Below are 143,673 nucleotides of genomic sequence, written 5' to 3'. Positions count from 1 at the left end.
TCTTGTACTGGAGATAAAAGCACTGAGAGCAAACCCCAATGTCCTCAGTGAATGAGGGCAACACCCAGAGGCCCACAGATGTTAGCAGTGAGGAAAGGCAAAGGGAAGTGGCACCAGTTATTTAAGCAGTTATTTAAGATGACTGCCCTTAAAGTGTTGGAAACACACTTCCCTCCCCTTGTTTAGCCCCTCAGCCTCCTCTCTGGTTGTCAATCTTGATTTTAACATCAGTCAATCCAATGGCTATGGAGGGCCCACAAGATTCTTGGCAAGGTCAGATACACACACAGGAGTTTGAGGACCACCAAAGGCATTATAGTCTCTGAGTGGCCCATCTGCCAAAGGTACTTATCAGAATTTACTAGAGTTATTGATAAAGGACCACAGTAGGTTTGGACCAATTCAATTTATAGAATTGGGCCAAATCCCTGTGGTTCTCCTGAGACTGTTCTTGTATGACTGTCAAAGGACATGCTATGTTGTAAAACAAAACTTTTTAATAAACTGTGGCCAGGTCTCTTTGTCTCAGTAAAGCCACACTCCTCGTCAAGTCAACATGGGAGAAGCTGAACTTCCCTTGAGGGGACCTGGCTGCTGCCCTAGATCCTGGACAAACCATGGGAGGTAGAGGGAGGGACTCAGTTCCTTCAGAGAAGTGGGCTGCATGCCCCGGGACCAGGAGGGGATGACTTGGACTCCTCTTCTACATGGCTGGGGGAACCAGCTCCTCACTCAGGGTCAAACAGCACTGCCTTTTCTTTACAGGAATATCTGACAAAGTTCACAGGTACCTTATATCATTGGATTGGCCTCACTGACAGCGGCAATGAGGGCTCTTGGAGCTGGACTGATGGGACACCATTCAATTTTGCTCACAGCAGAGCGTGAGTCCAGCCACTGTCTGGTATCGTCCCAGGCACTGTCTTGGGCAGGCCTGGTTAGAGACTCCCTGTCCTGTGTGCGTATACCTGCCCAGGGAGTGTTAGTGTTGTGTGTGTGATATGTGTGTGATACATGTGTGATGTGGGTATGGTGTACATGATGTGTATGCATAGTGTGTGTACGATTGTTTATGATGAGTGTGTACATTGTGTGTGTATGATTGTGTGTGAGGTGTTTGTGCATATGTGATGTGTATGGTGTGTTTGTACACATGGGCATATTTGTAATCTTTGCCTGGACTCCTCCGCATGACAGGTCCTGGGGTTGGCAGGCAGCCCATGAGAGGACCTTCCTGTATTTTGTTGTTTTTTGCCTGTCGAAACCCCATATAGGCCTGGTCCCAAGAGCTCCTGCCCCCATCACAAGGAATCTGAATATGAATTCTGGGGTGGGGGCCTACAGCTTCAGACATCCTTTCTCTCCCTTGATCTTTAATAACTAAGGACAACCTAAGCAGAGCCACTCTCATGGCGACTCTGATCCCAGCTTTGTTTCCATCCTGGGGCCACCAGGGAATTAGGGACCCATGTCACTTCAGCTCCTTATGCCACAGTGGGAGGAAAAGGACCCTTCTTTCATCTAGCAGAATAAAGCCTTCTTCTTTCCAGGTTTTGGTATGATAATCAGCCAGACAATTGGCAGCACAGTGACGGGCAGGACGAAGACTGTGTTCACATGCAGAAGAAGTGGAACGACAACAGCTGTAAGGCCCTCTTTCACTGGGTCTGCAAGAAGCCCATCAGTCAGGCTGTGGCCTGAAGTAGGCCAGAGCTCAGGGGTCACTGCTACTGCTAGCTCTGGACCCTTTCCACCATGACATTTTGTGAGCCTCTGAACCCAGTTTGTTCTCTGGGACCTTCCATTTGGCCTTTTGTGTTTCCTGCCCTGTCTTTTTATTTAACCCTTCAAACATGCTTACCTTGTATGACCCTATGGGATCAACAGTTTCTCAAGGCAAGAGCCTTGCTGTGCTTCTGTATCCCCCTCAGCAACCAGCACAGGCCTGTCAGACAGTGGGTCTTCAATAAACAATTGCTGGATGAACAAAATTTTTGTACTTATCTCTGGGACAGCTGCCATGCTCTCTTCTCCCTGGATTGGTTCTCCTTCCTCAGTGTCCCTTCTGTCCGGAAACAAGTGTATTCTTGTTTCAGGGCTTTAGAGCTAGGAATGTTTCGTTAGCTTGCTGAAAAACAGCAGAGGTTTAACACAAACGACAGTGACACTATAGAGGGTCCATGTTACCAGGAAGTCATAGATATCCCAGAGGTTCCCTGCATTTCCTTTGTTGCAGATGGGGCTGGAGCTGGATTTTTCCAGGCCTTTAAACCACTCCAAAACCTTATTTCTCTCCTGTGGCTGGCCTCATCTTGTATTCAGATTGCTAATTCTCAGAATCATATCTCTGGCTTTGGCCTCATCTTGTGACCCCATGCACCCTCCCAGGGACCCAGCTTTCTGCCGGCTCAGTTTAGAATAAGAATTTCTGGAGCAGTTATTTGCCCTGCCTTGTGGCTTCCCCTCCTATGCACTCACAGGGAACCTTAAGATTGCTGGAGCTCTTTCACTGCATAGCTCCCTCCCCTTCATACTCCTCCCCAAATTCAAGCACTCTCTGTCTCCCCAAACTCCCATCTTTCTCTCTCCAGCTTAGTGTCATGCCCATGTGGGACCCTCTTCCCTGCACTGTGGTCATAAAAGAGCCTGGAGGAAGAAATTCAAGGGGGTCATGTGCTCATCCAACCTGTTCTCCTATCCAGAAACTTGAATCACTCACTGCCCATTATCCAATGTCTGAAAATAATTGTTTCATGTATTTTGTTCAGTTTTCTAGTTGCTTACAGCAAAAGGGCTAGTCAGGTTGCTCCGTTATGATCAGAAATGGAAATCTGTTCTATCTTTTATGGTATCTTTGGTTGAACAAGACTTTAATCTGTGTGTATTCATATTTTCTTTTTGGCTTTTCCTTTGGCCTTTTCTTTCATGGCTTCTTAGCTTTTTATTAATCCTAGAAACTCCTCCTCTATCACAGGATTGAAATAACATATTACTATATTTCTTCTAGTACTTTTATATAGCTTTATTTTTTACATTTACATTATTAAGCCATCTGTAATTTTCTCAAATATCATTAAATCATAACATACTCCTTTTCACTTGAAAACTTTTTCAAATACTAAATTCACAAGTTTTTTTCCTGGACTCTTGATTGTATTCCAATGAGTTCCCTTTTCCTTTACGGGAAACACATTGTTTCAATTATTGTAGTTTTATAATATGTTTGGTTATCCAATAGAGCAAGTTCCCCTTTAACTTTTTCAAAAAATTTTAGATCTTTGTGGGACAAGCTTGATGATTGGTAGGTTCTACTGAAGGTCATGAAGTGGCTAGCTGGATGTTTCATCGGAGCCATCCCTGCATTTCTGATTTCAGTTCCTCCAGTGAGGCAGGATAGTAAGAAGCTAGGGAGGTTCCTTGACAAGTGGAATAGGGGAAACTGAGACAATATAATTAAACAGGGTCAAACAATCTGAGCAATTTACAGCCAGCTAATGAATCACAAAGTTTTCTTTTTCCTAACCAAGGACACTAAGGAGCAAATGGCTTACATATTCTAGACCATCCTGGGACAGAACAACCTTGGTCCCAGCCCCTCTTTAGTTATGCTCTTGATGATGTTCTTTAAAAATGAAACTAACCAGAAAATAACCCCTGACCTCTCTATGTGCACATTTTGATGAATCAGCATATTGAAGAACACACCTGAAAAGCGAACGAGTATTCTGTTAAGACCCTCCCCTGAGACCTCCCCTAGGATTCTGGCCAGCCAAAGAAAAATAAGAGGCCTCAAGACAAAGGATCCACACAACACTCTCTCAAGAGTGCTCCCACGCCTTTAATCTCTGCGCTTTTTCTCCTAAACTCTAAGGGACCCCATGAGACTTTCATCTAGGGGAGAAGCAGGCAGCTGCAGCTCATCCTGGGCTATCCCCCTGAACCTGTCTGCAAGGCCCCCTTTTCTCTGACTTTTCCTCTCCTGTTGCTTCTCCTACCTTAAACCCTCCCTTTGTTTCACCATTCCTGCTTGAATAAACATACTCTCAAAAGCCACCTGGACTCGTGCTGTGAAATCTCTCCTACACGAATCAAGAACCCATACACTACTAGCGGGCCCTAGGCAGGCCCACCCTGGGCCCAGACCCCGTCTGGTAATACCAAGGGCTGTGGAAGCCTCCTCAAAAATAAATTCTTCAGTATTTTGCCTGGGAAATAGAAGCTGAGCTGCCAGCAGTCTACAGGCCCCAGAGGAAAAGGGGGGCTGGGCATCCCAGTGTTTCATTTAGAGATGGCCCCTGAACCCCCCTGCTTCAGTCTGGCTTGCAGACCTCTGGGGATATAAACAGCCCTTCTGCAATGTAGGCAGCTGTGGGGTGCTGCCTGGGTACAGAAGGTGGAGGAGGGGATGAGTAAGCCAGTTCTCCTGTTTTCAGTGTGCCCTGAACCCCTGCCTTTAGAGGTGACAGGTACTCCTGAGTCCTGAGTTTACCCGGTTGTCCTGATTTTTGTTCATTACCCCACCACCGTGGCGGAGTGCCATTCTCTCAGCTCTGCCGAGTCAGCTACCACTCATCCACCCACTGCCAGCTTCCAAATTTTGTTGAAATGCTGATCTGCTATTGTTTTTTCTCCCATTCTCTTTGTCATCGTGTGTTTTTCTTGTTTTTATTCCTCTACTGTCACTATAGATTTTTTTGAGAAAATAGACGTGCATGTGTGCTTTGAATCTACCTCTTTTAAATGAAAACATTATATTCTCTAATAAGATATTATGACATTAAGGATATCATATTTATTGTGTACTAACTACCTTGTTGAATACATACATAAGGGCTCTGATTAGTTCTTACATTTTTTTTCCTGATGAATTGCATGGGGTTTTCTGGATAAAATTATTTGCAAATAATGATAACTGGAATTTCTACCTATTTCTCTTTCTTTTGCTATGGGATTGGTAAAACCTCTAGAACAATGTTGACTAGTACCAGTGATAGCCGGCATGCTTGTCTTGTTCCTGACATTAACGTGACTCTTTCCAGTTTTGTACTATGTCACTTGTTGTTTTCTGATAATTACCTTTCATAAAGTGAAGGAAATTTCCTTCAATTCCAAATCTCCAGAGGTTACTTTCTAAATAGAAATGGGTCCTAATTTGTCAAGCAGGTTTTCAGCATCTATCAAAATATTAATAAAAATGTTTATCTTTTTTTCTGTTAGTATAATAGATTACATTAATAATTTCCTAATGATCAATTATCTTTGCATTTCTTGAATAGAAACCTATTTGGTCATGGTTGTCTTTCAATATATTGCTGGATTTAATTTTCTGATAGTTTATTCCATGACATTTTACATCTATAGCAATAAAGATATATAGAAATGGGCTTATTGTTTTCTTTGTATGTACTTCTATTTTTTTTTTTTTTTAAAGATTTTCCTGTCTTATACAAAAAAAGTAGGAGCCAGTATTAAATCATATGTCCTACTTTCTTGGAATTTACTGTGATTTTCTTTGTGGTCTGGTGTATGCTCATTTTTTATAAGTGTTCCATAGGCATATTTATTAGATTAGGCTTGTAATTTTTATTAATCAGATATTCTATATCCTCATTTATAATTTGTCTGCTCAACCTATCAATTTCTCTAAGAGGATTTTTTAAAACTCTTGCATGTTTAACATTTATTTCTGTATCATTTTGTCTCACTCTTGTACTTCTCAAGCTTTCAATTTATATATTTCAGAGTTCCTTTGTTTTATGTCTAAGGATTCATAACCACTAAGTCTATTAGAAGAATTTTGCTTTTTATCAATAGTCATTAAATCAAGGAATATTTATTGTGCCTCTACTATATACCAAGCACTCTTCTAGGTTTTTGGGATTCAACAGTGAAACAAACAGATAGAAGTCCCAGTCCTCGTGAAGCTGATATTCCAGCAGGAAGCAGAGAGAGTTACGACATGTAGCCCCTTCTCATAGCCACAGAAAGGAGTCCTGTGGAGCTTGAAACCTGAGTGAGGTGACATTCTGGAGTAGCACGCAGCTCTGCATCATCAATCCAGCCAACCATGGTCTGTCGTCCAAAGCTAATGGAACAGGGACAAATAAACATGAAGGATTCCCGCCTGCTCACTCCAGGGTCAATTCTCAGGCCAGGGCTGGCCCTTTCTCTCCTCCCATGAGGTTCTGAAAGCTGCAGTTTCCCCAAGAGGGAGTCAGAAAGGCAGAGAAATTAAGCTGTCCATAGACTGAGTGGAGCCATCTGAGGAGACAGAGTGCAGTCCTCGGTTGTCTTGGGGGGAAGTGGTCAGCTTGTCACCCTGGAGGGCCTGCCCCAACCTGTCTCTGCTGTGTAAACCCTGTACAGCTGCCCCTCTTGGTGACCATGGATTGTGTTGGTGGCAGGAGCAGGCTGTGATAGACAGTTGTCACCACATTGGGTGTGTTGTTGGCACCTTGCGGACTCAAACTGATAGAGGCTGGGCTCTGCACACTGTGACTTGGGGGGAGGGGGGCTGACTCTGGCATAGGGGGAGGAAAGCATAGGCTCTTTGTTGTCATGAAATGACCTCCCAGGCCTGGTTTTCTAGGGGCAGGGAACGGTTTCTCATTCCGGAGAGTGACTACATTCTGGAAGATGTCACAGCAATTTGAGGAGAATGACAGTCACTAGTTTAGAGGAAAATGTACTCGTTATAGTCAGCAACTGAGTGTCCTCTACTAACACTTGCTCCCATGTGCTGCACCCAGATTTGGGCCTGCGCCTTGGCCCAATCCCCCCAGTATGCCTGCACCATGCCTACCAGAAAGACCCTCTCCTTTTGTAATGTTCTGACTTACAACGACCACTTATAAGTGGCTCTACCCCTATCTGCTGCTAGCAATTCCTGCAGCTCAGAGCCAATCAACTCCAGGGAGCCCCAACTGTCAGTGAAAGCCCCAGGCCCCAGGGAAAATCACAGAAGAGTAAGGGGGTCTGGGTTGCTCTTGGGGAGGGTGCTTTAGGATAGAAAATGGACCTGCCATCTGGGCCTCAAGAAGGCTTCCTCCTGCTGGACAAGGGCCCATGCAGCAGGGTATTCACAGCACAGATGTGCCCTGTCCTCCCCAAAGCAGCCTGCACCCCACTCCTTCTTAACTCTCCCCTAAGCCCTGTTTTTGTTGAAATCATACCCTTCTTATATCTGACAAACATTTCCCATTCCCAGCTACATCAGCTCCAGGACTGGAATTCCAGGCCCTCCTCGAGGTGGCCCCAAAGAGCCTTTCTTAATATCTCTGCTACCAGGTCATGGGAACTGAGCCCTGTATCTCAGCATCCTCTCAGCAGCGTTGATTTCAGCTTTTGCACTGGTGCTCAGAACATTGCCCTGCATGTGTCCCTTAGGATTTGTCTGTACAACAGCTGAGTTTCTGGATGCTCTGTCTGGTTCATAAGTCATCTCTGCTGCTGTAGCCATCACAGTACAGTGGGAGTTACGTGAGGCAGGAGAGATTAGTGCTTATTGGCCCAGGCTCTGTGGCCAGACTGTCTGGGTCCAATCCCAGCTTTGCCCCTTTCTAGCTGGGAAAACCAGTTACTGGACTTTTGTGTCTCAGTTGTTCTTCTGTGAAAAAATTAGAGTACCTCCCTCTTGAGACTGCTGTGTGGATTAAGAAAGTTCTTGCATTCAACAACTTTAGAATGGTGCATGGCACCCAGATCTCTCTGTAAAGTGTTAGCTAATTGACTCCTCACTAAAATCTCCACTTTACAGATGGCAAGATGAGGCCTAGAGTGTGAATGACTTGCCCAAAGTCCTACAAACCCCTATGCTACAGAAGCTCTTCCCCTTGACCTGGGACTAACCTTGGGGCCCTGTTTAATTCTCAGCTCTTCTGTGAGGCCCGCCAGCCCATGGGGCTCTGAGCTTCCACCTACCCCTGCGTGAGGCTGCCAGGCATCTTTCTGCATCTTGTCAGAGCTCAAGGCTACTGGCTGCTGCTGAAGCATGGCAGCACAAACTGGGAAGGCTTGAGTTGAGGGTCCCTGTGAGGAAATGACGTTTCACCAACTTCCTGGGGTCAAAGCCTGTGGGTCTGTTCTTCTTCTCTACTCTTAGCAAAGAAGCACTTCTGACCCACTGTTAACCCTGCTGGTGACATGGCCAAGATTAACCCCAGCTCCTGCCCAGTGGGGGCCGAGGGGGAAGAGCCTCAAGGCTGAAGTGCAGTGTGAGGCATGAGAAGCTGAGCCTGGAGAGGGAAGTAGGGTCTGTGTATCAAGGGACCAGGTCAACCAGAAGCATGGGGGTGGGCCACTGACCTGGGGAGGGAGGCCACTCAGACCGCAAGGAAAAAGAACTACAGTGGAGGCAGCAGACCTGAGTTCTAGGCTTGGCTCTGCCACTGACCAGCAACGTGACCTTGGCTAGCCACTCAATTTCTCTGGCACCAATTTTTCTCATCTGTACAATGGGAGTCAAGTCTAATTCCCAGGAATATAGTGAGATAAAACAGTACTTACTATGTAATAGATAATATGTAATAATAATAATAATACAAATTTATGTGAATATGAGTAATATTGCCAAGTTAATTTGGATAGGCATTCTGGGCAATGTAGACGTGTTTCTTTGAAGTTTTTGGTACCTTTGTGAAATGTCATTCTTTGCATTCTCTTACTAAAAGTTGCTTTCCAGCAGCTCTTTTTTGTCTTGACTGAGCTAAGGAGATTAAGGGAGTTGTGTCTGAGCCTCAATCTGGTTGGTGTGATGAGGGGCTGCCGAGTGCACCCAGGATGGCAGATGTAGAAGGGGGTGCTCCTCTCAGTGGAGCTTCAGGGCAATGAACAGACAAAGATTGATGCGGTGGAGCTGCTGGGGCATGAGATGGAGCAAGGAGCAATTTCTGTGTCCCAGGGTGGAAGATAATATGGATTGGTTCTCTCAACCCCCATCCTCACTCCCTTACTCCACGAAGCCTTTCTGCATTGCTCCATTTTCCAGAACCCTTTGTACCCAGGTTTCTGGATGCCAATTAAGGTGATTTTATTAGAAACAGTTGTGTGAGCTTGCTAGCGTAGAAGTGAGGCGGAGCACACCTCCCTGTCCTTTTGTCTATTTCTTGTGGACAAGCAGGGAGGTGGGGACTTTCTCCACAGCAGTATTCCAGGGCCCTCCCCAGCTTTGGGGGGTTGAGTGGCAGCTGCAGGAACACTGGCTCCTTGCTCCCTGGTCTGTAGATTTGATGGTGTGTTCTTGAACTCAGAGCTCACCCTATTCCTCCAGTCCTCCCAATGCTTGTGTAAGCACCTAAATCCCTGAACTAAATTCCTTGGCATCTACCTAGTATACCTAGAAGTGTTTCTGACCCTGCTCTGAACTTTGGCTGGGATGAATGGCCTAGGACTTTGTGGCTTTGAGGTTTGATCCCTGCAGGGCACCAGCTCCATTTTTGGAAATGACACCCAGAAGCAATGATGGAGGAGCATGATTTGGAAAGAATCTAAGTCCCTAAGTGACCATGAGCGGCAGAGCTGCGTTGCTGACCTACACCTTTCACAGTTAGAGGAGGGAGAAATATGCTGTTTTGTTCACTAGACCATTGCATTCCTGGGTGACGGCCAGGGATCAGCACTATGTCCCTATCAGGTTAACAACTTAGCTCAGACTGCTCTCCCTTAGAACAGATGGGTCAGTGGAGGAATCTAACAGCCAAGAGCACAAAAAGTTACAGTTGGTGTTAATGGAGGGGAGCAAGTGTGAAAAAAATAAAGCGTGAGGTTCTCACACTGAGTTCCTGATGCACACCAGCTGGTGTACTCAAGGGCTTGGCAATAAAATAGAATAATGTCAATAATGTCCCCTTTGATCCTCAAGGAAAGTTAAGTAAATGGGTAAACTATCTCCATTTTCAGCTTCATTTCCATACATTTGGTTCCTGTTGCCTTCTATCTGCCTCCCAGCAGGTAGCACCAAATGAACATAGAGCAAACAAGTATATTTTAAAATATATTTTAAAAATATATTTTCCTTCTTAAAAATATTTTTAAGCCCTGGCTGGTGTAGCTCAGTGGTTAGAGTGTCAGCCCATGCACCAAAGGGTTCTTGGGTTCGATTCCTGGTCAAGCGTACCTGGGTTGCAGGTTCGACCCCCGGCCCTGGTCAGTGTGCATTCAGGAGGCAACCAATCGATGTGTCTCTCTCACATCAATGTTTCTCTCTCGCTCGCTCTTTCCCCTCCCTTCTACTCTCTCTAAAATCAATGGAAAAAATGTCCTTGGGTGAGGAGATATATATGTACCCATGCTTATTATGAAAAATGCAAGCAATATGGAAGATGGGGTGCACAGACCAGACCTCCCCATTCCCAGGCCCACTGATCAGGGGAACCCCAGCTGAGCATTTGGTGTGTCTTCTCTTTCCCTTGCCCTTGCCTTGGAAGCAGTGCCACAGTGGGAGCTGAGGAGGAGATGGGGTCAAGGAGGTGCCTGGTGTGGCTAGAAGATAGGTTCTATATGAGAACTGAGCAAATAAGTAAATATATTGAGGATAACCAGAGTCAGGTTTCTCACTATTGGAGAGGGGAGTCACAAATAAGGAAAGGAGGAAACTAGGGAGGAACCTGAAGTGTTGGGTAGGAATTGGAGGTATTAGTGTGAACTCATGCTTTTAAAATAAATCTATCCATGTACAGGGAGATAGATATAGCTGTGTGTGTGTGCTTTTGTGTATGTGTATGTATGTATTTTTTGTCTGCAAAGGGACTTAGAAGCAATGATATCCCAAAAGGAATGAATGACCCAGCGTCTGATCTTGTTTTTTTAAATCCTATATTGAACTAAATGAAGAACTGACTGATTCCAAGGCTGGGGCTAGGAAAATTCAAGATGAACTTGGAACATGTTGTATCTTTTTGCTCAAAGAGTGATGGGACCATGTCAACAGGACAGAGGAGCCAGCCTGAAGAGCCTCCCACAGGCCACATCTGGGACAATTTGAGCATTAAAATAAATAATGGTATAAATGAAATACATCCGACCATGCTGATGAATATAAAATGAATAAATAACGGGGAAGAAGGGAAAGCTCTTCCCAACAGCAGGATGCTAACCGTTTGACAGTTATCAGAATGGTGGTTAATTCAGGCGGGAGTCAGTAATGGATGCTAAGGATGTCTCCTCACAAAATATTTATCAACTGAAAGAAAAACTAGCCCGACCGGGCATGGTTCAGCGGTTGAGCGTCAACCTAGGATCCAGGCGATAGGGGTTTGATTCCCGGTCAGGGCACATGCCCAGGTTGAGGGCTCGATCAATGACTCTCTCATCATTGATGTTTCTATCTCTGTCTCTCCCTCTCCTTTCCTCTCTCTGAAATCAATAAAGATATATTTTATAAAAAAGAAAGAAAAATTAGTCTATTTATGGTGACAGAACCTGGCAGACAGCACCTTGACCGGGTGATCAAGGTTAACATCACCAGTGGTGGGACAGGTCAACAGCATATATCCCCTGATGTGATGCACTGAGAAAAGTTGGCATCTTTTCTATGGAGTCCCTGCCAAGAGGGCACAACCTGGGTCTGGACATGAGGAAACATTGCACAGACCCAGGCTGAGGGACATCCTACAGAATGAAGAGCTTCTAGTCTTTGAAACCGTCAAGGTCATTAAGACAGGGCCAGACAGAGAAAATGCTCTAGAAAAGGGATAACAAATGGGAGCAAAGGTGAGAAAAGTTATCAAGTAGAGAATCTAGGTGAAGGAGATAAGAGGCCTCTTTGTTACTGCTCTTGCAGTTTTAAAAATAGGTCTTTATTGATTCCAGAGAGAGGAGGGGAGAGGGAGAGGGAGAGAAACATCAGTGATGAGAGAGAATCATTGATCAGCTGCCTCTTGCACGCCCCACACTGGGGATGGAGCCTGAAACCTGGGCATGGGCCCTGACCGGGAATCCAGCAGTGACCTCCTGGTTCATGGGTGCACGCTCAACCACTGGGCCACACCTGCCCCGCACTCTTGCAACTTTTATTTCAAAATGAATTTTTAAAAAGTTTTGCCTGTATCAATTTTTTCCTGGTAAATGTATATAGGTGTATGCCTTTATCAGAAGCTGAGGTCCCAACCCCTACTGGTTAAATCTGAATTTGGGGGATTGGTATTGATGCAAGTGCATTAAAACAAACAAACAAACAAACAAACAAACAAACAAACAAACAAACAAACAAACAAACCTCCCCAGGTGATTCCAGTGTGCGCCGAATCTGAGAAGCAGTGGGGTCCGGGACCCAGGGTTCGCCACAGCCGGGTGCAGCCTGCTGAAGACAGTTCCCGCGGGCTTCCCGGGGGTGGGGCGGCTCGCAGCGGGCGCGGCGCAGGTGGCCCAGGCCCCGCCCAGGCGGCCTCGCGCGCCGCGTGCGGCCCCAGGTGCCCCCGATGAAAGGCCGGGGCCGCCCTCGCCCGCGGGCGCCGCCATGGACGTCGCGCCCGGCTTCCTGGTCACCCCGCCGGCCGAGGCGCTGGAGGACGTGCTGCGGGAGCAGTTCGGGCCACTGCCCCAGCTGGCCGCCATCTGCCGGCTCAAGCGGCTGCCCTCGGGCGGCTACTCGTCCACCGAGGACCTCCAGCTGGTGCTGGAGCGGCGGCGGGTGGCCAACGCCAAGGAGCGCGAGCGGGTGAGCGCCCTGCCCCGCGCGAGTCCCGCAGGCCACCCGGGCTCGGCCGCCCCACGGCCCCGCACTCCCCGCCCCCGTCTGCCCCGCTCCCCGCCGCCCAGCTCCGGACACCTGGTCAGGCCCCCTGCACCCGCTCGCCGCCCACCCGCGGGGCCCCGAGGTGACTTCGGCCTCCTGAGGGCGGCTCGTGTCCTCGCCTGGGAGGCGACCGTGGCCTTGTCCGCCGCTCCTTCGCCGCCCCGGGGACGGGCGCCTCCCGGGCCAGCCCACCTGGACTGCAGGGGACCCGCCTGGGGGGGGGGGGAAGGGAGCCCCTGCCAACTTCAGAAACGGCTCCGCTTGGCAGGTGCTTTTAAAAAGCCTCGAGCACGGGAGCTGCGCTTAAATCTCCCCACCCAGGGAGCTGCGCTGGTGGGTGCTCGGGGCGCGCAGGGCTCTGAGCACCCCTTTTCCCTGGCATCTGCGTCTCTGTCTCCAAGCATAAATGGGGTGAGTGGGGCAAATGGAAGTTACTCTTTACTTTAAACAAAGAAACAGAAACCCCCACGACGCCCCGGTGTGCACTCAGACTCCCAGTGGACCCCCTGCAAGGGAGAGAAAGCTCCCCTTTCCCAGTCTGACGGGGTTCGCGCTAAATCACCCACCGGAACGGTCCTGGGGGCCGTCGTGGAGCGGCATCTACTGGTAGCTTTTGGTATTTCTAACTAGACTCGGCCCCAAACTTGTCAGATCTGGTCTCCTTCGGTCCCTCTGCTATTTGTGGGTTGGGGTGCAGAAGAGGAGGGTCCCAGAGAGGGGAGGGTGAGTGGTGGGAGAGACGGGGCGCATGTTTAGGCTGGGATTTGAGGAAGTTCTGCTGGGGCCTGTTCGTGCACACCCAGCCCCCTTAGAAATGTAGCCCCTCTGAATCATCCAGGAGCTTTGTCTGGGAAAGGATGTGCAGAGAAAGCACCAAGGAAGAGTAGAAGGCCTAAGGGAAACTTGGGGAAATTGCCAGAGTGGAGAAGCATGGTTTTGCCAGGCACTAGACTTCATGAAAATAACCCTGTGATCTGCTGTGATGATGCGGCCCTTGAACAATATTCTGACCCATTATTTTGCGGTTTGTGGGGGCCTTCCCACCAGGAAGGAATCACTTTCTGCAGAGATTTGGTCCTGGTGTTATCCACTATTTTAAAACTAATGACCTTTATTCTTTATAATGATACAATTAATACACCTGGAAAATACAGAGATGACTAAATAGGGAACAGAAATACCCATAATACAAACATAATGACTATGAACTATCATTCCTGTGTTTATATGTGCCCAGTCTTTTTTTCTAGTTATGTGTGTCTGTATATACATATAACTTTACAAAATTATGATCATCTAGTACACATCTTTGTATTTTTTCACTTAACATTATCAAAAGGATTTCCTCATATTCCTAAGCATTCTTTCAAAGAGCATCTTTTGACTGCATAGACTGACCTAGAAACGGACCATAACTTATCCAGTCTCCTGTTGTGAGGCGTGTATACTTTTTGCAGTGTCTTACTGGTACATAAACCTATGTGCACGTCTGATCATTGCTTTAGAACAAAATGCTAGATGTGGAATTACTGGGACATATACAGTCTCAACTTTTGATACAAGTTGCCCAATTGTTTTCTAGAAAAGTTACCAATTTTTATTCCCTTTTACAAGACATAGGACCATTTCCTTTTCCATCTTCAACCCTGGGTATGACGAACAAAACAAAACAAAAATGTTACCAACTCAGTACATGAAAAATAGAACCTAATTTCTGTTCAGTATTTTCATGTTTCCTGGTATTCTGCTGTGGATGTGCTCACTATGTCCGTAGTTCACTTTGATGAGGGGTGGGAGAGGCTCACTACGTGAGTACACTGGCTTTATGGTGTAGTGGGAGCCAGGTCTTTCAGGGCCCGTGTCCCCTAGGGGTGATCATCAGAGTTTTGGGCTTTGGAGCTGAGGGATTAGACCCTGGAGATAAAAAAAAAAAAAAGAAGAAGAAGAGGCATCTCATTCTACCTTTCAAGTCTTACCAACATGCAGACTCTCTGGACTGTAACACTCTAAATTATCAACTCAGCTGGGCAAAAAGTTGAAGAGTTATAACAAAAAAGCTACAAGGTGGGTATTTTTCACTGTGCATTTAAACAAACCAAGGCTTGGTGATATGAAGTATCCAAATACTCTTATAAAGCTAAATGGTAGAGCTGGGCTCTGATGGTAGAGCTGCTGTTGTACTGACTCAAAGTTTTTAGCCACTTGCCCTACTGCCTCCACATTTTAGTGCAGTGGGTGTGTTTCCAGAGGAAGAAGAGGAGATCAAGTGAACATAGACACCCCTTCCAGCCTGTCCACCCACAGTGCCGAGTTTACATCCCGCCCCCTCCCTTGCCAGGGACTGCTGCTGGTGGAGTGGTGACTCTTTGGCATGTGCCTGCTTAGATTACCCACCCAGACGAGAGCGGTGGAAGTAAGCCTTCAAAACCCCCAGCAGCCAGCGTGGCTCAGCAGTTGAGCATCGGCCTATGATCCAGGAGATCAAGGTTCGATTCCCAGTCAGGGCACATGCCAGGGTTGTTGGACTGATCCCCAGTAGGGGTCATGCAGGAGACAGCTGATCAATGACCCTCTCTTATCATTGATGTTTCTATCTCTCTCCCTCTCCCTTCCTCTCTCTGAAATCAATAAAGACATATTTAAAAAACAAACAAACAAACGAAAACCCCTTTTGTGGTTTGCGGAGATGTGTGTACAAATTAGCTTCTCTGAGTCTCACTGTGCCTTTTTATTTTCCAGATAAAGAATCTCAACCGTGGTTTTGCCAAACTGAAGGCATTGGTGCCATTTCTTCCTCAAAGCAGGAAGCCTAGCAAAGTTGATATTCTTAAAGGTGCAACTGAATACATACAAGTTCTCAATGATGTTTTGGAAAGAGCCAAAGACTCTGAGGTAAAGGTTTAGGAAATTAGAGCAATGCTATCTATTGTTTATATTGCCCTTTGTATGTGCCAGGCAACTTATGTATATGTTCCAGTTAGTTTGTAACAATCCTCTGAGTTATTTATGGTCCTCATTTTACAGAGGAAGAAAACAAAATACAGTTATAAGTCCACATGGTTCAGAAATGCCCGGAGTGGGGATTGAGTCCAGGTCTGTGTGAGATTTGAAGCCAAGTCCCTAACCATCTATGTACTTACCTCCTGTCACTATCCAGTGCCCTGAGCTCCTAACTGCTGAATTTTTAATAGGACCTTGACAGCTGGGTCCATAAACCCACACTATGGTGGTGGCTTCTCTTCAGCAAGAAAAACATCAGATAGGACACAAAGGAAGAGGCATTTCTGTCCCCAAGGGGTCTCCCTTGGGAGAGACCCTCCCTAAGGGACAACCCTGCTGGAGAGCATAGCAGTAGTGTGGTGATGCCAATCAAATGAGCCTTCTTTGCAAACTGTGAAGCACCAGAGCACCACCACTGTTATCAAGCTGCACAGCTCAGAAGTGTCCATTGGGCAGTGGAAGGTATGGATTGGTTTTATGGGCTCAGTCCATGGAGAGGCAAACCTTGAAGGCCTGAGAATGGGTTAGTCATCAGAGGAGATAAACTTCGAAGATAGGAAAGGCCTTAGAAATGAGCCCTAAGTGACATCATCGACAGGAGGAAGGAGGAGCCATCAGAGAGAAGGTGGCAAGAGGTAGTAGAGAAGCAAGATGGGTTCTAAGGTCAGAGATGGAGAAATCTTGAAAATCTGAGGGGTGGGAGAAGGTAGACGCCAGGAAAGGCAACCAGGCCCAGCATTTGAAATGTGAAACTGGAATGGACTAGGAGTCAGCTGGTAGGGAGTTGAAGGTGTGTTGTTGCTAACACTCTGGAGTCTAAGCAGAGGGAAGAGCCAACCTGAAAGTCCATTCAGCCTGCAAGTCTGAGACCTTTTCAGGGTGGGTTTTTTCTTGCCCACTAGTTCTAGTTAGGCAGTGACTGGGAGGATACATTCTGCAGTGGTGGGAATGGATTGTCCTATTGGCCAAATTGGATGGTTGGGTTTAGCATGGTCACAGTGTTTGCAAATGTGCAGGTCGCTGCCTTAGTTTTTTTCTTGCATGTTTATTGTGTAACAGAAGTACTCTGTTTTGTGCTGTGTTCATTAAAATACAGGATCTGTTCTGTGTTGCTATAGTATTTTTAATCTACAACATTTTAAAGTTATAGATGAACAAAAAACAGTCTATTGAGGAGTGATCTTTCTCTCCATGACTTAAGCATTGCCCTTATCACTTAAATGAAATTTTGTCCATTAAGACTTGGAAATATATTGATTTAAATCTTCAAAATCTGTCATACTGTTTGACAACTAAATATGGTTTCTAGAAACAATACCCACATCATCAGAACTATATCAATAATACTTCTGAGCCACATATATCCATGGCTAAAGGGCTATTAAGAAACAACACCCAACATGCTAGCTGTGCTGTGGGCTTGAAGAATGAGGCGGCAGGGCCCTGGGCAGGTGGTGGCAGTAGTGAGGCGACATACGCTTGTTGCCAGAGCGTGATGTCTACAACTGAAGTTATCTCCCCAACCAGGAGTCTGGTAAAGTGTTTCTTAAGTTGTAATATAGATGTAAAAAAAAACTCTAAATGCTTCCCTTGAGGTGTGTGGTGTTTTCCATGCTGAACCATGATTGAAACAAGATTATTTTGTCAAAGCACCTAGGTGGGAAGTAGAATTTGCCAGTTTGGAAGGTCTATTATTATGTCCCCAAATTAACTGGTAAGCAGCCCAAATGGAAGGCAGCTCCTCCAGAATCACTTATAATAGAACTAAGCTTATTTTTTAAAAAAATATATCTTTATTGATTTCAGAGAGAGGAAAGGAGAGGGAGAGAGAGAGGTAGAAACATCAATGATGAGAGAGTCATTGATCGAGCCCACAACCGGGCCATGTGCCCTGACAGGGAATCGAACCCCGATCGCCTGGATCCTAGGTCAACGCTCAACCGCTGAGCCACGCCCGGCTGGGCTAAGCTTATTTTTTATGACCCTAAATAGTACATCAAAAGATTTTTCTGGATTCTGAGGTCTCTAGAAAAAGAAATAAGTACTAGATTGCCATACATAAAGTTGCATTGTGATAGCATATACAAACATGCACATAACATTCACACACACACTTACTTGCATGTGCACACACACAACTTTTTAAAAAATTGGCCTTGTTATTAGGTAGCATTTTCTAAGCAATAAAGTAGTTTATTGTAACAGCTCTTATTACTCTGCCAAGCTAACAAAGTCACTCGAAACAGCAGCCTGCTTCTGTAAGTCTAGAAAGTGGAATTCTGGCCCTTGCTGTGTCTCAGTGTTACACAAACAAGACCCCCTGCTCCATACTACAACATGATTGCTATTGAAATAAGAAAGGCTTGGCGGAATGTGGAACTAAAAGTACTGTAACAAGCAAGTTGCTAAATCTGATGTAAGAGACAATGGGGACTGTGGAGTCAAATAGTTGGCAGTGTGAGGCAGTTTCAAATAGTAGTTGAGTGCAGACTTTGGAGACAATGCTGAGGTTCAAACCCTGGTTCTACCACTTGCTAGCTGTGTGACTTTGGATGAGCTACTGCATCTGAATCTCTCCTGTCCTCAGTTTCCTCATCTGTAGAATGGGAATGATAATCCCATTGCACGTAAGATAACTGTGAGGTTCACATGGCATCATGTCAGTAAAGTGTCTCCACAGTACCCAACATGTCATTGTTGAGTTGGACATACATTATTGAGCCTGCTTGACTCACCACGAGCAATCAGTATTGATTGGTGAGCAATCAACAGTGAGCCACAGGCACTTTAGCTCTGTCTATAGCAAGTGTTCTGGGTTTTCTCATTTGACTCTCACCAATGCTCCACTCTGGTTTAAGGTCTTATAGGCTTCCTGCTAACTGGCTGACCTTGGTTCCCATTTCTGATTTGATTACTCATTTCTAAGGATTCCATTTGTGCACATGCTCTATCTAGATTTTCAAATTCTGAGCCATTCGAGATATAAACCTTCCCTTGCCAGTTAACCCTTAGGAGACAGAATTTCTGTTGCTACTACATGAGCTGAGAGGAAATGACTGAGAACAAAAGAAAAGAGTGCAGATGTGACCTGAACTGAAACTTGAACCTGGCTATCTAAGTTAACAATAGTAATGCTTCCACAAATGTAAGTTTTAATATGTACTAGATATTAAAGCAAGAATCTTACTTGCGTTTAATCCCCACTGATCCTTACCAGGTAGGCATCACCATGTCATTCTCACGGTGAGCTCCCTGGCTGTTTGTTCCTGCCAGTCCTGTTGGGCCTTGTAGCAGAACAAGCCTATGTTGGCAACACCAGCAGCAAAGATGTATAGGAGATCCATATTTTCCAAGGATAAGTCATCCTGGATATTGAACATTTATAGTAAATCAATTTAGTAGGAAATCATTTTTAGTAGGAAACAAAAGATTTGATTGGAAATTTCTTTCAAAAAGGGAATGAGACACTTAATTTTTAGTCTTTTAGCTAACCAAGTTTAAGTTGTTAGTTGGAAGAGTGTGCTAATTCTTTGAATGAGCAAAGAATTAACCAATAAACTTGAGATTATTTTATATATGCATATAACTTCTGTCAAGTGTGGCTTCTAAGGCCTGAATGTAGAGTGTCATTTTTTTTTTTGTGATAGTGTTCTAATATTTCATCAATTTTGTCAAGGCTTTCTCATTCTTTGATGTTCAAATCATTTTAAAAATAAAAACACTTATTCTGAAACAATAATCCACTTATAGAAAGGTTGCAAGTATGGTTCAAAGAATTTTTTTCCTGACCCATTTGAGAGTAAGCTGCGAATGTGAAGTTCCATTTACCCTTCTTCTTGTCCTCAGAGAGGACCTGAGGAGTAGACTCCTGATGCCGGCAGAGATGGTCATACTTGGGGATGGGGTCAGAACAGGCTGTGCCAGATCAGCAACATTCCCAAGAGGCAAAATCCCAAACGAAGTACATAAGAATCTGCTGATGGCAGGGATGGAGATTAACTTCTTGGGTGAGGGTAGGTTCACTTGGGGACTGAATCAGCAAGTATGTGCGTGGATGGAGGGGGCCGTGGGCCATGTGAAGCCACCGCATCTGGCCTTGGTGGGGATAGAGATTAAGGTCAAGGCTCAAGCAAGTTTCATTTAGAATTAGATTTCCAGGTGTAAGATTTTGCTGTTTTGGAGTGGGCATTGCTGGGTGGCAAGATGTTCAATAAACTACCATTGTTTACTCCTATTTGTCACCCATGGCTGTGTCTTGGGCATTTCACATCACACCAAAGCTCTGAATTTTGTTCAGAGTTGCCTGTGATCCTGTGGAGGCTGTGTCCCTGGACAAAGACCACCCTCTGGTGGAGTGAAATGCCAATTGTGCTGGGTCAGAGGGGCTCTGGAAAGAGAGATGTAGATGAGCATACTGTCTATTATGAGGCCCAGATGTGTCGCCACCAGACACTTCTAAATGTTGGCCTGTTCTGGCAGCAGTTCTGGGAAAGAGCGGCTGAGAGAAGGAAGCCTGTGTGGGTGGTAGATTTCTGCTGCCTCCTCTGCAGGCTGTGGTAATCTCTGTGTGAAATTAATCACTGGGAACATTTCTTCTAATGGCATTTTAAGCTCTGAAATGAGATGGTCTGGCTAGTTGGGGTGAATTTATAAGCACCCAGGGGAAGCCCAGAAGCATCTATATTCTGTCTTCCCTCTCACATTTCCCCCAGGTCGTGGCGATGTGTTTTAGCAGAAGTCCTTCCACAGCAGTGGGGTAGGTCTAGGCTTTCCCTTGGGAAGCTCTTTTGTCTGCCACAGTGCTCACAGGTAGCCCAGGGGCCATATTCTGATAAGTTTAGACAGTAAAGTGTTTTAAAAAGCTGAACTTCCCTTTTGATGGGGAGAGTGTTCTCTGGTTTGTTGATTCCTACCACCCCTTATTACCTCACTAGCTTAGGCATTTAACTTTGCAGCCCTGGACCAAGGGCATTGAGGCTCAGAGGGAAGGCTGTGCCAGTGGTTGCATTTGGCTCTGGGGTGTTATTGTGTCTTCTGGACTTTGGGGGTTTAGGGTTTGGTGCCATGATGATACAGATGCTGGCCATTCTCTGTGGGACATTGGAAGGGTAAGATATGGGACATGCAGGATGGGATCCATCTCACTCTGGAGTGATGCCACCTCTGACGGAGGACACCCCAGGTTGCAGCTACTCAGGAAAAGATGCAGCCAGCACCCAAGGAAGACTCTTAAGGCCAAATCTGATTAAGATAAAAAACAATGTTAGAGGAAAGACAAATTTCTATTTCTTTGTGAAAATAAGAGGGAGTTCTTTTGTTGGAGCTCAAATTTTCTATGGGGACAAAAGGTTGAGTTAATCATAGAAGTGGGTTTTGGTGTGTTGTGTGTGCATGCTTGTGTATGTGCGTGAATTTTGGTGTGTTTGGCAAGATCTCTACCTGGTTTGTGTTCCTAATCCTGTCAGTGAGCATAATTTGAGAAAGCCAATAGTTTCTTTTCTATTTCTCTGACATATAATGGGCCTGGTGGTTAAATTAATTAAAGTCCTCACCTATTCTAATGGACTTCTTGAAGGAATATTTTTGAGTTTTATAAAAGGTTCCACGTGTATATAGAGGAGAATGGCAAGAATTGGAGGAAAGTTTCCCTCAAAAGTAGAGGCAGGACTTCTCTGATGTGCTGCTGACCTTCTTTGGAAGACGACGCTTTGGGTTAGCAGAAAATCAAATGCTAGGACCACCTGAGCTAGCACCTGAGAGAGATCAGTGTGTTCTTCGAACCTCCACCACCCACTTTTCCCCTTTATTCTAATTCCAGGTTATCCAAAACAGATCAGGGATAGAATGGGCTCCAAATACACAGTATTAAAGGTAGTTCTTCTAGTGGAAGGGTAAAGAGATTTAAACACAACTCAATTATTTTTAGGAGCTCTTCTGGTCTTTGTTGATCACTTTCTTCCTTTTTGGAAGATCTTTCCTTCCAGGAATGTGTCCTTCCAACAACTCTGTTGTGGAAGATGAGCCTGGTGCACCTGCTTCCTTGGAGGTGCTCCAAGATGAGAGGAACCAAGTTCCCCTGCAATTTGGACCAGGTCCCCAAGGGAAGAGACAGACTACATGGGGCTTGGTGGTCAAAGCCCTGCTTATTATAAAGGAGCTTAATTTGCTGGAAGATTATCTGAATGGCTCTTCCTCCAGACATGAGATGGCGGGTGAGGCTATGGCTACAAGGCTGTGTACTGCTCTCTGGGTCCTGGCTGGGCTTTCACACACTGAAGCAAGATTGACAATTATGAGCACAATTTAGATGGGAAGAAATGTAACTTTACTTTCTAAAATGTACTACGCTTATTCTTGAGAACCCAGTAAGACTGTTATGACTCGGGTGATGGAAAAACTCTTTATCTTATCCCATTAAGGTCCGTCGTCTTTGAGTAAATACAGAATCAATTCAATGTTAAGAATTGCTATGGAGGCTCTTTGCTTCTTAAGCGATCTCCCCCTCCCCTATTCCTCCTCCTCTGGGTACAGTGAGGATTGTACCTTTGCACCATAGAGGCTGGATAAAAGCGGCCGTGTGTTTTCTTTCCTTTGATCCCAGCTAGTCCTCTGGCCCCTAGTCTTGGGTACTGTTGAGCCGACATCTGCTGTGAGTGTCGATGGCCCACCACTGTGATTCTCTTCTCTAGACCAGACTTGCCGGACCTTCTGCATTCAGAACCCAGGCCTCTTCTGCCTCCCTGGCTTTACCACTTTCAAATGGACTATGAGGCTGCCCTCAGGCCCATGAACCCGGTGATGTCCCTCAGCCATGTGGTCACTAAACAACTCTGAGGGGTTACATCCTGAAAAGTGGGCACAAATCTTTGCTTTCTACAGATTCTACTTTAAATTTCTTGGGTTCTATTACCTTTTATAACTCTTCCTCATTCCTGGTCAAGGCCCAGGATGTCACGGTTCAGGGGCCTTTCCCAGGGATCAGGCAGCTTCTACACAGTAGCTTCATCCCTTCTGAATAACTATGACCTGCTGTTTCGACCTGCATCTCATTTCTAGTTGTAGGAAATCTTCACATCATATCTTGCCTCTTCCCTGCTCTGTGGCTACCTGATGAGTGGCCATCTAAGCTCTGGCCCACCATAACCCAGACGTTTATTCTCCCTTTCAACAAAGTCAGCTCCTTCCAAATGAGAGTCTTGCTTTCCAGACTCTTGTTAATCTGGGAACTGAATTCTAAAGCTGAGTGAGTGAAGACTTCTGGTGGGTATCTCTCTATCGCTGTTCCCCATCCCAACCTCCAAGCCTTGACTCAGTGGATGGAGGGAAACGTACATCGGATAATATGTAAAATCATCCAGCTACACAACCAACAACAGGAGTGCACCTGCCTTATTAGAGGAGTTGAGCAGCAAGCTAGGTTTCCATTCCTCAGACCATGCTCTCCTTGGTCCTTTAACTCCTTGACTTAGATGAGGCCAACAGGCATTTTTTTCAATGCATTGTGAGAATATTACAATGCAATATTAATAAACTTTAAGTTTTCATATTCTGATACTTAAGAGTTACCTGGAAAATTCCAGGAAGGTAATATTTAAGACAAAAAGAAACTAAGACAATCTATAACATACTAGACTGTAGGCTGATAAGATTAAATTATCCTTTAACCCTTCTGGTAAATACAATAAACAAATCTCATAGGTTTAAAACATTCTAGATATGTAAAAACTTTTTTAAAAACTTTAAAAAGAAAATGTCTAAAGATAAATTTCAACTCAAGAAAAGAAAGCTTGATCACATATAACCAAAAGGCTTGATCAAAGTCAGGAAAAAAACAGTTATTGATACTTACATTGTGCCAGGCACTGTTCCTGGCCAATTGTGCCTATTAACCTATTAGTTTTTGTAATCAACTTGTGATGTACAGACAATTATATCCATTTTACATGTCAGGAAACTAAGGGAAGGAAGTTTAAGTAATTTGCCCAACATTCATTGAGTCAATGGGATGTGCGCAATACTGTTAAATTCTTTAACTGCCTTTCATTCTAACAAAACTCACCCTGGAAATGTGAATGAGAGTGGGCTCAAAAATAGATTAAAAACTTTAACCTAAATTAAAGCGTTTGGTATTTTATTATCCACAGTGATACACATCTGGGTTCTAATATACAAACTGACCATAATTTGAGTGACTTTATTTTTTAGTCATGCATTTGTTTTTTTCAAGTCAAGATTTCAGAAAATTGAGAAGGCACAGCATGATCTTAGTAACACCACTGATGGAAATATTGTAAAATGCTTTCAGATATGTCTCCTATACGGCTGAATTAAGACATTCTCACAGGGCAGATAACATCGTGCGTCCTGCTTTTCCTTATTCTATCATTGGCAAGTTAAGAGGTTAACATACAGTCTTTATTATATAAAGTTTTAATTGCTCATTAAATGGGACAGTTTTCTAATTGTCAGACATTTAAGTTGCTTTCAGGTTTTTGTTCTCATAAACATGACAAATAACCTGATGTGTTTCGTTCTTTCTGTATTTTTTTTAAGGATAGATTTCCAGAAGTAGAACTCCTGAGCCACGGTAGGTACGACCTATGACTTGATGCATGGTGCTAACTTATAATACTGTCAGCTATATGAGAGTGCTGAGTTCATCATGTCCTTGCCAAGAGTGGAATCTATTAAAATGATAGAATTTTAGCCCAGGTGGTGTGGCTCAGCTGTTGAGCATTGACCTATGATCCTGGAGATCAAGGTTCGATTCCTGGTCAGGGCACATGCCAGGGTTGCAGGCTCAATCCCCAGCAGGGGGTGCAGGAGGCAGCTGATCAATGACTCTCTCATCATTGATGTTTCTATCTCTCTCTCTCCCTCCCCCTTCCTCTCTCTGAAATCAATAAAGATATATTTAAAAAAAAAAAGATAGAATTTTAATGGGTAAAAATGGTGTATTTAAATTCAAACATCTTTGATTACTAATGAAATGAACAACTTTTTAGATATTTCTTTTGTGAACTGTCTCTTCTTATTTTTAGCCATTTACAATAAACTCTCTTTTGTGTTTCAGGTTCCCCCAAGTATGAAAAGTGAAAAAGCTGGTCCAGGCCTATGTTCTGCAGACAAATAAATGCAGTTTTTAAGGTTTGGGAGTCTAAAATTTTGTGTGTGTGATCATTCAAAGTTTACAATTACCCTTTAAATGGCCTTGCTTGTTACAAACCTACTCAGCTCTATTTTCTCCTTAATTTCATGCTCTGAAGAAATAGGCTTCAGGGCCTTCAGCTTTCACTCTTATTCCTCAGTCGCCCAGGAGGTGTCTGTCCTCACCCTCTCGGGTCCTATACCTAATGTCTTTCATCCCATCTGTTTCCATCACTTGAGGAGTAAGTGACTGTTACCCTTCCTGGGGAAATTAACCTTTAAGAGGAATACAAATTAAGCTTGAAGCATGTGGAGTTGTAACTATTAGCCAACGGGAGTGAGCCTTGTCAGGGTTATCTCAAAACCTAGTTAAGGCCACAGGAAACCTTTGTGCAAGTTAGACACTCAAGCACCTTGAGCATAGAGACAGTCTTTGTCTTTACAACACTTGCTCAAAGAGACATAGCACTTAATATATTCTGGGCTCTATCCCCCATATTTTACCCATGTCAGCTTTTTTCATGACTGTCCTAATAGGTGGCCACGATTATCCCTGTTTTACCGATGGGGGAAAGGAGGTACAAGTCATATACTAGTCAGCTTGGGCTGCCATAAAAAATACCATGGCCTGGGTGGCTTACACAACAGAAGTTTATTTCTTGAAGTTCTGGAGACTGGGAAAGCTAAGATCAAGGACTGGAAGGTTTGGTTTCTGGTGAGGATGCTTTTCCTGGGTTGCAGATCGCTGCCTTCTTTCTGTGGCCTCACATGATGGAGAGCTAGTGGGAGTGAGCAAGCTCTGGTCTCTCTTCCTCTAATAAGGACACTGATTCTATTGGATTAAGGTCCCTCCCTTATAACCTCATTTAACCTCAAGGTTTCCAAATAGTCACATTGAGGGTTAGGGCTTCAATGTATGAATTTTGGGGGGACACTTCAGTCCATAGCATTCTGTCCCTGACTTCCCCAAATTCATGTCCTTACCACATGCAAAATACATTCATTCCATCTCATCAGCCTAGAAGTCAACTCATTCCAGTCAACTCTAAAGCCTGAGGTCCAAAGTCTCATCTAAGTGTCTAATCACTGTGGTATGACTCTGGGTATGATTTATCTGGAGGCAAAATTCCTCTCCAGCTGTTACCCTGTGAAACCAGACAAGCTATGTGCTTCCAAAATACAGTGGTAAATAGGCATAGGATAGACATTCCCATTCCAAAGGAGCCCTGGGTTGGCAGTGTCACCCCTCCCCCTGCCAACACACACACACTCTTCTCTGCAGTGGTGGCCCTGCCCTTTGAAACCGGGAGGAAACAGATTTGCCTCCTGAGCTTGTGGTCAGAGCAGCAGCAGCAGCCCTGATGATCTCTGAATTGCCTTTGGGGTCATTCTCTTTCCTTGCATGTTTACAACCAGACAGCTCTATGGTCTGCTTCTGTAGAATCCAGGAAGTTCAACACCTGCCTTCATTCTGTCCTGTTTTCCCTGTCACCGTTAGTTCAGATTGGCAGTCTTTGCTGGTATAATCCCATCTCTATTCCTGGTCTCTTCTGAGATGGCTGACTAAGTCTAGGAGTTGTACCCATGACCTCTTTATCAAATGGTGTCTAGCTATACCCTTAGTGCTCTCTTCAGAACGAGCTTTCTTACTTTCTGCAATATAGGTAGGCTGAGAATTTCCCAAATCTCCAAGTTTTGGTTCTTTCTTTCCTCTTGCATTTTATTATAAGCACTAAGAAGAACCCAAGTTGTACCTTCAACATTTTGCTTAGAAATCTCCTCTGCTAAATATCTAGTTTCATTCCTTGCAAGTTCTACCTTCTACAAAACACTTAGAACACAATTTAGCGAAGGTCTTTGCCACTTTATAATAAGGGTTGCCTTTCCTCTGGAGTCTGGGGCTTCTCCACCAACTGCATGTGTGGACTTACTGCCCTGCATGGTTCTTCCCCCATGTGGTTGGAGTTACAGTTGCTGGTTGTCTCATTTTAATCAGTAATAAGACTGTAAGTACTTTCATTTGGTGTTCTATTTTGTCTGCACAACAGCCTGGGTGGTGGGAGACTCGTAGTTTCTAGGGCTGTCATCACAAAGTACCATAGACTAGGTGGCTTGAACAACAGAAATGTACCTGAGATGGAGAGATCAAGGTGTCAGCAGGGTTGGTTTCTTCTGACGCCTCTCTCCTTGGCTGTAGATGGCCGTCTTCTCCCTGTATCTTTATGTGGTCTTCCCTCTGTGCCAGTCTGTGTTCATGTTTCCTCTTCTTATATAAGGACACCCATTTTACTGGATTAGGGCCCACTCATATGACCTTTTTTATTTTCAAAGCTTTTTTTTTTTTAAATCCTCACCCGAGGATATTTTTCCATTGATTTCTAGAGAGAGAGGAAGGGAGAGAGGAGGTAGGGGGAGAGAGAGAGACATTGATGTGAGAGAGAGACATGGATTGGTTGCCTCCCACATGTGCCTGGGCAGGGACCAGGAACCTGCAACCGAGGTACATACCCTCAACTGGGACTTGAACCCTCGACCCTTCGGTCCTTGAGCCGAAGGTCTAACCACTGGGCCAAACTGGCTAGGGCATGACCTTAATTTTAAAATTCCTTAATTATCTCATTAATTATCTCTTTGAAGACCCTATCTCCAAATAAAGTCATATCCTGAGGTACTAGGGGTTAGGACTTTAAAGATTTTGGGGGAACACAATTTAGCCCATAACAGAGAGTAAGCACTGTTGCCCTCACTTTACAGCTGGGAAGTGAGGCCTTGGGGTCAGGGTCTTTTTTGAGGCCACATAGTCAGTGGAATGGAGACTACAGCCCCAGGCCTTGGACCCCCAGTTCTCTTTCTATAGCAAGCTTTGGCTACAGGATTGGCTGAACCTCCACTTGTTGGGAGAGTGGGGTCTTCAGGAGATCTAGGCTTAGAATTTATCATTGGTCTTGGTCTGAAAGCACTTTCTCCCCCCCCCCCCCCCCATCTCCTGTCTTAAGTTGGATTCCCCTGAAAGTAGGCCATGATTTGTAGTTTACTCAAGGAAAGGAAACACCAACAGGGGAGTGGGAGAGCAATGCTGGGAAGGAAGCAGCCTATGAAAGATGCATGACTGAGCAGGTTACTGCAGTGGGCAGCTGGGGCTCAGTCCTGCTGAGGCTCTCTGGGAGACCGTGTACAACATGCCACAGAGGTGTCCTCCCAACACCTAGGTTGAGGGAACAGGGCTGTTTATCCACTAATTTCTGATGGTCAGTGGTTGAGAGCTGCACCCCTGGAGTGTCAGTTCCGCCAGCGCCTCCAGCACACCCTGGGGAAGGCCGCTGATAAGTATGCCTGGGCCTGGAGAGTGCAAAGGCATGCTATTAGTTATCTACTGCTGTGTAACATTACCACGGACTTAGCAACTTAAAACAACACATTATCTCACTGAAGTTGAGCCTGAGCATGGCTTGGTTGGGTCCTCTGCTTCAAGGTCTGTCTCAAGGCAGAAATCAAGGTGGCAGTCTGGGCTGGGGTCTGAGCTGAAAATTTGGCTGGGGAAGGATCTGGCCAGATGTCACCCTCAGTTCCTTGACACATAGGTTTTCCTAACATGGTTATTTGCTTAATCAAAGCATTCAAGCCTAGAAAACAATCAGAGAGTCAGCCAGCAAGATGAAGAATCTTATGTAACACAATCACAGAAGTGACATCCCATCCCCTTTGCTGTAGTCTGTTAGGAGCAAGTCACAGGTCCTGCCAGCACCTAAGGGAAGGGAATTACACAGGGCATGAACACCAAGAGATGGGAACACCGTGGGTCTCTGTTACACTGCCATCTGCTCTCTTTACTATTGCTGGCCAGAAACATTTTTGTTAAGAGATTTAGAGATTAGGAATAATTTTATTGCAAATCCAGTCAGAAAATCTAATTTTAAATTGGCCACTGAGGCTAGCCAAATGTAATTTTCTGAGTCTGACATGGAGTCTCCTGTGCTTTCCTGTCCCTAGTTAAAAGCGAGGCATCTTGGACTCTCTATAGTGGGGACTCTGAATCCTGGGGATCTTCCTAGCACAGCCTGTGGAGCCAACTACAGTGATAGTTTCTTATATTGGATTTCAAAGTGATTTTGGACTTGAATGAGAGAGAACTTCAGGAACTTCAACTAAGCTATTACTATGGAAATTAACATAATAAAATCTTGCTTCCTGTCTGGCATTTGAACAATTCCTAAAGCCACAGGATGGTACTACTCTTCCCAGGACTCATAATATTCAGATGTCATATTCAGATGGCCTCTAGGAAAAGCTGGAAGGATTTTTATTTATTTATTTGTTTTTAGAGTCTAATGGCTAGAGGAGTAGAATAACTTTTTTGGGAAAAGGAGAGTATATCAGCTTTATCAAACTTTATTGGTCTCTTGAAGTAGTTCTGCTTTTTAAAGTCAGTATTTTGTCTCCTCTGAGAGGCCATGTACAGGGTAGCAGTTAGGGCTCACAAGCTCTGAATCCATAGTACTTGAATTTGAATTCAGGCACAGTCACCCACTAGCTGTGCAACCTTAGTCAAGTTACCTAACCTCTCTGTGCCTCAGTCTCTTTATCTGTAAAATGGGCTAATAACAGTACCACCCTCATAGAGTTCTTGTAAAGATTAAATGAATAAAAATGCATGTAAAGCCCTTAGAACAGTGGCAGGAGCCAACAAGAGTTTGCTATTAGTTTGAGACAGCTAAATAATACACCAGGAAAAAAATTTTGAGTGATGAGAATTTATGAAACCTGCTATTTGTGGACTAAACAAAAATTCTCTACTCCCTTTTTGGGTTCTATTTCAGAAAAGGGTCCACCATTCCTGTGATTTCAGGGCTCTGGAGGAGGCGTTCCTGACTTCCCAGATATTATCGGTCCATAATGACAATGCACAGCTACCTAAAGCATGTCAATAAACGCATCACTTCCTGGTTCTGGCCAGACAGACCTTGGGTCCTGGTGGTTGAGCTGCTTGTAATTCTAGCAGATTTTGACATAAGAATGGGGAGAAAGCTTGTGGACTTAGTGATTCTGAAGATGAAATGAGAATGAGTGGGAAGCTCTGAGAGGGGGAGGGGGGTGTAGAGGCTGGGGGATGAAGGGATTGGAGGAGCTAGAGCAGAAAGACACAATTAGCTCTGGCACCTGAATGGAATGCCTGCCAGTTGTTCGAGGGTTGCCGTGCAGGGCATGCTCTCTTTTTTACATCAGTAGTAGCTTGCATAGAGTGGCATTTTTTAAAATGCTAGTGCGCAAAGGAATCACTAGGGATGCTTGTCACTAATACCAATTCCTGGGCTCACCTCCAGAGATTCTGATTCTGCAGCAGTGCTGTGGTGGGGTCTGGTGATTTTTATGGGGGTGTCTAAGGGCTGTGGTACCCCAGAACCTAGAAGGAGCAGAGGGGCCATAATCTTGTTGGGGGGAGTGACCAGGGGCTTTTCTGGAAGCAGTACTAGTGCTGAAATCACATTTTTAGAAACACTCGCAATAAATGTTGATTTAGGGGAGCTTTGGGGAGCAGGTGGAGACTACTGGGGTCTAAAGTCCCAAGCTGCCACTTGATGTCCCTACTCTCTGAGAAATACTGTCAAGAGTATTAGAAATGGGAGGAGCCTTAAGTACTATTATTTTACAGAGGAAGACAATAAGGCCCAGAGTGGTTAAGTGACTTCATCCAAGTCACACAGCTAGTTAAGACTGTGGTTTGAGACTGTGACCAAGTATTCTGGTTCTCCATCAAGTTCCCCATTTGCTAAATACCTGTTTCCTCTGGGGGGCTGAGGGGTGAGAAGAGGAGGTAATGAGAATTGGAGGGAGCTGGATCCATAGCCCCAGGGGGTAGGGCGCTAACAAAAATGTTGTTCTTTTCCGAAGCAGTCAGAATCAGAATAGGGATCATTTTGGCTTGGGATTCAAACAGTCAGACAATTGCTGTTAAGATCATCAGTAGCGTTATCTCCTAAAGACAAGATGTCCCTCCTAGACAAGAAATATTCCAAGTGTAAGACTTTTTCTAATTCCCAGGGCGGTACTCACGTTTCAGATTTTCTTCCTAGTAAAAAATCCTCATATTGGCTCTCGGCTGTTGGGGCAGCTCGCGGGGTGGGTGTGGACGTGGGCAGAGGCCAGGCCCGCGGCGGCGGGACTGCGGCAGCGGCAGCGCGGGGCGGCGGGCACGGCGGGCGGGGCACTGCAGCACCCGCCCCGGGCGCCCGGCCGCGGCCGCTGGAGGGGGCGCTGTGGGCACCGCGAGCGTCCTTTTGTCAGCGCGCACGGCCGCGAGGGCGCTCATTTCCTCCCGGCCTCGTGCGGGAAATGGACTTAATTCTGACGGCTGGGCTGTGAGGGACGAGCGGGAACGGGCGCCTTTTGTCCAGGAGGGGCGGCCTCGGCGGCCCGAATCCCAGCGACGCCAGAAGCGGCACTGCTGGTGGGATTCCACGGCGGCTCCGACGGGCGCGGGGCTGCGGGATGGGGAGGGGACGCTGCTCTGCAGATTAGCGGGGCGCATTTATTAAGCGGATCCACAAGAGAGAGAAAAATAAGCAACGAAACCAAACCAACAGCAGCCTACGGTGGAATCCAAAGATGGATAAAAAGCCGCGCAGAAGGTAAGCCGCTCTCCCGCGCAGGGCGCCGCGGGCTTGCCTGGGTTTTGTGTGTTTTAGTGGAATTTGAGACCCTGCAGCATCCTCGCGCCGGGCGGGAGCCGGCTGGTCCGCCCGGGGAGCGCCTGCGGGGAGCGCGTCTGCGCCGCAGCCCTTCCCCGCCGCTGTTTTATGCCTCAAGGTTTCTGTTGATGATGGAGCATCGGAGGTTCTTGGGGAAGCGGGGCTGCCAGGCGCCGGCCTGTGCGCGGGGACAGCGGGACCTGCTCCCCTAGAGTGCAGCGCCTGACAGGTGGGGGCTCTCTTCTCCCCCGGGGGCGGGTGCTAGCCTCGCTCTGCCGCCTCCCCTCCCGCCCCTTCCCGCCGGGCCGCCGCCCTGCGGGGTAGCCGTGCGGGGCGCGCTCCCCGGGCCTCGCCGGCTCCCGAGCGCCGCGCTCCGCAGCTGCGGGGAGCAGGTGTGGCGTCTGCAGCCGCCTGCATTTGCAGCGGGTCCTGATGGGCTTGGATTTTTATGCGACTCCAGCACTTTGCGGGGGCAAAGACCACTATCCCCGTGGAGGTCTTGCCAGTCTGCACATCTCTTAGCTTCCATCTCCCCTCCCCGCTCTCCCTCCGCTTCTCCTGCCCTCCCGCGCCCGGGCGGAGGCCCCCCGCGGTCCCCGAGGCCCCCGCCTGCCTGTTTTGAAACAGCGACCGCGGCCTACCAGGTGCTGGGGGAGGGTGGCAGGGGCGGCTGCTTTGGGATGCTGCTCAGGCGCCCGGTCTAGCCTATTGTCTTGCCTTTACCCCCCCCCCCTTCCTTTTCTTGTCTAATCTCCACCCCTGCCGACCTACCCCCCCCCCCCCCAGGAGAGGGGAGAGAAAGAAAAGAACCCCAGCCCACACCCTATCAAATTTTTTTAAAAATTGTCATTTATCTGTGACACATGATTATTACCCGTCTGTTTCTTTACACCCACTCTCCCCTCCTCTTTGCAGTTTGTCATCTAAAATTCAACTGGCTCAAACGGCCCTTATAAATAACAGAAATCAAATCTGTTTCTGAAATGAACATTTTGTGTTTTGTGAATAACCTCAAAAGAGAGGAGCAGATGATTGGAGGGGGCAGACTCCCGTCCTTTCACTGCTGGCCTGTGGGTCCAGCTGAGATATTTAACTTGGGCAGTAAGGGGTGTCCTCATGAGTGGGATTTGAAAATGATATTTCATTTTAAGGGAAAAATAGTTGGTCATCATTTGAAGTGAAAGTGCTTTAAATGAATAGGACCAGAGAAGGTTAACTGAAGTTTCAGGCGTGCAAGCCATCTGCCCACTAGCATATGAAAAATAAATTTCAGAGATTTTTAAAAAGGGGTTAGACCATTTAATATGTTCACTTTATAATGTTGTACCTTCATTCCACAACGTGATCAGACATTTCTCAATGCCTGTGGACCAGGATCTTGCCCGACGCCCAACCCCGATAGGGTACAGTGAAAGCAAACTTCTCAGTATTAGTAGGCGGTCAATACATTTTGGAGCACCGCTAACAATAAATCATTCTTTGATCCAAAATCCATAACATTTCTGTAGCAAGTCCTGTGCTTTTTCTTGTCTACCAAATTGCTTAGCCCTGTTAGATCTGTACTTGACACAAACACACTACACAACATGTAGTTTCTAGGCTTGGGCTGAATTTGCTCTAAATATTAGTATAGTGCTGGAATTAGCAAACCTCACTTGTTTTTAAGAGTTTCAGGTGATTAAATGTGTTTGTTGGCAGAAAGTTCAATGTTAAGTTTTTAAATATATGAAAAAAAGACTAGTAAATATATTTATTCCCTCCACAGGGATTTAAAACAGTTTACAGGAATTTATAAATTTTAAGAAGGCAGACTAACTAAGAAGTAGATGGGAAAGGAAAACAGGAAAGTAAGGGAGGAGACATAAAATAGTATTAAGAATGAGACTAATACAAACATACAAGCATAAGACCCTCTACACCTTTCATGAGGGGAAAACAAATCCAGCTCTCAACTTTCTAGTAGCTCATGCATAAAGGGCAATTGACCAGCCCATGACTCATATCTTTTATTTATTTGTTGACTCATCACTCACCTGTTCACTCAACAAACATTCAGTGAGGACCTACTATGTGCCATGTCCTGTGAACCCAAGAAATAGACATTCATGAAGAAATCTCTGCAATGAATATATAATTACAAATTGTGTTAAGAACTGTGCAGGAAAAGCACAAACACAAAACATCACATGTCCAGAACATAAAAACACAAAATATAAACTTCTTAAGGGAAACACAATATATATATATTTTTTATTGGGGTAACACTGGTTAATGAAATTATATAGGTTTCAGGTGCACAATTCTACAACACATCCTCTGTACACTGTATTATGTGTTCACCAACCCAAGTCAAGTCTCCTTCCATCAATTCTTGACTCTAAGATTAGAAAGAAATTTTTTTCAAATATAATACTGTGTTTGGAATGATGTCTTCAATCATGTCCTTGTCAGACACAAGGTTGGGTTGCCTTCAGCTGTTTTTTATAGTGTCCTTCTATATAAGCTCATGATATCACATGATGTACAGGTCTCTCAGACCCCTGGGGTTCTAAGGATATATGTCTTTTGAGGGATCTGTGTCTTTAAAATTAGTGGCTCAGCGGTTGAACAACGACCTAGGATCCAGGCGATTAGGGTTCGATTCCTGGTCAGGGTACATGCCCAGGTTGCAGGCACGAACCCTAGTCAGGGGCATGCAGGAGGCAGCCGATCAATGACTTTCTCATCATTGATGTTTCTATCTCTCTCTCTCCCTCTCCTTTCCTCTCTCTGAAATCAGTAAAGATATATTTTAAAATTAGTGGTTTCATTTCAATGATAGTCTTAAGTAATGAATAGCAAAAATGTGTTCATGTTGATGGCCAGCCCCAAACCAATGCAGGGCCTAACCCTCTGTATCTTCCCGTGTAAGCCAGGGGTGGGCCTGGTGCTCGGGTCACAGCGTGGATGAGGGGAGGGGAATTGAAACAGGAGCATGTGGAGAGAGAGGTGAGTCCACATAGGGCACAGGCTTGCTCCTGGCGACCAGTGCTGCATTGGCAAGGAATATAGCTCTCATGCCAGACCTACCAGCATATGGACTGAGTCTCAGCAATTTATTAGCAGCAGGTGTTGTAGTAAAAATGCAATGAAAAAGTTGCTGTTGCTGGTTTTAGCACTAATTGGATTAGATCCCTGTTTAATGCAAGTTAGTAACTCTCCGATAATCCAAAGCAAGGATATAGGTAATTGGGTGCAATGGTTAAGGGGAGCCAGACTGCCTGACTTCAAACCCACTTTTCTACTTACTAGCTGTGAGACTTTGGGTGAGTTAGTCGGCCTCTCTGTTCCTCAGTTTCTTCTTATGATAATATGTGGATAAATATGTGGTATTGATTTCATAGTGATATTGTGAGGATTAGAGGTATTACATGTGAAACACTTGGAGCATATAGTAAGGTTAAATAAATGTTAGAGATTATTACTATTTTTATTGGTATGAAATGGCACCTCATTTACGTGGGCACTCCAGGATTATTTTGATAGTATACTCTTAAATCAGACGCATTGTGATGTTATTAATATTGTTTTGCACGGCATGCTTTATGGGTTGTCTGCATTTGGATTGTTGAAATCAAAATTCAGAAAATGATAATATACAGTACTAGACCTGAGACTACATCCTTCTATTGCTAAACCCAAAATGGTGTTTTAGTTTCAGCAAAACAATATTATCTGTTGCAGTGAATTTATTTTATTAATTTGACATTTTAAAGTTTGATAGTTGTATTTACTTGCATCTTTGTTTTGCCATTTTAGCTATGTAAAAGCTATAAAGTTGCCCTAGCTGGTTTCCTCAGTGGTTAGAGCATTGGCCCAAGGACTGAAGGGTCCCAGGTTCCATTCCGACCAAGGGCATGAACCTTGGTTGCAGGCTCGATCCCTGGCCCCAATCGGAGTGTGTGCAGGAAGCAACCAGTCAATGTACGCTCACATCGATGTTTCTCTCTCTCTCTCTCTCTCTCTCTCCCTTTTACTCTCTCTGAAAAGCAATGGAAAAAGTATCCTTGGGTGATGATTTAAAAAAAAAGCTATAAAGTATAAGTGTTTAGAAGTGGCCTTTATGAGTATAATATTTAAGTTACATTTTAGTAAAAGTGACTTGGATCAACCCTGGGCCCATGAGAAAACTTTTTCTTTCAAAAGGGATTTCTAAGCAGTTTAGGCATTTTAAACTGTGTACAAGGACAGACCCATGATTCTTGGGATAGAATTTTGAATCTCTAGAAGAGAAATTGCAGCCCCAATAATTGACTCCATATACCTTGACTACCATAGTTTTAGCCTGAAAGAATTTTAAGGCAGTAATACCAAAACCTGCCTCTGTCTTCAGCAAGATAAACTACACATGAAAGGTTAGCCAATGTTATGAAATGAGGAGAAAAGAAAAGTCTAATTCTCTGTGGAGTACAATGTTCAGCTGTATGGATTAATACATGTTTATGGATCATATTGTTCAAATCTATTTTAAAATTTTCTTGTACCTAAGTGATCTGTCAAAGATTGTAAGAATATGTTAGTCTTCCATTATAATCATGGTTTTGGTAGCTTTCCTTTTGACATATACATATCATAGACACACACACACACGCACACACAGTTATATTTGATGCTGTGTCACTAGGGCCCTGATTGCCCAGGACTGGTGGGTTTCCTGGGATGAGGAACTTTCAGTGCTAAAAGCAAGACAGTGCCAGGCAAAGCAAGACCAAGACAGATTCATTTTAGTTTTAGAGAACAGGGAGAGGACAATGGGCCCAGATTCTTTAAGGACTCTTCAGAAGATATGGTACACATGGTACCAACCAACATCAGCCAGCCCATGATTCAACAAGGCCCCCTCCTGGGCAGAAGCAATGATGTTCTCCCAGTTGAGTCCTAGAATATTCCTCAGGCTCACTGCACCAGGCCTGGATGGATTGTGACGTTGTGGCGTTGTCGGAAAGTAGGAGGGCTCTAGGAACTTTATCAGCACCTTCCACCTTGAGTGTCTGGACCCCAATTCTGGACATGTGCTGAGGGAGCCCCCAGTAAAGTGGGGCTTAAACATAGCCAGTTTCAAGCCAGGTCAGTTCTGATCACCCCAGGAATTGCAGCTAAAAATAAAGATTCATAAATACATAAATAAATGCCACTTGGCCCAACAGTAAATATTCCTAATGTATTTGATGTGACACAGAACCTCACCCGCAAGCAACCCAGGCAAGACCTAGAAGCCAGGGAGTTTAGGATGTGGTTGCCAGAAAACAGCTTTCAGTGCCCCAGGTGATACCTGGAACGGCATTTCCTAGGCCCCTCCTCGAGGTGGCTGGGAAAACTCACCTAGACAAGTAGAAAATCCCTCTGGCTTCTAGGAGTGGCAGCTCTAAGGACCATTTGACACCCTCCCCAGCATCCCCCTACACACATACAGAAAACTGATTGGACCGGCATGGGCCTGTGAAGACTTGGAATCTTAGGGCTGGTGCCATATCAGGCCAAACAGGGGAGGGGGACAGGGTGAAGAGAGTATAAAAAAAAAGGACCCCCCCCCCCCCCCCCCCCCCCCCCCCCCGCCCAGCAAACCAAAAACAGATGTGAGCAAAACTTCCCTGGCCAATTTAGAGAAGAATCCCCTGGCTCCCTTGAGGTGGCCACAGTGGTTCCAGTTCTAGCAGCTTCCTTGCCCATAGACTTTGGTCCCTATGTTGACGAGGCTGCCCTCTGTTCTGCCTGGGCCAGTTCTGTTACCCCCCGAGCCTCCCGCTTCTCCTCTGACATTGAGCCTCACCCCCCTCCATCCATCCACAGCGACCCTTCTAGAAAAATACCCAATCTCCTCATTCCCCTGCCCTCGGGATGAAGCCCAAACTCCTCACCTACTCTACTGCTCACTTGGTCTTTCCTCACAAGAACCACCATCTTTCTGGACATGAACCCCCCTTCCTCATCGGCTTCCACACCTTCCACAGGCTCTTTTCTTCACCATATACACCCTCCTCCCACTTTCTGTCTGCAAGTTGATTCTTCAAGGAAGCCCACCAAATAGACAAACCACTGGCAAGCCTAATTCAGATTTTAAAAATTTAGCAATACTAGATGTCAGATGTGGAACAAAGGGGAGAAGAGGTTTGAGATCATGACACTGCATTATTGTACCCCAACATATGTGAAAACCTGATGAAATGGACAATTTTCGATGAAAATGTGAAGTCCCCGTATTTACTCCAGAAATCAAATATCGTGTGATGGGAAGAACTGATGTCGCAAAGATGTCAACTCCTCACGGATCCTGCCCTGTGGGTGGCAGCCTTCCTAGTAACTAGAAGCGAAGCAGATTTGTTCCCATTTTTGTGTTCCTTTGGTAATTAACCTTGAAAGGGTAGCTAAATGCTCCTGCCGAATTGTGACTCAGTTTACTGAAGGGAAAGGCAATACACGTGCATTCAAGTGTCATTTGTGGATTGTTTTCCTTGAAGAACAAATGAAGTTATTAAACTTTGAAATGCACGGGGCCTTAATGAAGACAGGATTTCCTTTAACAACCGACATGATGTTCCGCCCATATGATTTTATTGGAATGAATTTCTTCGTGTTTGCTTTCCTGGCTCAGCATGGAGGCCCAAGAAGAATCTCTTGACTTTTACTTTTAAAAATCTGTGGCGAAAAGACACCAGGAAGGTGAGGGCGGGTTCAGTCTTTCCTCCTCTACTGTGTCAGATGGCAGAGCATCCACACTGAGTATCTCAGCATTCCTGTATTTAGCGTTTCCCCTCCTTCCCTCTCAGCACCATGTTTCTCTTAGAACCTTCCAACACCCTCATTTGTGTCCTAAATTAGCTACATCTGTTGCCATAGTTATGCAGGATCCAGCTTAACCCATTCCGCGCTGTTCCAATAGCACTGTGCGAGAGACTCCCTTGCTCGTATTTCATAAAACATACCATTATTTTTCTTTATTCTCCTGTCCCCATATGATGTGTGCAGTTACTAAATCAAATAGGGCTGAGGGGCTGCCCCACCCCAAATCCTTTATCCACAGGCAAACCACTTTTAGTTGTGTTTTCTATTCTGCTATAGTTCCCTCTGTATCTCAAAATATCATGCAGATGGCACTGCTGTTTTGAATTTATCAACTTCGATCATCATCTAGTGACTTTTTGCCATGAAAGTCAAGGATGTAGCTCATTTACACCTCACATCTCCTCACCACCTTCCATCCCTGCTACTCCAGGCAATGCATTTATTAAAACCAGATTTTTCATTCCGAGGACTGTTGATTGGGTCATTTAACTCTCGACTCTGTAAGATACGGTGGTTACCACCACCTCTCCTTGCCTGCTGCCCCCTTCCCTCTAGCTGAACATTTACTTTTGCGTTATCAAAATTGATAAAATATTAATTCTGTTGCAAAGCCGTAGTTGGTTTTCAAGATTTGTCTCTAAGGGAATTCTAAAAGCTGAAAACTCTTAAAGTGTACTTTCTCTGACAGGGTTGATATTGTTTACTGCACAATAAGTAACGGGCTAGGATTTCATATCCTTCTCAGGGGGCTCCACTATCTCATCCCCTGGGCCACTAGGTGAAAAATGCTCCCAGGGTGAAGTTCCAGTGGATCCTGTTTCGCTGGGGAGCACCAGCACCATCTCAGCTGTGCTAGTTCACAGTGTGGGCAGCTTCTCTAGGAAGACCCATCCGTGATGAAGTTGGTAAATTCAGGACCAGCAGCGTATGCAGACTATTTTCAGATATAGATACAGAGGTGACGGCCGCTGAGCGCTTGGCTGTGGAGCACTGTATGTGGAGGTAGGAGAGGGAGTGGGAAGGTTCTGCTGCTCCGCAGAGACCTGCAATTTGTGCCCTATGTTCAGTCTCCTTATTTCCTGTCCTCCACAATCCCTGCCATTTTAGAGTCTGGGACATCTTTAGGGCTCTGCCAGACAGGTCACCTGCCTCCTTGGCTCCTGAATCCTCTGCCTGAAATCTAGGCAGAGGCTTCGAACATTCATCTCCAGCTCCTCATCTGGTTTTTGTCCACGAGAAACTTATTGAAATCTCTCCTGTGGTAAAGAACTACTTTAATTTGCTATTGTGAGATTATATATTTGTACTCCTTATGATCAATTTAATGGGGACTAAGGAGAGAATGAAACATGGGGACAGGTGGGTTAGGCCTGCCATCTTGAATTAGAAGCCAAGGACATTAATTTTTAATCAAGTTCTGCACAGTAGTGATAAAACAAACTACTGGCATGGCCATGATTTAAATGCAAACACTGTGAAGTTTGCTTTTCTTTGTTATGAAAATAACTATCAACTCAAGTCCAGTATCCTCTCCCAGCTAGAGAAGTCCGGAAAGATTGAAACAGTCTCTATCCCACTCAACGATGGACTTTTAGTTTCCATACGATTCTAATAAGCTCAGTTGTGTCTCTTCAGAGACTGCAGGGAGGTGGAAGAGGCAAGTTAGAAAGACGGCCTGGGCTGATAGTCTAAAAGAGGTTGGCAGAAAAATGAGAATTCACTGAAGATGAAAACTGCTCCTGGGGACCTGGGCCACAGTTATTGCCCAACTGCTGCAGAAGATCATTTGTCAGAGTTGCCAATGCTTGGTTGAGGCCTAGAATGTAAGGACCTCACAGAGAAAGTAAGTGAGCTAACAGAGTGTGTCCTCGTGGTGGGGGCAGGGTGGGGCTGCCTTTTTTTTTTTTTTAACCTGAATGGAAGGAGGGATCTGAGGGTGCCAAAGGCTCTTTGTTTAGAAAGCAAATCTGTGCAAGAAATTTCATTTGCCTCCGTGTTTCCATCTAATTTGGAGATTATTGCTTCATTTTTCAGCCTTAGTGATCATCGTTAAGACGGAGACAGTTTTGGGATCCTGCTATATATATCTTCACTCTGTTAAAGTCGCAGGCTGTAAAACCGTTGTCGGCTTTGAAGCCTGTACTTGTTATATTTAGCTCTGAACTGAAGATCTGTCAAGATTAGGATGTCAAAGAATTTTTAAAATCTCCTTTTAAAAGTCTATTATGCTTATGGATGAAATGCTATAATATCTAGGATTTGTCTCAAAATCATCTTTTTTATTGAGGGATAAGTAGGATTGGAGGTGAATTAAGATAAGGCCATAAGTTGATAATTATTGAGTTGGGTATTACTATCTATCACCTAAACTGGCACTTTTTAGAGTGAAAGGAGGTGCCATTAACAATTACATGGAGCAACAGGCATAACCTGGACTCTCTTGGGCAAACTGAAGTCTGCTCTGAAGCTAGGTGGTGGGTACTTGGGGTACATTATAGTATGCTCTCTAACTTCATATACTTTCAAATTTTTCCATAATTAAAAAATGTCTTCTGTTTTGTTCTGTTTACTGTAAGTTTTATTAAAACTGAAGCTTTTCCTCTTAACCATGATGTTAAACATTAGCCAACTTCAAACCCCAAATGAAAATAGCTGGAGAATATTGTCAAAGGACAAATCTGCGAGGTTGATTTAGAATGATGGGACAAAAACTCACAGTTTCCTCAACTGGGACACCCGCGGAGCAATGCTTAATTAAGTCGGCAATGTTATAAAGCAGGGCTATAGCTGTAGTTATGCAAAGAAACCTTGTTTTTATTGTTGGGAATTGGGATCATCAGGATTTTACAGAAAGATCTGTAAAATAAGGAGCCGGCCAAGAAAGCAGGGCTTCTGTTAGCACAGCAAGTCCCCAGGCTGATCCGAAACTATCTTGGTGTCTCTCCTCTTTGAAGTCCATTGCCTTTTACCTGCTAAAATATTTTTTCAGTTAGTCAGATTAAGAGGCGAAGGTCTCGATTCTCACATTGTAATTCCCACTGTCCCTCACCACACAGTTTAGTGATGCTTTTGCTGCCGTACTTGCGAGGTGGTGGGGGCGAGGCTCTTAGACAAGGCAACGAGGGTGGTCTGTGCCTTTCAGGATGTCAGTCATTTGGATTCTGCCACTCAGAGGGCTCGGGGTGGCTATCGATTTGGAGTAAGGTCCTTTGCGCCTTACTCAAGGAGGAGCTTAGGTGGATCATGGCCCAGCTCCCAGATGGCACCTTGAAAGGAGCCTGGGATCCCCAGGGAAGGCACTGAATCATACAGGGTCCTTTAAGACCTGTAGGATCAGAAACCAGGCTTTTCAAAATGATTTCTTCTTATGCTGTTTGTGTTGCTGGTATATTTACTATTGTGTCCCCCCAGTATTATGCAGAAGGTCATTTTTTAACAGCCTTATATAAAAACCATGCAGTGACCACAGCTGGAGCCTGGGTCCTCTGCATAGACACAATGGTGTGGCTCTAGAAGTTCATTTTAAAATTTATTTATTTGTGTGTTTTTTAAGTCAAGCTTATTGAGACATAATATACATACAGTAAAATTCACCTTTCTTAGATTTATAGTTCTATGAATTTTGACAAATATATACGGTCGTGTAACCTGCACCATAATGAAGATAGAGAACAGTTCCCTCCTGTTCCTTTGTAGTGAATCTCCTCTGTCCACCCCAACCCCTGAAAACTACCCATCTGTTTTCGGTTTTGCTTTTTCTAGAATGTCATCTAAATGGGATCATACAGTGTAGTCTTTTGTGTCTGATTTCTTTCACTTTGCATAATGTTTTTGAGATTCATCCAGTTCTTACAATACTAATAAATAGTTCATTTCTTTTGATTGCTGGATAATGTTCCTTTGGATGGCTGTGCCACAATTGTTTGGCCTTTCACCCAGTAAGGAACATTTGGGTAATTTCTACTTTTGACGATCATGAATAAAGACAGTGTGTATATTGGCATGCAGGTTTTTGTGTAAACACAAGATCATAATTCTCTGCCCTGTGTCTGCTTAACTTTATAAGAAACTGCCAAATGGTTTCCAAAATGACTGTACGCGCCATGTTGCGTTCCCACCAGCCGTGCATGAGAGTTGTAATCGCTCTGCACTTGGTATTGCTGTGTTTTTTTGTTTTTTCATTTTAACCATTACGATAGGTGTGGGGTATTATCTCATTGTGGTTTTAATTTGCATTTCCCCAATGATCAATGACGCTGAGCATCTTTTCATGTGCTTGAATGTCACAGTGTCTCTTCTTTGGTTGTGTCTTGTTTTTTAAATGTCAGCGAGACTCTGCCTTTCTACAGCAAACAGGGGAAGCATGTCTTCTTAGTCTCAAAGAGGGAGTGAAAGCATAGCAGAGGGTGGGGAGGGTGAGCAGAAAGAGGGGATTTGGGGAGAGCAGCCCAAGAGGAAGGCAATGGGGGGGGCAGGCGCCGGGGTATCTGATCCTTCCCTCCTGCACAGGCTGCTTCTGCAGTTCTTCTCTGGAGGGTTTTGTGGTTTGTATTATGAGAGGCTGCTCCTCGGGGACGGAGGGAGGAACAGAGGAAGACAGCTGTAATATTGATTCCATTGTTTTTTATTTGCTTACTCCAAGTTCTGGTCTTTATACTTTTAGTTCAGTAATATCTCTTTCAAATAGATAAATTTGACCCAGATAGCAGCCCTATTGTTAATTTGGGGGGAGGGCACAAAAGGGAGGTTACATAGGAGATGTTTAAGAAAATGTATGTTTAAATTTGACTGATGTAGGGACTCGAAGAAATATTTGGACAGCCATGTCAACAGCAGCACTGGTCACATAGCTAAACCATGGGAGCAATGCAAGTGTGGAAAAGGAAAATGTGGTTTGTACACACAATGGGATGTTATTCAGGGTTAAAAAGGAAGGGAGCTCTGACATATGCCACAGCCGAATGATCCTTGAGGACATGCACTAAGTGAAATACACCTGTCACAGAAAGACGAGTACTGTATGATTTCACTTACCCGAGGTACTTAGAGTAGTCAGTTCATAGAGACAGAAAGTAGCATGGTGGGGTCAGGGGCTGGTGCAGGTGCATGTGGAGTTAATGGGTATAGAGTTTCACTTTTACAAGATAAAGAGTTATGGAGATGGATGGTGGTGATGGTTGCACAGCATTATGAATGTATTTAATATCACTGAACTGTACACATAAAAAGAGTTAGGATGGTAAATTCTATATTATGTGTATTTTACAGCAATAAAATTTTTTAATGCGATTGAGGTATACTAGCAGTATGAGTAGTTTATCACAGTGGTTGGTGAGTGTGTAAGGTTTGACTATGCGTATCAGTCAGTCAGTCAGTCAACACGTGTTTACTGAGTGCCCTCTATGAGCAGCTGCTGTTCCAGGCGCTGGGGATGCCATGGTGAACCAGGAGGTCACACTCTAGTAAGGAAAGAAAGATGTTAAACATGCAAATAAACAGTGCCAGACACTAATACTTGTTATGCAAAAGGTAAATTCAGGTAACAAGAGTGGCAGTGAGCAGCGGAGGCTGCTTTAGCCAGAGTGGCCAGGAAAGTCCTCTGTGGGGAAGTGAGATGCAGCGGAATGTTACAACGGAATGGTATTCAGGGTTAAAAAGTAAGGGAGCTCCGACATATGCCACAGCCAGACTCTGAATCGGTCAGCTCCTTGGTCTTGGATTTTCAGCCACCAGAACTGTGAGAAATAAATTTCTGTTGTTTATAAGCCAGAAATGGTATTTTGCTATAGTAGCCCAAGCTGATGACAATAATATACATTTGTATATTTATGTATTTAAAGTCTAAATATTATGACAACCCTGTAAGATAGATGATATTATTAATTTAATTTTTGGATTAGAAAAGTGGACACATAATAGGCAACCAATGAATCTTTGTAGACTGGGTAAACAAACAAATTTTATAACTTGTAACCCTACATAATTTATGACTTTAAAAAATCCGATTCATTCTTTTGGTCTCTTTTTCTCCTTTGTTTTAAATGTAATAGTCAATAGTGCTATTGATATACATAGAGAATTAGGGAGACAATATCTTATTTTAAAGTTTCTGTGTCATTGCTAAGCACAAATTACTTGCAAATGTCCACAGGGTGTGCATGTTACAGAATTTGTAGTCTCTTTGGCTTCCTCAAACCACCTTTGACAAGCGTTATAAGCATCTAAAACATTAAAGTTATTTATGTCTGATAATTATAATATTGTGCTGTACCTTATAAAGACACTGTGTCTTGTGTGTCCTCACGAAAAGCAGGGACACTTTTATTTCTCATTATGTCACTGCATTTCTTGTAACTTGTGGGATATATTGAAATAATGACATTTAAGCTCCAATATGCATCTTTTCCTAAGCTTCCTTTGTGTATGTCAGTTTTGAGAGTATTGTGCTCTGTGCTGGGCATCACACCTACAAAGCACGAGGAAAAGTGGCCGAGGTTCAGGAAAAAGCACCCTTCATGGTCAGGTAGATAGATGCTGGTTCATAGGAAGACATCTGAAGGAACTGGGGTGGTTTAGGTTGGAGAAGAGCAGGTTGAGCCATTAGTTTGCTGTGTTGTTTATTTTAAAGGAAATCTTTAGTAACCTTATTTATAAAATAAGGACAACTTTTGTAATTTGAACAATTGACTTAGTTTCTCTAAAGGGTGGGAAGGGGTGACGCACATTCATTATTGTCCCCCTGATTTCCATTACAGCCTCCTCTTAAGAATCAGTCGTCTCTTCTAGAACTTTCAATATGCCAAGGCAGACGCTACGCCAGACACAACACTGCATTCCTTTCTCTAGTTCAGTTCAAAGAAATGTCCTAAAAAGTGAGATTCTTATATATAAATGAACTCACAAAAGCTCAAAAGGAGCCCTAAGCATTAACAAGGCCCTTTCTGTCTTTATGTTTCTGAGTAATATGCGTCAGATGTCACATGTGGGAAACATTCCCACCAGAATCCCAGCATGTCACAGTGGAGGGGACTGTAGAGATCTTCATTCAGTCCAGCCCCTGAATTACAAAGATCAGACAAATGAAGCTGAGTGAAGACAAGGCACTGACCCAGGGCGAGGCACAGAATTACTGGCAAATCGGGAGTTCCTGAAAAGCTGCTCTTCAGGGCATTTCTTTCTAAATGTCAGTGTCTTCATTTTTTAACGTCAGAGTTTTCAAGATGTCATTTGATTTCAAGGAAAAGAGACAGGAAGAAAAGTTCCTTACAAGAATCTAAAATATGATGGGAGAGATGGGTGGGGCTGAGGCAGGCTCTCTAGATGGCCAGGCCCCTATGTTCATCCTTAATGTCCATCCCTGGATACAGGGGAAAAATTACAATTTTACAAAGTATATTTGTTTTCTAGGGCAGCCTTAACAAAACCTATAGATTGAAATGTATTCTCTTAAACTTATAGACAGAGAAATATATTCTCTTACAGTTCTGGAGGCTAGATGTCTGAAATCAGGTGTCGGCAGGGCCATGCTCTCCCTGCAGGCTCTGCTCGAGGGGAGAACCCTGCCTTGCCTCTTCTGGCCTTCTGGTGGGGCCAGCAATCCTTGGTGGCTTTTAGCTTGTAGCTGCACCACTCCAGCCTCTGCCTCCAGGATCACATGGCCTTCTCTTCCATATCTGTGTGTCCTCTGTGCCTCTCTATGTCCAAATCTCCTTCTCCTTATAAGGGCCACCACCATTGGATTTAGGGCTCATCCCAATCCACCATGACTTCATCTTAACTTTCTGCAAAGATCCTATTTCTAAATAAGGTCACAGTCACAGGTTCTAGTTGGACATGAAGTTGGGGGAGACACTATTCAGTGCAGTATGCAAAGTTATAATGGTTTTATGTTTTAACTTTTGCTAAGAATTTATACTTGTACATGCTAGACAGGCATGTTGTTTCCTGGGACCGGGGTGGGGATGGAGAGAGAGAGAGAGAGAGAGAGAGGTGCTTCCCAAAGTATATCTGGCAGAACCCTATTCTCAAGAAATGTAACATGAAATAAGTTTCCATAAATTCCAAAGAGAATTTGGGATACACTGTACCTACCCTCCTCTCGAAGCATCATCAAGCATCTAGGATATAAAAGGTTGGGAAAGGTGTGTAACAAGGACCTGTGTTTGCCCTACCAATGCCAAAGTTTATTGGACAGGGAACTCTTTCTTTATCCCCACTCTATGTTGATTAAGGATTGCCTCCAGCTTCATGAAACAGACAATCACAGTAGCTTAGTCCAATAAGGGTTTATTCCCTTCACTTAGAAAGTTCAGAGGTTGGCATTCTGGGCTTGGCGCAGCAGCTCCTGATGGCACCAGCATGCCAGGCTCCTTCTGTCTCTCTGCTCTACCATGCTTAGCTGGTCGTGGTCTTTGTCTTGAAAGACCGGCTCTGTCATTTCCAGTCTCCCAGCTACCACGTCCTGGTGACAGACGGGATCGCATTTCTATCAGGAAGTTAGACTTTTCCCAGAAATTCCCCAAAGGTTTCTGCTTGCCCGTTACTGACTAGGACTGTATCAAATGGTGGCTTCTGACTTCAGGGAAGGCAGAGAAATGCAGGGTTGTTGTTTTGTTAGTGGTGGTGGTGTTGGGCACACTGTACCTTGGACAAAATTGAAGGAAGGAAGAAGGGAAGGCGCATATGGCCTAGGTGTTGGCAGTGACAGCCACACGCACAACTTCCCATAGCGTTAGTGACCAGGAGAGCGCCCTTGTTAAAAATCTGTCCCCCTTGTTCTTCACAAGAGTGCTTCCTGGAGAACTGCAGGTTTTTAGCATCAGCCTCCCAGTTGAATGCCGCCAAACACTTTAGCTCAGTACAACTCAAGCCGTTCGAGTGTCCATCCTTGTATGGCACCGGGCCACACTTAAGTGCCTTTTAAATTATTTAATGGCTTGATGTGTGTTTGCACTCTTAAGCTAATTTCATTTTCTTTAATGTGCTTTCATGGAATTTGGAGCTTTCCTCTCTACAACACCAATTCCTTAAATAGAGAGTTGCCACGTTTAAAGTAACGCGCTCAGAGTGCACTGTAGAGGCATCACCGCTTCTGGCCGACACTTGAAGCACTGAAAAGGCAGAGGCTCCCACCTTCTCAGGGACCATGGGTGCTGCCTTGTGGCTCAGGAGACCTTGTCGGTGGCAGGGGCCTTCAATGGTCACTGCTGTGGTCACATATTATAACCGCCAGGGGAGCCAAAGCACATGCCTCCGTTCCCAGGTAGGACCTGCAATGAGGAGCCTGTTGTAGGAAAACCAAAAGGGTGTCCTTCTGCTTTTGGTTCTCCCTCTTTGACTTTATTTGGGCAGGGACAGCACAGGGGCTAGTTAGTGCGGCGTGATACTAGCTTAGTCTGACAAGTGCAGCAGACAATAATGTCCGAGACACAAGGTGTACAGGATACAAGATGTACGACAGAGTCCAGAAAAGGTTTCCTTTCTGATCTCTGCTTGAATAGGTGACATTTCTAATCTCACCGCTGGAGATGGGTGAGGAGGAGGAAAGGACCCACATATAAGGCAATCAGGTCATCACACCTGAGAACAGGAAGCCCTTCACAAGTGAGGGTCTAGTGGCCTGGGGGAAAAAATTGTGGAGATTGTGCCATTCTCCATTCTCTGCTATAAATATAAGCTCTTTCCTTAGTTCCAGGTGGAAGTGACCAATCTAGGATGTCAAGACACCTGTTTTTTCAATCAGAAAAACATGTCAAGATTTTAAAAAAACATTAAAATTTTATGCGCTATAAGTTTCCAAAGAAGCGTAGGTCACACTGGTCTCACAGCCAAAGGCAAAAGCTGAAAGGAGCATGTGTCCTTGCACCATTTTGATGGTTGACCTACTGTACAAAACAAAGTTGAATTTTAAATTGTAATCCTACTCAGTGCAAAGGAAATGGCCTGCTTACCACTGAGTAACGTTTCAGAAAGGTCAGGATGAAAATTGTAAGTAGTTCCCAACCCACTGACTCGTAAGGTGATACTGTCCCTGGAATACAAACGTGCGTAGAAAGTATAAGGAAAGGCTAATGAAGATGCGTTTCTCTTGCCCAGGTGACTGCTGGGCACGATGGGAGAACAGGTGGCACGACAGGCCAACCCATGCTGTGATGGAGAGCACGTGGCCTGGAGCTGTGGATTGTAGTCTCCAGACCCTGTGCCTCTTTGTTGGAACTTCTTGTTGGACTCTTAGTTCCTGGAGTGCGGGGACCGTTTGCTTAATTTTTACTGCCTCTAGGCACTTAGACCAGTGCCCCATTTGGTCTTTAAATGCTCTGAGATGAGTAAATGCATCAGGAAAGCAATGATGCCCAAGTAAATCCATCCAAAAACATTTATCTCATCAAAAACATTTGGCTCAAATGCTAATCCCATAGCCCTAGGATGTGCTCAATATGTGAAGCTGGGCTAGGGGACAGCTGCTGTCTTGCAGGTGATTGTGGCTGAGACCTGGAACTCTGAGATTACAAGAAAATCCCAGAGGCCAGGGGGCTCCGTGAGTATCTTAGGGCTACAGCTAATAAACTACCAAATCAACACTTGACCGTAGGTATTTTGACTCCCAGGCCAGTGAGTTCCCATCTCCTCTAGGAGATGGCAGAGTCAGACTCTGAATTAGACTCCTGATAGTCCCCACGTACTAGTAATGTGACCGTGGATGTATCTCTTTGACTTTCTTGCTCAGTTTCTTCAGCTTGGTAGTACCCACCTCATTAAGGTTATCGAGAGGATTAAAGGAACCAGTGCATGGAGTTAGTTCCTGGCCCCTTGAGTTAATTCTTCCATAAGTATTAGCAGCTGCCAGCTCTAAAACTAAGGATGCTTTTCATATTTGCATCCTCTTGAAGGCCCCTGAATGAGAAGGAAGCTGAACAGTATACTAGGCGCTGAAATTGCCCAGACTCATCAGAGGGACCTACCCTGATAAATAATTCCACTTCCCACCGGTGAGCACCGTGAGAGCTCAGAGGACAGGCCTATGAATTCAGCTTGAGAGATCAGAGAAAACTCACAAAGGGGTTGACATTGGAGCGGCGCTTTACGAAGCAACTTGGAATACTCCTGCTTGCTTTGACTCCTTCTTGAAAGAATCCTATTAAGCACAAAAGCTTTTTAAAAAAATTTGTTGGGTGCTACTTTATAAGTGATAATTACAGTTGCAGGCTCACTAGCTCCTTATTATTTGACTTCTGTCAAGGAGATATTTATTATTTACAACATTCCCCCACCATTTACATAACCTGTAGATTGTTTTTAAAAAATTGTTTCATGGTGAATTTAGATGAAAATAGTCTTTGTTTTGGCAGTAATCTACATGCAGAGATATCTATGTAATATATACAATCAATCTGTTTCTCTAACTCTCAGCCACAGGGGCTGGACTCAATTTATCTCCTCTGCAGGGTCTTTTGTTGTCCTTGGATACTCACCTCACATATGTCCCTGAGAATATGCAACTGATTAATCATAAAAATGATGCCATTCCCTGGAGTAATTAGACATTATAGAAGAGCATCTGCTGTGCTTTCCAAAGAGGGAGGGGCAGGCAATCTTCCAGTCGCGCAGACAGCTGCTCTCCTGGGGGAATGTGTTCTGAGGCCGTAGTCTGGCTGTGGAAGGGGATCTGGCCTCCAGCACATGGCATTTCCCTGCGTTGTGCTGGGACATTAGAAACCCATGTTAACCTCAGAGATGTGGCCTGTGTTCCAGGAGACCCGCCCCCTTTTTGTCTAAGTACCATTTCCATACACCTAAGGCCTACCTGCAGTGCAAACTTGCTCCGTCTCTTGTTCTCTATTTTGAGGCATTGTCTGGCAAAGGAGTGTGGTCATAGGAAACAAAACAAAATCCAAACCTATAGCAAGGATGGGGTGAATAATTCACCTTGAAATCTTAGGTTCAGTTCCATGCACTGATCCACAGCTTGAAAGAAGAGAACCAGAGGGTACATTCCAGTTACCACCAAGTTCCATTTCATTTTTTGTCTCCTAAACATCCCAAACCCATGCTCTTTCTCCATCTCCCCTGAGCCCTGAGTCCAAGCCCCATCACCCCCATCGGACGGGCTGTCTGCACTGGCCTCTAGTTTGTCTCCCCAGGCCCACGTGTGCCCCACGCCCTGCCCTGCTGTTCAAGCTGCAGCCAATGTGGGCTTTCGATATGCAAGTGAGAACTTGCTACCCTCTTTTAAACTGATTATGCTTCCTGTTATTTTTAGGAAAAAAGGCAAAAATCCTCTCTGCTCAAATCTCATAGCGCTTGCTTCCTTGCCCACTCCGCTTCAGCCACACTGGACTTTCTGCCCCTCACACCCACCAAATGCTTTCCAGCCTCAGGGTCTTTGCACTAGCTGTTCCTCTGCCTAAACCGCCCTCTCTTGTCATTTAAAGCTCAACCTAAGTATCACTTCTTCAGAGGGCTCTCTCTCTCTTTCTCTCTCTCTCTCTCTATATATATATATACACACACACAGAAAATATATACACATTCATAATATACATATGTAATATACATCTAACACACACATATATAATTTTTTATGAACTGTTTGAGGGTAAGGTGCAGACATAACGCTGCCCATTTACCCCTACAGTATGTTTCCTAAAAACAAAGACATTCTCTTACATGGCCAAAGACAATGATCATAACCAGGCAATTAATATTGGTACAATCCAATTCTCTAATTTACTTCATTCAAATGTTGCCAGTTGTTCCAGTAATATTCTCTATAGCAAAAGAAAACTTTTTTTTTTCTGGTCCAGTTTATTTTGTCCAGGATCATGTCTCTTTCGATTCCTTCAGTTTGGAACAACTGTTCCTCAGTCTTTATCTTTCGTAACCTTGACATTTTTTAAGGGTTCCGGGCTAGTTTTTCTGCTGCAAGTTCTTCGCTTTGGATTTGTCTGATGTGATCTCATGATTAGGTTCAGGCTGCGTTCTTGGCAGGTCTACCAGAGAGGCGATGCTGTGTTCTCCCCGCATCCTCTGCGCACATTGGTTTGACTTGGTTGAGGTTGTATCTGTGAAGTTGCTGTTTATCTCTTGTAATTACCAAGTATCTTGTGGGAATACACTCCGAGACTGTGTAAAACATCCTGTTTCTCATCCTAGCTTTGCCAATAGTTTTAGCATCCAATGAGATTTCTTGCTTGAAATAATTATTACTGTGTTGGTTGCCAAATCAACCTCTTTTTTTATTCATTTGTTTAGAGTCTATTTTCCTTTCTTTTCCCCCAATATTTTTTATTGTGGTAAGATATACATACCATCGTAGCCATTTTTAAGTGTACAGTGTAGTGGTTGCCCTCTCTTAATTCTCTTATCACTCTGAGTTTTTAAAAGTATGTTATTTATTTATTATCCATATAGGGATGTAAGCCCCATGAAAACAGGATCCTTACCTGTCCTATTCACTGCTCTCTCTCCCCTGGTGCCTGGAACAATGTCTGTCTGACACATAGAAGACTCTTAACTTAGTATATGTTTGATTAATGACTGAGCAAGTGGCTGAATGGATGAACACGACCCAGCACCCCAATGGATGTCACCCCCACTGGCCTCAGATTCCTCATGCTCACCTTGCTCTTATGTACCACTCGGCCTTTGCACATGCTGGTTCCCTGGCCTAGAATACTCTCTCCTACCTGCTTCATTGTTGACACTTCCCTACAGTGTCAGCTCAAATGTCACTTCCTCAAGAAAGCTGTCTCTGACCTGCTGTACCAAGAGGCCAGATTCTCCAGCTATGGGCACACACTGTTTTGTTGTGCTTTGCTTTATTGCATTTCACAGATGCTGTATCTTTTACAAACTGAAGGCAAGACTTTCCATCAGCAAAAAGATTACCACTCTCTTGATCGAGATACTTGCTTTATTGCAGAGGTCTGGAACTGAGCCCACAGTATCTCCCAGATCTGCCCGTATAGGTTCCCCTGGCATAGTTGTGTGTCTCCTTCAGGGCAGTGATCACAGGTGCAGGTACAACAGTTTTTGTGATTACTGGTCAGCGCCTATTCTCTGCACCAAACTGTAACTCCCGTGCTTGCCGTTGCCCTGTTTTGCTCACCATCTGCCTTCTACATAGCGTCTGCTGAATGTTTTTCTTCCTCAGTCGAGCCACTGGCAACATCTAATAATAGCGTTCATTTCTTTTCTCCAAGTGTTCAATTTGGATGAAGTTGATTGAATGAGCAACTCAGCAATTTAGATCTTCTGTGTTGGGTAGAAAGGTATTCTCAGTGTGCTTTTAGTTCCACAAAATGCTTAACAATGCTATTAAACTTGCCTTTAGCCTTTCCTTCTCTCAGATATTTACTCAGAGTTTTAAAAGAGTCAAGTGCATTTTGTTTGGAATGTTAAGTCCAAATGCCTTCATTTTTAATGTTGAATGATTTGTAATCAGGTACTACTGTGACTCTAAATTGCCAAATTAAGCTCACTTTGATTTATTAAAAATATCAACATGAGATGCAAGCTAGATGCTCACATGTTTCAGAGGTATTTAGAAAAGTTTCTTATGAGAAAAATAAACTCAGAACAATTCCTTGCTTCATTTGAAATACTTACACCAGCCCTTTGTCTTGGAATAGCCAATAAACTTTGTAATGAAAAATGAGAATTCCGAAATTCACTCCCCAAAGTATTACCAATAATTCTGGGAGGGGAGTATTTAAAGACGATGCCTTTATTTGCCTGGCAAATTAAAACCTTAGTGTGAAAGGCATTGTTGCCTTCTCAACAACTTGTGCTTGTCTTTGTGATGTACGGGGGTGACTTTAAATAAGCTACAACCATGGCTTCGGGGAGGCCTCTCCTCCTGGGTTTTTCAAACCAGATTAATTTAAAAATAAGTATGACAAATCTTTGAATTTTACAAGCTTATTGGTAAATCAAAATTTGAGATTTTCCACACTTATTGAGAAGAAAAACATCCAATAGCATTTATTTTTTTTGCTCCTGCTACACAGCCGTTGGTTTTAGGGGTGACTTACAGAGACTTAGGCTGATGGAGTTGCCACTATCTAGAAACTGCTAGTGGCTACAGCAGGAGGGTGGGCTCTAAACTGCTTTTTCCTGGATGAACCCCTGCTCATATCTCATTGATCACAAAAAGATAGTTAGCTATGCTGGACTGGAAGAGGGTGGGAAACCATCACGCTCTTCTGCCCCCAAACGTGGAGAGGAAGCAGACGCTGGTGAGCGAGGCGAGCTTGCCCCCGGGGGAGCTGCCCTCCTTGTTAATACATTTGCCCTCACTAAACGCTGTCCTCTCCCCTTTATTCTCCCAAAGCACCACTAACACAAGGCTCTTCTGCATGTCAGACTTTTAATCAAAGGATTAGGCAACCAGAAGGTATTTATGGTACAGTGCCAGAAACAACTTTTAAACTCGATGTCAGATGCCGATGGTTCTCAGAATGTATTGGCCCTTCTCCATCGCTGGGAATCGCTCACTGGCTGTTTCTTTGGCCTCTGTTCTTTGCTGTGCTCTTGCCCCAGTGCCCCTGCCTGTCCTTGCGTTTCCCAGCTTCCCCGTTTCTGATTTTTTTGTTACTTCTCTGCAGGGCAATTTATTCTTTTTTTTTTCACCATCTTCTTCCACATCAAGGCTGGTGAGGGCTGGTGAGTAAAAGGAAAATACATTTCATTTATTCAGCTCACAACGTTTCTGACCCTAATGTGTGGGTTATTTTCCACACGGACCAAGCCTCTAACACCAGCTACCAGCTGGGCATCCTGTAATTCAATTCCATCTTGACACTATGTACCTGGAGGTCGAGTCAGATCCTATTTAAGGGCTCAGTCCCACAGGACTGCCCCCCCCCCCCCCCCCCCCCCCCGCAGATACCATTTGCAAGTCTGGGCTTCCCATACTTCCGACGGGCTGGCTATAAATTGGGGGTTCCTGCACTCCTCTTATTGGGTTCAATAATTTGCTAGAACAGCTCACAGAACTCAGGGAGTCGCTTACGTACACCTACCAGTTTATCATATAATAAAGAATATGATAAAAATACAGATGAACAGCCAGACAGAAAGGTACACAGAGTGAGGTCTGGAGAGTCTCAAGCACAGGAACTTCTGTCCCCGTGGAATGGGTGTGCTACCCTCCTGACACCAACCTGTACTTCAGGGATTTTTATGGAGACTTTATCACGAAGGCACGATCAGAACTCGATCCCCAGCTCTTCTCCCCTCTCTAGAAGGTGGAGGTGGGGCAGAAAGTTCTGAGCTCCTAATTATAGCTTGGTCTTTCCGGTGACCAGCCCCCATCCAGGATCCCAAGAGTTACCTGGTTACAACAAAAGATGCTCCTATAACTCAGGAAACTCCAAGAGATTTAGGAACTTTGTGTATGATGCTCCATCACCCCCATCGCTCAGGAAATTGCAAGGGTTTTAGGAGCTCTGTGTCCGGAGCCTGGGTCAAAGACCAAATACTAGACAGAACCCCTATTAGCGGTTCCTAGAACCCCTATTACTCAGGCGATTGCAAGGGTATTGGGAGTTCTGCGTCAAGACCTGGGGACAGAGACTAGTACATATATTTCTTTTTATTTCACAGCAAGGGAAGTAGGAGCTCACATTTCATTTTTTAAGGGCCCTTTAAAACATTTCTTAGACCAAAAACAAAATAAAACAAAAAACCCCACTATTACCCTCAGGATAAATGATGCTTTTCCTAGAATGAAGGAATGTTTCTGCTGAAGTGTTTGGTTTAACTGGCCTTTTACCTTGCTCCTGATGTTTGCAATTAAATTGCTTTCTATAATGTAAATGTTTAATATATACCTTGCCACCCAAATCTACTGGGCTCCTGAATTTGTAATGTGTGAACACAGATAGTAAGGGCGTCCTCTCAGTATAATTAATCAACCTATTTATGTTCTTTATGTCCTCCTGCCTCCCTCTTTAACCTCTTTAATTTGCATGTTCTGAGAAGCAAGTTAATGTCATCCATTATTATTGGGATCCTGTTATTTTCTGACCAATTCTCAATAGCTTTTGCTTGCTCAGTATGATATTTTCTTTGTGGTAATTACTCTTTTCAAACATAAACATAATTGAATCATCTAGGGGTTTTTATCTTGAATTTTATAGTTTTGATATGAACATTGCAACCCATAGTTTGTTTACATTTATTTTCTCCTGATGCGTATTTATCCAGCTAATTATTTTTAATCATATCATATGACTTCATCTTAGATATATCTTTTTATAAGTAGCCTAGAGGTGGATTTTGTGTGACTCCCACACCCAGGCTGTCACAGCCACTTCTTATTTGTCTTCAACTCTCTGGCTGCAATAGAGTATCGGAATCCATGTCTGTCCCTGGCCATGTCACAAGATTGTCACTGCAATGCTGGCACAGATGTAGCATGAGAGATGCTCATAGGGGTGATACAGGTGTGAAGTGGCTCTGGCCACTCAAGGAGCACCTTCCACATCATAGTGGGTTGCTGAATTTCTGGAGGGTTCAGAGCCTGAGCCAGGGACAGGCAGAGGGGAGCAATAAGGCCTCACTTTCCAGCTGATGAGTGACAAAGACCAGTGCCTGTGTCAGTCACTATTTGTACCTCTCCTTTCAATCTCATACGTCTTGTGATGAGCAAATGTTTATTCACCATTCTGGCTCTAGTCTGGCTGTCAGTCTTCATTTCTGGAGCTCTTATGAGTTATGATCTGATTTTGTGTGTCAGTTGACATTGGATGTGGTGAAAAGTAGGGAGAGGGGGAGTTATAAATCTCTGTCCGGTCTCTATCCTAAACTAGACTTTCTTATAATATTTGTAATCATTTTTAAAATTTTTGCCATCCCTTACTGGATTTTGGTTTTTATTTATAAATAAGTGTCCCAAGCAGTGTTTAAGTTGTTTTTTGTTTTTTTTTTTTAATACACAAGCTACAGAAACAACTGGAGGCCTCACTGTACACTGGACTTCGGAACCAGATGAACCCAGGTCCAGGGCTCAGCTCTGCCATTTATTTAGCTATATGTTCCTGAGTGAGTTACTTAAACTCTTCAGGCCTCAGTTTCCTTTTCTGTAAAATGGGGGTCATAATTTTCTCTCTCAAGGGTGGAAGTGAAGATCAGAAGCAGTCTGTGTGTGTTTACTGGACTTGTTCCCATTTGGCCTCACGTGGATGTGAGAGGCTGATCACACTCTGAAGAATTCTTAGGGAGATTGAATCGAACAGGGGAACTTGATGAATTGAATGTTTCAAAACAGTATCAAGCCTGAAGTATCCTTTTTATAATAAATATGGTCTCCCTCGCTCCAGAATTGTGCTTTAATGAGCATCCTGGGTGGACTAATGAACCTGCCTCCCTCCGAGCTGAGATTTAAGTATCCATTCAAATTTTTTTTTTTTAAAGCAGGAGTGGGAAGAAATAGATTCTCTTCATGTCCAAAATAAGAAAAACATTAATAAGATTTTCTGAGCTAGGCAGCTTCTTGAAAGGCATGTGAAAAGTTATAGAACTTCTAGAAGAAGCTAAATAACTGATCTCAGTACATAGCCCTTATTGGGTTTAGAAATTTCAACTCAATGTGATGGCAGACGTCAGGGGACTGCCATGCATACACCATGAAACCTAGAGGGGCATTTTGCAAAAATACATAAAAACTGTAGGTCAGCACAGTCAAGGAACCGTCATAAGGCTTCTGTCTACTCAATGGAGCAGGACCAGTTTAAATTTCATCATAATGTGGAGTATGGAAACCTGAGTTAACTCATGCTGTTTCTATGGAAACCTGGTTAACTGATACTGCATTTCTGCATAAACTGGAGTTAACTTGTGCCAGTGATGTCGTAATGCTGCCAAGGACGAGTGCTCTCGACATCTGCCCAGCTGGGCCACCTTTAGCCCAGCTCGAACCCAGCTGTTGCCCCTGTGACTCCTTTATGCCTCCGTGCCGGCCCAGTTCTCCTTCTCTGGACACAGTCTTTCTTTACGTGGTGGGATGAAAGTCATTACCATCTATCTGATTGTTCTCAGCCCTCTGCTCCCCTGGCAGGCGAAGAAGACTCTGGTTTGTGTACACAGCTCCTTCCCTTGCCATGTTGTACCCTCCTGAGGGCAGAAAGGACTGACCTGAGGGCTGGTCAAGCCTGTTCTTCTGGTGTCTGGGATGAAAGGGGGGCAGGAGAGATAGAGACAGGGTTTGGGAGGAGAGCTGAGCAGTGAGGGGGTAAAGGAAGGACAAATGAAATGAACTTTTAAATTTGCATAATGCAGTTGAGGCCGTCTGGGAAAGAGCAGAGGAAGGGGGCACCGGGGAAGCAGGAATAAGGCAAAGCTGGCGGGGGCAGAGGAGTTTTTGGGGTGGGGAGGTAGAGGCTTGAGGAAAAGGCACGTGGTAGCTGTGTGTGTGGGTACAATGGATCGGAAAGGAAAAGGGGGGTTTTCAAAAGCACTGCTGGAGACTCTCTATTCTTCACCGTGTTTGAGAAATTCAGTGGAAGGATTTGAGCTATTTTAAGCTTTGTGTTTCTTGAATTCGGTCCCCGGGATTGTGACATCTCCCCAGGACTGACCCAGGTGCGTGATGAAGTTTTGTCGTGTGATTATACTGTCAGGTTCAAGTCTAGTCCTCTGGGCAAGGGGCCATTTTCTCTTTCAGTTAATCATTATGCAAATTTATCAGGGTTTAATGCAGAGGACACTCTTAATTCCCTCATTTTTCTGTTCACTTCTCTGTGCTGACGAGAATCAATATCATCATTAATAATAATAACAAGAATTGGGACAGCCGGATAAAGCACCACTAGAAGTGAGAACCCAACTAAAACTCTCAATTCTAGAGATAGAAATCTTAAAATTCTTTCTCATAATAACACCAAAATTGTGAATACATTTTGTAGGCCGTTTCACAAGGTCTAGGATAGCAATTCAGTCGCTCATGAAAACTCGGCAGACCCTCCTCAGTCCTGGTGTGTGCAAACTGTCCTCCCAGGGCTGTGGCGGGCAGAGAGGTGAGTCCTGGATGGACCCCCTGGGGCTCTTGGTTGAAAAGGACAGGTAACCACATAGGTACAACAGAGGTTGAGGGTGCTCGCCTCTGAAAGGGTTACTGACATAACGTGGGCTCAGGGAGTTAGTAGGATCAAGCACATGGACTGTTTTTTTGAGCAAGACTGTCCTTACCAGGCATCTCAGGGTCCTTTCATTTACTCCCCATGCTTGGTTTTCATAGAGCATTCAAGATCCCCAATGTCCTCTCCCCTCTCCTGCCAGCAGCCAGTTCACTCCTGTCTTTCCCTGTTTTCTTTCCATTTCAGATGGTAGCAATATTGAAGTTCTTCTTTCCCCCTCCTCCCAGACCTTGTCCTACCCCTGACTCTCCAAATGCCCCCCCCACCTCCCCAGGAGCATTTTACCCAGGTCCTTTACCCCAAAAGGCTTCCCTGGACCCTACTCCCTCCTCAGTAGAGCACCACGTTTGAACCGTTGGTGGGTACCAGTGGGCTGACTCTCCTGTTTGGAGAAAGGTGAGGGTGGATGTTTTAGAGGGAAAAGTGCTGGGCTGGCTTTGGGTGGTCAATCCTACTTCCCTAAGCCATTCCTGGTAACAAGGGTCAATCACTTGGCACTTGTCCCAGGCCCTTGCCAACTGTCCTCTCTTTTTTCATGTGGATAGACTAATTTTTTTCCATGGATTTGTTCATGTGGCCTGTGCACTTGCCCACTGGTTGGTTTGCGCTATCCATGGAATCTGATTCCACTGGCCAATGCTAGTGATTTTGGGAAAGGGTCTTCCATGTCCCTGGTGGGGAGGAGATGGCAGGCGCTGTTAGTAGAAGTGGGCAGAAGGCACTGCTGAGGCCAGGCCCAGGCTTTCCAATTCTGGAGCTAAGAACAGACTGGTTTCCTTGACAACAGAGATGAAGTCTGCTCATCTGCTCCTGGGGGTGGGCTTTGTGTGTCTGCGGAAAGCACAGGGACTTGGGGACAAGAAAGGCGATCCTTTCTTTATCAGTGCAGCAACCCATTTCTGAAAACTCACCAAGCCTTACTGTGTTATTAACAGGTGGCACAGTGACATCAGTTATGTAACCTGAACATTGGGAACCCAGATACAGAATCCTTTCCTTTCCATTTGCGTTGCCTCTGACCCTTGGTGTATCTTAACCAGACCTGCAACATCTTTTTGACAACATGTTTTGAAATTTCAGTCAAATACTTACTCACCCCTAGCACTCCTGAAGGCTAAATGAAGGCATCTCTTCCTCCTTCAGCAAGCAGTGGCTTGTGTGGCCAGGCTGTGGGAGGAAATGAAAATCAGCCCTTGACAAGCTGATGTTGGCTCAAACCTGCACTCGTCAGATGGCATCTTCAGAAAAGGCTTTGGGGTCCAAACCCTCATTCTCAATGCAAACCAGAAGACTCAAGGCTGAAAGCTGGGCCATGTGCTTTGCCCACCAGCCCTGATTTCAAGGCAGCACGTCTGAGCAGTGGCTTGGTGTTTAATTCATGTACCACCCTTTCCTTCATATGCATTATTAAAGCCTCCTTAAAAATCAGCCCGCGGATCAGATCAGATCACAGGGGAGAAGACGTGCCAGCAGTGATTTCACGTCTCCTGCAAGAAGCAATATCTGCTGCGGGAAAAATTCAGAAAAAAGATTCTGCAAAATTGTAACCTATTGAATATCTAATAAAGATGACCCTTGGACATGAGCTTATAACAACAGCTAATTTGTTCAAAGCTGTCTTATTGTATGTGTGTCTATGTCAGTGTATGAATTCTTGAATGCTAGGTAATGTAGATGGGAAATTGTCCGTGGGACTCGTGTGCCAAGAGTGACTGTGATGAGATGGAAATTAATAAGCAGATGAAGGCACATTCAGCCACGGATGAACAGACAGATGGAGGCCAGAACCCGGCACCTTTCCCATGAGATGTTTCAGTGACTCCTCTTGTGAAGATCATGGCACTGTGACTCAGATTTAGCTCCTGCATGGCCCCCTCCTCCAGTCACCAGGGGATGGCTGTGACATTCTAAAACCCTCCACGAGCTCCTTTGTTTCTTTATCTCCCCCAAAAAAGATCCTGACTCCCCCAGACAAACACTGGGCTCACTCAGAGGAGGCTTCCTAGACTGAGTTCTTTGTTCAGAGGCAACCTCCCTGCTCCTGGGACGTTAACGCTCTGACTCTAGACTGCATAGGATCTCCCTCTCCATCCCCACCTCCCACATCCCTGAGGGCCATTTGAGGATGGCTGTAGAGAAGGTGAGCCCAGGGCCTGTGTTTCCTCCTGTGGACCAGGCAGAGACACCAATGGAACTGTTCAAATCACTGACTCACCATCAAAGAGCACCTCTGACCTGGCAGGAACTTCAGAGGCTGCGTGGTCCCACCCTTTATTCACAGATGGGGAAACAGAAGCCCAGAGAGGTGAAGTGGCTTGCTGTTGATCACAGAATGAGTTAGCTAGAAATCCAGTTAGCTCACTTCTGGAGTCTGTCCCGTGCTCTTTCCCATGACATGCCCCTGGAATGTCCCTCATGTCTCCATATGGTGTGTGGTTCAAGTGTATATCTAGGGATCAGGAAATCTTTCTGCTTCATACATATAGGATCTTGATTGGTCCTGATACACATGGCATTCAAATGTTTCTCAACTGGAAAGATATTAATTGAGGAGTTAGCATTGTGCAAGGTGCTTCTGTGTGGAACTGTATTCTTGTAGAAGGCTTTAGGTAGGAGTGTCGCTGGCTAGATCCAGGGCTGTTTTTGATTGGCTGACAAAGTGGTTTTACAAACTATAAAGATCCATAGGCTTCGTACTACGTATTTTTCTACTGCTTCTTGGTTTGGTTACAAAACACTAACTTTGTTCTACCTTCTACAAAGTCTGTGCCACTTAATCTTCTGAACCCAATGAAAGGGGGCAGGGAAGATTGAAAATATGGCCAGAATATTAGCAGTTTCATTTTGCCTGTGGTGCCTTGAAAATGAAGGGTAGAAATACCCCCAAGAATCCCCCTTCAGTGTCTTCTGGTGCAGATCTTGCTGCCTATTGAACGCCAGGTTTGGTTGAGGAAACTTAAGGTTGGATGGTAGTGGGCGTCATCAGGGAAGATGCCTGGGCTGCTGATGGGACATGTGGGCTGGCCATTTACCAGATGCTGCCTAGTGAAGGCAGCGACCCAGGGGAACAGCAGAAAGCCAGCAGAGCTCATCTCACATCCCTGGGGGTCTGCGGAGTGGTTTTCCTTTCCCTAGAGGCCCATCCATAACTCCAGCAAGAGACTGTGTAGCCATGGATGTCAATGGGCCTTCATAAATGACTCTGTTAGAAGGGCCTTGAGGTAGCCTCTCATTGCACTTTGGCCTGTACCCTCTCCTTCAATTCTTACCTAGTACCGCCTATTTTTCAGGCACTATTCTAGGGGCCGGGGACACAGTAATGAGCAAAGTCAGACAAGACCTTTTCCCCTTAGAACTTCCAATCTACTTTTTGTTGTTTTTACAATTTTGAGAAAGAAGGTTCCACACCGTAAGCTTTTCCCCAATCATTCTCAGTCTTTCCTGTTATTTTTGTCTCCCTGACTCCATGTCATCCTTTTGCTCAGTCTCCTCCTATCCCCGCAAAGAAGAAGCATTCTGAGGCGGTGGTGTGCGCGGTGGGAGCCTGTCCATCCACAGCTGTCCTAGGCAGAACCCTGGGCAAGCAGGCGTTCCACCTCCCTCCCGCCTTGGAGCCCCATCAGCCTCTAAGTCCCCTTCCCTCCATGCCCAGGTGTCCAGGGCCCCCGGTACAGTAGAGTAAGGCTGCCTGCACCCTCCCAGTGCACCTCCCTAGTGCTCCATGGACTCTTGGGTTCCCTGACCTATCAGCCCCTGATGTCTACAAAACTCCAGGAAAAAAGCTATCTCAACCCCTAGCTGGTTTGCCCAGTGGTTAGAGAGTCAGCCCATGGACTGAAGGGTCCCAGGTTTGATTCTGGCCAAGGCCATGTACCTCAGTTGCAGGCTCAATCTGGGGTGTATTCAGGAGGCAACCATATCGATGTGTCTCTCTTACATAGATGTTTCTCCTCCCCCCCACACCGCACTCTCTCCCATTCTCTCTGTAAAGCAATAGAAAAAATATCCTCGGGTGAGAATTTAAAAAAAAAAGAAAGCTTCCTCATTAGGTCACACGATGTAGGCAGGACATTAACAAATATCTGATCAACTCTCCCAGGAGCACTAGCCTTTAAAAAGAGGAGACATATGAGCCAAATGAACCTCTGAGTGATCAAACTTCAGGCTCAGAGGAGTGGGGTAAGGATGTGGAGGCCGCCTAGTGAGACTGGGGCAGAGTGGCCCCAGCCCCTGCTCTGCACCGGTGGCTTGCTTGGCCTTGCCTCAGGCTCACACACACTCAGCTCACTTTGCCCTACTGACCCGCTTTTTCTTGCAAGTGCTGTGTGTGCGTATATGTGTGCACATATGTCCATGTCTTCTTGTTGGGTCACTGTGTACCTTATGTGCACCTGTGTAACGTGGCCCACTGACCCTTTTGGAGTGCCTGACTTGGTGCTCTGCTGACATGTCTCCATCATCTATCCCCAGGGGAGCCACCCATCCTCCCACCACTCCATTCACACTGGGTGGAAGAGACAAGCTTCTGCACATATATTATCCTAGGGGTTGCAATTTGGGAAAGAAATAGGATTCATTTTCTTGACACCATCTTTCACCAGTTACAAATTGTAACAATTGCCTGTGGGACTCTTGAGAAATTATGAAGTGTTAATTAGCAGCAGCACTGTGTATTTAAAATATGTGGCAGATTTAAATATTAAATTAAACCTACTTTGCAGAGTTGAGAGACCATCTGGTCCAAAAATCTGAGGAGTTGAATTTGCCGCATATATTAAGAGAAATGTTTAACTGCTTCTAGAAATGGTAATTTTGTGTCACTTTTATTTCCTTAGATATGGAAACTGAGGCACAGAAGCAGGTGGTGACCTGGCTACAGTCACTGCCTGGGCTACTAAATTACTCCTCATGCCCAGGGGGCGTGTTTAGACTGTGAAAGGGCTGTTTCTGTGACTGTGGTTGTAACTTAGAAGTTGGATATTTAAATGTGTTGATCCTACTGACTTGCAACTCTTTTGGCTTAAAAGTGCAAAGCAAGCATTTGGGCCATTTTCTGCAGAGACGAGGAGGACAGAGCCAGGAAACCCAGCCCAGTCACTGACTCCTAAGATCTGTATGTCTGTCTTTGGACAAAGCACATACCCTCTTGGTCTCAGTTTTCTCATAAGTTTAACGAAGAGGGAGGGGAAGGGTGGGCTGTGTATCAGTCAGTGTCTAAGGAGGAAAATAGGAACTTATTCAAGGATCTCAGTAGAAGGCATTTAATGCAGGACATTTGCACAGGTCATGGAGGAGCTGAAACAGACAGGGCATGCAGAGGCAGCCCAGAAATGAGCTCCAGTGGGAAGTCACTTCCACTCGGAGGCTGCAAGGAGAAGGGGTGGAGGTGATGTCATCCCAGTCCAGGGGCCAGGGTTACTCGGGGAGCTGGAATATGGTGGGCCTCTCTGGCAGGAGCTGGAGCAATAGAGGAGATGATAGGGAGGGAGGAAATGCTCGGTGTCTCCCCCCATCTTGGGCCAGTGCTTCCTACTGTCCTCAACTCATTAGGAAACCAGCGACATGGATCCTGCAGGGGTCAGCAGAGAAGACTGAGAGCAGCTCAAGCCAGGCTGCCTTTCAAGGTACACTGTGACCCTGACAGTCAATGAAAGCTAGAAGTTCAACGTGTTCTTGGGGTTTGCCATTGGGAAAATCAGGCCAGCAAGGCCAGAGCTCTCTTTAATGAGACTCCCCTACTCCCACCGTCAGAAACAGCATTCCCAAGGTGCACCTACCTTTTTCCACACTGGGCTTGCCTCTGTGCAGGGAAGGCAGGCACTCCTGCAGGGATGGTGTCTGTGGGGAGGGAGGAGGAGATGGTGCAGGGGGAGGGGCGGTGAGAAAGAGGAGATGGGACACAGGGTTTCACCCATGACTGGAGGAGGTTACTGTCTGTGTAAGGGTGCTTTTCATTATAAAATAATTCACTCAGGGCAGTGTCCATAGCAGGCTTTCCTAGAATGTTTAACCTATTTTCACACAAAGTGTCTTCGATCAATACTTGTCACACTGGATGGGTTTGAGATCCCCCCACCAAAGGTGCCTCCAGAAGGAGGGGAAGTGGTATTAGCAGTCACACTCTGTCCCCAGCTCAAGACCGACTTCTCACACGGCTGGGCATTTCAGCCACAGTGGGATCTGAGGTGCTAATGGGCCCTCCTTCTCTGGGCTTCAGACTCTTTATCTGTAAAGTGAGGGGCTTGGGTGTGCTTTCAGGGCCTTCCCAGCTCTGCCGCACAGGGATCTGCCCCAGACCCAGGCAGACAGGTGCTGGAAATGGCCCTTAAGCCACACCAGGAGAGAGCATGTGAGGAGTGGGTTGGACATTACACGGCCATATGCGATGAGGTCCAGTCTGAACGTGAGGTGTTGGCATCAAAGATGGACTTAAGTAACCAGAAGCTCTTTGTAGTAACTTGAGGTCTTGCATACGTTGACTGTGAGTAGGGATTATGTGAACCACAGCAACATTTCCTATAAATCCATTTTCTCTGCCACCCGATGCACTCACCTCACATAGCTGTTCCTCTCTCAGCGCAAGGTTTTAAAAACCCAGCAGCTTCCTTGAAGGTCCCATCCTCTTGTTCTCTACCCACCTCCCTTCCCTGTCAGTTCTGCATTATGAAGCCCCAAAGAGTTGTTGTGGCGAGGCAGGCTCTTCTTGGAGTTCATGGAGGGGAAAGCTGGGAACACTCATGCATTAATCACTTTGGTCCTGACTCACCTACAGAGATGAGTAATAGCAGAAGATGCCAGTGTGGTGACAAATGAGAGGTACTGGAGCTGAGAAGAGGGCGCAAGTAAGACACTGGAGAAGGGAAAGACCTTGACCAGGGGATGAGTAGAGGTCTGGCTTGAGCCAGGCCATGCCTGGAGTTGGGGTGGAAAGTGGTCCTGTGTGTTTGTTGGGGGTGGGCGTTTCATATAGAGGAAGAGTGGGAGATGACGCCCAGTGCTAGCCTGAGGAGCTTAAAAGCCAAGATGACTTTATCCCATTGTCTAGAAAGAAATGGCATGATTCCTCTCCCCTCCCCGAGCCCATGGCACACACTGGAAATCCACCCCCACATCCTTTCCGACTGAAGGCAGAGGGGGACTCAAGCTCTCCGAAGGCAGCACCACCCCTCCGTTGGAGTGGGTACATGATATAAAGCCTTGTGACCCTCTCGGCTACAGACAACAGGAAGTTGTAGGTGGCTTTTGTGAAGCATTTTGGAGATTAACCATGTGTGTGGATTGTATTGGAGGAGAGGCCCTGAAGAAAAAAATCAGTGCGAAAATGAATGTAGTGAGAATTCAGGCCAAGGGACGTCTGTGTCTTCTTTTGCCCGTTCCAACATTGAACTTAGGGGACCAGCTTTAAAAATATTTTTTTTAAACCTAGACTTTTGTAGTGGGTAAAGCTACCCCACTCCTACCCTCATTCTGGGGAACTTTTGCTAGTGGCCTCTCCCCTCTTGTCTACCAAACTGAGCTTCTCAGTACCCAGTCACTTAAGAGCCCAGGCTACATTAGAGGCCCATCCTTGTCTTCTCTTTGGACCAAGTGTTTTTCACTCCATTAAAACATTGGGGCAAAAATACTGATTTATAAATCTCCATCCAGTTCATTGAAATTAGGAAACTGGGATTCTCTCATCAAAGTTTTCATTCTCCAGGAATTGTTCTGGGCCAGGAATGAAGAAACCTATCGGGGTTGGTTTTTCTGTTTGTTTGTTTTTTCCCCTCCTCTAAAAGGTAAGACCATTTCTTGGTTGAGCCTATTAGACAGTGATGAACTGGAGCAGTCAGAAGCCATTAGCATTGTCCCCGTGAGCAGCTGTTCAATTCAGAAGCATCGACTGAGTCCAGGGAGACATGCCACCAGAGGTCAATGACTTGAATTCACTCTATCCCACAGCTGAAAGTTGGGCTCCTCCACTGTCACAGTGGCCCAGCATTGTGGCTGATTAGATCTACAATTTTCAAAACTTTGTTCCAGGGGTCTACTTTGTCATCGTATTGCTGCTAATGACAATACACTTTAAAAACTCTTTCTACCAGCAGCATCAACATCACCCAGGAGTTTTTGAGAAATGCAGACTCTCTGGCCCAACCCCAGACCCGCTGAACCAAAACCTGCAGGTTAGCACCATCCTCAGGTGATTTGTATGCACATTAAAGTTGTAGAAACCTGAGATAGTTCTGGAGGCCAGAGTGTGAAATTAAGGTGTTGGCAGGGTTTTGCTCCCTCCAACAGCTCTAGGGGAGAATCCTTCTCTGCCTCTTTCAGCTTCTGGTGGCCCCTGGAGTTCCTTGACTTATGGTCTCATCACTCCAATCTCTGCATCAGTCTTCATGTGGCCATCTTCTGTGTGTCTCTGTCTTATAAGGACACTTGCAGTGGGATTTAGGGCCCACCTGGATAATCTAGGATGATTTTTATCTTGAGATTCTTTGCTTAATTACATTGTCAAGATCCATGTTCCAAATCAGGCCACATTCTCAGGTTCTTGAAGTTAAGACATGGATTTTTTTTTTGAGGTGCAGTGAAACAGCACCAGGTGTTGGACCTCGGACCAGCAACCTCAGTACTTGAGTTCTGGCTAAGAAAGAATTCAGAGCAAAGATTCAAATTATAAGAGAAAGTTTAGAAAGTCACAGAGATAGAAGAAGTGAGCAGTAGAAAAGTGGGCTTAGGAAATGAGCTACAGAGGCAAAAGAAGGGCCCTTGGAGCTTAGGGAGAGAAAGAGAGAGAGAGAGAAGTGCTTCTTGAGAGACAAAAGAGGGAGGAAAGGCACAGATGTGCTCTGGAAAAAGAGAAAGAGAGCATGCTCAGGGTTCCTGTTTTAAGAGCTTTTATCTGGAGATCTCAGGGGAGGAGCTCAAAATTCATCAGTTTTTCAGGTGTGCCCCCTCAGAGTCGTGGTTTCCACTGATTGGCTTCAGGGCAGGGGGTCATTAGTCAATGCAGCTGGTCCCGATGTCAGCCATGGTGTTGCTCCTTCTGATTTTGCAGCTTTTCTGGACCTGGAGCTGAAATACAGCTGAGGCCTAGATGTCATCTCCAGGGGATAGTGCTTAAGAGAGTGGTCGTGCAAGGGCTTGTAGTTTTGCTGGTTGCTGGGCACCTGGGGTTCTCCACCCTGGTGACCCTCTGAGCTGCCTATGGTTCCTACTCTGCTCATGCCTGTCTACCTACCTACTACAGTTCAATCGACTACAGTTCAACCCACTACAGGCTCTCTTGGAACAGTCCCAGATAGTGTTCTTCTGAGACCCTTGCCAGTGCTCACCCTCCTCAGCTGGTCCCGCTTGGTGTTCTGATTTACCCAGACTGCTGAAAACTGCCCCATAATACCAGCATGACTGATGACTCTTCATGGACATTGTCCTATGTGTTTTTCATGGATGAACCCATTTGATTGCAATAGCCCTGCAGGGTTTCTATTCCCACTTTACTGATGAGGAAACTGAGGCATCGGGTGGCTCAGTGCCTAGCTGTGAGACTAGTAAAGGCAAACCTGGGATACGAGCCAGGCAGTCGGCACCAGAATCTGTGCTTTTTGCCATATGTAATAATTCTTCTGAAATCATGGAGGGCTCAAAAGGTGGAGAAGATGACACCAGGGTCCTTTATCCCACTTCCCAGGGAGGCTGGTCACAAAGAAGGCCAAGGTGTCCTGTCCCCACCAAACAGTGCGGGGAGGTTGGGGGACACCCCCACTCTGAGTGGCTATTTATCCTACCCCAACCCTTTTTCATTTAACACTGTATAGGTACCCGCTTCCACGAGGCAGCTTGTCCTGGCTGAATGCTTTGGGGAGGGGTTATTTTCAAAGGAGCTCTGTAGATGAATGTGTAGTGTGGCTCATACACTTCTAGTTCGCATCATGCCTCGGGCTAACACATTCCATTTGTTTACTAACCAGTATGTAAAACTTCATTTAATTTGCTTTAAATACCCTTGTTTCGAGTGGTGCAGGGTGGGATCTCCCCTTGCATACACCCTTCATGATTCTGGTTTGCAGGCCTCTGCCACCTTCATCTTTCCCAGATTGAAAATCTCACGCCTTTCTCTTGAGTTGCAAGCTTGACTGTCAAGAAGGATCAGGAGCCCTTCCCAAGGCACGAGCATATCAGATGGCTGGGCGCAACCTTTTGTTCCTATAATAAATGACCAAGTCAAGGGGGTCAGGAAATTAGCTGAAAAAACCTGCAGCCCAATCCAGGCATTTTCACCAGCGATGCAATTAGCACAGTGACCAGCACTGTAAGCTCCAGATTACCTGCTCAGATGATAAAAAATGGAACCCCCATTTAAAACTGCATATCAGCCAAAAAATCTACCTGTGTCTTTAATACAGAAATTCAGCAGCAAACATAACCGGCCTAATATCATTAAAATCGGTTTTACAGATTCGTTGACATTCCCTTGGGAACACTTGATGAGGCAGTTAGCCCAGATGTATTCTTCCTGGCGAGATGGAAACCAGACTGTGATTTTTAAAATTCAATTGTCACAATGTCAATAGACCACGTGAAGAATGATTTAATGCTAGCGCCTAACAGTTACTGAGTCATTATTTGGCAGGCCTGTGCCCTTGTCTGCTACCTCGTAATCCTCTGAGGAGGTACCGTTTCTCTCTCCATTATACAGATGAAGAAACTGAGGTCTAGAGAAATTAAGTAACTTGCCCAAGGTCACACGGCTAGAAATGTGCAGAGCTGGGCTTCTATCCTGGGCCCTTAATGATCTCTAGAGCCTGGATTCTTAGCCGTGATGCTGTGTGGTGGAGCCAATCCCCGGGCCTTTACTGTAATGAGATAGATTTGGACTCCTAATGAGTTATTTACCACCCCTAGCCCTGCCGCCCACAATAGTTCTTAATTTTCCCTTTGCTTGCCTCAAATCTCTCTACTCCCAACATTGTGGAAAATGCAGGGCAGATGGGAATGGCAGATATGAGAAGGTTCTTGGAGGAAGGATCTAGGGCAGGGAGCTAGCATTTGTTAAGCACTTACTATGTGCTAGTTCTTCTGGAGGACACTTCTAGCCATGGTGGCATTCATCAGCTGAGCAAATCAGAAATCCAAGTAGTGGATCTTTCTCCATTTTCATCTCATCCTATTGTCCTTTATCCTAGTCTGCTCTTCCCTTATGACATTGTGCTCCTCAGTGAAACTTTTGGAAGCTGGGCACATCAGTCTGTCTTGCCACATAGATCTCAGGACATTGTACCTAGAAGAAGCAAGACTGACAGCTTCACCTGCCGATAAACCCTGAGCCAGGGTTCCAAGGGGCTCTCCTAAAGCCCATGGCCTATTTCTCTTGTCTCATCCCTTTGCTTCCTAACTCAGTGGATGACTTGCACCCTCCCTACCCTGTGAAGGGAAGTCCCAAAGTTGGTGACACTAACTTCTAAGTTGGGTTCCCATACTTCATTCATTCTAAGGCACACTATTTTCCCCATGTCAACATCTATGAAAATGGGATGTGTCCTCCAATTAATAATTATACTTGGCAGCAGTTTCCCTTTCTTAGTTTTGACATAATAAACATCTAAACCTGTAGAGAATTTTTGTAAGTTTACTTGAGCTAAGCTAATGACATATACTGAGGAACAAAATTTCAAAGGCTCTGGGAGGCAACCAATCGATGTGTTTCTCTCATATCGATGTTCAGGTGAGGATTTTTTTTTTTTAAAGGTCATCCTTTGCTCGCCTGTGTGACTAGCCTCGCATGTCACTTCTTCAAGCAGGAGATGCTCTGGGAGCAAGGCTGACTGAGTCTCCAGCATCTGATCACCCTCAAATTGTTACCATGATGTTTATCTTTCACTCCCTCATTTCTAAATCTTATCAAGACTCTTATGGAATCATAGAAATTTATGATGTGAAGGGTCATATTTTAATATTTGTGGGTTCACTTAAGTATTTATTTTCTTGAGTCTGATGTTAATAGATCAATTTCCCCACCACCTAGAAATGAGTTTGATTGAACTTCATTAAGTTTCTTATAAAAGGAGCACCCACTTTATAACCTAGATGTGGGATCTGGCTGGTTTCCTTGATGGCTGTTCTTTTAAACCTCTGATCTTAAGTGGATTGATTATTGAGGTAATTGCTATGGTCAGCTTAGGGCACACATTTCCTGGAGGTATTAAAAGTCACCATTCATTATGTGTGGACCACATTGGATTTCCAGAAGTCATGTAGTTTCCTGATTATCTTTTGCTAGAAGCTATTATCCCCGTAGGTTGTATTTTAGGGGACTTGATTTCATTTTATTTGAGGATAAAGGAAAAGAAAAGCAATTAGAAATGTCTTAAGGAAAGACACTTGATGGAAAGACAAATGATCTGAAAGACTCATAAGAACCACTTACTTCTTATAATAATCTGCTTTAGGAACCAGAAGAAAAATGTCAGAAAACTATTTGGTATCCTTCATACAGATAAGAAAGGCATAGCTTCTAAGAAACAGGAGGGCAGTCATAGGAAAGAATGGACTAAGATGAAAAAGTATGAGGTGGAGATGGAGGTGAAATAAGGAAAGTATGCAACAGACAAAATGTTCAATATTATAATTAAAATCCATGTTATTTTGCTGAATTAAAATCAATGAAGTTGGAAATAACATTGACAAGCTGTCAGAATGCAAGGAAAATGTTAATAATATAACTAATGAGAGGACCGGAAACCAATATAATATTGTACATCAACTGTAATTTTTAAAAAAAAAAAAAAAAATGAGAGGGCAAATGAAAAATATTAGAGAACAGAGATTCAACATATGGATAATTGGTGATCCTGAAGGAGACACTGGAATAAGTGGAATGGAAAAAACAACCAGAGTTACTAGAAAACTATCTTGAGCTAAAGAAAAGGTGTGAATATGTTCTCAGGGCAGGCTACCTGCTGTAACAAGTTCGGAATCTCCTTCAGCCACACCCGGTGCCTTCCACTGGTGGCTGCATCATTCCAAGGGTCCCAGCGTTTCCACCGAATCCTCTGCATCCAGCTGGGAGGCAAAAAAGGAGAAAGTGCAAAGAAAGCACCTCTGCTCTTAATTCCCTGGGCTACAGGTGACGCACATCACTTCTGCTTCCATTCCATTGACTTACATTCCTCGTGGTCTCATCCAGATGGAAGTGGGGCTGGGAAATGTGGGAGCCCAGGAAGAACAGGAAGTGGGCTTGGTGAGCACATGGCATTGTCTTTGACACATGGATATGCAAACACACACACATGGATACACAGAGAGAGCTTAAAATAGTTCGTTCTTTAATATCTTCAGGATGAAATTCAAACCATACAAGATCACAGAGAGGATCATAGAGAGGAGTGGAAAGTATAACAACATGCTTCGTATCTTTTCCATCTTGTTCCTGACGCTCTGCAGTCTGAGCCTCACTTGTCAGACTTTTGGGCTGTCTCCACATAGATGTCCAGAGGCCAGCAAAGTCCCCATGTGAGCCTTCAGAAGCCCCTGCCCTTTCACATATCTTCTCCGGTTCCCACCTTAGCCTCTTCCTGGGCCTACTGACTTGTCTCCCTTCCCTCTCCCAAGCCAACAAGTTCCAGGTCTCATTGGAGTTGTAAATTTTTAGAGCTTTCTCAGTCTGGAGAGGGAAGGGATGGTGTCAGATTCCCCTCCAGTCCTAGATGTAAGGTGTTCTTCCAATTTTCTCTTATGCCCAGTTAGTAAGAAAAATCCCCCAACAAAACAACTTTGACCTTAATGTGCTAAAAGAGCATTTATTTCTACCTCTGTGGCCTTGGATATGGTTTATTCTATTAAACATAGACCGACCGGCATCATCCAATAGCTGTTTCCTGGCTTTCTTGACTAGGGGTAGGGATGGGGACAGGGTAGTCCTGCCACATGGTTCAATGGATTACAGTTTCTTACTTTATTGAAGGACATATGCTCACAGTTCAGGCCAAAAAGCAGAATCAACTGTTTTATGCTTGAACTTGACCAAGGTGAAACTTTTCAAAATATAGCTCCATTGGTTGTAGGTATAGTCTGCCCAACCGCAAAAGGTAGATAAGATGACCCCTTTCAAGTATCTGTGACTGGATTCTAGCACAGGCTGAGGTGTGGAGCAGTGGATTGGAGGACGTGTCAGTTCAATTAGACAGCCTATTTGATGAGCTTTTATCCACATTGTATGCAAGTTTGGCTGACCTTTTCACTGAATGGACTGAGTATTTGAAGGTTGAGCCCAGCCATCATGCTAATTCAGCATTGTCTCTGCATCACCAGGGCTTCCTGAATCCCTTTTTTTTTCCTTGTCATTGAAGGCATGACGTCCACATGGCTTTGTGATTGGTGGCAGAGGTTCCTGACAAGTGGGTTGAAGCTCAGTGCTGGAGCCTAAGGTTGAGATCTCCATGGAACCCACTATTCATGAGCCTCTAACTGAAGCACTGTTGTCCCCCCTGGACCTTTTGAGAGCAGGGATTGTGAATTACATCCTTTGGTATCCCCCTGCCAGAAATAGGAACCAGAATTGTTGTTTAAGGTGCTGGCTAAAACCTTGGAGCTTCTTCCAGGAATATGGTACCTGGGCCTAGGGTTATGACCATTTGCTGATGTCCACTTGCCACCTTCCTAACAGGCTCTTTGCATCTGCTCACTTTCATTTGGACGAGGGGAGGAAAGTGTGGTGAAGTAAAAAGAGAGAACAGGTTCTGGAACCAGGTGGAGTCAAACCAGACTCTGCCCTTCACTAGTTCTGTGGCCCTGATCAAGTCACTCCATTTCCTGGGTCCTCAGTTTCCTTTTCTGAAGACCAGGATGATGGGCCCCTCACTGCAATGCTGATGAGAGGGCCCAGCTCAGCACCAACACCTACTTGGGTTTAACAGCCCAAATTTTGTTGATTCAATAATGTCTTCATTAAGAGTCTAACTCAGGACTGTGGCCTTCATAACTGTGGATCCAAGGTTTCTAGTCTCCTGTTCTAAAAAATATTGAACACTTTCATTTATTTTCAGTTTCCTGTATTGTGTTGAACTTAACAGTTAATTATGTGTGTGTGTGTATCTGAAAATGAATGTGAGAGGAGGTCTGAAATGAATGTGTTTAATGCTTCTTGGAAATATATATATTTCACCTTAACAGACTGTGGGCCTCTAACAGGCAGGAGCAAAATTTCTTTTCTTTTGGGAATCTTCCCTCTCATGCCCAATTCCTGTTCTTACTTACTCGTGGGCACCAGGAGATACTCAACAAATAATTGTGCTTGGCCAGTGAGAGGGAGTGGTGAGAAAGAATGCTGGGCCCATTTGTCGCACGGCAGTGCCATTCCTGGAGAGAACAGAAGAATGGAAAATAATACCTACCAACCATTAGGTTTTGGGCCCTTTGCTAGAAGGCTTTTAAAATTCACTGGCCTTCACCACGAAAGTATGCATCTGAGACGCTCAGAAATGAATGCTTCTTAGGCCTGCAGCAGTCAGGGGGTTAAAGGATTTTCCAGCCGAGGGGTTTCCAGAGATGGGCAGAGGGAGCCTGACCATCGCCTTCTCCCTTTCCTCTTTTAAACTATTTCTGTCCTGAATGGTTATGACAGTTAATACGTAATGTAGAACTTTGAAAAAGTCAGAAGCGTGTGAAGAAGCTGATGATAAGCTTCACCCATCATTCCACCACCCAGAGGTTCGAGCTTTCTCTTTATCTGAAGGGGCCAGGCAGGGTGTGGCCCAGTCCTTTATTCAACAGTCTCCATTTACTCTGCTAAGTCGCAGCAGCGAGGCTGAGCCGGCTCCTTCCTCACCTTTGGAAGTCATCCAGTGATCGGTGAGTTTGGGTCTGACTTCCAGAGTAAAGCTTGAAGAAGATTCTATGCTGCCTGTGTCTGGAGCTGACCCATGGGACTGGGGACCAGGGCTTTCAGAGACTGGAACCACCAAAGGGGTGGCCATGCCCAGTGCAGTGATAGGAGCAGGTGGGAAATGACAACTTGATGCATCTTTCCACTTAGAACTCAGGGTGCTGGGTGATACAGATTGTCTGCTCCTGTCTGTCACCTCCCGCTGAAGTGGCAGGAGACAGTCACCGCCTTTCCTCCGTGCTCACAAGCTGACAGAAAGTCAGGCAACTTGGGCATCTGTCGCTCCCCTTCTAGACCTTCTGTTTCTTTTATAGCTACAAGGAATGACCCATAGAAATGCGATTTCATACTCCAGTGATCACATATACCTGGTCTTCAGAGGAACAGGGAAGAAAATGCCCGATGACAGGGACAAGTCCTTCGTGACTTGCAATCTCCAAGTACTCTCCAAGGACTGGGAGTCCCAGAGTCCTTGCTGAGTAGGTCAGGAGTGTGAGGGCGCAAACTGGAGATGCCGAGAGGGAGCTCCAAGGCTCCCCTGAGCAAGGAGCAGAGGGTCCTGGGGAGGGGACAGGGGACAGCTCCTGGAGGGGAGAGGTAAGAGAGACAGATGAAGGGAAGGGCTGAGCTGGGAAGAGCCCAGGGGATTGGGAAGAGCCCAGGGGATTGGGCATGAAGGTGGTATATAATATTACCTTCTCTTGTCTCCCCATAATCAATGATATACTGTGGAGTTGAACTTGGTAGTTTGAGAGTTGTAATCAGTTGATGGAATTCTGCTTTAAAATAGGCAGGAGAATGGGTGCCAGAGGGGCCCAGCACTTGGGTTATGTAAGAAAAGAATGTTTTGTTTTAGAGGAGCGGATTTAGGCACTAGGGCACTTGCCCTGTGGCCTTCATTAACAATCAGCACCTTACCCTGAAAGGGGCTGCTTAGGGACCATCTTCCCACACTATACCATGAGCTCCCCTTGGGCCTTGCTCACCTCTGGGACCCCAGGGCCTGGGTGCTGCTTTGCTGAACCAGCCTAACTCCTCCCAATTCAGTTAGTTGAGTTTTCAGTCAACTTACATTTATTTAGGACCTACCTGGCACCAAGTCCTATGGCAACATGGGGAATAGAGAAATGCTGAAGACACAGGCCTTTCCCACCAGGAGCTCATGGTAGTAGATTGTTACTATTGGGCTGTAAGTGGGATGAAAGAGGGGAGTGACAGTAACCTGAGAGCCTAAGGGACTAGGGTGTGGGGGGAAGGCTTCTGAGAGAGGACAATCAGAGCTGAAAGGAGAAGGCAAAGAGGAAAGAGTGCTCCAGGTAAGACCAGCATGGACCATCCACAAGGTGGGACCAGCCTGGTGCCTTCCAGGTCCTGGGAATAGCCCCAGAGCACCAGTGACAGGCCAGGAGGGTGGGGGCAGACACTGAGAGGCCCACGGGGCTCGGTGTGCCAGCTAAGAGCCTGGACCTCATTCAACAGTGTGGCAGTCCTCAAGAAGAAGAGGGTGGCCAGAGCAAGAGAGCCACAGCCCCCTAGTCCCCTGGTCAGGATGGGTGGGTTTGAATTTTCAGCATGGAGCATGTGTTTGGTTTGAAAAAGTGAATTCAGAATTAAAATTTTATACTTGATAAATGTTAAAAGAATACCTGTCACTTTTGTAATACAATCTAAATTTGACCACATTTTAGCCAGAGGAGTAGGAATTAGAATAAAAAAGGTAAAGCAGCACTGGCCTGGGTGACGAGTCACTGATGCGTGTTTAGCAGGGCAGTGACAGGCATGGGCCATATTTGCACCTTTAGAGCAGAGATTCTGGCTGCTGACTGGATGGAGGGATGAGAGAAGAAGGACTGGGCAGAGGCCATGAAGGGATGGAGAGATGTGGGCTTGATTCAGGGTGTGGTGCTCTGGATGGGGAGATATTTAGGACATAAAACCAGAGAACTTAGTGACAGTGGGTGTGCAAGATGAGAGAGGGAGGGGACAAAGCTGCCTTCAGGGACTCCCTAGGGGAGTGAGGGGAGCTAGTTGGGTGGGGGGCAGAGAGGAAGGCCTGGCTGGGGAAGGAAGGCTCTGGTGCATGGTTGGCCACAGGTCAATTTCAAGGTGGCCGTGAGACATCCAGGTGGGCAAAGGCCCCTAAGCACCTGTGACTTGTCCAGGTTTACAGTCTAGTGGACAGCCAGCTAGAGTTGGAATCCCGTATCCTGACTCTTCCACCTCCAACCCAGCTCTACTGCACACTGAGAGAAGGGAGCAGGCAGCCCAGGAGATTTGCCTTCTAGGGGGAGCCAGGCGCCTTGTTCTCACTGTATGGGGTGCCCTCCTCTTGCTTCTCAGCTCTGCCCACAGGGCCTGGGTGGCTGGAAGCTGGGGCAAGCTGGGCTGTGGAATCACATGCAGGGGAAACCAAAAGCTAAGTGGGTGGCGATGCTGGCGTTGATACCATAGCAGATGCAGGCTCAGAAGGTTGACAAACCCGAGTCTCCAGAGGCTCACCTAGGGTGGCAGCTCTGCCCAAGGTGCTGGACCCTCTTGAGTGGCCCTGACATCAGGCCTCTTTCTCTTCTCTTTTCCCCATTAACCTTTAAAAGACGGCATTTAAAAGACAGCATCATACAAACTCCATATATTTTCCAGGATCAACTGTACAAATAATGGTTTCTTTCCTTTTGCCTGTAAAAAAGAACATATATGCTTAGGTTTCTGAGTATTTAACCTTTAAAAGACGGCATTTAAATTCCGTCAGCATTTAAATTCGGCCAGCGGGACCCACTCCTTGCCGGGAACTAAAGTTCCCTTTCATCGGATAAAGGTTAAGACTTGCTGACCCGGTGCCTGTCCTGACATTGCTTAGCCTGACTCTGTGATCAGAGATTTGACAGTTTTGGTATCACAGGAGAATGTTTATAAGTAACACATTTGCCTACAATAATTCTCAGGGCTGCTTTCATTTTAATCAAGGAATAATCCCATAAACCAAGGAATGAAGCTCTAATAGTGGAACGTCAACACAGAGGAGTTTGGGATGGGAATTTTTGTGTACAGTGTTTACTTAGTTATCTGAGGGTCAGATGCCTATTTCCTACATGAATGGTACAAGTCACTTCTGGGGCAGAGTAATTCTTTCAATGACATAAGAAATAGTTCAGACTCTGAAAATTCAAACTTTAGCAGGCTAAGGGACAACTTCACACTTCAGTGGCAGGAGCTACAGGGGAAGGGGAGGAAGCTGGTGCTTCAGCTAAGACAACTTACCTAGGTGCAGGATTGGTCCTGAGGGAGAATCAGTGGCCACCTAGCCAAAGAATAGCATCCAGAGGTATGTCAGCGAACCCCACCTTGGAGCCAGCCACCCTGGGAAGGAAGGTTCCCACAGTGGTGGGCATTGAACAGAAGCAGCATTAAGTGGTGGTCGTGACCCTGTCCTAGCTAAAAATAAGACCAACGGGAGAAGGGCTGCAGCTGGCCACTGACATGCAGAGCATAGAGAATAGCTTTTGGAGGCCTCTATCTAGAGTCCCTAACTAGAGGCATGAACATCGGGACGGGGCTCAGGGGCCACCTTGGTACAGAAATGCTGAGTCCTGGGTGCCCTGGTGTCCCAGACTCCCTCAGGCACACTGTACCTACCAAGATGAATTCTCCTCACCCCTCTCTGATGAGACAAGTCCTTCCAGATGCTCTGCTCTGGGCAGCACGTGGTCAGGGATGGAGCTGATCTGGCTGGTGAGGCAGGATAGGCAGGGTTTGGCCCCTAGAGCCAATGGTGGGGTAGGGTGGAGTCAGGGATAAGACAAGCTTCTCTGGGCCTGAACAACAGTGTTCCAAGTGAAAATGGACAGCTGTCACTTGCCTTAAAATAATTATTTTTCAATTATTAATCCTTTGAATACCTTGAGCCCCAGGATTTTTGGAGTAAGTTGCCCTTGTTTGTAAGATATTAACAACTTTGCATGCCTCCTGCAGTAGTACTTTATAGCCTATTACCCAGGTATGGTAGGGGCCCTTCTCCCCCTTGCACTCCAGGTGAAATTGTCTTGAACCCACCAGTTCCTGGCCTGAGCAACACCAAACCCTCCCCCTTGCCTGGGGTGTGATATTCTTCAGGCTTCTTTTGTCTCTTGGCCTACATCCCGAAATCCCTCACACCCCATTTGTGAGTTTAGTAGCTGTTAGTGAGGTACTTGGGGGCGGGTGTGAGGAAGGTGTCATATCCCTTCTGGTCCAGCAGCATTCGGCTCCTCTGGGCTCCCCTCCAATCCCTCCACCAGCAGAGCAGCCTCCCTCCTCCTCTGGGCCTCCCTGGCCCACCCTCAGCAAAGGGATTTTCCATTTCCTCTCTCTGAAAGGAATTTTGAGGCCAATCATAAGGATAACAAAGCTTTCTTTACCTTTTTTTGGACATAATTTGCTTTTAAAATAAAAATTCATTTCAAGTTCATTTTAAAGAATTTCCCAGCAATCCTTAATATAAGTCTTCACCCAATGGTGCTGTGAAAGCAGGTGCCGGAGCCATGGCAGTGCAGACCAGACCCTGATATCTTTCATCTTTGTGTTTTCCAGTTTCCGCCCAGACGTTTGAAATCCTATAGATGTGGACAGCGTCCCTGAGAGCTGAGCGGGGCACACAGGCTGAGCACTGAGAAGACGCAGCCTGGGACAAGGCTGGTCCTGCCTCCTGGTAATTAGTCAGTAGCTTTGGTGGTGAGGAGGGCGGGGCACACTTTTTGGTTGAGTCTGTCTCACCAGCATGAGCTTGTAGATACTCAGGTCATTGCGTGAGCTCCCCCAATCCTGCTCACTCAGGAGCTACCCTGGAATCTGATGGACCTTAGAGGCCACCAGTCCAACCCTCCAACCAGGGAAGAAGCCCCTCTGCAGCTTCCAGAGTCACCCTGATGCCAAGGAGAGAGCTCCCCACCGAGGAGGCAGCCTGTCTGATCTTCCGGTTACTGAGCAGCCCCTGCTGGTGGAAAGCTCTCCCTCGTTCCATCAGCTAGAATCTGCCTGTCTGCAGCAAATGCTGGCTTTTCTGGCTCTGGATCCTGAGGCTCTTAAGGAATCAGCCCTCTTCCACATGGTAGCCCAACAGATATGTGGGGACAGTGGAGTGGAGGAGTGCAGATCTGGAAACAGAGACAGGCCTAGGTGAAACCCAGGCTCCACTGTTGTCTCTGATCTTGAGCAAGTTAGTTAATCTCCCTGATTCAGTTTCTTTATCTGTAAACCTGGGACAATAATGTCTGCCTCATAGAGTGGTTCTGGGACTGAAAACAACTCATGAATAGAAGCTGCCTGCGACTGTTGTCACTAATTCTCTGATACCCACTGGGTTTCCTACCATTCATCTCAGCTCTGACACTACCCAGAGTCAAAGGGCACACAAGTTAACTGCCACAAGTTAAAGGGCAAGGTTGCCCACGAGATGGCCCCTGCTTCAGAGGCCAGCTACAGTGGGGTCCCCAGGACACCCGCACTTCTGAGTGACTAGGATGTAAATTTGGGAGTTTCCATGTCTCCCCCTTCAGTTTCTAGAATTCACTAGAACAATCACAGAATTCACTGAAGGCACTGTAATTGTTATTACAGTTTTATTATAAAGGATCCAACTCAGGAACAGCCAGATGGAAACAACACAGAAGACAGGGTTTGAGGCTTGGAGACGTGGTGCAGAGCTTGGTGCCCTTTCCTTGTGGAATCCGGGTGTGTTACCAGCCCAGCACAGCCGTGTGCTCACCAACTAGGAAGCCTCTGTGTCCAGAGGTTTCTAATGGGGGAGGGGGCTTGGGGGTCACTATTGGAGAGGGGGGCTTTATTACTAGGCATAATGGTGTAAATCATTATGATTGAACTCAAGCTCCAGCCTCTCCCCTTCCTCTGTGGTTGGGGGTGGGGCTGAAGTTGCAACCCCCTAATCAAGCGCTTGGTTTTTCCTGGCGGCCCGTCCTTCCCTTGAAGCTACCTAAGGGCCCACCGTAAGTCACCACATGAGCATAAACTTTGGTGAAAGAGGCTCAGTATGAATAACAGAAGACACTTCCAATGTCTTTGGACATTTTAAAAACTGGGGACAAGGACCAGATATATTCTTTACAATGTCACACCTGTGCAACAAATGCTGGCCTCCTCCGATCTTCAGCACCCTGCTCACTCTCTTTCCTGTGACCTCCAGGTTGACATGTCCCACTATCTGCTCAGAGAACTAAGCATCCTCACCAGTCTTTTCTGCATGCTCTTCTTTTTGTTCATATAGCTCAAGAGTAAATTATTTTTTGGACGAAAACATATAATTACAGTTATTTAGTGTGCACCTGTTTACAATCGAATCATAAGCCTCTCGTTACTCGAGTTCTTAATGCTATGATGATGCTAGCCTCTAAATAACACATAATAAGAGCAAATGCTTAGTAGCACTTGCTATGCACCAGGCACTATTTTAAGTATGTACTTCATATACACTAATCTAATCCTCAGAACAACACGAAGAGGTAGCTAAACAGTTGCAATCCCCATTTTACATATGGGGAAACAAGCACAGAGAGGTTAGGTAACTTGTCCAAGATCACACAGCTATTAACTGACATAGCTGAAATATGAACTCATTGTCTTTCTCCAGAGTCCATGCTTTTAACCACTAAGCCGCTCTGCACACAACTTTGGTCTCCTAGGTAACATTGCGGGAAGGGAAGGAAGGAGCATAAAAGGATGCCTCCGGTTCACAAAATCAAAGGATTTGAGCAGGCCCCTGTGTCAGGGTGAGAGAGTCAGTGCTTCCATTTCCTACCCCCCACACAGGGGAGCACCTCTGGAGCAGCCCTCCGGGGCTAAGTTTTAAGAAGTGAAGGCAGGCCTGGGGACATGGTGGTGTGGTCCATTAGGCCCAAAACCTCTTTGTTCTTGGTGCTTCATGGAGTGGAGAGCTACTTCAGAGCCTTCTCGGGCCCCTTCCTGGGAAATGCAGCCACTCCAAAGGGAAGCCGAGAGAATCAGCCCGTGCCTGCCTGGATTGAAAGGATTCAGGGCAGGAAGGCTGTGCTGGTCAAAATCCTAGTTGTAGAGAAGCTGAGAGTTCAGGTGGTCCTGGAGCTGGTGGGACCTGAAGTTATAAGGGACCCAGGGTTTTCCGGGCTCACATCCAATGCACCCTCTGGGAGGGGTTGCTTCTTGCTATTTTTTAAAGGCTTTGAGGCTGTGGAAGTGCTGAGGAGTATTAAAAGGGGTGGGGCACAGCGGGTGATGCCTCGGGAAGAATTTTGGCCTGCAGCGCTGTCTGCCCAGAAGAACTGGGCGGTGGCTGCCTGTCTGCGCGGCTCTGCTGCGTCCCCACCAGGTTTGCCCTTGCAGTCGCAGGGCCCTCTGCTTTAGGACACGGGAACCCCGATGGGCCTTCAGCCCCCCACCCCCTCTTGCCTTCCCCGCAGGGATCCGGGAGTGGATCGCAAACCCACCAGCACAATGAGCGAGGAGCCTGTCCCCGAGGCCGCCTCCCCGCCGCCCCCGCAGGGCCAGCAGGACTGTGACCGCTTCTCTGAGGACGACCCCGAGTACATGCGCCTCCGCCACCGCGCGGCGGACCTGCGGCAGGACTTCAACCTGATGGAGCAGAAGAAGCGCGTCACCATGATCCTGCAGAGCCCGGTGAGCGGGCCTGACCCCGGCGGGGGGGGGGGGGGGGGGCTGCGCGGGTGGATCCATGCGGGTGAGCCTGAAACATAACCCGTCTTCCCCTTGCTCAGGGTCCCAGCAGTTAGACAAGGCTGTTTCATTCTCTAGTCACTGGGAGATGGCAAAACCTGGTTTAGGTGCTGGTGGTTTGGCTCCCTGGTGGGAGGAGGTGGGTCTAAGAGACAAGAGCCCCACCTCGGTTTCCAGGGCCCCTTCTGAGCCTCAGTTTCCAGTCTTTCTTCCTCACCAAAAGCTGTTAACAATGAACAAGTTTGTATAAGCCAAAGGCCAGCTGAGGGTGCCACGCTGAAGGTTTGGGACTCCCCTTCCTGGCTGGCATGCATGGGGTAGGGGTGAAGAGAGCTTGGAAGCCCCAGGAGGTGGGGGGAGTGGAGAGTTCAGGGGGATCACGGGACAGGGACATGGGAAGGGAGAGCAAGTCAGGATCATCCCACTAAAGCTCCAGACAGGTCAGTTGGTGCCTGCCTGGCATGGACACAAAGCTCATCCTTGAGGCAAGGACAGAATTTGGGCCTAATGGGCCACTGAAGTGGGAGGATGGCACAAGCCCTTGGGCAGGGGGGGGAGAAAGAGCAATGGGAGTCTGAGGGCAGTAGAGCTAGGGGTCTTCAGGAAACAGTGCACCATCCTAAGGGCTGGGAAGTTTGGGGATAGAGTGGCATCTCCAGGTGCTTGCCGGGATGAGCTCTGCCTCAGCCCCCACTGTGCTTTGGGGAGCCAGGGCATTACATGGGCCATGTGTGACCCTAGCTGAGAGCACACAGTGAATGTTCAGGCCTCACAGAGGAGCACTGAGGGATGGGCCTGAGGTCCCGGTGACAGGTGACACTGTGTTGGGGAGCCTAAAGGAATTTAGGAGGTGCTAAAAGCATTGGCTTGATAGAAAAACCCTAGAGTGTGACTAGGAGGGATGGCAGGTGTGGGAGGAAAAGTGACAGTTAGTAGCAACCCAGGTTTCAGGCCTCAAAGGATGGGACTCTAGTCTCAGGTGGGGGGGATGGGAGGAGCTCAGGCTGTGTCCTTCTATAGATTCACCAACACTTAAGCTGCTTTCTGCTTCCTCCTGAGTGTCCACTACTGCCACCTGGTGGACAGGCTTGCTTTGTTCTTAGCCCAATGGTTCTGAAAGGCCAGGCTTAGAGTAGTGGGACATCAGAAGTGGAGGAGACCTGAGGTCATCAAATCCTTCGGAAACTGAGGCCCAGAAAATCCATAGACATGGCTAATGGACAGAGAATATGGCACAGTTCTGCTTTTTAAAGTGTCCGATGGGGGTGGGGTCTTGACTATCAGACACAGGAAGGACCTGGATCCGGAGTACTGCCCACAGGGCAAAGAGAGCAGGATCCATTCCCATAATCTCCCCCAATAGCAGTTTGGGGAGGCTCCTAAAACCCCAGTGGAATTCCCCAATGTCCTCCAGGGCCCAGAGATCCCAAGAGTGGCCCTGGCTTAGCTGACCTGGGGCGGGGTGGGCACTTGGAAGAAGGGCCCCCCGTCTCCTGCCTGAGATGAACTGGGGGACCAGCGCCTCTGGGCCTGCTTCTAGTCTTTCAGGGAGGAGCTGGAAGGCCTCATCCAGGAGCAGATGAAGAAGGGGAACAATTCCTCCAACATCTGGGCCCTGCGACAGATCGCGGACTTCATGGCCAGCACCTCCCACGCAGTCTTCCCAACATCTTCCATGAGTATGTGGGGAGCAGGGGAATTGCCAGGAGCAGAGGGTGGAGGAGGTGGGGTGGAGAAGAGAGAAAGGAGCAGGAGAAGCAGCGTGGTTGCCAGGCTACCGGATGAGTGCTGCAGTTGCATTAGTAGACCTGGGAGAGCTGAGCGGCGGCCAGAGAAGTACCTGGCTCTGCTGATGCCATTGCGACTTAAAGACCCACAGGAGAATTATCCCTGATGCCCAGAAATAGGAGAGGGGAGGGGGTTGTGGTGACTCAAGGGAGAACCTGGTTCTGGTTCCGCTGGGGGGAGGGGACAGGATAACTCTATGAGCCTTGCAATTCAGGGTTCCTTACATGGCCTCTGCCTGAAGGCCCAGGAGTGGAGAGTGGAGAGTGGAGAGTGAGGATTCTGCTCCTTGATAACTTTAGCTATGGGTACAGAACCGAAGAAAACATCTTTCTGTGCTAGCAGCATCCCCTCACTCAGGCTGCTCTTCCTCAATCCCCCGGAGCCACTCCCTTGGAGATGGGGTAGGGAGGGTAGGAGGAGGCCATTGAAGCCAGTGTCGCCAGGCCCCAAGGGAAAGGCCAACTTGACTCTATGGACCAGAACCAACAGCAGCCAGGGCTGCGCATGAACTCATCTTCCTGGGCTCTGAAACTCTGCCTATAACCTTTAAGAGACAAACATCAAAAAATACTTCGCCTCAACAAGATGAATACAGGATTATGGTGGAAATTAGGAAAATATTCAAGGAAGGGAAATTGCTGTCCTGTGTTCTTATAATCAAGAAACTATTATCAGTATTTTGATAAATATCCTTTCAGCCTTTTTCTCTTAACATATATAGGTTATGCAAACAAAAATGGAATCACATTAACCATACACATTTAATAGCCTTAACATGTCTTGACTAATTTTCACATGGTAAATTATGGTTCTATAACATAATTTTAAGTAGATGTGTGCTATTCTATGGCGTGGCTAAATATGCCATAATCTAATCAATTTCTTGGTTTTGGTACTTTTAGGTTGTTTCCAACTTTTTGCTATTATGAGCAACAATGCAATCAACAACCTTGTGAATAAATCTGATTATATCTATGACTATTTTCTTAAGATAAATCACTAGAAGTAGAATTGCTAGATTGAAGGATATGCATGTTTTATAGACTTTAATGCATAATGCCAGATTACCCTGGAGAAAGATGGGACCAATATACATTCCCAGCAGCCGTGCACTAGAGTGCCCTTATACTCCATCCTGATCCATAGTATGGAGCATCGTTTGTTTCATCCTCATGATTGGCCAGGCAAGGAAATTACTTTATTTGTGTTTTAATGTGCAGTTACTATTGAGGTTGGATATATTTTCATATATGTATTGGACATGATTTTCTTTTTGTAGTAAATTGCCTGTCACGGCCTTTGCCAATCTTCCTACTCACGTATTCTTTTCTTAGAGATTTTTACATCTTTATAAAGTAAGACTATTTCTCTATTATCTGTCGACTATATTACCGTTTTCTCCCAGTGTCTTGCTTGCCTTCTAATTTTGTTTACGATGTTTTTGTATTGCTGAACATTTTAATTTCCACATAGGTGAATCCAGTGTTAGTTTTCTTTGTTTTCACTTTTGATTGCATGCTTAGGAACACCTTCCCGTGGTTTATCATCTTAATTATTCTTATGCGAGTTTTTTCCAACTATTTGTACAAGTTGATTCTTTAAAATGTCTTTAGAAGTATTTTGTCAAGTCTCCCCTTCACCTCAAAAAATTTCTCTTAGGATTTTGATTGAATTACATTAAATGGATAGATTAAATTGGTGGACAGTTTTTAAATTTACAATTTTATATTAGAATGTAAGCTCCACAGGAGAAAAGGTATTTGTATGTTTTGTTCTCTGCTGTATCCTGGAACAGTGTCCTGGACTTAGAAAAGTGCCTGGAATATAGTAGGTGCTTAAAAAATATTTGCATGAATACATTTTAAGTCTTTTCATAAATGATATCTGTCTTCTGTTTACTTTATTTTTCTTTAATGTCCATGGGAAAAGTTTAGGAGTTGTTTTCATATATGCCCTCTTAATTTTTTGATAACTTTATCCTGAAATTTTTATGTAACTTTATTATTTTAAATGACTCTTTCTCCACTTAATTTTCTTTCTGATTTTTGCTGTAATCCAGGGAAATCATTGGATATGTCTGTTTAAACCAGCCCTTTATCAAACTCTTAAATTTTAATGTATTCTCATTCAATTTTGGGTTTTTTTTATATAGAAAAATCACATAAATTTGCAGATAATGGTAATTTTGCATCCTTTATTCTGACATCTGCTCTTTGGTTTATGTCCAGTTTTTTCATTGCATCTGTTAGAACTCTCAGAACAATGCTCAACAGTAGGTTAGAGAGTAACCATCCTGGTCGTGTTTCTGACTTTAATGGAAATTCTTTTATCATAAGAGCTTGAGATGGTTGTTCTTTATCATGTGCAGGAAACATCTTTTTATTCTGGTTCAATATGGGTTTTTCTCAGCAATGGATGTTGAATTTTATAAAATGCATTTGGGGCATTTATTGATTTTTCTTTCCTTGAACTATTGATGAGATGAATTATATTAATAGATTTCTGTATATTGAACTCTTTTCATTCCTGAAATAAATCATTCCTGGTCTTGATGCACTTTTAGAAAGACTCTTCTGGATTCAGTTAGCTAGACTTTCATCAGGGACCTTTGCATACACATGAGATCAGTTGGCAGCTCACTTTTTGGGCAATCTTTATTTTCTTTGACCTAATGGAGTTTAAATAAGATAGGAAATCTCTGTCTTTTGAAGATTTATACTCACTGGGAAAGCCATCCAGATCTGGAATATTTTCGATAAACATTTTTTTCTCAGTTTCATCTATGATTTTAAAAAATCTATTCTGCTAGTTCTTGAGTAAATTTTGGTCATATGTTTTGTATAAGTCCATTTTGTGGAGCTTTTCAAAATTATGAGAGTGATTTAGAATATTATTTTTATCTTTTAAGTTTCCCGCTGTGAATGAGTTGACCTCCCATTCTCATTCCTGGTGCTACGTTTTTCCACCTTCTCTTTATCAGCCAGTCCAGATGTTGGTTTAATCATAGATTGTTTCACATAAGCCAGTTCTTGAGTTTCATATTGGTTCTACGAATTTTCTTCCCGATTTATTCCTTTTGTTTTATATTCATTAATTCTTTTCCATAACTTTTTTTGGTTTACTTTGTTGTTTATATTTTTTTCTAGAGACAAATAAAATGGATGATTTCTTTTCATATGTAATTTAATAATAAAGATATTTAAGGCTATGAGTTTTTTCTCTGAGTATAAGTTTGGTCTTATCCCATAAATTTTAATACATTGTATTTCCTTTATTGCTAATTTCTAGGTAGGAGATTGCTATTTTAATTTTATTTTTATTCTGAGAGCTCTCTGAGAGTGTATTTTCTCATTTTCAAATGGTTGAATTTACATTCTTTTAAAGATTTGTTGATAATGTCTAATTTTATTGCATTATGTTCAGAAAATGTGGCCTATTTAGTGTTGGGGATTTATCGAGATTTTCTTTGTGGCCTAATAATATAATTTAAAAATGATATATGGGTATAAACTCTATGTCTAGGGCATAGTATTTAATCTGTATCTTTATTTATTGTTTTTGATTTTGCTATAAATGAGAGTTGTGTTGTCTTCCATTGTATTTGAATTTTGTTCATTTCTATTTGTTTTTCTGATAACTTTTGCTTTGGATATCTTGGTGAAATGTTCTTGAAAGCATAAGTGTTCTTTGTAACTATAGCCTCACTTTGGATTAAACCTTTAATCCACGTAAAGTGACCTACAAAATGGCCCTCTGTCCAAAAGAATATTGCTTTCCCTGACTTCTACTTTGATAATAATATTATGACTTCTGTTTAATTTTTGTTTATATTTGCCTGGCATACTTTTGATGGTTCTTTTACTTTAACCAGTTTTATGTCACTTTATTTTAGTGTTTGTTTTTTGCAAACCTACTGTAACATTGTCTTCTGGCGTCTAGTGCTGTAGCAGAGAAATCTGAAACAACCTAATTTTTGTTCTTTGTAGGTAACCAGAATTTTTTTCTAGGTGTTTGTGGATTTCTCCCCTTATCCTTGTATTTCAGAAATATTGTCAGGAAACATAATTGTAGGCTTCTTTTTATGGACTCCTCCCTCACCCCTTCCTGGAATGCAGCAAATCTTTGTAATTTATAGACATAGGCTGCTTTTCAGTCTAGAAGTTTTTCTATTAGATCAATATTGATTATCTATATGCTGATCTCTGGCATTTGTCTCCCATATCTGTCATATCCTCTCCCTTCGTTTTCATGTCTCTGACCTTACACTCTGCTGTTTGAAGGAGAAGCAGGGCTGCCCAACATTCCCATTGTCTCGTCACCAGCACCAGTCAGGAGGACAGCAGGACGGCTGGAAATTTGATTAGTGTGCACCCAGGGGTCTGAGTCAGGGAGTGGAAAGAGGTGAAGTCACAATGTCATGAGTTCAAGCCCGGAGAGATTGTTCTTTGCCCAGCTCCGTTTGCCTTAGAATTTCTTTTCTTTCTTTCTTTCTTTTTCAATAGCATGCCCTTTAGTCTTAGCTTTCAGGGGGTTTGGTGGGTTTTCGTCTTTTGCTGTGTTTTCTTAAGTAATTTGAATAAATGGCACCGTTGGATCTGAGTCATAAACCTGGTGCTGAGCCATCCGAACTTTTGTGAGGCTTGTCAGGGTAAGCATTCTCTTTATTAAGACCCTGAGAGCAGAGGATGGGGACTCCTGGGGAGCCCTCTGTTCCCTTCTCCCACCCTCAAGCCTGTGGGTGGGATAATCTTCACAGGGTTGGGGGGCTCTGACACGGGATGCGGAGGATGCGATGGGGTGTTTTAAGACCTATTCTGTCCTACTGGGCATCACTGGAACTCCACAGTTATTTGTAAGAGAAGGATTCAGAGAACTCTGGATCTGAAGACCCTCCCAACAATAGCCCCCCCCCCCCCCGGCCTTGTCTGGGCCTTCTGCTTCTGCTATGCCTCCCTTCTTGCTCCTGGGATGAAGCAAATAGGTCATTTCTTGTCAGGGTGATGCACACAGAGAAGGAAGGGATCCAAGATGCATACATTTGAATTAGAAATTGTTGACTTTGGAGTTTCGTTATTGCCCTTCTTCCCTGTCGAGACGGACCTTTGGACCACTTATGTCCCTATCAGCTATGTTTACTGTCACATGCCCTGGAGGTGTACCACCCTGGTAAGCACAGGCCCTTTGGGTGCATTTTCCCGACAGGGGTGCTCCAGGCTTGCTCTGCGTGCTTTATGTTGAGCCCACAGCACCCAGTCCACCCTCATCTTAACACACCATCTCATTATTTCAACTGGTGGCAAACCTGGTCCAGGACATACATCACACTGTGGAAGAGCGAGGTTTATGGAGATGGCGGAAGTTTCCAAAGAGCACTTTCATCCATTAAAGTTTTTAACGGGATGCTGGGAGTGGCAGCACCGGGAGGCTCCCCGCCAGACATCATTTTAAGCCAGAACACTTTCCTATTGATTCTCTTATTAGTTCCCAGACACTGACAAATCAGAGTGCTGGGGTTCGGGCGCCCTCTTCGGCCTTCTTGAGGCCTGTAGGCAGCAGTCATTATAGTCAGTGGTATAGGCTGGACCCCTGTCCTAGACCCTGTGTGTGCCCTGAGGACAAGACTATCAAACCCTCTAGGTCCATTTCCAGATTCCTTTCGCAGCCACAGAATTCCCAAAGAGAACCATAGAGAACGAAGAATCCCATCCGGAGGGAAGCAGATGAGGCCCGCTGAGGCCGGAAGCCAGCCACCGCCACACTCACCTGGAAGCTTATGACTTGTCAGAAAAAGTTGAGGAATTTACTTCCTGGCTGACTTTGATGTTCTAGTTGCTGTGTTTCCAAATCAGAGAAAAAGTTATATCACATGGTATAGCATGATAATAGCAGGTCTAATGATTAGTGACTTCTTCATGAAAACTCACTGATGAAATATAGCCATGTATGCACTCAGAAATGTATCTTTGCTTTTATTTAATGTCCATCTTTGGGATTTATGGTAAGCTTGGCTTTCTGAGAACCCTTCTTCTTGCGTCCTTAAGCCTTGTCATGATTCTTTTACCAAAAGCAATGCCATTCTTACCCAAATAAGCAGAGGTCTTTTGGATTTTCTCACCTGGGTAGAGGTGAAAGAATGTTGAATTCCCTGCCCATTGAAGTCTCTCATGCAGTTGTAATACCAGTGAGAATTTGGAGAGTACTAGGACAAGGAGGGGGGGCAGATGGGAGGCCCTGACCCTGAGAGCTGCCCCGTCCCCACTCTGTCCCCTCACAGGCTTCTCCATGATGACACCCATCAATGACCTCCACACAGCCGACTCCTTGAACCTGGCCAAGGGGGAACGGCTCATGCGGTGCAAGATCAGCAGTGTCTACCGACTTCTGGACCTCTATGGCTGGGCCCAGCTGAGCGACACCTATGTCACGGTGAGGAGAGTGTCTTGGGGTGGGGCATTGTGTGTGGCCCCCACAAAATCCAAAGGTAGAGCTCCTGACTGTAGGCATGGTCATGGCACCGCTGGTGGCCTTTGGACAAAATGCTGAGCACTTCTAAGGTTTCTAAGCACTGTGGTCACCTGAAGTAACCTGGCCAATGGATAGTTTCTCTGCATGAGAAGCTGGGAACTCCTGGGTCCTATTTCTAGAGCTACCTTTGACCTTCAAGAGGTTCTTCTTGTAGCTCCATTTCTTTAGTTCCAAACAAAGGCCAAGTTCTCTTCATCTCTCGTGGTTTTAGGTGAGGGGTGGGAGATAAAGGTTCTTGAGAGGAAGATTTGGGTGTAGCGGATTCAAGAGAAGAGAGGATTCAAGCAGAATGTCCTTGGAAATGACCCCCTCCCTTCTTGCCACCGAGAACCATGTCTTTCCTCTAGATGAGAGTCAGCAAGGAGCAGGACCACTTTCTCATCAGCCCTAAGGGAGTTTCTTGCAGTGAAGTCACAGCATCCAGCCTGGTGAGTACAGTTTGGCATCTCACTGCTCACTCCTATTGAAATAACAGCACCCCCTATTCTTCTATAGAGATAGATCACCTCCAAATTACTCACTGCTGTCCTGTCCCCTGTGAAGCATACAGTCTGGTGGGACAAGAAGATGCAGAGGCACCAAAACAAACTGAGTGCCCAGAGCATGATGCCACCATGAGACCAAATGAGAGGTGCAGGCAGCAAGCACAGTGGGAGGGAGAAGACATGTGCCTGGTCCTCTGAGCCTGGGGTTGTACCGCAAAGACTGGGAGTGGGAGGCCTTTCTGGATGCGTTAAGCTAAGTACCAGCTGCAGGGAGATTGCACCCTGGGGACCAGGGGACGTATTCAGCAAGAGGGTGTCAGGAGGGGACTCATTTCAGGATTTGGGTTTGTGTTGGGTGATTTGGGGAGTGTTCAGAGAAGGAGGTGTTGCCTTGTCGAGAACACTGTCAGGTGCAGGGGCAAGTCTATGAGGCAGGGGAGGGGCGGGGGCCCATGGTGAGAATGGAGGAGGCTGAAGCTGCCCTTGGTAAAGAAGCTCCAGGGTCTCCTGTTCGCCAGGAGGGAGGTGCCGGTCATTTTTATGCTTACCCAGTATTTGTTTTGTCTGTGCTTAGACATGATTAAGGATCGGTCTTTTGTCTTGCTGTGTCACAGTCAAAAGTGACCTTCTCTGATGATGTTCTGTGAGATTGTTGATGGTAAGCGGAGGACACCACAGCCTAACTGTGTGCCAAGCCAGCCAGAGCTATCAGCAATTGTACGTGTGTGCATGCACACCCACACGCGCACACACCCACACACTCCAGCCTGGGATTTTTAGTCATGACGCCTGCTAGCCCCTTGGAGTCAGAAGCAGATTATAAAGCCAGTGACTACTTTCTACTTGTCCTTTAAGACCTAGCCTTTGGGTGACTGATAAATAGGTGTTTATTATACTATTCTCTTTACCTTTGTATATGATTTTTTTTTAATTCAAAAGATAAAGTAAACCAAAAAAAGAAAAGCTGACGGTGCTGGAAGGAGACTTGACTTGGGGTGGTGAACACACAATGGAATATACAGATGATGTACCATAAAATTGTACACCTGAAACCTATATAATTTTATTAACCAGTGTCGCTCCATAAATTTAATAAAATTTTTAAAAATTTTCAGAAGAGAATGCAGAGCTGAGATATTACTCTCTTGGGAAGGCTTCTCTGCTTCCCCCATTTTCCCAGGATTAAAGCTTCCTCCCATCTGCTTTTAGAGAATTCTACAGATGACTCTAGTCCAGCACCTTGCTACTCAAAGTGTGGTCTGTGGACCAGCAGCCTGAGTGTCAGTTGGGAGCTTGTCAAAGGCAGGCTCTCAGGCCCCATCCTTGGCCTGCTGAGTCAGAATCTGCATTCTGACAGGATCTCCAGGTGATTCTGATGCACAGTAAAGTTTGACAAACTCTGCTATAGCATTTTTCATGCTGAATCATTAGCCCCCGTGTTCCCTGCTGGCCTGGGCACTCACTGAGGGCAGGAGCTGGCTCTCTTTCTCCCCCAGCACTGAGCACAGCCATTGCTCAGGAGTGGTGGATGACTGAATACAGCGGGTAGCTGTGCTGGCCCACCTGCTGGGAGGGGAGTGAGTGCTGTCCCCTGGCCTTTAAGTCTCTCCTCTTCCCTGGCCCAGATCAAGGTGAACATCCTGGGAGAGGTGGTGGAGAAGGGCAGCAGCTGCTTCCCAGTGGACACCACGGGCTTCTGTCTGCACTCGGCCATCTACGCCGCCAGACCCGACGTGCGCTGCGTCATCCACCTGCACACGCCGGCCACGGCCGCGGTGAGTGTGGGCTCTTCAGCCAGCGTTTCACTCCCGGAGGCCAGCCACGAACCACGTTACCTGCTTCTCTGAGATGCCCCCTGAGGAAAGACAAGGCCCCCAAGCTAGTAGCAATCTCCTCATTTCAACAGTTCTGGAAAGATTTTCTGGAACTCACACCGAAGTGAGGAGAAGGGGCACCCAATGTGGGGACCTGAATCCTCTCCATTTTTCTAACTACAGAGTCTTGGTTTGGGGAGAGAAGGTACAGGTATATAATGTCAACCCCACTGCATCCCTCACCCCGCCACATACACAGACTGGCAGCACCTACCCAGGTGACTGCACCTTTTCGGTCTCTCTACTCATGGCTGCCTGTTGGACCCAGGGCTGGCACCTGCACCCAGCCCCACCCCTTTCCCCAGCCCGGGCTCTGGTGAGGAGAGATCTTGATAGGAGATCGGATGTTGGGAACCTGGACTTGTTCACTTTTCATAGCCCAGGTTGGCTGAGATCTGGGGATGGGGGCAAGGAAAACTGGGAGAGAGTAGAATAAAGACTCCCCCCTCCCCAAGGAGCAGGCTGTTCCCTCAGGGTCTCTGGTAATTTCTCCCTGTGTGCCTAAGACACTGCAGCATCACCTGGAAAGACAGCAGACAACCAGTTCTGATTGTCTCCACCTTTACGCCATTGTGTCCACCCCCAGGCCACATACCTACAGGGGCAGAGCAGCCTCATCACTGGCCTGTGGTTTTCTCAGCAACGTGCATTCATTACGAGCACTGAGACCTTCCAGAATTTGGACCAAGACTGGATGATGTCTTTGCGCCAAGTGTGCAGAGCCTGGGCTTACTGCTGGGGCAAAATGAGTGAAAAAGGCCAAGAGGCTCTTCCAAACCTCTCCTTGCTTTTAACAAAAGGCAGAGCATGGGGCATGGGGATACACTAGTGTTTTAACTCTGTTCCCTGGCACCTTTACTGCCTCGTTGATAGTAAAATGCAGTTTCACGTGGGCCTCCCTGTTAGTGAGGAGCGTGGCTATTTCTGCACTGACCTCAAGGCTGAGGGTCTCCACCAACCAACCCCAGGGGACCTGGACCCCGCTTTACCCCAGCCTGGTGCCAACTCCACCAGCCCCTGCCTCTTAGGACAAGAGCACAGCAGGAGGCTGGCAGCTGTAAAAGTGCATTCTTTGCAGCAATTTAGAAAGTGATATATTGATGTGGCTGCTGTGAAAACTGAGATGGAAGGACGTTAGAGGAAGCAGCCAGAAAGCATGACCCCAGCCAGCTGGAGGAGAGTCAAAGGGTCCCCATCCCCATCCCCAGAGTAGAGCTTGACTGTGCCCCTCTGAGGAAAGGCACTGGGGGAGCTACAGGTACTAACCATTCGACCGTCTCACGAAGGTGTCAGCCATGAAGTGCGGCCTCCTGCCGGTCTCCCACAACGCCCTGCTGGTGGGGGACATGGCCTATTATGACTTCAATGGTGAAATGGAGCAGGAAGCAGATCGGATCAACCTGCAGAAGTGCCTTGGACCCACCTGCAAGGTTTGGCTCAGCTGTTCTGGGAAGATGTTTCGGGGTGGGATTGCCAAAAGTCCATGTTACAAGCGACATATGTTCACTGGACGATGTTTAGAAATTGTACATTAAAAAATGAAATAGAATTCCCTCTATTGCACTGCCCTGAGATTGTGGTACACACCCCAAATATATTCACATATATTTCCAAAACTAGGATCATAGAATATATTCTCCTTTTTCCCTGAGCAATTTACAGTGAACACCTTTGTATAGTATTAAATATTTTCTACATCACTTTTTTAAATGATTAAATTATCTTTCATTGTATGAATGATTGTGTCACCATTTACCTGAACAATCCTCTATGATTGGACATTGGAAGGGCTTTCCCCCCCAAATTTTCTCTTGATGTAAACAATGCTGTGATGAAAATTCTTTCAGCTACATCTATGTATATGCTCGAGATGATTTCCTTAGGGTCAGTTTCTATGAATGCATATTTTAAAATCCTTATCTCGCATTGGCCAAGTTCTCTCCACCTCACAACATCTAGTACAGTGGTACCTCGGTTTTTGGACATCTCAGTTGATGAACATTTCGGTTTATGAACGCAATAAACCCAGAAGAAAATGCTTCGGTTTTTGAACACACCTCAGAAATCAAACATGCCACACAGCTTCCACTGAGGGCAAGGTCCTGAGGCCTAGCTGTCGGCTGTGGATCCCTTGGTTTTTGAACTCAAACGTTTCAGAACTCGAACAGTCTTCTGGAATGGATTACATTTGAAAACCAAGGTGCCACTGTATATAAGAATGCAGTTTCTCTGCGGTCTCCCCATATTTGAGTGTTATCACTTTTTTTCCCCTAACTTGATAGAGAAAAACAGAATCCCATTATTGTTTGGTCAAAGTCTAAAGATCTATTTTATAACAGTACATATTTGGGGGTGGTCAGCTAAGTATAGGAAGTTTAGGAGCCAAACCTGGGTTGATGGACTCCTGCTCCCATCCTCAAAAGGCACTCACTGTCATTTCCATCTGAGAGCCCCTGTCTTCCCGTCTCTGACATGGAGAAATCCCTGCCACTCTCTCCTGACAGTCTCTAAAGCCCCATGAACAGCGCCCAGGGAGGGATGAAATGTTCAATTCTGTGAACTGCTACAAGAGTTTGAAAGATGGGGCATTTGTTCTCTGCAAAATCTTGTGGGCCAGAGTCATCGTCTCTTTCCATTTCTCTGGCACTTGAGAGGAAAAACCTCCACTGTTTATTGCAAGAGAGGATGTGACGAGCAGGCCTCAGCCCAGGTCTGCAGGGACAGGTCCAATACATGGATCTATGTCCCAGCTCCCAGGCGGGCATCGGCTGGTTTCAGAGAGTTCTCGAGGATAAAACCAACCAAGAATTTTTCTCACCTGGACCTCGGGGAATTAAGCTCTTGGGATAAATTTACTTCTGAGTTTTCCCTCCTTTTATCTGCCTGTCCCTGGCTGAGTCAGAAATATCACACCCACAGTGATAATACCTGGGTTCTAGTTCCCATTCTGCCCCCAAATAGATGGGAACCTTTCAATTTCTTTAGGCTTCTAGTTCCTCTACTGTAAAACCAGTGAGTTAGATTAGAAGGTCACCATGGCCTCTTTCATAGAACTGTAGGATCTTAGAGCTGCCAGGGTCTCATTGAGTTTATGGAGAAGAAAGCCAATGTCCAGTGAGGTCACTTGACCTGTCATCAGGGACTCAGGTTCCCCACCTGTTTCTGCAGAGTAACCTCTTAGAGAGTCAGGTTTTGACTTCCAGGTTGACTAACTTACAGGGCCAAGGAGTTGCTTTTGAGGTTGGATCTTCATATTGGACATCAAACAATGTCATTTACTTTAACACAAACACTAGTTTTTTAGACTTCTGCGCTCTCCAACACCTAAAAACTCAGGAATTGCCCAAAGAAATCCACCGAACTATTTAGTCTCAGTACTAAAATAAATCTTCTATTTCTTGGGGTGATTGTTTAGGGTTAAAATCACACATGATTTTACACATGGGATACACCGGGGTGTTTGAGTAGGGACAAGAAACTAGGAGATGAGGGGGAATGCCCCAGGACTGGATATGGAAATTGACCTGAATGAAATGTAAATCTCTCCTCCTTAACTAAAGTTTAGAAGGCTTAAAGTTTTAATTGGCCGTTTGCTCCTCTACAGATCCTGGTGCTAAGAAACCATGGCGTGGTTGCTCTAGGTGACACCGTGGAGGAGGCGTTTTATAAGATCTTCCACCTGCAGGCTGCATGTGAGATACAGGTGAGCAAGTTCCTCTGGGGACTCTGAGGAGTGGCTCTGACAGTGGCCTGTAAGCAAAGGCCGCCCCCATTAGCTGTGTTTCAGGGAGGTCTGTGAGCCCAGCCATCTGAAAGCCTGGCCTGTCTCTGCCTCAGGGCCACCTTATTCATCTAACGTTTCACACTTACAAGCAATTTTGTAGCTTTAAAAGAATGTATGCCATCGTCTAACAACCAACACCCACTCTTGGGGGTCAGTGCCCAGAATAGGGAACTGTCTGGGCTCATCATGTGGACAGGAGGAGGAACCATAATAGGACAGATAAAAGTTCTTACCATGCTCACATATTACCTGGGATATACCTGTTACATCTGGCTATGCCCAATAGACACCACACATACAGGTTCCCTCCCCTCCCCTCCCTTCCCCTCCCCTTCCCTTCCTTCCTCTCCCCTTCCTTTCCCTCCCCTCCCCTCCTCTTCTCTTCCCCTGAGGGCACTAGTTTGCAAAGACCATGAATATGATCAAGTCCAGAAAGAAAAGTGGAGCGCAGGTCAAGGCAGAGTGTTGACATGAGGAGCTAAACACCAGGGAACCCCCAAGGCCAGGAAGACAGCCAATCTTGAAGCTCTCCTAACCAGTGAGAAATTGGGTGGAAGCAGGGGGCAGTGTCAGTGGTCATGGGACCCCTAAAGGAGTTGGTGAAGAAGCATTAGGGAAATAGACACAAATCCTACAGCTTTATCGGATTGGTGGTGTTGGATAAGCTAGCACACGCTCCTTTCAGTGTGGCAAGATGTGAGAGGTGTGTAGGGGGCCTTGCACAGCTGACTGGGCTTCATCCAACTCTGGGCTGTGTGCCCTTGGGTCAGGGACTCGTCCTCTATGAGCCTCTGTTTCCTCAACTGCAGATGTGGGGCCTAGAAGACAGCCTTTCAGACAAAGGAGAGGTGTTGCTGATGGCATATTGGGTACTCAGTTGACAGAAGGGGAGTCTTGTTGCTCCAGGATGAGTCAGCTCTCTTCAGGGCCCTTTTAGTGTCCCATCTGCCCTCACCTGGCTGGTCTGGGTACAGCAGCACCCCAGGGAGAAGACCTGCCTTTCTCTTGGGAGTTACTGGAAGAAGATTATTCCAGAAGCATCCCTAATGAAGGCTCCACAAGTGGTTCCTTTCTCAGTGATTTTTAAAGGAATATGTTGAGAGGATAGTTGTTAAGACAGTGATAAAGAGGTGTTAGAGGAGGTAGTATGAGACTATCCCCCTATCCCTACCCCCCAAAAAACACACCCAGCAATGGTCAGAACAGGAGAAGGTAGAATAGGACCAAAGCAGTACCCTGCTGATGTGGTGGCCTTCTTGCTCCCTAACCGGTGATGCTGGCCCTGAGCTCTGACCCCTGACTGATGCAGGAACCTAGCAGATATGCCCACTTTCCCTACCCCACATCCGAGCTCTTTAAGAGTTCCCCACCTTCCTTCTGAAAAAGAAGCTCTCATGAGGAATAGTTCTTATCTCTTTGCAAAGACAGCCCTGCCCTAAGAATGAATGGAGAGGAATGCCATGGACTTCCCCATGGTGAAGGGTGTCTGTCCTAGGCTCCAGACCCTCAGAAATGGGCACCGTGCAATTTAACCAAAGGCAGGATGGCCACCTAGCAAACGTGGAGATGAAAGGGCCAAGCTGACAGTCCACCAGCTGCTTCTCTTGGCTCTTCCAGCTGCCACTTTCTTTTCAGTTAAGACTGGTTTGATGTGACCTTGGTAAAGTGCATCAGGCAATGAAGGCAGATAACCCCCAGAAAAGCTCTAGTGGCTCCTTTTAGCTGGGGGAGCAGGGAGGCTTCTATAGGGAGAAATAAAGCTGGAAGGTATGGAAGGAAGCCCGGCAAGGTTAGACCAGAGATTTAAGGCATGGAAGATCCCAGGTACTGGCAGTTTGCAAGTGCTGTTGAGATCCCAGCATCTGGCCAGGTCATTTCTGGTTGAAGGGCCAGCACTGAAATTCTCTTTCCATTGTGGGTTTAGTTTTCTCCTTCAGTGACTTTGACAAATAAGCAAACATGATCGTGGTCATTTTAGTGGTTCAAGGCTAAGAGCCTATTTTGTCCTCTTGGGACAGTGTTCTCTTTGCTCCCCATCAACTTAGGGTTCCAGGAAACTGGGTCATCCCCAGCTGAGAGAGCAGCTCCCTGCTCTGCTTACAGGCAGATGGGAAGAAGCTCAGGCAGTTCTCCATCTGCTACCCATCACCATGGAAACCAGTGGAGGGCGAGGGAGGTGGGAGGAGGCAGCACTTGCAAGGATGTGGGCGGCTGCCTTTTCCTCCATGAACCACAAGTACCCAGGGGATATTGTTTCTCAGTCCTCCATGGTAAAGCCTCATAATTTATTTGTGATAAACACTTATATGGCATTCTATATGCACCAGGTGCTTTTCTAAGTGCCTTACAAACACTACCTTCAATCATCATCATGAGGTAGGCAGTGCTATTTTCATTTTACAGATGAGCAAACAGGCACAGAGAGGGTAAATCACTGCCCAACGTTACACAGTAAGTAAGTGGCAGAGCCAGGATTCAAACGCAGGCAGCCTGGTGCCTGAGGCTGTACACTTAAACACTGTACTGCATTGCGCTGCCTCTCAGGGCAGTAAGAGTTGGTGAGAAGGGTCAGCTGACAGGACCTCTTTTCAGAGCGCTGGCGTCTCAAGTCAGGGTTTCGGGTCCCAGGCTGAAGTCCTGCCTAGGCAAGATGGGGTCCAAGAGGAACTAGGTAAACTGACCAGCCAGGTGGAATTCACTACCTCTGAGGGTGCCCGAGCCTCAGTGCTGGGCGAGAGGGACTTCAGAATGAGCACACGTGGCAGCAGAGTGCAGAACTGGGACCAGCAGATTTCAACCTGCTGTAACCTGTGTCAACTCACTGTGACCCTCTAAAACTTGGGCAGAGTACAATAGGTGTCTCCCCAAGCATGCAGCTGATTACCTCCTAGGGAAATCAGACAAGGACTCTAACTGGTGGTGGGAGAATGGAATAAATGACCTCTAGGGCCTCTATCTTTACCAGGGTTAAAAACAGAGCCTTCCATTGGACACATGTCTTGCGTAAAAAGGGTGTGGGAAATTAGAGCTCTAGCTTCCTTCTCTTCACAGGGTGATGAGGTCTCCTTGGGAACCTCTGGCCTCCAGGAAGTCTCATAGGGGCCACTTGTTACACTGGTGAATTTAACACAGTCTAGGGTGTGTCCTGGATCCTCATGGGATCATAGATCTGTGTTCATCAGCAAGCTGAAGTATATCCTTTCATTTTCAACAAAACAAACAAACAAAAACAACTGTCACAAAAACTGAAACTCTGAAGGCTTATACAGTAGGAGCAGGCTTACAGGGAATATCAAATATTAATTAGAATGCTAGTATATTGATACAAGCATAAAAATCCTGGCTCAGCTACTTTCTGTAGCTGAACTTGCCCAGGAAGCCAAATCACAACCAATTATATCTGAATGGCAGATATGAGGAGTAAATAGAATGTACTATTATATGGGCATGGAGTTAGAAAATAAGGGACTTCGTTAGATCTATGAATGTTTTTTAGAATCATTTTTAAATTGCCTGCTGTATACACACACCTCTTGCCCTGATACTCAAAAGTTCTTTGCCTGCGACCACCTGTGTCGAGGGGTGCCCCTGGACAGTGGGACAAACACTCTAAGTCCGTTGGTGAAAGCTGCCTCCCCTTACTCAGTGCCCGGCTGTGCACGGTCAGCACTCCCCCCGTCTCCTCCGGGTTTCCTTGACTGGCTGATCCCATCATGGAAGACGCCTTCTTCCTGCGACCTGTTAATTCAGCCATCAGGCTGCACTCATATTTCATGGCCTAGAAGCCAGTCTGTTTCTCTCAAGTGACTTTTTTAAAAGTGGGAGATATTTCAAACACACAGAAAAATGCAGAGAATAATATAATAGCATATACCTGCTACCCACCACTCAGATTTAACAAACATTAACAGCCTTTTTGCTTCAGATCTTTTCCTCTTAAGGAAATAAAATATTACAGACAAGACTTTAAGTCCCCTTTAGAGCCTTTTTTAATCCCATGCTCCCACCGCCCCCAGAATGATCAAAATTTGAAGTTGGTCTGTAACCCAGGTCACTTTCAGTTCTCTATATTGTTTTAGTCTTAGGTTTAACACTTGCTATGTCCTTTATAGTCTCTAAGAAGTAACATTGAGAAAGAAGCTGCTGGTAGCTCTTTCCCTGGAATGGGTTCATGCCCAACAAATTTGGGGTGGCTTTTCCTCTGGGAGGAAAAAGCCAAATACAGCTCGGTTTTCCAGCCCATTTCTGTTTCTAATCTTCCCTTATCCCCACTCTCTGTTACACTCATGAGCTTAGGTAAATGCATGTGCGCGCGCGCGCGTGTGTGTGTGTGTGTGTGTACACACGCACCTGCGCACACACGAGTTGAGGGCTCTGCTCTGTGCCTCAGGTGTCTGCTCTGTCCAGCGCCGGGGGAGTGGAGAACCTCATCCTCCTGGAGCAGGAGAAACACCGACCCCATGAGGTGGGCTCCGTGCAGTGGGCAGGCAGCACCTTCGGGCCCATGCAGAAGAGCCGGCTGGGGGAGCACGAGTTTGAGGCCCTCATGAGGATGCTGGACAACCTGGTGAGTCTCCTGCATTGTCCAGTCTGTTGAGGCTTAGCCCCAGGGCCAGTCAGTAGGAAGCATTAGGTGGGCATCAGAATTGCCAACATCACGGTTACAATGTTGAAGCCTCATTGCTTGGCAACTTGACTTAGAATTTGTGGTCATTGTAATAGTAGTTGAGATGGCCTTCGCTACCCCCGTCTCAGGGCTGTGGAAGTCATCGTACCTGCAGAGTGCTCTTTGGAGAAGGGGTAAGAAGATATTGGTTGGTAAAAGAAGTAGTAATCCGACAAAAGTCAGAGCCACAGAGCCTCTCTTATTACGTAGTTAGTTCTTATGACTTTAACGCAGAAAACACATAATACCACAAATTTCCTTATTCCTGGTGAGCAGCATTATAACAATATCCTATTGTAATGATTGAATGAATCAGTCATTACAGTAGTTAACTGGGATGTGCCTAGGAGTGGGATTTAAAAGACACAAAAGAATTTTAAGACATTCTTCCTTCTTCTAGGGGCTAGCAATTTAGCTGATGACGTGACACCAGCTAGGCTAGATTAATATTTTTGATGTTCTTGTGCTGGGGCAGACTTTGTCAAGCATGGCAGGAAAGTCTGAAATCATGATGACAAATACTGACAGATATGATTACATTAAAATTCAAAATTAGCATTTTTCTAAACCACTCCCCCCACCATAAACAAAGCTGAAAAACAAACTGTGGAGGTAAATATTTGCAACATCTGTGACAGTCAACATAATGTAAAGAGATATTACAAATCAATGTGAAAAAGAAAAACAGCTCAGCAGAAAAATGAACCAAGAGAACCATTTACAAAGGAAGAGATTCAAGTGGCCATTAAATGTAATTTAAAACATCCAGTTTTACTAGTTATTCAAAAAAGAGCAAAGCAGAATTAGAGAAGATGGACAGAAGTAAGAATTGTTCCGTCAGATGCCAAGATTCCTGAGTGTTCGTTCTCACATGGTCTTGCTTAGGAGACAGGAATGTTCCTGAGTCAGATTTCAGGGTTCCAAGTCTTAGAGTTGAGGAAGGGAGGGCTGGCTGTTAGAATCAGCTGGGAAACTTAAAACCCCTATAGCCCAGACCGTACCATCACCCATTGAAATGAGCAGGTCTGAGGAGAGCTCAGCTATCAGCATTTTTAGAGCTCCCACGTGGTTCCCATGTGCAGCCAGGTTGGGAACCACTGCACCAGATGCATAGTCGGGGCTCTGTTTAGATAAGGAGCTCTCTGGAAGTTCACGAGGTTCCAGGGATTTTCTCAGCCCTGATCAGAAGGCTCATTGGGGTGGAGGAAGGGAGAGGTTGGGACACCAAGGAAGGAACAATTCCGAGACACACCAGGGAAGCAGCAAGGTCTAGGTTGTACTGTGGAGACTTAGGTTTAAACCCAGTGATTAGACAGAAGGGGGTGAAGTGCCTTGGGGGGCACGCAGGTGCATACAGACCATTTCCCCCACTAAGGGGTTCTCTTTCTGTCCTTTTTAGGGCTACAGAACAGGCTACACATACCGCTACCCCTTTGTGCAAGAGAAAACCAAACACAAAAGTGAGGTGGAAATTCCGGCCACAGTCACAGCCTTCGTGTTTGAGGAGGACGGCACCCCGGTGCCCGCCCTGCGGCAACACGCCCAGAAGCAGCAAAAAGAAAAGACCCGCTGGCTCAACACGCCCAACACCTACCTGCGGGTCAACGTGGCTGACGAGGTCCAGAGGAGCATGGGCAGCCCCCGGCCCAAGACCACAGTAAGGCGGCAGAGGGGGACCCCTGCTGGGGAGACCAGGCTGGGGGAGAGTGCCTGGTTACGTTTGTGGGTCACGCACCTTTCAAATCGGACAACAGAATAAGTCTCCCCTGGGCGCGGGTTAGGAACCCCCCTTAGGGCTTCCTCTCAGGCACCTGGGAGCAGCTGTCCATGCCCACGGAGTCTCTAACCACCTTGTGCCCTGCACCTCTGCACTGTGTTTGGCTCTGGAGGATGGCTGGACCAGGTCACCCCCAACAGCATGAAAGTGGGGAGCAATTGATTTTTGCTTCTTGCTCCCACACCCAGAGGGGAATTCTGGGAAGTTCAAGGACGGGTATCCAACATTTGAACTGCACGTCTGCTGGGAGCCCAGGAAATGGGTGGGACGTTCATTTCTATTATGTTCTCCTCCCCACCACACGCACACCCTGACTCAGTTTGATTTTTCATCAACATTAAAGTAGCTCACAGCCAAATAGAAGAGCTCTTCATAAGAAAAAAAAAGTGAAGCCATGCAAATTAACATGGAGGCATCTAATGCTCAGTGGCTGCCTGTCTGTCCACGCTGGTTACCAAGGTTCTGAACCCTACTCTTAAGTGTCCTTTATGATGTTGACCTGGGGCCTTCTTTGGCAGCGGGGTCATTTGTTGCCCTTCCTGCTCTGGGAGACAGACATCACAGAGGGGAGACAATGTGTACGTATAGGCCTGCTGGCCTTCCATGCAGGCCGGGGCGCCCAGGTCGCGTGGGGCGGACCACTGGGGAGGACCCGTGGGCCTAATTCTTTTGCCTCACCCGCCTGGCCTTGTGTGTGCGCAGTGGATGAAGGCTGACGAGGTGGAGAAATCCAGCAGTGGCATGCCAATACGGATCGAAAACCCAAACCAATTTGTGCCTCTCTATACCGACCCCCAAGAAGTGCTGGACATGCGGAACAAGGTAGGGTGGCGGCTAGTTGTCTCACCATCTCTTCTCCCTCAAGAGCGGGGACAGGGTCAGGATGCGCCTTTGATGCCTCTCCTGGGAAAGAAACTAGTTTTTGGCTCTGTCCCAGGCAGCATGCTGAGTGCTATATGTGGGTGGTCCTGCAGGACCCTCTTACAAGAGAGGTGCTTGCCATAGACATTAGATGTGTCTAAGAGACCTGCCCACAAATTGAGCTATTTATGCTATTATCCTTTTGACTGAGATTTCAAAATCCTTTATATGTGTTTCTCCGCCTTTGCTTTACAGTTCACTTACATTTCTAATGTCACTTTAAAATCTGAAGTTGTACCCGACCACCTCCAGTAGGCCAGATACACTCACTGAACTGTGTTTCAGTGTGTGGTCTGAGGCCCCTCTTCAGTGCTTATTAAAAATGTAGATTCCTGGGTCACCTCCCCTGCCAAGAGATTCAGACTCAGTAGGTGTGGGCTGGCCCCAGGTATCTGCATTTTAAACAAATCCCTTGGGGACTTCATAGGAATATTAAAATTTGAGAATCTCCTTCAAGGATAAGCTATGCCTCCCTTTATTCTTCACCTCTAACAGTTGCCTTCTCCGAGTCAATGAGACTCCGGTGTTTTACATAAATTGCTCATTCACTCTGAAACAGACACGGAGACGGTGTCAGAGTGGATGGACTGCGTTAGAAATAGAGGATATGGGGCTCCTACACTGCTGGAGGACCTTTTTAGACCCAAGTCAGAGACCACACTGGACACCAGCATGCCCTGGGAATGCTCCTCCCAAACTCCACAGCCTGACACTGCACACTGAGCTTTCTCTCCCTCCCCTTCCACACAGATTCGAGAACAAAACCGACAAGATGTGAAGTCAGCGGGGCCCCAGTCCCAGCTCCTGGCGAGCGTCATCGCTGAGAAGAGCCGAAGCCCGGTACAGCAGAGGCAGCCCCTGTCTGGAGGGGAAACGAGCTTGCCTTCTGGGTCTTCAGTGCCTGGGGCTGGGCAGCAGGACCCCTGAGTCCTCATGCCCACCTCCCCTGTGATCTTGGGTGCTGGTGCTTTTGCTGCAAAACGGATGCTGTGAGGACCAGGGACAGTGTCTAATTGCCCCCTGTGGGCACCGGGTGGGCCAGCAGCTGCCCAGCCTGCCCATGGGAGTGATGCCTACTTCCATGCTTTCCCCATGGAGCTCCACTCTGCCCTCTATTAGCATCTTGCAAAGTGGGGATCACAGAAATGTGGCTGGCAGCTCCCAGCTGCTCCAGACCTGCTTGCCCTGAGCATTTCTGGCCTCTGTGTGGATATGGCATCGTGAGACTGTAGCTTTGAGATGATGCTCATGTGCTCTCAGAGGGAAGGCATGTATATAAGGACTGAAGCTCCTACCGATAGGAGGGGGCAGGTAGTTGCCCACACCAACTCACATAGAGTTAGAAAGTATAAAGTCATTATTTCCTTGTTTGAGATAGAACAGTGTTTGTCTAGTGCTTAGCAAAAGGGGTGAAGGTCAGGATTCTGGTTCATGTTGGAAATAATTGCTGCTCATTGCAAACTAGCAGTGGGCATGGCATCTTCCTTAGCAGGAAGAAAGGGGCAAATACAGGAACCATTCCCCTCTGCTGAGCAAACAGGCCATGCAATGATTTCCAGTCAGGCTGCAGCCCACATGGTGGGTGTCCATTGGCAGGAGAAGTGTGACGGTCATGTCATCACACCCACCTTTATCCCACCTCAGCTCAGCCAGGATGAGGAGCACCAGTGTGCCACAGGGTCGAGGACAGAAATACCACATGAGGCTGGGGGGAGGTGAGAGTCTAAGGCAATGGGCAAAATTGTTTTAAAACTCTGCCATTTATACCAGATGCTCTCCTTGGAGCCCCTCTTCTGGAATCCTGGTCTTGGATTCTCTTTTGAACTCCATGATTTCGTAAGATAGAACCAGTGCTGCTCCCTTTTGGAAGGAGCCCATGGGAAAGATGGCCTGGACCTGAGTGTTGTGGGCCAGCTGCTCAGGGCTCCCCTCCCCTGGGCTTTACTTTCTTTGGCTCCTCCTCAGCTTCAGAGCACTGCATTCACAAAGGCCAAGGTGAGAATGCTGGATCAGGAAACAGGACTGTGGAGCCTGAACTTTAGTCCGTCTTGAGCTAGAGAGGTCAAAGGGTTCCTGAAGCTTACACAAGCTTACCCAGGCAAGGGGCTCCACAGAGGTGGTGAAACAGTGACTTTTTCCCATGTCTCCATGGGGACCTGCAGTACAGGCGGTTGAAGATCCGAGATTCAGGACCTTGGCCCCCTTGTAATTTATGATTGTGTGCAAAACAGAACTAACGCTCTGGACTGAGAATGCTGAAGCCACTGTGTGTTTTACTGCTGTGTGCTGTAGCTTGTGCTGCTTTGCAGGGTGGGGTGGGGCATGGTGGGGAACAGCTGGCATGAAGCTGGTTGAGCCAAGCTTTGTTTGCTTGATTTTGGCTGACTGACTTTGGGCTGCTGACTGTATTTGCATAGGGATGGCTTGCAAGCGTCCACAGGAACGATTGCAATAAAGGTGTGTCTTCCTTCTGCTTGGGAGCATCCTTTGATTTTATTTCTGGGGCAGAGGGTGGATCCCCTACATTCATCTAGGCAATTGCAAAGAATCTGGGTCTGGGGGTGAGGTAGCCATAGGGAGGCGTGAACAAGCCCTACCCTGAGGCCCTGTGCTGTTTCCAAGGAGCTGCATGCCACGCTGTCCCTAGCAAGACCACTGGCAGCCACATGAGTCTGAAAGGAAGCTCGGGCCTGGGCCCCAACCCCGGCGTTCAGAGAGCAACACACACTCTGTGGTTAACTTTCAGTCTACAGACAGCCAGCTGATGGCCAAGGGCGATGCGGACACCAAAGATGAGTCAGAGGAGACGGTGCCCAACCCCTTCAGCCAACTCACTGACCAGGAGCTGGAGGAATACAAGAAAGAGGTGGAGAGGAAGAAACTAGAACTGGAAGGTAAAGAACCCAGTGCTTCAAGATCTTCTAGGGTGGAGGGGAGAGCTTGGGGAAGCCCAGAGAGGGAGCAGAGCAGCCAGCAGCCCCGGAACCCAGGCCACCCCCGCACCGCCTCCCTCACAGGGCCCTGGGGCTCAATCTAGCCTCTGCTTTCATTTTTTAAAAAAATATGATTTTATTCATTTTAGAGAGGGATGGAAGGAGAGAGAGAGAGAAAGAAAGAGAAAGAAAAAAAACACATCATTGTGAGAGAGGAGCATCAATAGGCTGCCTGCTGTAGGCACTCCAACCGGGACCTGGGAATTGAACCAGTGGCCTTTCGGTGCACAGGGCAGTGCTCAACCAACTGAGCCACACCAGCCATGGCTCTACTTCATTTTTAATCCTCACTTGCCTCTCTCTCTTTCTTCCCATCATAGCCTCAATTTGACCTGCCTGCCCAATCACCAAATAATATCCTTATTAGCATAATACTGTTAATCACAATAACGACCGTCACTGTTCAGTGTCTAACAGTTACACGGTGTTTTGAGGAACTCATCAGACTCTGTCAGCTGGGTAGAAAGAGTTCATCCTTGTAGAATACTTAGAATAGTGCCTGTGAATACGGTGTAGGTCAGTAACCACCAGATAAATGTTAGCTACAATAGATAATCATAATAGTGATAATTATTATCTTTCAAATCTGGTATAAACTTTTTAGGCAATCAAAACTCTCCACTAGCTGACTTCTTTGTCTTTTTCTCACTCCTTTATTTCAGAATCTTCCGTTAAGCCCATCTCTCTCTGTTGACTCCCAGATGGATATTCATACTCATGATAGTTCGTATGCCCTTGTTCATGCTCCTGTCCCTTCCTGGCATGGCTTCCTTTCCAGGCCAGCCTGATCCAAAATTATCTACATTTCAGGCTCCATCTCAGATGCCCCTCCTTTTAAGAAGCCCGCTCTGTCTCTCCCAACCCCCTACATTGAGCTGTCCCTTTTCTTTGCTTCTGGAGCACTTGGGGGCTGAGACCCAGAACTCAACTCTTGGTTTTGTCTACCAGGCTAGGCTTTCATTCCCTCAGGGCAGGGTCTTCCTCCACCATCCCCTTCCCCACCCAGAGTCAGACATCTTCCTAGGTGCCTAGCAGGCACTGGGATAACCTCGCTGGCTTGCTCAGAGTTCTAATGTGCCAACTGAAAAAGTAGGTAGAAGAATATGGTGCTTTTTATATCTAGGCATTGTTTGCACTGAACATGTAAATTAGATAAATAAAAATGAGCTACATTCTACCCAATCGTAGTGGGAACTCTCCTGCAGGTTTGATGTCTTCTCCAGGGGCAACATATTCCATAGACGGATGTGCTTTGGAGGAAACAGAACAGGACTGACCCCTCCAGTTGGCCTCCCCCAGGATGTAGTGGAAATAACAAGAAGTTAAGAGAGCAGCTAACTCCAGCCAGGAGAGTGAGGGCCAACTAGAAGAAAGCAATTTTTTTAATGCTCTCTCTCTCTGTCCATCTCTCCTCTGCTTGACCCCTATCCTGAGGTGGTTTTCTGTATTTTCAGGAGAGAAAGAAACCACTGCAGAGGAGCCCGGCTCACCTGTAAAGTCAGCACCTGCTTCTCCAGCACAGAGTCCAGTGAAGTTGGAGACAAAGAGCCCTGTGGTCTCTCCCTCCAAGTCTTCAGGCGGTGAGTCGAGCTGAGCAGCCAGGAGGGAGGGAGGTGCATCCACAGGCGGGGAGAGGGGTCTGTATGGAAGGTGGGGCAGGTGTGGACACTACAGGTACCTGCCTTTCAACAGGTGTTGCCCCTCACAACCGAAAAGCTTCCCCTCTGCCATTTCCAGGGAATCTGAAATAGGGGTTACTAACTTGAGCATGTTCCATTCACACGCTGTGACCATGCACCTCACGGTTTAAGCAATGATAAATAAATTCGTGACTGACTTACAGCCTTCTCACCTCGAACTCAGACTGGATTGACTGATGGGCCTTTCTAGATGCACCAGCCCTGGGCTCAGACCTTAATGTGCCCAGGGATCACCTAGGGGTCTTGTTAAAATGAAGATTCTGGTACAGCAAGTCTGGGGTGGGACCTGAGACTCTGCATTTCCAAGGAGCTCTCAGGTGAGGCTGATGAGGTCATTCTCAACCGTGACTGCACTTGGGAATCATGGGGTGGGGAGGGAGCTTTAACATTTTGATGCCTGCCTGGGTCCCACCCCCAGTGGTTCTGAGCTAAATGGTTTGGGGGTGGGGGCGGGAAGGAGTGAAGCCTGGAGTTTTAAGATCTCCCAGGTGAACCTAAATGCATAGCCCAGGCTGAGAACCACGTCACTACCTACTAGTTTAGAGAACTGAGTTCTAGGCCCAACTCAACTGCTAACTAATAATAATTCAGCTGCTAATTTTAGAAAATCAGATAATCTCTGTGCCTCAGTCTCCTTGTCTGTCAAATGGGGCTACTATTTTCCCTTTTTAAGGTTCTTATATGCATAAAGGAAGTTGTAGGTGAAAAATACTTTGAAAGAATAAAGTATGATTTATATGTAAGATGTTATTATGATTATGATTAAAAATATATGTGATAGGTAATAATAGTATTACAGTCCATACCACCTATATCCTCAAAGTGTCTTTAATGAGCTCCCAGAACTACTCCTGAGCTGGAATGCTCTTCCCTGGACCCCTAGAGCCCCCACCACAGAGGGCTGGACCACTGTGCAGGGAGCAGCAGCTTAGTGGCCTGTTGGAATCTTCTCCCTCCTGGGTAGAATGGCCACATTTGTGGAAGTTGCTAGAAGCCCCCAACCCCTTAGTGCCCTCTATAGGCAAATTACTGCCTTGTGTGCAGGCCCAGTGTTGCCAGAGGAAACCCATCTGCTTGAGGCCAGAGCCCCAAGTGGATGTCCCCCAACTGTTTGTGTTCGTTGTGTCTCATCGTGGTGTTGTCAACCTGTCTCCACAATGTCTTCCTTTCTCTTCCCATTTGTGCCTTCATCAAAGGAGTTTCCTCCGATTCTGAATACTTGTCTCTGTAGTAAGTATAGAGAGGCTGCTTACTAACTCACTCCACACTTGCAATGGGGGAGGGAGGACTTTTTCAAAAGAAATTTATTTCTCCCCATTTTTTTTTGCAACTCACAACCCTGCCTTCGGGAGGTTTCCTGACTACAAGATTCATGACCAATTTCATATGTCTTATGCATAAACAAGACTTCCCTGAAGGATATACACACATAGGGCACTCATGCAAAAACACACACTGATACTCACAGAGCATGCCACCCAGAAGAAACAAGCCCCCACAGTGAATGCGCAGCATGGCCAGCTCCTGGGCATGCCCTGTGGCAGAGTATTTATGGCCTCAGGAGTACATCTACATCCCTGTTCTGAATGCATGGGCACCTCTAAGAAGCCATGACCTCTTATAGGGCTGTGGGCCAGAGCCTGAATGACCTAGGGACCACTACCTTATAGGTGTGCATAGAGCACCTGGCTTGACTGCCAGCTCCAACATCCCTCGGGGCATGCATACCTACTGCACAAAGGAAATCTAGACTGGAGAAGAAGCTCTTGTCAGGACTGAGAGGAGGGCTGGCAATTTCATTTTAGCTTCTGGGAGCCCCTTGGAGTTACCTCTGCTGCTTGGTGGAACAGAAGGCAGGAGGGCTGTGTGATGGGTGGGGTAACTGCTTACTCACCACCTGACATCGTCCCTACTGCAGCAGGATTCCTCCTTCTCTCCTATATACTATGTGCTCCTGTGGAGAGCACAGTGAAATTGAGTTGTTAGGAAAGTGAAGGTCTTCCCTGAAGACTCTTCTTGTAATGCTGACAGAGCTGGGGAGTGTGGGCCTCCTTGGAACAGACCCCACAAGATGAGGCATAAGCTGTAGCAGGTGACCAGTGTGAAATGGTACTGGTAGCCCTGGCCAGCTGCCCAATGGCTTGCCCAACTCCTCAGAGAAGACAGGGCTGACCCTCTGAGCAACATGTGCAGTTTCATATTTACCTCACCCATCAGATCAGGGATGGCTTTTGTTCCATGTGTCACCATGCTCTCAGGTCCTCTTGTGCTGAGTCACCTCAGTGTCACTCCGCATCTGCTTCCCTGCATCCTACCCCACCAGCCTCTCTGAACGAGAGTCTTTTAGGTCCTCTTCCTTCAAATCTGGCCATCTCTGTCATTGCCTTCTCTTTGACTAGCTCCTGACTGTCCCTGCTCCTGCTGACTCCATCCCCCAGTGATCCCTCAGGACCACCGGCTATGCCTACAAAGAAATAGCCCTGCATTTAACATCAGAAGATCAGCTCTGCCACTTACTAATTTAGCTATCCCAAATAAGTCACTAAGAAACACCGCAGAAAGGAGAAACAACATGAATCCTTGCCCTTTCTAACTCACAGCATTATGATCAGGATTAAATGAGCTAACGAATATAAGAGGGCCGAATAACGTGCTTAGATAAATGGGTTCTCATTGTGCACTGTGTTCTTGGAATTGTGAGAGAGGATATACCACTTGCTGTTTTAAGCCGCTCAATTTTGGGGTGGTTTGTTATGCAGTAATAGATAATTTTTCAATCTTGGTGCATAATAAGAACTGATTTTATGAAAATTAGTTTTTCTGTGGGTTGACTGGGATCAGCAGGATGGTTCTTCTGCTCTACCGATGTCAGCTGGGGCTGCAGTCATCTGGGAACTTCAGTCAACTGGAACTTCCAAGATGGAGCATTCCCGTGTCAGGTGCCATGGCAGGGACAGCTGGAAGGCTGGGCTCAGCTGGAACACTAGGGTGGTATCTCTGTCTCTCTCTGTCTCTGTCTCTCTCTGTCTCTGTCTTTCTCTGTCTCTGTTTCTCTCCATGTGGTTGTAGAGCCTCTCCATGTGTGTTTCCATCGGGATAGACAGACTTTATATATGATGGCTCAGGGCTCCCCAACTTATAAAAGCAGAAGCTGATAGGCTTTTTCAAGGCTTAGACCTGAGGTGGCTCAGTGGTAGTGTCTCTGCATCCTATTGGTTACTGCGAGCCACAGGGCCAGCCCAGAGTCAGTGTGGAAGGGTACCACTCCCACGTGTGGGCTCTTAAAAAAAGAGAAATGACACATGCAAGTGTAGAATGAATATATTGGCAGTAGGTTTGGAGGAGGGCAAGATCATTGTGAAATGTCAAGGGAGGCTTGAGCCAGACCTTGGGGCAATATATAGTAGGACTGGCAGACAGGAGTAGAATGGGTTATCCAGGGGTAGTGGCTGGGAAGCTAGGGGGATGAACATTCTGGAAGGGACATTGAGAGATGGTGAGACATCAAGTCTAAGAGATGAAATGTCCAAACAAGCTCAGGACCTCCCTATAGAAGCATCTCCCTTCCTCCTCCACGCTCTGCAAGCCGTTCAGCCCTTTGTCTCTCCATTCACAGGGGTCTGGATGTGGACCCTGGCTGCCAAGTTTAGTCTTGCTTCAAATTACCCACTCTCTGAATTCCTCCTTCTTCTCCCCTGTTTCCTGGCCACCATCCTTGGACAGAGCCCTAATTTATTTCAGTTTTGAGGGGGAGATAGGCATAAACAAGGAAGTGTGGTTGTTTTACAGTATCTCTGTTGGAAGTTTATATAGTGGGGGCAGGGAAGAGGGAGTGATCAATTCTACTCGGAAGTAGGGAGGAGTCAGGAAAGACTTGAAGGAAGAGGTAACACTCAAGCTGATTCATTAAATGGGGTGAAGGTTGGGGACACAAGAGAGAGAAGGGCCTTGCAGACAGAGGGAGATAGGTTAGGTCACAGGAAGGGGTCAAGGGGCCAGAGACTGACAAATCCAAATAGCAGGTGAAGTGAGGAGAATGGACAGGGAGAAGGTTGTGTCTGCTGGTTTGCTGTATTCAAGAGTGCTGCCAGGTAACAGCTGTAAGAATACATGCCAGGAGGAGAGTAGGGGCTATAGGAGTCAAGACCTTTGGGGAACTTGGCAGATGACAGAACATGGGCTGGACAGTAGGAATGGGAGCTGATGGCCAAGGTCTTTGGAGCTAAGAGAGAGGCAGTCCTCAGAAGTCACCTGGGAGAGGATTTGGACTTACCTAGCCAATTTCAGAAGTTATGAAAGACCTCATTATAAGACCTTGTCAGATAGTTAAACCAGTCCATTCTAACTCTCCCCAAACTCACCCCTCCCTGCCCCATCTTCCATGTAACCATACATTTCCTTGGTCGTTACCCCTGTCAAGACCCCTAGCCTCTTCCTAAAGCCCATCATGACCCACTCTCTCTGTGACATCAGCCTTACCCGTCCCCATTACATTCCCATACAGGAGAGCATATCAGGGCTCCTTCTGTGGCGCACTGTTTCTCACACTAACACCCTCACACTCTTCAGTTAACTGTAGTGAAAAGGATACTGAACTGGATGTCAGGATACCGATGTCTCCTCCTCTTTTACTGCTTACTCAGTTTTCATATCTGTAAAATGGGGAGGAGGTGAGCTAGATGACCTTTATATCCCTTTCTACTTTTCAAAGTCTATGGTTTTGTAATTGGGCCTCCTCCCTCCCTATCCAGGCATTTCAAAGCTCCCGTGGAAGCAGGGTGGAGTGAGGGTAGGAGGGAAAAAGGGCCACAGGCGGGCTTTGTTTCTGGGATCCAAGCAGTTCTGGCCTTGAAGATGGAGCCATTCCTAGCAGGTTCTCTCCAGGCAGGTTAAAGAGCTGGGGTGTGGAGTGGGGCAGTGGCTGCTAGGATGGGCCAACCAAGTATCTTCCCCTTTTGGTTAATCCTTATATCTTAGAAACACAGGGTCCATGTCCTTCTAGAATTCCATCTTCCTTCTGCCTTCCCCTCTCTGCCTATGGAGAAGGTAACTCTCCATTCTTCTAAATGTTCCTCACTTGTATAGGAAATGAAATGGATATGAAAATATATAATGTCCATACATTTACTGGGGAAACTGAACCAGTTACCATTCTTAGACACCTCCACTGAGTTGTACATGACACTGTCCTCCTGGCTCCTACAGCCTGTCCTCATCTGTGTCTGTTCCCTCGTTCTGTGCCCAGAAAGGCTCCCAGCTGGGCCCTAGCTGGACCCCTGCCATGTTTGGATACCATTACCTGTTTGCATTTGTAGACAAGAACCCAGAGTTACTGACCTGCCGAGGGCTTGTTCCCAGGGGAGGTGGTGTGGAAGGGGGGCAGGTTTGGATGAGAGCCCTGCCTGCCCCCGCCCTACATCAGCCCGCTTTCCCTCTGCTCTGGACTGACTTTGTAGAATTGCCTAGAAGTGGTTCTGGTAATCCCAGGTGGAAGCTCTCACCCAAATGACATCTTATGGGTCGTGTCTTTTGCTCTTTTTCCAGAAGGTGCTAAGAAGACAGAAACAAGCAAAGCCACCACAGAGCCCGACACAACGCAGCCAGAAGGGGTGGTGGTCAATGGGAGGGAGGATGAACAGACCGCAGAGGAGATTCTCAGCAAAGGCTTAAGCCAGATGACCACCCATGCCGACACGGATGTTGACACCTCTAAGGACAAAACCGAGTCGGTCACCAGCGGCCCCATGTCCCCAGAGGGCTCACCTTCCAAATCTCCCTCAAAGAAGAAAAAGAAATTCCGAACCCCATCCTTCCTGAAAAAGAGCAAAAAGAAGGAGAAAGTGGAGTCCTGACTCACAGCACCTGGGGCTCCCTCTGCACCCTCTCTCCCACCTTCCCTTCTCCCAGCTCCATCCCTGGAAGCACAGGGCCAAGGAGGGATAGAGTAGGATCCTGGACCACACTCTCATGGGGAACATAGAGATCGCCCGACTAACCCCCCATTTACAGTTGCCCCAGAGAAATCAGGTGACTTTCCCAAGGTCACACAGCTAGTTAGTGGCAGAGCCTGCACTAGAATTCAGGTCTCCTGGCTCCTAGTCCAGCGCTCTTTCCACTACACAACACTGCCTAGTTGTGAGCTGCCTTTGTGAGGGTGCTGCCCACTAAGCTGAGCCCCGGGCAAGAGGGCCAGAGTGGGCCACAAGCTCTCACAGGCTCAGACTAAATCAGGTCGAGGCTTCCCCTGAACAAAGTCCTTTTCCTCGTGGGATCCCAATCTCCTACTGATGGAGTTCTCAAAATGTTTAGAAATCTCTCTTCTCTTTTTCATAGGGTCCCTGCCTTGCTGCTCACAGTATCCAGACAAATTGACCTGTTCCTTCCACCAGAAGTTAATCTTTGTTCCCAAGGGCTGATGGCTTAGCTTGTGCTTCCCCAACCACTAACCCTGAGCTTTCTTCATGGAACCTCCTAAATTACAGATGGAAGAGTTGTAAGAGTTGGCAGACACAGGGCAAGCGAAGTTAGCCATCGAATGGGAGATAATTTAATCAACGTAAGAAGCCAGGAGCTTGACCCATTCAAATTGTGTACCTCAGGAGCTTCAAAAGTAAAACTAAATTTAGGTTAGAAAACAGTTGTCTCATGCTCAGGGCAGACATTTGGGGGGATTTAGCTCTGTTGGCTTTGGGTTATATGATGACCAAAACAGCACAGGAAATGCTATGCCTTTCTAGCTTTGCATGACACATGGAGCTCTACCCATCTCACTCCTGTCCAGCAGAGTTATCCCCTGACCTTCTCTCAAACCCAGAAGCACTGGTTCATAGACTAGAACTGGCATCTTACCTTTAGCACCTTGACTTTGGCTGCTTTGGTTCCAACTCAGTCATCTAGTTCCAGCAGAGAGAATAAGATGAACCTTTCAGGATTAATCAGAGATTAGGTGTCCCCAGCCCTGTCACTGTGTCCATCCTGGGGCCTGGAAATAGCCACAGCTATTATTTTACATGCCAATGCTATCTTCAAATTCTTCCATTGGGTATTGATTAGTGAGCATTGTTGGCTCCTAAAAATAGACAATCCATTCTCTTTAAAGCACAGTGTCTTCAAAGGATATTTTCCCTTTTTGTCTTGATTATTGTAAAGGTATTTTTGAAAGTTTCTTAATCATAGTTTTCCATTTTTGAGCACTTACTATATATAAAGACATTGTGTAGGCTTTATACACATTACATTCTTTAACCCTCATGATAATCCTGTAATGGGGGTAAGATTAGTCCCATTTTATGAGTAAGGAAACTGAGCCCCCAAAAGGATGATTGACTTGTTCCAGGTGACTTGGCTAGAAGAATCCAGAGGCTGGATTTAAATCCAAGTCAGCCTGAGTCCAGAGCCTTTGCTCTTAACAACCATGGTGATCAGAAATATTTAACCCCCAAGGGTGGTGGTTTTAGTCCAGGACCCATTTTTGTGACTCGTCTCTCCACTTCATAATGTCAGTACTTGAGATGAAAGTAGGAAATTACCTGTGTTCTCCCTCATCCATGCGCATTAAGTTCCTGGTTAACATGGACTGTGGCCAGGCCAGTGTGGACCTCTGACAAAGGAGATGCAAGGGCCTTCTGGTTGGGGCAGGAAATACCATCCATAATTGCGCTATTTCTTGAGAAGGAAGGAGACTGACACATGAATAAGGAAAACCCAATGCTGTGTCTCCCCAGTGCTGATTCCCAACCCACCCCAGCCCTCCCCCCACCTCACCCCATGCACCCCTCCCCCATTCTACATTCCAATTAGGTCTTGTGATGGACAACCCAATGATCAGGGGCACTGATGCCTCAGAAAAGCCTGTGATATGGGAAATGCCTTTAAAAGCCAATCCTTTGATGCCTTCCTTAAAAAAGTAGATTCCACATTCAGTCATTCATCCCATCACGATATTCATTAAGCACCCACCAAATGCCAGTCATTATGCTGACATTAAAAGAAAACAATCATTGTGACTAGAATAATCAGTGGCAAGCAATGTTAAGAAAAGGGTGGAGTGGACACAACCATTGATGCAGCTTTTTGTGTTTGAGTAGTTGTCGCTCAGAAATACGTTGACTCCGCATCCAACAAATTCTCTTTATTCCCTTTACAACAGTGAGGCCTCATTCAGATAAATGTGCTGGAGCTTGCTGAAACTTGAGCATTGTCCTTGGACTTTATGCCATGGGTCCACCTCATATTTACCCATTTGTTCATTCCTTGTACATTCAAAAAACACAGATGAGCATGGATCATGGGCCAGGCCTGAGGGCAGGACTTAGTCCCTGCCTGTAGGAAGCTCATAAGTAAAGGAGGCATGTAGACAAGTTACAAACAGGCAAGGGTAAGAGGTGGCATTAGGAAGGAATCATTTACTATCTTCTGGGCCAGAGAAACCTTCCTGAAAGGCATGATGGTTGAGTTAGGTTTTCAAAACAAAGACAAATTTTCCAAGAGGACAAAAGGGTTGGCAGGACATTCTGGGATGAGGAAAGAGCATGTGCAAAGGCACGGAAGCATGAAGCTCCATGATTCGTGCACTGAGCAATTCAGTACAGCCAGAGCATGAGGTGTAAGGGTGGGGGTGGGCAGGGATGGGATGGGTAGTTTCACAGGTCGGCAGGTCTGGATCATAAAGAAACTTGTAGAAAGTATGGAGGAACTAGACTCTATCACGTTAGGGGTTTAGAGCCACTGAGGACTTATAATCAGGATAGAGTCATGATCAACCCTGGATTTTAGGAAACCATGGGCAGGTGAGTGGAGAATGGACTAAAGAGGAGTGGACAGGAGACACAGATCTCCTCATGATGAGGCCTTTCTGAAACGTCAGTGCTAAGCCGTGTTTAGTGACCTGCCTTATACTACATTTTCCCTTAGAACAAAAAGTGAGCTTCGAGCACAGAATTCATTTCCATCAAATGACTTGGATAAGGCATCTTAAAAGAGATTTTCTACAAAAAGAGAGAAATATTCAAAGAGCTAATGCTTAGCATGGTTTCTGTGTCTGTTTTGTCCTGCGTGGAGTTGCTCTTTCCTTGTACGTATTGGGTGTGGTGCTCTTAGCTCCAAGCTTGAGGCTGCGCACTGGATGCTGGTGAGCAGTTGTACAGCCCAGACAGAACCACAGGCTTTTAGGTTGACAGGAGGGGATGTTGTCTTTGGCTCTGAAAACTTGGACCAGGATCTGTCTGGAGAAAATGTATGTATGGAGAGCTCAGACTGGGTAGGCAATGGTTCATTTTGAGGTTGGATATGGCACAGAAAAGGAATGAGAGAATGGAATCAAACTGTGTTATGGCCAGCTGAGCTGGGAAATGCAGAGGTTTCTGAGGCTGTTTCCACGGGAAGATGGGCAGTAGTGGGGAGTCAGAAAGAGGGGTGATTGCAGAGAGAGAAGCGTAGTCCCAGCAACTCTCCATGCACGGTGGCTGTCACCCAGCAGTGGTGTGGGAGAACCATTCACACTGTGTGACCTTTCCTCAAACTCTGCAAACAGTGCTGCCAAGTACAACTTCCAGCTCAGATCTGGGCTCCATAGGAGCCTCTTGGCCTGCAGGTGACCCAAGGAGCTGTCCCATATCAGCCAGGTTATACACAGATGAGAGTAACCTTCCTCGACACTCCTGTAACATTCGGGGTCTTGCCTCTGCAGACAGATGTTCTTTTAGAAGGACTGGTGTGTTTGGGTGAACCCCACTGGAAAGCATTGTCCTCATACTACTGACTTCTATACATACTAAACCTTGAATCCTGCTCCCCATGTCCAATAATGGGTCACTCGTTCTTGAATGTGGCAATATAGTCGCTCAGACATCATTCATCAGTGTCATAGTGTCAGAGGGCAACTGCTTCTGTCAGCTCGGGGAGAACTGCTATAAAGCCACGTCTCCGATTGCACGGGTTTGAAAGAACCATTTGCCCAAGAGCACAATTCACTTCTGAAGTCTGAATTTCAGGCAGGTAGACATAGGGAAAAATGGACACATAGCCCACACATCTGCTATCTTTTGCACAAGTGTGAAGTTTATGTTCTAGTTCCAGGCTGAGAATATTCAGTTTCTGACTATTGAACAAGTGAGAAAACATAGCACTTGCTCGTTTCTTTCATGTGGGCCAGCAGAAGCCCTTGAGCTGCTGGCACAGCTGCAGTTGACTTTGAGCATAGAGGAAACAGGTTTTACATCTCTCACCACTTGAGCCCAAGCAAACTGCCTAAGACCATAAAATTCAAAGAGTCTGAGAAGAAATGAGAGAGGAGATAAAGCCGTGTCCTGTACCCCCACAGAAAGGACAGGGCACCTCACAACTCAAACCCGGCGGGACATCTTACTGCTGGTGTCCCACATCTATTCCAAAAGGGATACTGTACTGTGAGAAGTCAGAGGCCTTGAACGGACACTAATGAAATGGGCCCAATACAAAAAGCATACACAGCAGAGGATGCCCTGTCTAAGCATCCTACGTCCACATGGATGGCACATATTTTTCTCCAAAAATAAGAACACACATTTAGAGCCATGTCGCCAAGGCACACCCAAGCACCTTGAGCCTCTCACAGTGAGAAGCCACCCTCACCCAGGAATGAACATGAGGATTCAGGTGGGGATTCCTTCTTCAGTGGAGAAAGCTCCTTTCATCCATTTTTATCTAGACAGGCTTCTCTTTTTAGGAACAATTAGAAAGAACCCCCAGTTGGAAGTGTTCTTAAAAATACAGTTTGCATTGATTCATACTTACATGGTGTTAGGTTTTGTCAGTGATGTTTGGTGCCATTTTCCTTGGAGATAACCCCAAAAGTTGAGTCATGGCTTTGAAATTTTGGGCCTGAAGGCGAAGGAGGAATGCTCACTATTGCTGACACAGGGAGGGACTCGGGTAGAGCCAGAGCCAGAGCCTCGGTGTGAGGAAGTCCTGGTGTAGTTGCTCCTCGGCTCCTTGTCTCACCTCATTTCCCCAGCAGCAGGATGAGGCCAGCTGTTGTGTGCACGTCCCCTGTCTCTGAGTTGTGTAAAGAAAGTGTTGTGAGGGTTTAGGTGGTGGTGGTGGCAGTGGGGAGTAACAATAGAAGAACCCTAAACTCTCTCCCCTCCAGCGAATCACCTTGTATAACTTTTAGAAACTCAAAGGCCAGGATCTTCCCTTTCAAAGGGAATCAGAAGGAGGACGGCAGTTGGACCAAGCACAGAGGGGCCACGTTTAACTACATCAAAGCCCTTCCAAAGTGGAAATATATTTTGGGGACCCCACCCCCACATTTCAACTCCACCTCATGCCTCTTGGGCCTGCTTTGTGAGTGACTGTTTGACCTCAGTGGTGGGCTCCACCTTTCAATTCCCCGATCTGTGAGTCCTGTGCTCATGGTCATTGTCCCCCTGGCGAGGGAACAGCGAGAGCCTGGGCTGGCCGGGCTGGGGCACGGGGCCTGGATAGAGTGCGGTGTTCGCTACAGCTGTGGATGGTTTCGGTGAAATGTCTGTGTCTGACAATCGTCTCCCTTGTACATACATCGTCCGTGTTTAGCTTGTCCTCGTGTTGTGAAGTTTCCGATAGGGGTTCCATGTAAATACCCTTCCTGCTACTGAAATGCCAGCCCCGGGTCACGCAGCAGCCCCACGGACGGTTTTGCCTTTCTCTGCGCTAACACTTTTTGAGCCACTGATGTGCAGATCGATGATTAGTTTCTTGGGCTTTTATTTTGCAATTTTATATATATAACACACATATATAATATATATATATTTATGGGTTGGTTTTGTATCGTTTTCTGTTTGAATCTCTGAGCACCAAAGCTGCCCTTGGATTTTCAAGAGAACGCCCCAAGGCCACTTCCGGACCCCCCACCTCTGCTTTGGTGTTTGTGGTGCCGGGTGGCACCTCTGCCGTGGACTTCTGTATGTACATGCTGTTATCTCACCTGCAGATATTACCCGAGTAAACCTACCTTGCTTGGCTGCCCGGTGTGTGACCCATGTCTGTCGGCCACGAGTCCTGCCAGCTCCCAGGGGAGCGGAAGCCAGAGGGGGTCCATTTATGGAAACATCTGAAACCGTTCCTCACACATGGAAAGCTGAACCTACGAATCACTGAGTTCTGATTGGGGAGGGAGGCAACAAAATGCTCTAGTCCTTGAGGAGGTCAGGCCATGGGGCTTTACAAACAGCCTGTGGAGGAGGCTGGATTTAGATGGGGGGGATGGGGGGGGTTGCAAAATCATGCATGCAGATGGTCCTGGAAGGGCAGCCGCAGGGCCAGACTGGGGGCGGGGGCTGGAACGGCAAGGGGCGTCAGGCCAGAACCAGAGGCCTGGGAGAGCCCTCAAAGGGCTCTTTCTCTCCCCAAGAATGGAGATGTTGGGGCAGAGAGAGAAGAGGAAAGAGCCCATTTGCCCCCTCTTGGCCCTTCTTTTCACAAATAAGGAGCCCAGGACGTATTGCGGATCCACAGATATAGGTCAGGTGTTAGTGTCCTATACACAGCACCTCAGTCAGTCCCCCTAAAACCTCAAGGGTGGTCCTATCATTATTACCCACTTTACAGGTGAGGAAACAGGCTCTGACATAAGGACTTTTTCGCGGGCCACAGGTTAATGTGGTGAAGCCCAAATTCAAACCCAAATCTCCCAGGTAACCAAGCCCTTACTCTTTCCACCACTTCCTACTCACTGCCCATGAGTCCTGAGCAGAGGTCCACAAACGAAGTCTCGATCATCACTCCCAGCCCACTGCTTCCAGGTGACCTGTCCCCCCAGTGCTGCCTCCTACATTCAGATACCCCGAAGCTCCCACGGGCTCCTGTGGACCTAGCCGCAAGGAGCCCAGGCCCTCCCCTGCCCCAAAGCCATCAGTCTCTCCTCTCCTGAAGTCAAGGAGAAAACCGCCTGTAAACAACACAACTTCTCAGCTCTGCAGTTTCACAGTGTGCGCGTTGACCAGGCCAAGGACCACAGTCAGGGCGCCGACGCCCCTTTGTAAAGCTCGCTGCAGTGCAAGGTGGCGATGCAAACTTGCCAACCTTTTCCCCTTCATCCTCCTAAATTTCCACTGCAGAGACTAAAGAGATACAAACATGGGAGCAGGGTGCCCTCTGCCTGCCAGGAACACTGGGGAATTTCTTCAGCATATAGCGTAGTGGAGCTAGCTGCTAGCAAGGGGGGGGGGGGGGGGGGAGACACCAGGGAAATGTAGTGGGCGCCAAGCCTGGCCTCAGGAGCAGTGAGCACGGTGCCAGGGTTCCCACTGCAGGAACCCTGTTGGCAAGGTTGAGGTGATAAGGCAGGGAGCGGGATGCCTCAGCATCAGGATCCTGACGAGGGTCAGAAAAGGGGGTACCATGACCCCAGCTCCCTCCGGCTACCCTAATAAATATGAAAAAGGAAACTTGCAGCCAAGTTATTGTGGATTCTGCTGCTGCCACACAGATAACTAGGACTCTAATCTGACACGATGTAACCATTAGAAATAGAAATCTTTCCTTTCCTCTTCCTTTGCGCCTTTTTGGACAGGAAGCCACACATCTCCAGTGGTAAACATCTTTAATCTGATAGAGATCTCACTCTGTAAAGAGCAGGCATGGAGAAAATAATGCGGTAATGACTTAGTAGTTCAAAAGAGGAGATCACTCTGAGAAATTGGAAGACACGCTCCTCAATGAAGCCAAGTTATTACAAGAAGCAGGAGGAAGGTTAAGAACATATCTAGCCCGGCCCGCGTGTCTCAATGGTTGAGCTTCGACCTATGAACCAGGAGGTGATGGTTGGATTCCTGGTCAGGGCACATGCCCAGGTTTCAGGCTTGATCCCCAGTAGGGGGCATGCAGGAGGCAGCTGATCAATGACCCTCTCTCATCATTGATGTTTCTATGTCTCTCTCCCTCTCCCTTCCTCTCTCTGAAATCAATTTAAAAAAATAAAAAAGAATTGATTCCAAAAAAAATTAAAAGAACATATCAACATATCTATTATTAATTTATCCCAGTCATAAACAGGGAGCACTTGAAAGCAACACAACTCTTTTTCTGGTAATTAAAAACAATGCCATAATTTAAAATAGGCATAAGCAGTCAACAGCAGGTTGAGTATTGTTGATGAATGAGGAAAGGGTAAAGATTTGTTTAGACATGTGACAATCCCAAGTCCACCACTTGAAAAAAATTAACCAATCATGTACCCGGTTGATTGGGAAATCAGTATAAGTAAGTAACTTCAAGAATAAGAGAGACATGGGATTAAAAAGTGGCAGTGAGCAATTAAATCAAATAAATTACAGCTGAGTCTAGTTTTTCATCGTTAACTGACTTAAAGCAATTGTTTAAAAGGTATTTATTGGAATATACACACACATTTGGAGCAGCACAGAGGCAAAATATACTAAATTTGGAGCAGCAGAGAGGCAAAAATATGCTAAATTTATCATTATTGATGAGAGGGATATAATAGATTATTTCATTTTTTTAATTGTTAGAGGAATACTGGTTCAATTACATATAAAGTTGTAAACTTAGAAATGATCTATAAAATTTTTTTAAAAGCTTCATTAAAAGGCAATATAGTTTATAAAGCATTGAAGAGAAAAATAACAATAAAAAATTAATAGAAATCCAGCTAAGACAAAGTAACAGAGACTATGCTTACCATCCTGCTTAAAATAACCAAAAAAAACCTGATAAAATATATGAAACAATGATTTTTAAGGCACATGAAAATGATCATCCACCAGGAGACAAGAACATTTCCTTGTCTTACCACCTACCTGTATATGCTACTCTGGCTGCCAGGCCTCCTGCTGCCACTACCAAAGATTTCCACCAGGAGGCAACATTCCACTTCTCTGCTTCCACTTTACAGAAACAGTCCGGAGCAGCACTTTTTCTATTTTTTGGCCCCCAGCAGTGCTCTCTTTTTGTCACCAGCAAAGGGACCAAGGATGAGCAGTGAGCCTCATTACTCATCCAAGACCTGTGAGCCTATCTGATTTCTGAGCAGCCTTTAACACGTATGTAATATCCAGCACTCTCTACCTGACTCCCAGAGTCCCCATGGCCCCAGCTCATCGGAATCTGTTCCCCCAGCGTGACGGTGAGCAGGACTCCAGAGCTCTGGAGCCATATTGCTTGGACTGACTCCTGGCCCTGGGCTCATGAGTTCTGTGCCCTTGTGAAAGTCACTTAACATATCTAAACTATAATTTCCTCAGCTGTAAAATGAGGAAATAATAAGCAGAAAAAATTAGAATTGGGGGACTAATTTTTAATTATTTAAGATTATTTTAATTTTGAATTATATATTGGGGGTACATCATAAAATTTTCACTGCTTCAGACTTTTATTCTTAAAATGAATGCCTGCACATATACACACCCACGCACAGCCACACCCACACACATAACATACACACAACCACATCCGTCCCCAGACACACACACATCAACAAACACATAACCACATGCATCCCCAGACACACACAGTCACACTCATGCACCCCCACACCCACACACATAACATACACACAACGACATATATCTACAGACACACACATGTACACGTACACATAGTCATACACATGCACTCCCAGCATCATTCTAAAAAAACTTAAAATGTATTATCTCCTTTTTCAGTGTTTTATATGCTCAAAAGATCCTGTCTTCAGAGCAAGCAGCAGGAGTCCCTCTCCAGAGGAGGGTCTTTGCCTTGTACAATATGCAACGAAGGTCGCCCTGACCAACGTAACTGCCTAAACCTTTGGGGGTGCAGGACCACAGTACACTTGGAAGCTCACATACTGTATATCTAAATACTGAAAAGTTTTAAATCAAGCTAAATGTTTTAAGTATGTTCTATCCTCCTGCCTTTACAAATATGCATTCATAATGAGTTGGAAGGCCAGGTTCAAATTTAGAATTCTCAGACTCATTGGAGTTCCCTAGAGGAGAATGGCAGAGAAGGGACAGCTGACCCCCAATCTCTAACCACCAGCCTGAGGCCTGTTACCCTTCTCGTCCCAATGCTGGGTCCATCCCTGTCATAAGTGGCCTTGTGTGCACCCACGTGAACACCCTGAACTCATGTCCAGGCCTTGTCCATAACCCTGATGCAAACAGCTGCCCTTTAGCCACTGAGTCCTTGGGAACATGAACTCTGCAAAGAGCCTGTGCAGACACTAGAAGCAGGCTATGGGCTGTTTGGGCAGGGCATCCTGGTGTCCCGGATAGCCAGGGCATGGGGCAGCATCAGGTGGGCATGTCCCCTTGGCCTGCTGACTCCACTCCCATGGAGGGTGTGGCCAGAGAAAGGGTCAGAGCAGGCCCCTGTGGTGCAGGGCCCAGGGCAGGGGCCCCTCTTGTCGGGGCCTGTGGACTGTATTGCTGTACGAAGCCCTAAGGAGGAGCTGGAAAGCAGGGGCTCCCCTCTGTGAAGTTCCTGAGGCAGGAGTACAATAATTAAGAAACCAAAGCTCACAACAGGCTTGGGTGGGACGTGTTTTGTTATAACCAGGGAAGACAAACACTTAACAAGATCTGGTCCTGGCTGGCTGCCTGGCTGATTTGCCAGGTTAATGGGGACTGAAAGAATCCAAAGCCTCCTTTTGCCTTCGCTGGGATCTAAACACGGGATGAGTCTCTTTCAGTGCTACTGAGTGGAGTGGGGCATGGAACCCACTTGCTGTGTTAAAATCTTAATGGTGAGCCGTTTCCAGCCTCTCCCCCTTACTCTTGGCGACTGAAACATGATAAGCACAGGTAGGAACTGGCCTGTTGGTTAGTTCACCATCCGTCTGGCTCTCCCCGTTGTAGGGCCAGAAAACTGACTTTATCAGATCACTCAGGCGTGATCCGGCTGAAGAGGACAGCTTATTTCCCAGATTGCAGTTTTAGGTGGCTACTTCCTGGTGACACAAAGGGAGGCACCTTCATCTTATCCTTTAGCCATCTCCCAAGCACTGAGGCTGCTCCTGGGAAAACACTTTAGGCCTCTAATCCCAGCCTCTGCATCACAAGTCTTGTCAGTGTCACTCTTGACAGGGGCATTTGCTGGCCTGGCCTCTAGTTCTGGGCCTGTAGCCTTACTGTATTTTCTGTAAATACCACCCTTGAACCACAACTAAGCCTAGGGTACAGACATGATCACGTCTCCTATTTTCTTCCCATTGTTTTTTTTGGCCTACTTATGACCATGTTGGCAGAAATGTCAGCATTCTGTTCTTGAGGCCTCTGCCAGCTGTCTCCAGAATTGTCCCAGCACCTGGGGGAGGACTAGGTCTGAACCTGATATTCAAACACTAGGAAGGCAGACATGAATTCACTTCTGCTGTTGTGACTTTACTGAGGCTCAGTGTGGCTGTGAAACAGATGCCACATGGTCCGATGGACACCTGACCACAGCTGCAGTGGGGCTCTGACACCGGCCTGATCCCCACAGAGATCAAGGTATCCCCAAGGCAGCCCAGCCCATGTAATGTAGGGGCTCAGATATGTATCAAACTAACTCAGAGTGGTAAAATATCAGAGCTGAAAGAACTCCCTGAGATCACAGAGTTTATTGCCCCTCCATTCTACAGATGAGGAAACTGAGGCACAGAGGAGAAGCAGCTTGCCCAAGATCACATTGCTACTCAGTGATGGAGATCCAGAAGGTGCCAAGAGTAAAGACTCTCTCCAGAAAAATGCACATAAACACAAAAACTTGCATATATGCTCCCAGGTAAAGAACACACCTGTATGTTGTGTACAGTGCCCTAAATGCTGGTCTGTGTTGAACATGTCAAGTGATTAGCCGGCAGTTAAGTGGCCAAGAGGTGGCTCTGGAGCCAGACTGCTTGAGTCCAAGTCCCAGCTCTTTCATTTACTAGCTGTGTGGTTATTTAACATCCACGCCTGTCAATTGGAGATAATAATGGTGCCCGCCTCATGGGCTGTTGTGAATATTAAATGAGTTGGTTTGTTGAAAGCTCCAAGGACTCTGAAGGACATGTAGTAAGTGCTCTATAAGTGTCCACTGTTGTCATTTCATCACCAATTGAGCCCATAAATGAAGAACAACAGCAACAAGAAGGTTTTTTTAAAAAAAGGATTTTAAAATCCCATGAAGAATGTTTGATTTCATCTGTTCAAGTTTGCAATTCAAAACCCTAACAGCAACCACAAAGCGACTTACTTTTGAAGTAATCTTGCTTCACGTCCTAAGTTCTCATTAACTACATAGAATATTCACCAGGCAGTAGTTGCTTTTGCAGAAAGTTAGACAACAATGTTAAAAATAGCACGTGCATCTGGGTCCCAGGTGACTTGGGTGAGACCTGTTACCCAGGTCGGGGGAAGCAGCCTGCCCCTCTCAGACTCGCTGCACTGCCCATGGCCTCCAGGGGGCGCCCCACCACATGGGACTCCAGTCCCTCCATTCACATCCTTGTTTGAGATCCTTCAAGACTACCCATTGCCCAAGGATCACACAACTTGTTTCACACGATTTACGAGGATACCTTTTGGATCTGGCCCTAATAGAGTCTCCAGCCTCACGTGCTGGACTCCAGAACACCATCCTGTGTCCATGCCCGCCTCGCCTACCCTTCATGTTGTCTTTCAATACTCAGAGCAAATGTGGGCTTCTGCCATTTGCCACCTAAAGCAGGGATCTCCCCATCCTCCATTCCCTGTAACTGCAGCACCCAGCATGGTGTCCAGCGAACCTGTGTGAAAGGAAGAAGAACTGAGCACCCTAGGTGCTTAGAGGGGCTGCCTTCTCCATTGCAGGGGGTGTAATTAGCACTGGAGAGTTTCCTCCTGGCTGGGCATTCACAGCAGAGAACTAGTGCCCCGGTGCTGTGGAATCTTGATGTCACTAATTTAAACTGTACCACCGTTAGTTATAAAATCAACCATCTTCGTAATAACAAAAGCTGAAAAGACATTTTGCATCCCACCCTCAATTTTTTTCCACAGTCAGATAATTTTTCCCCACACATTTCTACCCCTGGGAAGGGGTAGAAAGCAACACACAGCATAATAATATTTTTCAGTTATCTTCCCACTTTCACCATTGCTTTTCCAGAACTGATTAGGGCGAGAATGGGTTGGCTTTCCTTGACTTGAAGGGTTCAGAAGCCGTGTGGAGGGTTTTGAAAGGAACAAAACATTTTAATCTAGGACATTCTATGCTGTTCCTCCCACATAAGCCACTGGAAGTCTGACTAAATCTTGCACAAGCACCAGCAGCAGGGACGCTGGACCCAGAGATACAACAGTCTGCGTCTGGGATGGAAGACAGGATGGCAGCCCGGGACAGAATACTGGGCCTGAAACTCCCCTTCAGTGTAATGTGGAACTTTTCCAAACACTTCTACTCCCCTTCAGTGTAATGTGGAACTTTTCCAAACACTTCTACTCCCCTTCAGTGTAATGTGGAACTTTTCCAAACACTTCGATTTTCTTATCAGCTGATCAGCCCCGGCTTTTGAATGCCAGCATCTCATCTTACTAGCAAAGTCAATCATTTTCTCCAGGCCTTGGTCTTCTCATCTGTACAATGGGCTCCATGATAATACTGGCCTCTTGAGGTATAATTCAGGCTTCTGGGATAAGGCATCTCTTGCACAATACTTGGTACCAGCAAGTGCTTCATAAGAGCTACTGTTTATTTATATTATTATTATTATTATTATTATTATTATTATTATTATTATTATTATTTCTCCCATGAAACCAAGATTCTGATTAAGGAATTTGCCTAGAAACCACTACCTTGACAGGGCTGAGGCCATCTCCTGGCTCTAATCAGCCCAGTGCTCTTTCCTAGTGAGCCAAAATGTATTGCCATGATGACAACCACATGGGTGCTTCTCCATCCAAAGGGAGGAAGGCATAATTAATGCTTTCAAGAGATTCCAGATGCTTAGATGAAAGAAAGCTCAGACATGTCATTACCCAACATTTTTGTCTTATCACTGTCTTTGAAGTTTGTTATGATGGAAGAACATGATGGTTTCCCTGCGTCTGGTCCATGGGGACAACCTTCTGGGCCCTGGCTCACCATGGCTCTTGCCAGCCCCTAGGCCTCCCCTCCATGCCCTCCTCTAGCTAGCAGATGAGGCTCGGACATGAAAGCCCATGGTCCACATCAGTTCTGAGCAGTTAGTGGGGAGCTAACTGGAAGCCTTGCCACTCCCCCATATTGCCTTCTTTGTACAAAAGGCTTTGCCCTCCTATGTCCCTCTCACTGCTTTGCTCTTTAATAGTGCAAAGCCCCCTGGAAGGGGTGATGGCAGTTAACACAAAGGAGTGAGCTATTGATTTTAGAAGGACTGGTGCAATTTATGACACCAGGGGGAGAAAGGGAGTGAGGAGGGGTAAGTGGAGGCCTCAAGACAAGTTTCTCCTCCCTCTCAATTATGGGGAAAGCTGAATCATTAAAGACGTGAATCAGATTTATCTCGTGGCTTTAAAAATAAACACCAAAGGGCCAGCATGACCTGTCAGCCTGTTCTTGCCCATGGGCCTGTGGTCTCAATTAAAAAAGAGAAGACAGCACGTTCCAGCCCCAAAGATTATGTCATTCTAGAAGGGTGAGCCCATCATTCTTGCTCTTCCATGGCAAGAGAGGGACCCATGACCCTGGGCTCCTGATTCTGAGCCCCTTGGGCCTGGTTGGGTCCCCTCACTGGAGGGGAACAGGCCATTGGATACAGGCCAGAGAGGTACAGGCCCCGAATGACAGGACGAAGGTGAGAATTATGGGAAAGTTGCCATCTGCTTTTTCCAGCCTACCATCATAGCTGGGGCCCTGAGATATGAGGGGTGCTGAGGTATGGAAAACATACATAGGCCCTTAAATGCAGATGAGTGTTTCTATTCTCAAATACCAGTCTTCATGTCTGAGCTCTGAGTAGAGGGTGGAAACTCGTGAAGTGGGATAGAGGGATTGAAGGGGGGACGCATCTTCCACACTGCCCTTCAATGAGTTTGAAACCCTGTCTCTCATTTATCACTTATTCCATTTATTTAGCTCTCAAAGGAATACTTGGTTGTCCAGAGCCTCTTTTAAAATGTAAAGTCACCTTTAAATTGTAATATTAAAGTATCCTATCAGTAAGCTGGAAGAGCTATCTTCACTGGGTGGGGGCTGGGTGGAGCCAGGCCATCCAGCCCAGACAGAGGGGCAACCACGTGGCTTAGTGGTAAACCTGCCATTCCAGGGATAGAAACTCGGTTTTCCATGCTGTATTGGATTGACTTGTGTCCTCTCCACCCCCAAAAGGTATGTTCAAGTCTTAAACCCTACTACCTCAGAATATGACCTTGTTTGGAAACAAGGGCATTGCAGAGGTAGGTAGTTGAAATCAAATCTTTCTGGAGTTGGGTGGGCCTTTAACCCAACATGATCTCTGGCCTTATAAAAAGATGTGACGATACAAGGGGAGAATGTTATGTGAATACACGAAGACCCCCAGATACAGAGGGAGGACAGCCATATGCAGGTGGAGGCAGAGATTGGAGTTAGGCTGTCACAAGCCAAGGAACTCCTGGGGTCACCAGATGCTGGAAGAGGTAAGGAAGGATCCTCCACTAGAGCTTTTGGAGGGAGCATGCCATGCCCACACCTTGATTTTGTACATGTAGCCACCAGGACCATGAGAGAATAAATTTCAGTTATTTATTGCCACCCAGTTTGTGGTACTTTGTTAGAGCGGCCACAGGAAATTAATATGCATGCCTACTTCAGCATCTAACTCACCAAGTGACCTGAACAAATGTTGGGTCCATCAGGGGTCCTGAAAAATGAGGTGGTTGGATTAAATAAACTAGGATCCTTCCAGCTCTAACAACAGTTTAAGGATTATTCTGAGGTTAAGAAGGCAGTACATTCACTCAACTAAGTGTCTTTGCATATTCTGTGCCAGGCTTGGGTAGTGAGCAGGACACTGCTCTCAGGGAAGGTAGGGCCTTATCTCTCCAAGAGAAGATGAGTATGTTAGAAAGGACTGGACCTGAGCTAAACCGGGGAGGAGCTTGGGCCCCTCAAAGTTCCCTGGAGCAGGTCCTGAGAAGCTGGGAGGCCATCAACAGACTGAGCTAGACTTCCATTCAGGAAATGCAAGTGGGGAAAACTAAAAGGAAATCAGCTACATGATAAATTAAGATTGATGTTCAGGAAGATGTTTAACTTGTATTTAAGTGTTTTCTGCAAACACTTAATAATTATAGTTATAATTTTCTTGCCTGTAATCCCTTTCTTCATTATCCCATATATTTTATATAGGGTATAGTTCTTTGACAGCATACCTAAAGAAACATACACCTATAGAAAATAAGAGGTGGGTTTTTTGGGGGGCATGTAGGGAGGTGGTATTGTTGTTTTTCCTAAGAATTACCATTGGGCCAGGACAGCCAGGAAAAGGTCACACAACACAGAGAGGCAGCCACAAGGCTTGTAAGCAAACGTTGTAGGAGAAATTAATCAGTTTTAAATTTAATTTTTGTTTTAATAGTACACCTAGTTTCAAACATCAAATAGACTAAAACATAACAAAGTATGATTCCCTGTTCCGCTTCCCCTATTCCATCCACCTGCCCTTCCCAAAGGCTACTTCTGCCAACTGTTGTTTTCCTGGGTTTACTCATCTCCACGTTTCTAAATAACAAGTATATGATGTTATATTTTACTTTATCAATTTTAGATGCTGTCTACTGGCTTCCTAGGATGGTAGATGAGAATCTAGATCCCTTACACCACCATCCCAGCCCTGTTTCCTGTCCACTGCACCTCCCCGTGCAGTTAGATTACAGCTCTTAGCTCGATAGTCACTGTTTACATAGACTGTCTACACAAATACTATTCACGGCTGAGCATGGTAGTGCACTGAGATTATGTTTCCTTTCTTAATTTTTGCTTAATCTGTAGTTAGTAATTGCCTTGCTTTTTTATTCACTTATTTTGGTTTGTACTTCATTGCTAATTCACCCCACAGTTTCCAAGAGTCTCTCAGAACATTTTTTTAAGAGGCCACCAACATCAAGCAATCTAATTGTTCTCTTTTTTTTTCCCTGTTGGAACCATTCCTCATGAAGACGTGCTTTCTCATATCTGGGCTTCTTGTTCTCCAGACCCACTACATAGCTGTCTTCCTGGGCTTGACTGGCAAGGGTGCCTCTCGGATTGAAAAGGGGTACTTGGTTGGCTTTTCTGAGGGCCGTGGCCATAGCACCTTCTCTCTGCAGCACCCTGTTTCTGAACAAACCCCATGCTTCCCCGACCTCCCCGTGCTGGCCTCCTCTCGCCTGCCAGGTGGGCTGGTGCTTGAGTTGTCCCTGAGTCTCTCTCTAAATGGAGTTTACATTGTTGTTTCTCAGTCTCCTTGTTTCTTTTGGATAAATGCCAGGAGGAAAGGGGGAAAGTTAACTCGGAGCAACCGTCTTCAAACCAGACCTTTTTTAGGCCTGTTGCACAACTTTATATTTACTGAACTCTGGTTAGGTCTTCCATTTATATCTCATGTATTTTTGCTCTTTCTCATTTTTCTCTTTCCCTTTTCCTCCTTGTTGCTGCTGTGTTTTCCTCAAGAAGTGTGCAGAAGAGGTAAACTTCTATTAGGCTGAGTCCACCGAGAAGTAGATTTCAAGATAGGATTAAATGTAGCTGCAGAAGGAAAACTAGGGAGAAGCTGAGGAGGCCTGGAGAGCTATGGGCCCATGATGCCATTGAACCTCGAGCAGAAAGAGGGGGAGAAGCTTGGGTAGAAGTGCTCCAGGCTGCCATTTGGTCAAAGCGTAGGCTGGGCAGACACTGGAGAATTCCCTCTCCCGGGAACAGACCTGCCTTAGTAACTCTGCTACCTTCCGTTGTTGGAAGACAAATGTGTCAATGGGTTTTAGGCACAAAAGTGGGGCCCGTATCAATTATACTCCCCATAATCAGAGCTGTACCGGATGCATTCTTATGGCAGACACACTTTCTTAGCTTTGCATTTATGAAAACACTTTATTCCAGCCTTACATTTGGTTGATAGTTTGGCAATAGAATTCTAGATTCAAAATAATGTTCCCTTAGAACTTAGAAGGAATTAGATCCATTTTCTTCTAGAATCCAATTGTTGATGAGATGTCTGATGTCAGCCTGACTTGGATTTTTAAAGATTGTCAGTTTCTCTACCCTCCCTCCCTCTCCCCACACCCCCATTCCCCTTCCCTTCTCCCTCTGTTTTAGGATATACCCTATCCTCAGTGTGTAGAATTTGTTAAAGATGTGTGCGGTTGTCAGCACTATGTGAACTTCTTAAATCTGAAAACTATGTTTCTTTTGAGTCCTAGGAAAGTTTTTATACTATTCGATCCACTTTTCTCTTTTTTTCCCTCTGGAACTTCTATTACATAACCCACTTTCTGGATTGATCCTTGAAGGCTTTCAATCTTTTTTTCCCCCAAGTGTCCATATCTTTGACTTGTGTTCTGGGAAATTTCTTTGGCTCTATCTTCCAGCTATTCTATTAATTTTTTTCTAATTAATTTTCTGATCATTCCTTTATAGAAGCATCCCGCTCTGGTTTTTAACCATATCCACACAATATCTCAAAAACTCTGAGGATATTTATTAGAGAGTTGTTTGCTTTTATGTTTTCTTCACTGAGTTACCTGTTTCTTCTGAAGTGATTTGTTCTGTTTGTATGTCTTTGTCATTTCATGCTCAGATGTTTGTCTTCTATCTGATGATTGTCAACTCCCACCTAATGATGGAGGGATGGTGTTGATATTTCTCTGGAGCTGTTATGGGTTTCCTTGCTTATGTAGAGGCGTGTCTGTTTTTCTTCCCAGGTGTCTCCAGGGGATGGATATGGTGCCTGGCCTCTCTGCAGTGCTGGCAGGACTCAACGGCAGCACACTGGACTTGCATGTAGAAAGCTAGGCTTTAAGCTGGGGCTCTCCTAATGCATGAGTGGAGGGCTTTACTCTCCGGCTCTGGGGCCCACCCTGGGAGTCCTATTTGACTCCTGGAAATAAGTTCAATATCTTTAGAGAAGAGGCCTATAGTTTTGGTCCTGAAGGAAAATGCTGGGCTTCCTACAATCTATTTCTTGACAATAGAGCTACAAAGGGAAAGGGAGAAGGGACGGCTTTGAATTGACCCTTTCATTTTGGGACTCTCCTTACCCCTGCCCTCCCTCAGACCTGCCAGCTGTGGCTTCCCCTGGAGCCTCTCTGGGCTTTCTCGTGGCCATTGGCTTTCTCCTGTGCTGCTGTTTCCTCCTGTATATTCTGGGATACTTGGTTTCACCCTGTCTACATTCTCTTTTCATCTACAAGAAACTCTCACTTCCAATGGTCCTTTTCCCACTTTCTTTTACAATATGAGTTTATCATTCTACTGCGTCTCAGGTAGGAAGGAAAAAAAATTGTGTGCTCGGCCTGTCAATTTGAACTTTAAAATCCCCATGCTCCTGTGCCTGTTGTTCTACAGCAAGGAAAGAATTAGAACGCTTCCTAGTTCCCATTATGAATGCCCACGCTTTCCTAAGGGCACTGCGTCCCCTCGCATTTCCTCAGGTGAGGGCAGTTTTCTCTTCCCTCTTGCATCACGGAGCCTGGTGGGGCAGTAGGTGGCCTCCTTGATCCCCATTGCTGGGGTAGACTGGCCTTTCCTCTCCATTAATAGCATGTCATAAGACTATATCAGCCATTACCCCTCTTGCGACGGTCATCTACCACCAGCTAGTCATTTCCCTTTATTCCTTGAAGATTTTAGTCCTGGCTCACCGTCACCCTCTCTAAAACTACTCCTTTCATAACTCGTGGTGTTTTAATAGCCACACAGATGGTATTTCCAATATCCAACATCTCAGTTCCTTGTTTTTTGTCTCTTTCAATGATCATGTTCTACAACGTAAGTGCCTTGGTTACTCACTTGATCTTGTTACCACCAGTAATGTCAGTTTCAAGCATCTACTCTGACCACCATCTAAATATCCAGTTTACTTCTTCTAGCCCTCAAGCTCCAATAATTCTTATCAGATCTTCCAGTCCATTGATCCTACTACCTTTTCACTGCTCCTCACCTTCTTGTTTTGCATCTTACCATGATCCAATCCTATAATCTCTTAAAACTCTCTTACCCTCTATCTCTTCACACTGTTCACCTGGAAAAATCCCAAACCTACTTAAATCCAATTCTCTGCCTGCTTTACCTAAACTCACACAAAAGATTTAGGCTGGATATAAACAGAAAACCATGCTGACTTAGGTTACACTTATAATTTTGATTCTTTTACATTCTTTGACATGTGTTCGATAGTTCAGATTGTGATATATCTTGATAAATGTTCCCTTTCACTCAAAAAGAATGTGTATTTTGCTTTTGCTAAATGGAGCTTCCTATGAAGGTCAATTAGGTCAAGTTGGGTGTTTGTGTTAATCAGGTCTAAACTGTCACTGACTTTCTGTTTATTTTTCCATCACTTACTAAGAGTAGAGTGTTGAAGTCTCCAACTATAATTGTGGATTTGTCCGTTTCTCCTTTCAGTGCTATAGTTTTCTTGCCATTTACTTTGAAATTCTGTTGTTAGGTGCATACACATTGAGGATTGTTATGTCTTCATGGTGAATTGACCCTTTATCATTATGTAATATCCCTCTTTCTTGTTCCTACTAATATTCTTTGCTTTCCTTTGATTAGTATTTGCCTGGTATATTTTTTTCCATCCTTTTATTTTCATCCCATCTATATGTTCACATTAAAAGTGGATTTCCTGTAAACAGCATATGTTTGAGTCTTTTTAAACACAACCTGACAATATCTGCTTTTTTATAGAGGTGTTTAGACTATTTGTATCTAATCTAATTATTGGTATGGTTGGGTTTAACTCAACCATCTTGCCAGTTGTTTCCTGTTTGTCCCATCTGTTCTTTGTTCCTTTCCCCACCTCTTTTCCTGTCTGTTCTGGGATTGAGTATTTTTAATGATTTAACTTTATCTCCACTATTGGCTTATTTGTTATATAACTCTTTTAAAAAATATTTAATGGTTGTTCTAGAGTTTATAATGTATGTTTTTAATTTATTGCAGTCTACCTCTAAGTAATATTATACCACTGCATGAATGGTGTAGAGCCTTACAACAGTGTGCTTCCAATTCCTTCCTCTAATCCTTGTGCTATTTTTGTCTTACATTTTGCTCTTACATATTTTGTAAACCCCACAATGCAGAGGTCAGCAAACTACAACTCTCAGGTCAGCCAAACATTTTTGTAAACAGCGTTTTATTGGAACACAGCCATGCCCACTTATTTACATACTGTCAGTGGCTACTTTCATGCTGCAGTGGCAGAGCTGAGTAGTTACAACAGAGACCAGATAGCCCGCAAACCTGAAATATTTACCATCTGGCCCTTTAACAAAACATCGGCTGACTCTTGCTCCAGTAGATGATCTTTTAGAGCAATTAAGAAGAATAACTTTACCTTCCTTTTTAGCATTCCTGGAGCTCTTTATTCCTTTTAACTGAAGAACTTCTAACATTTCTACAGATTTGTTGGCAATGAATTCTCTCAGCTGTTGTTTTTCTGAAAAAGTTCTTATTTTGACTTTGTTTTTGAAAGACATTTTCACTGGTAGAATTCTGGATCAACAGCTTATTTCTTTCATTATTTTTTTAAATATTTACTTATTTATTATATACTTACTTCCCAAGACCACTCCATTTGCATTTTTCCAATTTTTAAAATTAAGTTTATTGTGGTGACATTGGTTGATATAATTATACAGAGTTCCAGTGTACAATTCTATGATTCATCATCTGTATATTGCATTGTGTGCCCATCACCCAAAGTCAAATCATCTTCCATCACCATGTATTTGACCCCCTTTGCCCTTTACTACCTCTCCAACCTCCTTCCCTCTGGTAATCACCACACTGTTGTCTGTGTCTATGAGTTTTTGTTTGGTTGGTTTTCTTGTTTGTTCATTTGTTGCTTTCTGTTTTATATCCCAGTTTTGAATGAAATCATATGGTTCTTGAGTTTTTCTGTCTGACTTATTTCGTTTAGCATGGCATACTCAAGATCCATCCATGCTGTCACAAATGGCAGTACAGGATTTCATCTTTTCTTATGGCTGAGCAATATTCTATCGTATGTATGAGCCACATCATCTTTATCCAATCATCTACTGAAGGACATTTTAGTTGTTTCCATGTCTTGGCCACCCTGAATAATGCTGCAGTGAACATAGGGGTGCATATGTCTTTGCAAATAGATGTTTCAAATTTTGGGGGTAGATACCCAGAAGAGGGGTTACTGGGTCATATTGTAGCTCTATTCTTAATGTTTTGAGGAATCTACATACTGTTTTCCATAGTGGCTGTACCAGTTTACATTCCCACCAACTTCCAGTATTTTAAAGATGTTGCTACTGTCTTCTGCTTGCATAATTTCTGATGAGATTCTTGTAGTCTTCCCTTTGTGCCCTTGAATATAATGTGCCTTTTTCCTCCCTTCCTCCCCACTGGCTGCCTTCAAGATTCTCTCTTGAACACTGGTTTTTGGCAATGAGACTATGATGTGTCTAGGTGATTTTGTTATTGTTTGATGTTTATCCTTCTTGGTTCCCTGAGTTTTTGGATCTATGGTTTGATGTACTTGTTTTTATGGAATTCTTGACCATTACCTCTTAAAATATTTCTTCTGCTCGTTTCTCTCACTCTTCCTCTCTTGTACAAAAGAGGAGTCTGGGGAACTGTTCAAACACAGCCACTAGTTATCTTCTGCATGCTTGCATAGAGACAGGCATTCTTCAGTCTCCTGCTTGCTTTTTATCTTTCTCAGGAGCATCCATTGGAAGCCTGTGGGGAAAGCTTGTGAGTGAGTGCAGGCTCCCCTTGTGTCTAGAGCACCCAGCTATTTTGGACCAATACACTAGCCCATACTTGGCCTTTGGCAGTTGGTTAAAACTCAAGCCTATTTCTTCTTCCCCACTTTACATGCAGGCCCCCCTCTTCCCATGGCCCTACCTCAGGTGACACATTCAGTGAGTCCTAGCTCTCCGTAGAAGACCTTATCTTTCTGTGGAACAGCAGTAGTTTGCTCCTTGTGATCTCAGCTCTCTGCTGGTTTCAAGAAAAGTTGTGATTGTGTAGCAGGTTAGGGTGGGTGACCTCTGTAGCTTTCTACAGCCTAAGCAGAAGTGGCATCTCCACTGATTGCACTTCAAATTCATACCCTTTACTACTGCTGGGAAATCCTACTCCATGTCCCTGGAGTAATCATTTTCTCATTCTCTTAGATGGCCATTTCAAACTTCTCCCTCTCTCTCCCTGCAAATTCATGCTGATGAATTTGCTTCTACCATTTTACTGATAAAATCCGAAGAAATCTTCCACAACTCCCACTGTGACACCTACCTACCTCCCTGTGTCTACACTCTGCCTTCCCTCCTGTTATAGGATGAAGGGCCCATGATCCTAGCAGAAAACACCACCCTTATCTGACCATCAGATACCAACCTTTCTCATCAACTCAAGGACCTCACTCCAGCTCTTCTCTTCTCTTATCATCAACATTCCCCTCTTTTGCTGGATCATTCACATCAACAAACATTTATAAATTCTTCAATTAAAAAGTACCAAATATTTTTTTTCACATTTCCCTTTAGCTGCCTCCACCTTTTCTTCTCCCATTTACAGAAAGTTTTCTCAAACAAACAAACAAACACAAAAAACTTGCCTATATTCACACTCCCATTTTCCCTTAAACTCAATCCAATTAGGCTAAACTCAACCTCCAGGATCACGAAAATTGCTCTTGGAGAAATCACCAGTGACCTCTGAGTTGCTAAATCTGTTTCCAATTCTCAGTTCTCATTTTACTTGACTTTTCTGTAAGGTAACTATATATCTCAGTTTGCCCAGAACATCCCCTAGTTTATACCTGCTGTCCTGGCCTAGTTATTAATAGTGCCCCCTTTTGCTCTCAAAAGGACCCCACATTGTATGAGGAAATATACGGTCAACCTACTCTCTGTAGCATTTGGCACATTTGATTGTTCTCTCCTTTTTAACACATAATTTCTTCATTTGGCTTCTAGACACCATTCTCCTATTATTTTCCTTCCATCATGGGCTATAAAATCTTACACAATCTAGTCCTTCATTACCTGTCTGATTCCATACACTACTACACTTAGTTGTGTGATTACTTGATTAATCTATTTGTCAGCTATTGCCATAACAATGCTTACTGTGATTTTCAACCACTGTGATTTATTTTCACACTCAGTTGCCAGGGGTCAACTGAGCCATGTTGGACTCTAGACTTCTGGTTGGGCTCAGGATTGCTCCATGTGTCTCTTGCTCACTCCGCTGTAGTCACACTGGCCTCCCTGCTCTTCCTCAACATGTCAAGAGTGATCCCTCCTTATGGCCTTTTGCATGTCTGTGCCTTCTGACTTGAACATTTTTTCTCTCAGGTATCTGCTTGGCTCACTTCCTCACCTTCTTTGACTCAAGTGAGGATGGATCGATTCAGAGGTGTGTGTGTGTGTGTGTGAGTGTGTAAAGGTTGGCTAATCTTAATTCTTGGCTATATGTTGTCCAGCAATGATTAGCTACTTACTTATTGGATTATGCCTATGTTGACAGTCCTACCTTCAATCTCATAAATTCTTTAGGGTTGATAGTATACCAAAAAAGTATTTTAAGCCACCAAATTAGATTTGGATGAAAATTAATGCAAGCAGAATTCATTACTCTGCCAAATCCAGAGTAGGCATTTCTAATTGGTCAATGCCTTTAATTAAGATAAATTTGTCTTCCAAATAGAATGAGATGAGAACATAGTGCCAAATTAAGTACAACTGATAAACCTGCCATTGCCGGTGCTAAATTTTTACCCTCAAACAGCAACCTCTGCTCCCTTCTAAATTTTTCCAGGTACACTACATAACAGAGACCTATACTTGTATACTTTATCATAATGGTTGGATTTTATTGCCATTTATAAAAATTAAGGCAGACCTAATAAGCTTCTTTTGAACTTTTCTAATCCTCTCAAATTCTATTCTTGTACAGTCCTACGTGTTGGCGAGGAAATAACTGAAAATTCTTCTTGATACCAGCAGAGGGCGCCCTCATTGTGTTCACTCTTCCAGGAAGTGCATTCCGGAGTCCAGGGGAACTTTGGTTTGAGAAATATTTGCCCGGGATTTCTGGTTATCATATTTCCCCAATAGGCACCTGTTTGACTGGCATTTCCTGGCAAGCACCCATCTTCGCATATTTCTTTGTTGGTTGAGTTTGGCTTGAAAGGAGGTTTCAGTTATTCATTACTTCACACCATCAGGTAAGTTCAGATTGCCTTAACTTGGAAACCAACGTAAGCAGAGTGATGAAAATAAACATGATCTTGAGTAACTTTACATGGGTATTGTTGTTATACTAATAGGGTGTTAATTAGTAAAGAGCGTTTAACTTTTTTACTGCCAACCTAAACAAGTTGGCTTTGTTTTTGGCTATGGGCCCTACAACTGCATCTCAAAGTGATTTACAAACATTAATTAAATACTTCAGTGCACATCCAAGTAGCTGGTATCATCAAGCCCTTTTCCAAGATGTGGAAAACAGATGCCCTCAGTCAGTCTATGACTTACCTAAGGTTAGGCCGAAGCTGGGTTTAAAATTCTGAGAAGGGTTCTAGACTCTGTGCACCGATTTCCCCTGATCTCTCTAGCAAGTCATCATCTTTCAGTGAACAAAGACACCTCTTCCTTTGCCAACAACTACAGCATCAAAATTTTCCAGGATGGTGCTGATGTCTTGAGCCCTGCCCACTTGTCCCTATTGATGCATTATAAACTGTCAGCTTCTGTCTGCTAATTTCTGTTTCAGAAAATGTGATCTTCAAGAGAGTGGTTGACATCATTTGTTGCCCAGACTTAGACTGGACATTTTATAGTAACTACTACACTGTAAGCACATTTCTCACAGCCATCTAATGTCCCCTTTGAAAAGGGAGGCTTGGTCTCTTTCTATCATGGTGGGGCCCAAGTTCTGGCCCATGGGGCTTGGGACTTGAACATGGGAAATGCTCAAGCTCTGTGAAAAGTACAGGTCTCCTATTCTGAGTCATCTATTTTCAGAGAACAAATAGCACAGGAGTCCCAAATCAAGGAGTTCCTCCATGCATTCCATGATGGTGTGCCCAAGGCAAACTGTTTATGCTCTGCCCTGCCTGGGGTGCAGTGGCTGACAGGCAGGCTTGGCTAGTTTCATAGAGAAGGGGGTGGAACCACTTCCAGTGCCCAGAGGCCAGCCTGGCTGCTGGGAGTGAGCTCTGCAGAGTATCGGGCTCAGCACTTCCGTTCTGGCTACCTGAACACGTGCTGCAGCTGCAAACCTGGAGGCTGCATCATGCCCTAGACTTTACTGCCTGGCTTCCAGATGTGATGTCAGGCTGACCTGTCCAGCTGTGACAGGCCTCTGAGAGTAAGCTAATCATTCCACTGTGCTGAGTTAGTAGAATATTCCCAGAAGAGGTTTCACACCAGATGAATCGCATGACCTCAGGATGTGGTTAGCCAGGTAGAACTCACACCTGGCTCCTCCCCCAGGAAAGTGCCCCGTGAGGACCCCTCTATCTTTAGTTAGTGAAGCAAGGGGAAGTCTCAGGGGAATCCTGACCTCCAGCTCAGCAAGGACTGCCGGCCTGGGATAAGAGAGTTCACCTTCATGGAGAGCTATGCTCCTGCAGTTTGCTTCCTTTCACCTGCTCTCATTGCTTTCCTTACTTTCCTAAGGTAGGGCAAAACTCCATGAGTAATTAACCCTTCATGAGCTGCATCACCAGACTTCAGCTAATATGGGATTAGAGTGTTTAGCTGAAGCAGCTCAGGTGTATAAATATGCTTTGTGGGTTTGTGGAGCCTTTGGCAATACTCTGTATGGGTTTCCTGAGTCATCCGCAGAACATGTAGACAGGTAAGAGGTTCTCGGGGTCCTTCCAGCCTCTGGATGCCTGAGCCTTGCTAGAGACGTGAAGTAGTTGGCACATTCTGTGAGTGTCTATATGGACAGGGGCTGGACTAAGGGTACAGTTTGAATGACTGAGTGAACCCATTGTGGAGGTCATTTGGTCACCAGCTCAGTGCCCAGATACCTTCCTCCTACACAAATTAGGAGCAAGTTTTGGTGACATCGTATCACTTGACTGACCCCCATAACTACTTCTGGAGCCAAGAGTGTTAGTTATGCAGAGGGTCGGAATGTGTTTCATTCACTCTGCTACTGTGTGCTGGGCCAAAAGGAAGAAGGAAGGAAGAGAAAGAGAAGTAGGAGGAAAAGAGAGGCTCCTAGAATCTGGTTAAACAGAATGTTGAAATCCTGAGAGTTGCAATCTCACCATGGCAACAGATGGAAATAATGACAGATCTAGGGGCAGTTCCTAGGATAGACCCAGCTGTATGGATAGTGTGTATTAATTTATAATCAGACTCACTGTATAACACAATGCACAATACAAATCACCATGAAATGATGGATTAAAAAATATTTTCAAATGTGAGCTGCCAAGAAAGTCAGGAAAGCCTCTAGAGGCCCCAAACAGGAGCAGGAATTGAGAGAGGTGAGAAATAAAGTTATGGTGGCCCCAGGGGTTTAGGACACTTCCCCATGACCCAGAACTTCATTGTATGGCCACACGTAGAACAGAATGTCCCCAGGCTGGAACATCATATTGGAAACCCAAATAACGTAGCAACTTCCAAGAGCTATGCCATCAGGTACAGGAAGAACAAGAGAAAATTTTGATTCCACGAAAAAGAAGGCAGCAAGATCATATGTCTGTCAGCCTTGGCTCTAGGTAGAGGGAAAAGAAAAAAAAAGAGAGAAAAGGTCATTCTCTCCCCTATGAATTTATAAATAAAAGTTGGCCTGAATAGAGTTTGGGGTCTGAAAGCATACTATCCAGATGGTGCAAAGATCCTTAAGCTTCCCTAAGTAACGATATGCATAAGTATTTAGGGGGAAGCTTACCAATGCCTGCAACTTACTTTGCAGTGCAAGCAATAAATGAGATGGATTGATGGGTGGATACAGGGATGGATAGATGCATAGACATGCACAGCGCACATGAGGTAAAATGTTAATAGTAGAACCTCAGTGGGTGTATGAAATCTTTATGATCTTGAGTTTTCTCATCCATGAATGTGTTTTCAATTCCCATTTCTTTAGGTTTTCTGTAATGTCTTTCCATACAATTTAATAACCTTCTCCATAGATATCTTATGTGTCCTTTGTTAGATTTATTCCTAGGGGCTTAATATTTTTCAATGCTATTGTAAATGTACCATGAGGGTTTTTCAAGATATCTCATTTTCCACATTATCAGAAATTAATTTTTGAGGTTTTGAACCTTTTTTCATAGATTTGGCTGCAAACATGTTTTGTCTGTTTGAATATACCACTTTAAAAATCCATTTTATAACTAAGTATCCCTTTTATCATTGTAACTGGGAAGTCCCAGACCTTCTCAGCCCATGAGATATTTCTACTGATGGTCAAAATTAAAATGGTCCTCTGTCCCCATGATGCTCTACTGCAGGAAGTCCAGGGTTTATCTGGTTGTCTTCCTCCCCCCAAGGACTTCCGAGGCTCAAGCAGCGATGATTATATGTTTCACAGATCTCTCCTGGGTGCTGATTACTGCAGGCATGTGTCGTATTCCAGTCAGCTGATGCATAAGATCCTTCAACAGGACACTGCTCACTGGCTGGTAATTTCCCTGTCTGTTCCTGATCTTGCCTGAACTCCCTTTTCCCAAGTGTGAGCACACAGCCACCCCTTAATCCCGTGGAGTAGTGTGATGGATGGGGGAGACCACAGAGAGAGTGGTGGACAACTGCCCCAACTATGGCCAGGCCCAGAATCATGCCTCTGTGCAGCAGAGGCGGCTTCTCTCCACCACAGTCCTCCACTTGAACCTTTAAGTTCAATCCAACTCTCACAAGACACAGGGAGAGGAACAGATATTTTAAGCTCTTCTCTCTGAGGTCTGCCTCCCTGTTCCTCATTTCCT

The 143,673-nt window shown here is 45.7% G+C and overlaps 3 protein-coding genes across 3 annotated transcripts in view; all 3 read left to right on the top strand.

Moving 5' to 3' along the window:
* CLEC4F (C-type lectin domain family 4 member F) overlaps positions 1-1,701 on the top strand; it is a 9,035-nt gene extending 7,334 nt beyond the window's left edge. Inside the window, exons 6-7 of the mRNA XM_016202524.2 lie at positions 766-884; positions 1,551-1,701. Of these exons, the coding sequence (XP_016058010.2) occupies positions 766-884; positions 1,551-1,701 (270 nt within the window). The remainder of the gene's footprint in view (positions 1-765; positions 885-1,550) is intronic.
* Positions 1,702-12,454: 10,753 nt separating this feature from the next.
* FIGLA (folliculogenesis specific bHLH transcription factor) lies at positions 12,455-24,829 on the top strand. The gene is made up of 5 exons (XM_087823751.1): positions 12,455-12,655; positions 15,473-15,625; positions 17,043-17,267; positions 24,287-24,320; positions 24,807-24,829. The coding sequence occupies exons 1-5, from the start codon at positions 12,455-12,457 to the stop codon at positions 24,827-24,829; spliced, it is 636 nt and encodes a 211-aa protein (XP_087679877.1).
* A 6,577-nt stretch (positions 24,830-31,406) lies between these two features.
* On the top strand, positions 31,407-116,794 carry ADD2 (adducin 2). The gene is made up of 16 exons (XM_016202612.2): positions 31,407-31,506; positions 78,958-79,075; positions 81,816-82,032; positions 83,630-83,768; positions 90,152-90,303; positions 90,750-90,830; positions 92,513-92,662; positions 94,048-94,191; positions 96,366-96,464; positions 100,936-101,112; positions 102,611-102,868; positions 103,691-103,810; positions 104,660-104,749; positions 106,656-106,803; positions 108,357-108,482; positions 114,147-116,794. The coding sequence occupies exons 3-16, from the start codon at positions 81,850-81,852 to the stop codon at positions 114,452-114,454; spliced, it is 2,175 nt and encodes a 724-aa protein (XP_016058098.2). The 5' UTR covers positions 31,407-31,506; positions 78,958-79,075; positions 81,816-81,849; the 3' UTR covers positions 114,455-116,794.
* The last annotated feature ends 26,879 nt before the right edge of the window (positions 116,795-143,673 follow it).

This window comes from Miniopterus natalensis, chromosome 13 (assembly GCF_054644295.1).
Source record: "Miniopterus natalensis isolate mMinNat1 chromosome 13, mMinNat1.hap1, whole genome shotgun sequence".
Lineage (NCBI taxonomy): Eukaryota > Metazoa > Chordata > Mammalia > Chiroptera > Miniopteridae > Miniopterus > Miniopterus natalensis.
Note: the sequence above shows the minus strand (reverse complement) of the source record. Positions and strands in the feature narration are given on the sequence as shown.

Bases quoted from the DNA above. Each gene is read 5' to 3' on its own strand.
- FIGLA (XM_087823751.1), top strand. From the start codon at position 12,455: ATGGACGTCGCGCCCGGCTTCCTGGTCACCCCGCCGGCCGAGGCGCTG. The intron at 12,656-15,472 runs GTGAGCGCCCTG...TTTATTTTCCAG, and splicing joins ACGCCAAGGAGCGCGAGCGG to ATAAAGAATCTCAACCGTGG. The intron at 17,268-24,286 runs GTAAAGTGTTTC...ATTTTTTTTAAG, and splicing joins TCTCCCCAACCAGGAGTCTG to GATAGATTTCCAGAAGTAGA.
- ADD2 (XM_016202612.2), top strand. From the start codon at position 81,850: ATGAGCGAGGAGCCTGTCCCCGAGGCCGCCTCCCCGCCGCCCCCGCAG. The intron at 82,033-83,629 runs GTGAGCGGGCCT...GCCTGCTTCTAG, and splicing joins CCATGATCCTGCAGAGCCCG to TCTTTCAGGGAGGAGCTGGA. The intron at 101,113-102,610 runs GTGAGTCTCCTG...TGTCCTTTTTAG, and splicing joins TGAGGATGCTGGACAACCTG to GGCTACAGAACAGGCTACAC.